Source organism: Barbus barbus, assembly GCF_936440315.1.
Source record: "Barbus barbus genome assembly, chromosome: 3".
Lineage (NCBI taxonomy): Eukaryota > Metazoa > Chordata > Actinopteri > Cypriniformes > Cyprinidae > Barbus > Barbus barbus.
The window spans coordinates 40945941-41075650 of NC_136731.1; the positions used below are offsets into that span (position 1 = coordinate 40945941).

General features: G+C 35.9%; 2 protein-coding genes across 2 annotated transcripts; both read left to right on the plus strand.

Moving 5' to 3' along the window:
- Positions 1-8847: 8847 nt before the first annotated feature.
- On the plus strand, positions 8848-92251 carry LOC306853512 (shisa family member 6; the record flags this gene model as incomplete). Its single annotated transcript, XM_079390990.1, has 8 exons — positions 8848-9392; positions 20501-20655; positions 31277-31369; positions 36622-36690; positions 83518-83580; positions 85437-85457; positions 86650-86775; positions 91623-92251. 8 exons carry the CDS (start codon positions 8848-8850, stop codon positions 92249-92251), a joined length of 1701 nt encoding a protein of 566 aa, XP_079247116.1.
- Positions 92252-117120: 24869 nt separating this feature from the next.
- On the plus strand, positions 117121-117522 carry LOC306858916 (phosphoinositide-interacting protein-like; the record flags this gene model as incomplete). The annotated part of the gene is made up of 1 exon (XM_079399718.1): positions 117121-117522. The coding sequence occupies one exon, from the start codon at positions 117121-117123 to the stop codon at positions 117520-117522; it is 402 nt and encodes a 133-aa protein (XP_079255844.1).
- Positions 117523-129710: the final 12188 nt, after the last annotated feature.

Here is a 129710-nt window from a genome sequence, read left to right on the forward strand (position 1 = left end):
GCATGTTGAAATGTTGTGAAACAGCCAATCAGAGCAGAGCTCAACTTTACTATTCATTTCAAATAAGGTAATAACAGACCATTTAATTCTAGGGAGAAATCCTAGGGTTGTAAATGGACATGTAAAACCGTTTCTGGAAATTCTATGTAGATATCAGAGAACAATTTAAAATATTGTATCAATGCATTCTATGGCACCTTTAATACAGACTCTGCATCTATAGCATCCACTATGTTTTCTTACTGACACGCCCCCAATTCGAAAACTTGTGACATAAGGAAGATCCTGTGTTTCCCACTAGTTATTGCGACTTTGCTTTTACATTCATGTGCATTCAAATTGTAAATACAATCTTTCAAAACACATTAATAGTGTGTATAATGTGCACATTTAAAAATGTTCTGTGTGCATGAAATACCCAGATAATATACTTAGGGCCAGATTTAGGCCAGTGCAAACCCTCATTTGGCGATAAAAACTACTGTCAGGATTTATTGAAGACACACAGTGGGAAATTAGCACTGAAAAGGCTTGGACACAGTTATTTTTGTGACTCATATTGAATATGCATTTGTAGGAGTTTCCCTTTCGATTTGTAAATTTATAGCAGGAGAGTATTTAAATGAATCACACAACGCAATTTACAAAGATTTGTGCTCGTAAATTCACTGGTATTTGTGGCATTATTTAACACCCAAAAAAGCATGCCTTAAAACAGGCGATAATTTGCCCACAGAATTTTCCCTTCCCATCGGCGCTTTTATGGAATTGCTCTCTAAAGCTAATTTGCCCTGTTTAATAAATCTGGCCATTAATGTTAAAAAGTACAGTATGCAACACAGCACACCGCATTAAATACTGTATCCCAGAATGCAATGCACCTGACTTTGCATTTACATTGACAAATAAACCTGAACTAATTTTATACAATCTCTATCTTTATGCATTTGACTGGACTTGCAAAATTTAATAGATTTTACACAACATTAGATTTAAAATACACAATTGCACAGTATTTCTGATAATAATTGGAGACCATTTGCTGAAGTAAACATGATTTTATTTGATATGATATATAGTGCAACGTTTGGGTTCTTAAAAGTTCATTTTGTCCAAAGGGGATCTTTAATTATAACTTAAACATTCTAAAAAAGCTTAACCTGAAAATTACTTTTAAAAGCTACAAGGTTGTTAATCGATGGTATATGCTTTTGTTGAAGCTGTCGGTCTGCATTATTTTAACTCATTTTTATTTCATAATCTTGTTTAACAGCACACTTCCTGGTGAAAATTTCACGTAACCCATGTTTCTTCACAAATCAGAGAACTGAAATGACCAAATCACACCAAAAGCACTGACAACAACGTAATAAAAGTGATTGTCCTTATATGTTCTTTAAATATTTGTATATACGCATTGTTTAAAAATAAACTCATAATATTTTATTCCAATAAGTATAATAACCTTCTTTAAATCAATAGCTTTATTCATTTTTAATTCACTATATAGCATTTCCCATACTATTGTTTAAGTAGCTAGTACTAGATTTGAAGTTGCTCTAGTGTCAGTTTGCACTGCTCGTTTTCTGTCTAAATGCTCTTGTATCGGTGTCTCAGGGGATGCTGGGTCAGAGATCCCAGATCTGTAGAGCTGCGTTAAACTGAATCCACCGCTGTGATCTTCCTTTAGACCACACGCGTGCACGCTGTGTTTCTGAGCGCTGATGAGCGGGAACGTGATGATATGGCCATGCTAATTTTCCCTCGTCTTATCTCATAAGGAGTCTACGGTGGATCCGGCTCATTGCTGTTACAAGATACTGAGCAACATGTGTCCACATTTGATCTCTCGACAGATGTGAGTAAGCGTGTGCATCTTTGATAAAACTGCAGGGCCAAAAACCTACCGTACACAAGTTCACTAATGCAAAAACCGAAGCATCGATTTGCATTCAGCTTACAGAAAAGGCTCTGATAGAGTCTTAGTTTGATGCTTAATTAGTTGCTTGTCATGTCAACTGATGCTTTTTATCCACAGCGACTCAAAATTTCACTCACTGCTGCACCGGTTCCTCTGAGGACATCTGCGGTCTGACGCTAGCATGCAGGAAAGACAAAATAAATGAGATCTCTTTAATATTTCAATCATTTCTTCTAGACGGCGATACAATTACATTACGTGGATCTGCTTCTCAGATGTTTCTCCTGAGAAAATGAGACTCGTTTGAGATCACAGGGATCATCTAAACTTCAAAAGATGTTTAATAATGTCTCAGACTGTGCTCAGATACCAAAGTTTGCCATCAAAAGACAGAGCTCTCAAAACGAACTCATCAAATATGAACATTTCTCATCAAATTCTCCTGTGCTGCTCCACATTCATTTTATAGCTTTGTATCCTTAATGTATGATAATTGTTCACTCATTTACAGTGAGGGGAAAAAAAATTGATCCCCTGCTTGATGTTTTTGTATGTTTGCCAACTGAAAAAGAAATGATCAGTCTATAATTTTAATGGTAGGTTTATTTGAACAGTGAGAGACAGAATAACAACAACAACAAAAAATCCAGAAAAACGCTTTTCAAAAAAGTGATAAATTGATTTGCATTTTAATGAGTGAAATAAGTATTCGATCCCGTATCAGTCAGCAAGACTGATCAAATCAGTGGGGGATCAAATTATTTTTCCCCCACTGTGTTTGTTTTATTTTTTTTTTATATAAACATGCAATTTTTGTATTAGCAGTGATTAAAGCAGTGATTAAATAATCAGATTCCAAACTTTAGTACTTGTAATTAGATTATATTACGTTTTAAAATGCTTAAATCAGTTTGCTTTTACTTAGTTTATTAGTACTTATAAAGCACATATAACCATATTCTACATCGGTACCTAAACTTAACAACTAATTTACTAACTATTAATGAGCAGCAAATTAGGAGTTTATGGAGGCAAAATACATAGTTAATGGTTTGTTAATAGCGAGAATTGGACCTTAAAATAAAGTGTAAACATTAATTTTTTTATGGATTACATGATTACTAATTATTCATACAATGGCAATAAATTATTCATCATTTACTGATGTTCCCTAATTTTTAATTAATTAATTTATTTTTTAAGTTTAAATGTGATGCAGGGATTCCTGGACTTTTTCGTCGGTCAAACCACTTTGACTTAAAATATTTACTTGAAGTTCCCCTGAGATTAAAAGTTTCATAGGTTTTCATTATTTAATTTAATAACACATTTGCATGTTCCCCGGTGTCATACTTTTTTAATAACAATAATCCCATTTAAATCGATTAACAAGTTATGTCAAAAGTCATCTTTGACCTCTCTTACGTGAAGCTATAGGAAGCAAATCCACCATATTATAATGTAATGGAAAACATTTTCCTATATTTTGGTTCCTAGACATGGTCGTAGATTTGTATCAGTCAATGGAATATTTCAGCCATGCTAAAATACACGTAAAACACAATATAGTGTTTTACCCTCTTAAAAATAAAGGTTATTTTTGGCTTCTGTGATTCCACAAAGAACCTTCAACGTCCATGGTAACCTTCCATTTCATAAAAGGTTCTTTATGCTTGAAAAAGGTTCTTTAAATTATTAAAATGCTTTTTATGGGAAAAAACGTTCCTTGAAAAACTGTTCAGTGAAGGGTTGAGCTCTAGTGGCTCGGTGCTTTAATTAGTAGTCATGTAATCAACAAGACTGAAGTCTGACACTAGCAAAGTTTGAACTTTTGAATTAGTCAGCAAGTGTTCTCAGTTCATCAATCAAGCGATAAGCAGTTATCAATGCTGAAATGTTTACAGTCCAGCAGTGTATGCATACTGTAGCTATAGGAGGTCCCGTGGAGGAACAGCTTGTGTGGGCGCACCATCTTCACAGCTGAATATTCCTCTGTGATTAATTACGTCTTTTCAGGGAGCTGAAATTTCTGCCTCATAATTCCTTAGCCAATGTCAGCGCTGACGTTACCTGTCAGGGATCCTTTTTTTTTGCTGAGGTCGCAGTTCTGAGGTGGGAGCAGTTAAAATCTAATGGACAATCCGTCCTCCCACTGTGCGTCTGTCTCTCTCATACATGCTGATTGACAGAAAGACAGCGCTCGTTTGCAAACCTCCGGACCAAAGAGCTCATAAAATGAGACAGGTTCCTCAAACACTTCCTGGTTTAACAGTGTCTGCAAATTACACGTGCACTTTACTTTTGAGAGACATCCTGAAACTGGCGCAGTTTCGATTTACACTAAAACGGCAACTCTTTGAGGTAAATACGTTTTTTTTATTGTTTTTTTAATTAATATGTATAAGAAAAACTTTTTTTTTTCTTCAAATCTAGGGACGTACAAAAAAAATACATACTTTCTACAGCTGGCTATATGGACATGTAAAACTTGCATATGCTCCTTTATAGAAAATGAGACTATCACATGTATTAGAATTTTTGCATAGAATGAGTTTTATGTGCAATTAATATATTTAAGCTTGTTAAACACTCTAGAGTTTCATGGTTACTTGTTTGATGGAGATCAAAAAACAGAAAGAATCTTCATTTTACAATCTGTTCCTAACAGCACATGAACTATTTTATTCCTGACAAAACTGTTATTATTTGTTCTTTCTCATTAGCGTCTTTCCTTGTCTATTGCACTCCTTTAGACGTCTAGAATGCATAGCAATAACAGTCTGAATTTAATTTTAATGTTCTCTTCATAATGTTTTTCTCTTTGATATTTATATTATTTTGCTGTCCAAAACATCATCCAATAACGATGAGTCAGGTTTTCATAATCTTTTCCTGAACTTTCTGACTTCTTAAGAAGTCTTAAATCTAGGTCTTATATCTATGTGCCTGTCTTTAATTATTATGTTATTGTAGAGTATCAAATCTAAGCTGAACTCAATGCTCTGTACAGCGAACGAGTTGAAAGTCACATTTCATGATGCATCACATAGTGTACTGTTCCTGTGTATGTTCTTGTTGATCCAGGGATTGGGAAATTGCTGAGGGTCAGGGGCTTGCACAACAAACCAATCATTTTGATTTCATGGGTAGTTAATTGGCTGGATGAATCTCACGAAAACTACCAGAAAATGCCCCTTTCATTTTCTACCAGATAATACAAAAAAAGGAGAAAAAAAAAGAAAGAAAGAAATTATATTCTGAATAATGAAAACTAGGCCACTTCTGGCTCATTTCTGGCATAGAATGTTCACTTCACACAATCCAATCAATTCCTGTCTTAGATTCTCATATTGAACATCCAGTTTCATCCAGAAGCGGTTGTCAGTGGCACTACATATAGGCCTTTATATACAGTGCCCTCCAAAAGTATTGGTACAGTAAAGACAACATTTCTATGTTGGCTGTGGCGTCAAGACATTTACAAATATGATTAAAAGATGAATATGAGACAAAACTACAGAATGTCACATTTTATTATTGGGTGATTCAACACATAGATGTTTTACCAGCTAAGTTCAGCACTTTTATAGTTTCATCCCTCTATCTGATGTGAGCATAAGTATTGGAGCAGTTGCCTCACAGGTCTTTCTAAGTGATCAGCTGTGTCCTGTTGCATTAATTCTTCAGATATTAAATGCAGGGAATGTGTCATATCAGTTATATCCATTACTTCTGTATTCTGAATCTTGCATTCGATGATGACACACACAAACCAGGATGAAGATGAGGGAGCTGACTTTGAGAGAAAAGCAAGCAATTTGGATGCTAAAAGAAAAGAGGAAGTCAATTAGAGCTCTAGCAAAAACAAAGAGCATGGAGAAATCAAGAGTTTGGAAACCACCAGCAACCAACAACGACCTGATCGGCTGAGAAAACAACAGTAGTTGATGACAGACAAATCATAAAAGCTGTGAAAATGAATCCTAAAAGATGTGTCTGTAAAATCACCAACAAATTCCAGAAAGCTGGGGTGATAATAATAATAATAATAATAATAATAATTCATTACATTTATATAGCGCTTTTCTGCTTTTCTAAGCACTCAAAGCGCTCTACATTGTGAGGGGTGGTGTCTCCTCGTCCACCATGATCGTGATGCTCTGACAATCTACTGTCCTCAGGAGACTGACACAGAATTACAGATGCTACACAGCAAGATGCAAACCTCTGACCAGCACCAAAAATAGAAAGGCAAGATTAGAGTTTGCAAAAAAGCACAAAGGTGAGCCAGAAGAGTTTTGGAACTGTGTTTATGGACCGATGAGACAAATATGAACCTTTATCTAAGTGATGGGAAAGCAAAAATGTGGAGAAAAAAAGGAAACTGCAAATGATCTCAAGCATACAGCCTCATCTGTAAAGCGTGTTGGAGGTAGTGTCATGGAATGGGCATGCATGGCTGTCTCTGGAACAGGCCCTCTCAACTTTACTGATGACAATGTATAATGACAGCAGAATGAATTTGGAAGGGTACAAAACCATCTTGCCTACCAATATTCAAGAAAATGCCACCAGATTCAATGGGAAGTGCTTCATATTGCATCAGGACAATGACCCAAAGCACTTTGCCAGTAAAGTCTTAGATTGCCCAAGTCAATCTCCAGATTTAAATCCGATTGAACATGAATTTCACCAGCTGGAGATGAGAGTAAAGGCAGAAACGCCCCAAAACAAGCAACAATTGGGATTGGCTTCATTAAAGGCTGGAAAAAGTATTTCAAAGGATGAGTCCAAGAGTCTGGTGATGTCTATGGGTCACAGACTCACTGCTGTGATTGTACGCAAGGGATCTGCAACTAAATAATAGCTTTTAATCTTTTATATCTGCCTTATGTTCAACTGTCCCAATACTTATGCTCACATCAATGAGTGGGATGCACTCTAAAAGTGCTGTTCTTTTTATTTGGCAAAACATGTATGTGTTGAAACGGCTAACAATAAAATGTGACATCTTTTAATCATATTTGCAAATGTCTTGACTCCACAGCCAACAGAGCAATTTTGACTGTACTGTTCCAATACTTATGGAGGGCACTGTATATATATATATATATATATATATATATATATATATATATATATATATATATATATATATATATATATAATAACCTTTCCCCTTAAATGGCCCCTATTGAACCATACACTGAACTGTGATTGACCACTTTAGTCTACATGTCAGTCAGTGGGTGGTTCTTGACTGAAATAAGCTGTCACAACACTGATTTTATAGTTATATAGATTATTCTGTATCATGCTTTTGAATAGAGCACATTTTTATATTCTTTAAGTCCCTGCTCCGATATTTGCACGCGCCATTCAATCCTTCACAGGAATTCGCGCGCTTGCAAAATTCAAAAGTTAACGGTCACAGCGTCCATGTTTGTTTATCGATGGATGTGGATTGGTTATCTAAAAATAGAGAAGTCGAGAAATCACCGTAAAACAGTACATTCTTACTACCTGATGATAATTTGCTGCTTTTAAAAACTAGATTGCACTGAATCCTGTAAATCATAACATAATCAAAGTGCAGTTGTGTGTTTTCCTGACAGGACTGTTGATCAAGGAACTCGTCTCGTGTGTTCAAAGGATGTCCATGACTTTAATGCAGTTGTAGGAGAGGTCGTGTAGGTTGTTAAGGGAAGCCTCCAGCTCCAGGTATGAGCAGGTGTGCGCTTACCCGAGACGGGTTTGTAATTACCTGACTTGTAGAAGAACAAAGTTCGAGAGAGAGAGAGAGAGAGAGAGAGAGAGCGAGAGCGGTGGAGGCGGGTCACAGCGGAGCGGAGGAGCATCTCTCTTTCAGCTCTGTTCGTTTCGGAGGCGCATTGACGGACATCCCGGAGTCGAGCGCACTGGACTCGTAAGTTCTGTCCGTTTTTGCATTGGCCATCCACTTTTTAGCTTCTTCATGAATGAATGTCGGATGTCAAAGGTAACATGAGTGGATTGTAATGTAATATGTGAGTATTTATTTGCTTTACTACACTGTAAAAGTGAAAATGTGCAGGCGTTACCTTAAGGGGATACGTGTAACCGGCATGGCTTAAAAAAAAAATATAGTCCTTGATTAACTTATGTTTAATAATATTTTTAAAACCTGTTCATTTGAACGTTACCACATGAAACGCGTTTAGGTTTACTTGACGGAAATCTCCGCTTTTTTATAGCAATTTATTTGTTTTATTAAAATGTCAGTACTGCTATATGTTTAATTGTTTTTATTAATTTAATTTCAATTTATTTGTTCATTCTTGAATGTGAATGTGTAAACTCTGATGACTTGTAAAGAGATTTTGATTTATTTTAATATCTCTATATTTTATGCACTATACGATGCTGTTATGCAACAGATTCACACCAATAGATTCAGTATATATAGCTTTTTGTAAGTAGTGTTGACAGTCTTTGTGTTAATTAACGTAGTATGAATTTTTGTTTCTTTCAAGAACACAATGAATTTTGATGGAAGAAACTGAACTGGGAGATGTGTGCTGTCCATGGTGCTGAAATCATGTAGACTGTAGCTTTTCCGGACATTAACTGAGAAGAGTTTCATTGCTTTCCCTCTCATATTTTGTTTTTCAGATAAACATAATGTAGTCAGTCTTGAACAAGTAGATTTCAAGTTTGAAAACCTTTTCATTCCATCCACTCAACGTGAAATGGGCATTGCGTAATTGTTGGTTTGACTCTGTAAGCACGTATGCCTTAAAGAATGAGAGTCTTAGGGAGGAGGACCATTGAAATGATGCTACACGGAGATGGAGAATGGAGGACCTGCAAGAGTGCATGACAAGCGGGTCAGTGCTGGTTTGAAGAAATCATAAAAAGAGGAGAAACACATATCACCACCTGAAGCCATGGGGATACGACATCTCCTGCTTCTTTTGGTCTATTTAGACCCACTGTGCGTCCTGAGCGCATCCACAGCCAAGCGGAGCAAACCCCCTCCGAAGAGACCCCCCAAAGTGAAGGAGGTCAACAGCACCGTTGCTCCGACAGTGGTATCCCGACGGATCACACAAGTCCAGGCGCCCATCATCGGTGATCATGACACCTGTCTCGGCTACTACGACGTGAGCGGTCAGTTCGATAAAGAGTTCTCCTGCAACAACACTGACCACCGGTACTGCTGCGGGAGCTGCTTCCTGCGCTTCTGCTGTCCCGTGAAAGCCAAACGAGTGGATCAGAGAGTCTGTACCAACTACAACACGCCCGACTGGATCAAAACCCAACCGCCCTCACCCGCACCCACAGGGGACACGTACGACCCAGCACTGGACCAGACCAACACCACCGTCTACATCACCTGTGGGGTCATCACCGTCATTATAATCCTGGGGATTTCTGCCAAAGTGGCCTATGACAAAGCCACCAGACCGCCTCAAGAAATGAATGTCCACAGGTAAGCCCAAAAGATGTCTTTGGAAATACAAGCTTTGGGTTAATGCATAGTGTGTGACGTAGTAATTGTATAGGGGTGATGTAGCCTGGTTCAACCACCCTAGGGCTGCTAACCAAAGTTTGTACTATGCAAAAATATGCAGTTTTACATTAAAAGGATATTTCACCCAATATCTAAAAATCTGTCATCATTTACTTACCTACCCAAACATGTATACATTCTTTCTTCTGTGGTACTTTCAATGGGGTCCATTTTTGTTTGGACCCCAGTGTTCTTCAAAATATCTCTTTTTGCGTTGCTTAGAAGAAAGAAAGTCATACAGGTTTGGAACAACATGAGGGTGAGTAAAAAATGACAGAATTTTTAATTTTTGGGTGAACTGTCTCTTTAAGAAGTTACAGTTGGGCAAAAAAGTATTTAGTCAGCCACCAATTGTGCAAGTTCTCCCACTTAAAAAGATGAGAGAGGCCTGTAATTTTCATCATAGGTACACTTCAACTATGAGAGACAGAATGGGGGGAAAGAATCCAGGAAATCACATTGTAGGATTTTTAATAAATTAATTGGTAAATTCCTCGGTAAAATAAGCATTTGGTCACCTACAAACAAGCAAGATTTCTGGCTCTCACAGACCTGTAACTTCTACTTTAAGAGGCTCCTCTGTCCTCCACTCGTTACCTGTATTAATGGCACCTGTTTGTACAAGACCACTGATAATCTCCCTCGATCTGGGGCTCCACGCAAGATCTCTGCCCGTGGGGTCAAAATGATCACAAGAACGGTGAGCAAAAATCCCAGAACCACACGGGGGGACCTAGTGAATGACCTGCAGAGAGCTGGTACCAAAGTAACAAAGGCTACCACCATCAGTAACACACTACGCCGCCAGGGACTCAAATCCTGCAGTGCCAGACGTGTCTCCCTGCTTAAGCCAGTACATGTCCAGGCCCGTCTGAAGTTTGCTAGAGAGCATTTGGATGATCCAGAAGAGGATTGGGAGAATGTCATATGGTCAGATGAAACCAAAATATAACTTTTTTTTTGTTTGGAGGAGAAAGAATGCTGAGTTGCATCCAAAGAACACCATACCTACTGTGAAGCATGGGGGTGGAAACATCATGCTCTGGGGCTGTTTTTCTGCAAAGGGACCAGGACGACTGATCCGTGTAAAGGAAAGAATGAATGGGGCCATGTATTGTGAGATTTTGAGTGAAAACCTCCTTCCATCAGCAAGGGCATTGAAGATGAAACATGGCTGGGTCTTTCAGCATGACAATGATCCCAAACACACCGCCCGGGCAACGAAGGAGTGGCTTCACATTTCAAGGTCCTGGAGTGGCCTAGCCAGTCTCCAGATCTCAACCCCATAGAAAATCTTTGGAGATAGTTGAAAGTCCGTGTTGCTCAGCGACAGCCCCAAAACATCACTGCTCTAGAGGAGATCTGCATGGAGGAATGGGCCAAAATACCAGCAACAGTTTGTGAAAACCTTGTGAAGACTTACAGAAAACGTTGAACCTCTGTCATTGCCAACAAAGGGTATATAACAAAGTATTGAGATGAACTTTTGTTATTGACCAAATACTTATTTTCCACCATAATTGGCAAATAAATTCTTTCCCCCCATTCTGTCTCTCATAGTTGAAGTGTACCTATGATGAAAATTACCGGCCTCTCTCATCTTTTTAAGTGGGAGAACTTGCACAATTGGTGGCTGACTAAATACTTTTTTGCCCAACTGTATTTCTACCTTAACATGCTTAGTGCATGTGAGAGCGCATAAGATATTGGGGCAGATTTACAGTGCTAAATGTGGCATATGGATAACCATCAACAGAAAGGTTTTATTCATATCACAACTGTGCTACTCTTAGTCATTTTGAATGAAAGTGTTTGCCCAAAGTATTTTAGCCCATTAACTCCCAATTACGTTCTCAAAATGGGAAATTCTAAGGATATTGCCATCAAAAATATGAAAAGGGTGTATTTTTTATTCTGAATTAGCATTTCAGATCAAGTTATTCTGATAAAGTAGGGCAAGCACAATATGTTTTAGAGACACTTCTTATACAACAAAACAGTTTGAAGAGCACAGACTGTGTATAAAATATGAGTGATTTGTTATTTTTTGTGAATGAGACTGAATGAGAAAACCAGAACTGAATGAGACCTTGTAACACATTTCATTTAAAACGTACAGTACATTAACTAGACCGTAAGTGAAAGCTTACAAAAGAAGCGCTGGGTTCTGGGTTAAGATGGAATATTAATAGTTAATTGCATACTGTATTAAATCTAGGACTCATATGCGTCTAGGAGGGATTGATCCTGGATTTCATTAGTCTTGAGCTACAGGAAATCGTCGTAGTAGAAGGGAACTAGGTCTTCATGGCGCAGTTTGTCAATAAAACATATTTATATTGCCTTGGTTTGTCAGTGTCAAAAAGGAGAAAGCTTTCTTTGGTTTTGAAGGTGTTGTTTTATCTCTATTGCTTATTAATTTAATTTTGTTAAAGAAAATGTTGAATTTTCATAGTAAAAATGATGTAACACTGACTTCATAGCCATTTTATCCAGGCAAAACAAAGTCGTTCCTGTGCAGAGCTGTTGAGAGTATTAAAGATGGCACATTGCTTTTCTCTTATCGAACTGATCCATGTTGCAAATATGAGTCAAGCTCAGATAGTCTGATAAGAGTTTGACTGGCGCTCACAATGAGGCTTATTGGATTTGTGAAGACCAAATGACATTCAGTAAAGCCGGTTGACATTTGAGAGCTGCATACTTAAAATGAACAGTCTGTTTTTATTTACTCATGGCACTCCAATGGAACTTTCTTTCTTCACTGGAAACCAAAGCGAAGTGACCAAGGGCTGATGATGAGCCCGAAGAAAACACCATAAAAGAAGTCCATTGGACTTAAGGCTGGAATACACTACACGACTTTTAAAATTTGATTAACAGATTTTAAAACGCTATCATACACTTATTTAAACTGCTACAGAGAAAAACTGGCTATTGTACACTACACGACTGAGGATCACACATTACCAGATTTTAAAGTCGTTCTAAACAATGAACATGTGATAAATTAAAACAATTTGCATTCTAAAATCGGCTCAAGATATCGAACATGTTTGTCTGTGACCATCATACACTATGAGATTTTCTATGAAATCTGTCAACTCAATTCTGCACACTGGCTCGGACTTTCAGCAACTAGTGTAAATATTTCCAGACTGTAAATCAGGGCAAAAATTGTGTAGTGTATTCCAGCCTTTATCTTCTACTTTTCAAGTCTTCTGAAGTCAGTCAAGTGATTAAAAATTCAGTCTTTCCTCACACAAAACTATCATATGACTGCAGAAGTCTTGAAATGTAGACCACAAGCCACATGAACTACTTCTATGGTGCTTGTCAGTCTCTGATCACTATGAGTCGTTGATTGCATTTATTGTGTTCATTTTGACATTTCGAGGACCTGAGCATTTATATATTTCCCTGAACTGATATTGAACATTTCTCAGAGGGTTTTAAATGGGCTACACTCCCATCTTATATCTGTCTTGTTCTCCATCAATACTTGCCCCATTTTTGACAAACCGTCCCTGCTGCTCACTGTCTCACAGAGACACCAGTGAAGTTTCATACTATGAGCCGTGAGGGTACAGAATGTTCCAGAACATTTGTTTTAACATTTCCACCCTTTGAATCCGCTCGGCTTCATTTAGGCTGTGTGTAGAGGGTGGTAATTTGCACCAAAATACAGTTAAATATGTTATGAGTGTGTTTACCCAGGGGCTCAGATGTGTATTGAAACCGCTCCGATCTGGAAGGCTCTTGATGTGTTTTGTGTGTTTGAAGAACACAGGCGCATGAAGTGCGGTTTCTCTGAGGGGAACGTCTGTATGACTAGAGATGAGACCTCAGTTAATGAGGGACAAGATCTGTCTCACGCTTCCCTGGCTGATTCAATATGAATCGATTATGAGGACTATAGAGGTTTTGTAAGTAGTTCAGTATGGCTTGGTTGTGGTTTGACCTCATAATCTATAGTCATACTTGAGACTGATGACAAAGTGATGACTAAAGTATTTTAATTACCTCATACTGGGCGGATTAGCTCAAATGGATCATGGGTTGTAATTCATGCTTATGACTCATTTGTGCCAACAAATAGTCCAACTACTATTGTGTTACATAATTATATTTTTCAAAGTTTATTTGGGTGAAGGTCTTATTAAAAGCAATAATTATTTATTTATATGACGATATCTAAAAAAAAATAAAAATAATATGTGTTAATGCCTACATAAAAAAAAATATATAAAAAAATGCATCATTATTTTTATGGTAATTGAGCACATTTCCCATCCAGTTCTCTTTTTTTAACGTGAAAAATTCCCTATTATTTTAATTATAAAATAATGTCAATTGTAAATTGTTTGACATCATTGTAGAGTTTTTATATGGAATTGAACTAAATTTTATGTTAATTTTAATATTATATATACATACATATTATGTCTGAACAAGATTTTATTTGGGGAAAATGTGCTTAATTGTCTTAAAAATAATTAAAATCTTAACTCTAGAAACATTTTTTTATTTAGGCAATATATATATTATATTATAAATTGTCCAATATATATTGGACTAATTGCTCCAAGAGTTTTTTGTTCATCTTAAACACAAACATATTTGTCAGTTCATCAACAAGCCTGTATCTCTTTCAACTACTTTCTGTGAATCACAGTGACGTGACATATTGAAGAGTTTCTTTGATTATAATGCCGTCTACTTGTTTGGTGCTGATGACATAATCAGGAATGTGATTGGGCAAGCAGCTGCAGTCTTGTCCGATCGCATCTTCCCCGTGTGATGAGTCTCCAACTCTCAGCTACCCAGAAACCCCTGCTGTGTCTCAGCATGTTGTCTCTCTTTGTTTAAATATTGATGCCGCTGTGCTGTCTTAGGCACCTGCTGAAATGGCCAGGGAATGATCAGCCTGTGGGAGAAAACATCAGAATCAAGAAAAGTCCTTGAGAGAAATTCAGCAGTAAGGAAATAAGGCAAAAGAACATGACTTGGCTAAAAAATCATAAATGAAAGTTCAGACCTAATGAGTGCTAGTGCCATAAATATGTAATGATATATGTGTACAACTATATGTGATAACTAGGTGACAATATTGTGATGGAATGTGTGTGTGCGTATATATATATATATATATATATATATATATATATATATATATATATATGTGTGTGTGTGTTATTCTGCCTTTTCTCATCACATATCACATTGGAAAGACATTTATTTTCAATAAAAATGAAGGAAATATTAAAAAAGTGGAAAATAAAGTGCCTCATGGGTGTTTATCGGATAGGATTAGGGGTAACTGTAAGGAGAGCCTTATTGGTCCAATAAGGCAGCATCCAATTAATAATTTTAATAAAAATGATAATTTACACTCAATATTTTATTGTTGCATACTGTTTTATAATTTACTACAATACTTAAGTGACAATATCTGCCACTATTTGCAGAGATAATCTACTATTTACATTTATCGCAAAGAAAATACTTCTATTTTTATGAAGTATAAATAGAATCTGTTGCCAGAAAATATATATATTTCTAAAGCAAGAAAATATGCTATTTTCAGTTAGTGATATATATAAGTATTCGTGAGACATGAAATCATGAGCAGAACAAACAGTTCATGCAAAGTTTTACAAATGATTTGCACAGAAATGTGTTCTTCATGTTTCACGGATGAGGCTTGATGTGTGTGATTTGCGAGTTTGTGTTCTTCAGACATAATGGTCAAAGATCTTTTTGTCGAATTTGATCGTAGGCTTCACTGATCTGAGCTTTTGCACCTTGGTTTTGGAGTGAATAAAACATTTGTGGAAAATGTTCACTCCAAAACTGAGTTGCATAAGCTCAGATCGATGAGGCCTACAATCACTCAGTTCCAACAAGAAATACAAAACCTGTGCTAAGTGAAAGAAAACAAGTTGATAAAAACATTGAATCCAAGATTATGTAATAACAAAGTGTTTTTTTTTTCTTTTCATTTTCGACTGGAAGCACAAATGTTACAAGGTGGGAAAACAATCCTAGTACAAAGTACAAAAAATATCAAAGTTGTTTTATAATGTGTGCTGATATAACATGTGAGCAAAATGATTTATGACCCAAACACAAGTAAAAATAAATAAATTTTGTCATTTTTTAAGAGAGGTTAAATCTGAAAACGTTGTGCAACAGCGCTAGGAAGCCATACTGAATCCTCTCCATCCGCTTTAGCAGTTGTTGAAAAGATTTGAATTGGTTTTCACATCCTGCGTTTTTAGCACCAAGTGACTTCCTGAGCTCTATATGCATATAATGATTAATTTCTGACCCGAGAGCGTTTAAAACCCTCATCACTGTCACGGGGAAACTCAAACACATCCGCGAGAGAACGGAATGCCTATTGTGTCCAGTGAAATGCACTGGGAGTTTTCAATCCAGCCAATCAGAATGCCTGGAGCCGGTTTGCCGGTGATGCTAAAGCTTTACGCTTTATAACCTGACAGCCGTACATGAGCAGTTTGAGTGGAACACAAGATTAGCTCGGTGCCAAAAAGCCACGGTTTGAATAACAGTACATTTCACGGCTCCCCGGGCCACGCGAGGTCTGTGAGAGCGGCAGCTGAGAGGTAGAAGAGGTTAAAAGAGGTGCCGGCTGTGTTCAGCACATGCAGATTCACCGGTGACCTTCAGTGGGACAGAGAGGCCACGGTCTGAAAGCCTCTGCGGGTGATCCGAGCGCCTCGTATTGATCAGTCTCCTCGGGAGCACGAGCCGGTGCAATCTGAGCGCACGCTGACGTAAGACGAGCACTTTTTACCCAGACAGGCCAGTCTGTCACAGCCATTCTCCATTTCACTGCTTTGGAAATAAACTAGTCCTCTGATTGACCCATTTTGCACACATTTGACCTGATGCTAATAAACAATAGCAAGCATCAACGGTCCAAAGTGGTTCTAAAGCATGTTCTGCCAAACATTAATATTTAATTGGTTGTCGGTGCTTTTATCATCTTTCAAATGGAAAGAATCATTCTGAAACTTATTGTAACAATTTTGTTCTTCTGTGTTGTTATCGTTATACTTGTGGTGTAGAACGATTTTTAAGACTTTATAGTTATTGTTATTGTCCTTGCTGTGAATAGGCCTGAAGTCACTTTGAATGAAAGAGTCTGCAAAATGCATTTATGCAGGTAAATGTTATTTTGTGAGTACACTCGCCATTGGCATTTCTGGCTAAAGTATTTTTTTCTTTTGTTGAATGCATCATTACTTGAATGATTAGCCATTTTACTTGCATTTTAACCAAGAGTTTGAATGAGTGAGAGTTTTTGACAAATTTTTGACAAAGAACCAGACTACTTTTGTGTTACATAATTGTATTTTTAAAGCTTTATTCTGATACATTTGATTTATTTTACTCAAATAAAATAAAGCCATTTGTTTAAGACATTTTTGCACTGGTATTTTTAGGAGAATTAAGTAAATTTCCCATCCTATTCTCTTCTTTTCTCTTCGAAAAAAAATGAAATTAATTAATATAATTGAAATTATTTATAATGTAAATTGTTCTTTTCTTTTCTTTTCCAAACAGGTTGATTTTTATTTGAGGAAAATGTGCTTAATTGTCTTGAAAATAATCAAGAATCTTAATATATTTTATATAATATATACAGTATATAATATATTTTTGCCATAAGTTAAATATATTAAGGTTCTGCAATATATAAATATATTGTGGAAACTTAAATTCCTGTAGAATTTAATTCCTAATTCTGCTTTGCAACGATTTGTATCGTAAAAAGCGCTATACAAATAAACTTGAATTGAATTCAGCTCCTAGAAACAAACCTAATTTTTATTTATGCAAAATATAATTTCTTTGTAATTCTGGAGTGGAATATTAGCTGAGCAATGATATTCACCCACTTAAATTTCACTTAATTGAATTTTCGGACTACTTCCTCCAAGAGTTTTTCTCTTCATCTTAAACTCAGGTATATTTGCTGATTCATCAAACATCCTGTATCTCTTTCAACTATTTTCTGTCTTTTCAATTGATGTAAAATATTGAGAAGTTTCTTTTATTATAAATGTCATCTATTTGTTTCTTGGCAGGTCTGGTGGCAAAAGTATTTGTTTTTAATGTGAATGCATCATTACTTGAATCACTGTTCATTTTACATGCATTTTAAACATGTAACCAGAGTTAAAATGACTGAGACAGTGTGTCTAATTCAAGCTGTAGCAACATCAGGTCTCTAAAGCCGCCATACGTTTCACCATTCAACCCAATTCAGGTGCTGGAATGAGGGACATTGGCCTTGATTTGTTGGGAATCGGTGCTTGTCCGTCCCCAGAGGCTGCATCAGGGTGTTTGTGAGGATGTAATTAACTCACACTGATGTTTAGATGTGTCTTTAGAGCAAACAGGATAGCACTTAGGCCCAAATTACCATTAGCATCGTCTTGCATATATTAACACCAGACAACTGAATGACTTCTGATGAAGATCTGCAGAGACTGAGAAGGCTGTATGTGTGGCGTTTACCCATGCGCAATGCATTTATCCTATTCATCTATCTATCTATTTGAGTAGGGTGTGCGTGTGTGTGTGAATGAAATATGATTTATTGTTATTATTATTATTACCATCATTTGTTATTTGCAGCTATTATAAATAACCACAAAACATATTATTAAATTAATCAAATAAAATAACGTTTATTTAACTTAATTTAATATTCAATGAATTGTTGTTTGATTTTTATTTATAATTAAAATAATGCATTTAATATTTAAATTAATAAAAATGCATTTATTTATTTATTTGTTTGTCTATTTTTTTATATTTGCTTTTATATATATATATATATATAAACAGTTGCAGTAAGGCACTTAAAATGTAAACAATGCCATGCACAGAAATGTTAAGCTCATATTGTTTAAAAGCATTTAACATGATTATTTAGTGACAAAAATCTAAATGTCAATTTTACAATTTTACTACAACCCCCCCCCAATGTAAATTATAAGATGACTTTTCATTTTTCATTTACAAAATCTAAATTTAACAGTATTTTGAAATGTCCCATTAGATCTGTTACAGGTTGTTAAAGAAAGAAATATTTTACTTTTTTACTTGTTTTTACTGTAGCATTTTTACAGTATTTTACCATTAAAATCATGATCATTCATGAAGAAAAAAAATCATTCACATGTACCTATTCACGAGGGTTTAAAAAAAAAAGTAAAATTCATATTTTTTAAAGCATTTATCATGGTTATTTAGTGACAATTTGTTGTTATTGATCTGTAAAGTTTTTAAAATCATCTTTTTTAGTTTTTGCAGGTCATGAATGTTACTGCCGTTTACCAGATTTTCACGTCTCATTGTTTTATTCTTTAGTATGCTGCTTAGCTGGTAAAACTCTTACCTGTGATGGGATGTATGAAGTTAAACTGTTTGAAATCTCTAAAGGAGTGAACATGACGTGTAAAAACTACAGTAAAAGAGCCCACTCAAGTAGTTTAATGTAGCCAGGCCCAGGTCCTGCGGTGTTTGAGCTGAAGGAGGTGGATCGGTAGAGCTGCGCTCAGAGCCTTACAGCCAACTGGGGCAGTGAAACCAGGTCGCCCCACGTGAGGAGAACTTCTGTTAAAAAGGCCTTCTCCTGGAAGGGAAAGACTAATTATACTTCCTTCCAAAGTCACACTCTCTCTCCCTTTCTTTCTATCTGTCTCTGTGGCGCGCTCAGACATGTGGACTGTGAGGCAGAGCAAATACGCTGACATTGACACAGTTAAGACGCCATTTCAGGCTCCTCATGTGAGGAGAGATGGCCTCCGGGTCTGATGGATCCCGCCGCATTGACGACGTGCAGCGGTTTCAGAACTGATGGTCCGACCTGGTTCAACCTTTTTTCTGCTTCTGAATAAATGTTTATTCATCAAGGGAATCTTTAGGATGACCATGGCACTCGTTCAGATTAAAAAGCTACTGTACATTCAAAAAAATCCAAAATTGCTTTTAGATTGTTAGGATGTGGCCATTTTATAATAAAAGTTTTGGTGCTGACATTGTATATATCCCAAGTAATGGCGGACTGCAGCTTCTCACTCAGCGCTGTGTTTATGCTAATAGGGCAGATAGCGTCACAAATGGGCGGGACTTTTTCCCTCAGTGATGTGAACAGAGGGAGAATCTGAAACAGCTCTTTTGGAGAGACTTCATGATTTATTGGTTTTATAAAAAAAATAATTGGTGGATTTTTAACATCATAGGCTGGTTGTTATTACACACTGCGGCCACACAACTGTGTTCAAACACCTTATAAAAGTGATTTTTGAATAATAGGTCCCCTTTTTAAGCACTAAGCCAACACTATCCCAAAGTTCATCTGGAATGAAAAAAGTTTGCCCTCAAGATGAAGCCCCATATAACTGTACATGCTCCGAAAACCGCATTAGTGAGAAAACACCATTAACTCCAGCCAGCACAATCTCAGATTGCTGCTGCCCAGAAAATCCATGAGGCAGTTGGGTCTCGAGTCAGAAAGCGTGTCCTTCGGGCCAAAGAGCAAAAACATTAATAGAATTTGAATCCCATTAGGATGGTGTGGGTGGGGTGTGTTGCTCTAACGCCATATTGCAGAGAAACATTGATTAATGGCTTTCGTTTGCTGCTGTAGAGCTTGCAGGCCTGAGGTCCCGAAAACCTGAGAGACTAAACCTCCACTGTTCATTATACCACAAAGCGCAATTAAAGTTGTGTATGTGTGCGAAAGAGAGAAAATGATTGCTGGTTGCAAGAGGCAAGAACCTCCACAAATGGGAAAACAACAGAAACAATCGCCTAAACGGGGCAAATTGCCTAAACCTCTTGGGGGCTGGTGTGCTTGTATCTTTAAACTTGATGAAACACTAAGCAAGGATTTATTACAAAGCAGAGCTGAATTTGGATGGTGTTTTTTTTTTTTTGGAGAGCAGTAAAATAATCTTCAACCTTTTTTTTTTTTCTTTCTTCAGAGCGCTGGCAGACATTTTGAGACAGCAGGGGCCCGTTCCCATATCACAGTACGAGCATGAAAACATCGCGGCTATAGATGCCTCGCCTAAAGAAAACACACCTGTACGGACGTCCAAGAACCACTACACACCGGTGCACAACAAAACCAACCACGGTAGGTGGCACCACTTCTGTGTTATCGATGAAAATGCCATGTTTTACACACGAACTAAAATGTCCTATGGTATTAAACTTTTTCTTTTTTTTTGAGAGAGGTCTTTCGTGCATGGAACACGATTGTAGTTTCAAAAGGATTAGTTCTATGTTTCTCATGAATATGGAATTCGTTTTGGAATGTTGGAGTGCTCAGAAAATTTAAAATAAATTACCATGGCAACAGATTAAACATTGACATTTAATCCTAATAAGAGGGGGTTATCAATATGTCTATGGATATTGTAAATTAAAATTTGCATTCTGGTTGCAAAATAAGGAAATAGAGTTGTTGAGCTGATGAAAGGCTATTAATTAAAAAACAAAATGTTAAGTTTAAATAAATAGAGTTGTGGAAATTATAAAATTGGAATTGCGATATGCTTAATTTAGAAAGGCTGTGATTTAGTCTGGAGCGGTTTCAGAGTGAAATACAGCAGTGTTCATTTAAGTCTGAAATGCACACTGTCTAGAAGGTGCTTGATTTGGTGTGAATCTGACTTGGTTCTTGTTGAACCCAAGTGTGAACACCCTTAAAAGGCAACTATTTCATTTGGACTGTAGTCTGTTTGTTATTTTTGCCTGGATGTTTCGGCAGCAGACTAAATGTTTAGTTCAAATTGCAGTCACAGTTTATGACAAAATAATCACAAGTAAGTGTTTTTGATTCACATTGGCTGTGTCCAAAATTACACGCTGTCTTGTAAATATTACATTTGCTTTAAAACCTACTTCCTGGCCATGAAAAAAAGTAAGTTAATATAGTATGAATATGGGTATGAATGAAATCTAGATGTGCTATATCAGCCCTATTGTTACTGTCATGCAACCTACCAGCGTCAGTTGCATCTCTCCGCTGCCATTCATAAATCCTCTCCCAAGGCCTCATGGGATAGTAAAATGGCAATCAGATTCACACTTCAAAATCTTGCTAGAAGTAGTAGGTCATCCCGGGACATTTCACACTCTTTTTTTCGAATACTATGAATACTACTCTTTTGCCTTATTGTTTTTCGCCTAATGTATAGTATGATAGTAGGCATATTTGGATGCAGTGATTGTGTTTCTATGTTCTCCGTGTCTCAGAGTGGCTTGGTTTACAGTCAATGCTGCTCCACACGAACTCCATCTCTGTGTTGTTTACTTAATTGTACAATGTGCAATTGTGTAACAACGTGACTTTATTTTAACATTCACACAGTTCCCTACGTTTCTGTAGACATAAGTATTCAGCATTTTATCAGATTTGCAACAAGAAGTATTTAAATATCTGCCTGCAGTTTACTGCCAAAATAAAATTGTTTTACATTTTAAAGTGAAGAATTTAAGAAACATTATTTAGTAACTTTTAGTGTAAAATAAAGTAGACAAGCAATTCCCGCACACTATCGCAACTTGCAAAAAGGTAATATTTATTAACACAACGATGGAGTTTGATCATTAGTGTAAAATAAAGTAACTTGTAAAATACTAACTTGTAAAATAAATCTTTAAAAAATACTAAATTATAATTATCAAATATCATTTTTATTTTAAAGTGCAATTATATTATTACAAAAGTAATATATTTCTGTTAATTGTATAGTTAATAATAAAAAAAAAACATTTTGTCATTATTGTTATTATTATTATTATTAAGCAACTACTTAAGTTGGAAATTGCAATATATGACAAAATATGCACAACATATTTTTGACCAAATTGTGCAGCCCTGTACTATAATTTAAAATGAAACACTTACTAAAAAAGTGATGCAGTGAGTGAGTAAATTTTAAACTAGCAATCTCGCTCAGACAAACACTAACGTTCAGCGCAACAAAAGCCCTGCAGTACATCATCGCGCTTGCAACACCAGTGTCATGGGTTTGATTCCCATGAATTGATGAATTGATAAAATGCATAACTTCAATGTAGTATAAGTCACTTTGAATAAAAGCATCCGCATGTGTGTGTGGGTGTGCACATATGCTCAGGAGTTTATTTGCATCGATATGACTGAGGAAACATCTGCCGTGACCCAAAATTCTCCCTCCAACTCTCTCCCACAGCACTTCTTGATCGTGTTGTTTCATATTTAACAGCTCGCAGTACAAGCTAATATCAGAACTCAAATGCGAATGAATTCCCCATTCACACAGAGCGCCGCAGTCAAACAGCCATCAAAACAAGCTCTTCTGATGCGCTGTCAACATGCTTTCACTGACTCCAGTTCAGAGTTAGCTTTAATGCAGATGTACTGTCTCGATTGTGTTTGAGCTAATCAGTGCTTTGGCTTGTTGTACATCAATATTCAAAATGCTTGTGAATAAACCTAAGCACAGCTGTATTTGAATGAGGTCAGCTGTTAGGAACGTTAGTGTTTGTCTGAGCGAGACGCTAGTTTAAAGTTTACTCACTCGCTGCAGCATTCACAACTCAAACCTTTAGAGCACCATTTAGGAAGTTTGTCCTGTAATTTAATTAAAAGAACAGGAAAAAGGCAGCAATGAATGACTGATAAACAAATCCTTTGATGACTTTTATGTCAGATGCTGACTGAATCTGGGTCATTCCTACAAGGCTGTACATTTTCATGTCTCAGTCATATATGGCATCTTATACTGAATAATATATTATACTGAATAAAGAAATTGAATATAATAGATGGGAACCCTATTAATTCCTGCAATCACAATATCAGAGACAATTTTTATTCAAATAAAAATTTGCAAAGAAAGAATGTTTTGGAATATTGCTTAAAATAATAATAATAATAATAATAATAATAATAAAGTGTAGTTGTAAGATATTTAATTGTTTATTATAAAATTTTATATATATATATATATATATATATATATATATATATATATATATATATATATATTAGGGCTGTCAATCGATTAAAATATTTAAAATATTTAAAATATTTATTTCTGTCGATTAAAATATTTAATCGTGATTAATCGTATAATTGTCATGAGTTAACTCGTGATTAATCGCAACTTAATCACTTTCTAAATGTACTTTAATTTAATACTTTTCAAGTTTTTAATACTCTAATCGACATGGGCATGGACAAATATGGGTGCTTTATGCAAATATATGTCTATTATTAGTGAAACCATAGTCAACATGGAGCATGAAGACTAGACATGTTTCAAAGGTCATAGATGTTTTTCAAAGAACTTGTTCATGTCTATTAGACACATTAAAATAGAAATACCAGGTTCCCTTTACTTCTCTTTCTTTGCACTGAGCAATTTACTTACACAAAAGTGTTTACATTTTTGCACGACAGGGCAGCTGTCTGAAACACGACCCATTAAGACTACATAAAAAGCTCTACATAAAAATTGCTAAAGGGGTCTGCAATGTCGCTAAGTTGGCAACACTGTACATCTCCATTTCTCTAACTATGGGCTAGGCCACGGGTCAAACAGAAATTGCACACTGTGTTAATCGCACGTTAATAAAATTAGTGCCGTTACAATGAATTTGCGCAAACTCATTGTTAACGTGTTAACTTTGACAGCCTTAATATATATAAAAACACGATTTCAATATATTATTTTACCTAAATATTCATTTTCAGTAGTGGCTTTAGATGGCCTTATTGATGAGTTTTACAACTAAATGACTAAATGTTTCTATTTATTTCCCATAATAACACATTGTCTAATCATCTGTATATGCTAAAATTACAGTTAACTATATATTTTTATTATATTTTTTTATTTAAAATAAATGCACATTCTTCTTAAGGGGGGCTTATTTTCCATCTTAAGCCCCATTCATAGCAAGATCGATAACTATAAAGATAGCCATATTAGCGTCCACACCATTCTGAGCGCACACTTGTCTGCTGCTTTAAATTCTCCAGCTCGTTATAGCAGGATGGATTCTGATTGGCTGTCAATGTTTGTATCGTTCATCAGCTGGGAAAAAAAATTCCAAAGATATTGTTTCTCTGTGCCTTTATCGTTATAGCTGTGGTGTGGACTCTGCTGTTCTTCAATACTGAGCATTTTTTGTATAACTATATCTTTATCATTATCTTTCTAATAGTGCTGTCAAACGATTAATCGCAATTAATCGCATCCAAAATAAAAGTTTTTGTTTACATAATATATGTATGCGCATTTATTTATTATGTATATATAAATACACACACATACAGTATATATTTAGAAAATATTTACACGTATATACATTTATATATTTATATTTTTGTATTGTATATAAATATATTTAATACATAAACATAACATATTTTCTTATATATATATATATATATATACATGCATGTGTTTGTATTTATATATACATATTAAATATAAACAGTACATAATCATATATTATGTAAACAAAACCTTTTATTTTGGATGCGATTAATCACGATTAATCGTTTGACAGCACTACTTTATAGTTATCGTTCTTGGTGTGAACGGGGCTTTATGTGTGTGTGTGTGTGTGTGTGTGTGTGTGAGAGAGAGAGAGCGAGAGAGAGAGATTGCATCAGAGGAAAGCTGCTGCGTTTGATCTTCTCTCGTCTCCTGAGAGCTGATGACAAAGTGTTCCTGTGATCCATAAAAATGTCTGTTTTGATTGATTAAATGCCTTCAAATAGGGCACACGGTTTATAAAAAGCCTTCAAACTAAAAGAAATTAGAATTTTTGTTCATCTGATTAATTGGCTGAAAGAAATTCAATCTCTTTGGACTCTTTTATTGATTGCTCATGCAGAGATTTCCTGTCATTCCTCTGGTCGTCCTTCTTTCTGTTTGGTTGACCTCCGTGACCTCAGTTCCTCCAGTCACTCTCCTCTGTCTCTTATGGTTTGGGTTAGCGCTATTATAATGTATGTATATAAGTGATGCATTCATTTTAGTCAGACACTTTAGAAGAACTGGATTTATGAATGAATTACACTGACATTCATTCCAATATTAAAACCACATTCAAATACTTTCAAACAAACCAAAATCTTTTTTCAAGCCATTATGCAATTCTATGGTTTTTTTTTTTGCTCAACTAGCGGAAAATGTTGTTATTAATGCCAAGGTATATAAATTGAATTAGGCTTTTGCATTTGTAGTCCCTTTCTGACCCCTAGCTGAGTTTAAATTGCTTTTTAATGATGGAAAGCCATTATCTCCTTCTGAGCGTTGCATGATATGGTCTGAGGCCTTGTATTCACTGATTTATAGCGTATAATTATTCCTGTTGTGAGTGCATTACATGCTTATTTAAAATAGTGTTTTGAGACTGACTTGATTCCAGGAATCACTGAATGAAATGTAATTTATGGGTGCCTCATGGTGAATTAATATTTAGCAAATTTTCATTTTTGGGCGAACTATTGCTTTAAAGGTGCAGTAGCAAGAAAGAACAAGTCTGTTGGAAAATGGTCATGAAATACTAAATGATGATGTTTCTGGTGCTGACTTTATTAAAGGAAACCAGATTAGAAATTTAGATGGTAAAATTGTAGGATTTGGCCTCTTTAACCTTGCTTCAGGCTCTTTAAACCAGGACATGAAGATTTGATGCGCATCAGGAGCTAAAATGAAGCAGATCTCTCAGATTAAACATTAGCTTGCATGTCCGTTCAGTTTTACTCCGTTTGATTAGACAGTACGGTTCAACGAGGTCTTGTTTTAATAAAAGACCGTCATTAAATATTAACTTTCATCATTCAGCAATGTACTAAAATCTGATCTGATGGACAGATCAGCCACTGTGAGGAAAATATAAAGAGCGAGAAAGAGAAATGAAGATGGCAAACGGTCCCATCTGCTATTCTTATTACGGGTTTCCTAATGCAATGTGATCTCTGGTTGGACTGTTCCCGGGTCATCTTGACACCCGTATGTTTGATTTCATTTGAATTAATTGTCCTCACTGACCTCTGATTCCTTATATCTGAAGGAAATATCTAGCATGCTTGAACCAAAGTCTGCAGTCATGATCTTAGAACTATCAGTGTATTTGAATAATTATTTTTAGTTCTGCTAGTGATTTTTGTTTTAGATAAAATCATGGACGTTATTACAATACTGAAACAAAGATGCTGATGTTTCATGAAGCATATGGTGGCTACCATATAAAAAGCACTGCATATTTTTGTGTGACAAAAATAACAAAAATGGGAATATAGGGCTCAAATTGAGAGACTGCCTGAAAATAGGGCATTTTTGACACCTCTTGAGACTGAATCTCTCTCTCTGTCTGTATATTTCTCTCTCTCGTTTGCTGTTAGTATTGACCGTAATCTCTGTTCCATCTCAAGACTTCACCAAGAAATGTTTCAACACAATTACACAGCATGCAATTGATTTATGGAGCAATAACATGTCTGTGCATCTCTCTTTGTTTGTGTGTCTCTTTAGGTTTTCCTTTGAATTGAGAAAAAAGCACAAAGAGCGACTTTCCAGTTATGAGAAGCACTTTTCACTAGCTTTGAGAAGTCTGATGCATTTTAGTGAATTGGTTATTTCAAGTGGTTCTTTTGAATCAGTTATTCATCCATTCAAACTCACTTCAACTGGAAAATGGCAAAGTATCATAACATTGACCCTGTAAAGCTTGACATATAAAATAGAATGTATTTTGTGTTTTATCTTATCTTATATTTAATACATCAGCTATTGTTGAAATGCTGTTGTTATATGCATGTGTTAATTTTATTTAATTTCTTTATTTTCTTAAATATGTGGGTAGATAGTATTTATAGAGTTGTAACTTTTTAGTTTTAGTTACTTTTTCTTATTTGTAAGTCGCTTTGGACAAAAGCGTCTGCTAAATGACAAAAGTAAGTAAAGTAAGTAAAAGTACATCAGGGCCCGTATTCATGAAAAAAACTTAGAATTATGTTACTAGGAGCAACTCTTAGCACTAAGAAAATTCTTAGAAATGTGGGTGTTTCCTCTTAAAATGAAAGAAAAGATCCTAGTAAAGAAAAAAGTAATTCAGAAAGCATCTTAACCCTTAAAAGAGGTATTACGGTCCAAAATTGTTAGGAGTACAGACGAGGACTTTTAAGGGGCTTTCTTTAGCAGTGGAGAAAATGGACGAAACATGAAGAGGGAGAAGAAATGTGTTGCACACAATGCATGACAGTGAGTTAATAAGACGCTACACATTAGATCGTGCAGGGATCATGTTTGTTACCGATCTTATTTCAGACACGCTAACATCTCAGACACCGCGCAGAAATGCCATAGCGCCAGAAATGGAGGTCTAGATTAACATATTTACCAACTGGAAAAATGCAACTATGCAGCAGCGATGATTTGGGTCTGTACCTGACAGTACTTTCAGAACCTAATTGTGTCGCTGTTCATTTCCTATAAAATACGTTAAGTATGACAGCATGGTAAATCAAAAATAAAGAATATATATACATATAATGTGTGTGTGTGTGTGTGTGTGAGAGAGAGAGAGAGAGAGAGTGTGTACGGGAAAACAGGAAAAATTACGCCTGTAATTTCAAAGTGAAGGCTTAAAATAAACCCTACTCTTAAAAGCACTCTTTTATTTCCTTCATGGACAACCAACCAATCACAGTCTTCAAAAGACTGTGTCATAGCTAGCAACGGGGTCAGCCCCGCCTCCTCACTAAGGTAAAAGTTTTTGCCTTTTCCTCGCTCAGAGTTGCTCTCAGATTGGTCCTGAATCACTTTTAAGCTACGACTCCTAGTTAGAAATTTTTAAGCTAAATTAGGAGCTCTCTAAAAGCATTCTTAGAATATTAAGAATATTTATGGCTCATATAGGAGAATATGAAGGAATAAACACCTCAATTTTATTCAGAGGCTCAAACGGAGCAAAATATGCAATTTGATGCAGATAGTGATATTTATCTGGCCAAAAAGATAAGATGAAATCCTCATAGCTTGTAATGTAAATCAATGGGATCATCATAACAGAAATAGACTACTTACATAAAATGATATAAATATAACTCTGTATCTCCCAATAACAGGTCTTAGTAAGATGATAAACGCTTAGTTTTATGATCAAAGCTCTGTAGTTTCTAAACATAAAATGCTTATTATAAGACAAATCCACAGCCATATCCCCCTGCAGCCCAAGACCGGTTGCCCACTGAAGCTAAGCAGGGTTGAGCCTGGTCAGTACCTGGATGGGAGACCTCCTGGGAAAACTAGGTTGCTGTTGGAAGAGGTGTTAGTGAGGCCAGCAGGGGGTGCTCACCCTGTGGTCTGTGTGGGTCCTAACACCCCAGTATAGTGACGGGGACACTATACTGTAAAAAGCACCGTCTTTCGGATGAGACGTTAAACCGAGGTCTCTGTGGTCAATAAAAATCCCATTGCAATTCTCGTAAAGAGTAGGGGTGTAACCCCGGTGTCCTGGCCAAATTCCCTCCACTGGCCCTTATCAATCATGGCCTCCTAGTAATCCCCAACCATTTGATTATCTCTCTCTCCTCTCCACCTGTAGCTGGTGTGTGGTGAGTGCACTGGTGCCGTTGTGCTGTGGCTGCTGTCGCATCATCCAAGTGGATGCTGCACACTGGTGGTGGTTGAGGAGAGACCCCCACATGATTGTAAAGCGCTTTGGGTGTACGGCAATACACAATAAATGCGCTATATAAATGCATCATTCATTCATTCATTCATTCATACAAATGATTGAGAGATAAACAAACAAACCTTTCTCAAAAGCCTGATTTATCATATTTTATATTCATTTTATATTCATATTTCAACATGATCTAAAAAAAAAAAAAAAAAGATGAATGGATAGTAAAGTAAATGTTGCTTCAGTCACATTTAGTGTCCATCTTAAAATTTTACTAAGAATATAACAATTATTATATTATTTACTTGATAAAAAACAGTATATATTTCACAGCAAAAAGACACGGCCTGAAGTATAATTTTTAAAATTATACTTAAAGGCCTTTTACTTGCTAAAAAGTATGAACCATCAATGTACCAGGCATGTAGTAGATGATAATATTAGACTGCTGTACACACTTCTACTATGTGAGCGTTCATGTTTGCGGTTGCCAGATATCATAAGTTCAAATCCCCCAATCAGAGCCCATATTCTCTGTCCATATTCTCTATTCATATAGTCCATGAAATGTAAGAATACATTTCTAAAATGACAACAATCATTGTGATTGTAATTTTGAGAAAAATATGCATTTTTTGTTTTTAACCATTATACAGCTTGATGAAAATGTGACGAAGTTTTCATTAAATTAAAATTAGACTAAATATGATTAAAAAAAAAATAAAAAAGTGCATTTGACACAGGACTAAGACTTAAGTTAAAAATAGCAAAATGAACACTAGATGAAAGTGACACACACAAATCTCTCAACCCTCCCGTCTCATGACCTCGAGGTCAGCATCTCCGGTCAGGGACACCATTACTGTCCAATTAGATGGCCAGAGGAAGACGGGGAAGTTTCCCGGTGTCCTCTAACCCAGCAGGGCTCGAATGCGAGATGAGAGTGTGTGTGTGTGTGTTGAGAGTGTGTTGTAGTGACCTCTAAAACCTCTCGAGTCCATGAGCAGAACCTCTGCCCCATTAATACTTAATGCAGTACCTTGTCTTGACCTCCGTCTCCGAGCGCCTTTTGTCGCTCGCTGGCTGAGATGACTTCTCAGTAACCGTCTGAAATCAAGGCCCTGATGTGATGGATGTGGGGCATAAAGGGTAGTTAAGGCAAGACACAGCAGGCAAAACCATTGGTTATTTAAGCACTGGTCAGTTTGGAAATGGTGCTTCTGTAACTTGACCTGTTGTAGGCTAATGGAAAGAAAACATTCAAAATACGCATTTAAGTGTATTGCATATGTGTACTTCAATTCAAACGGCTGCTGAAAATTCAGCAGTGCATCAGGAATAAATTACATTTTTAAATATATTCAAATAGAAACAAATAACAATAATATTTCACTTTGCTGTTTTTACTGTATTTTTGATCAGATAAATGCAGCCTTGGTGAGCAGAAGATACTTTTTTAAAAACATTAAAAAATAGTATTTTGTGGATTTTTATTAATATTTAGGTTTAATGTTTTCAAGACTAGATGAAAGAAAATGTCCGAAATACATATTCAAGCATTTGTTTTATTATATTTGATCTATTTCTGTCCATCGATTTCAATTAAAATAAAGGATGATTTCTCAAAACGATTTTTTTTTTTAAAAATGTCCATTGTAGCAGCACTTACATGGACACCAATCTGTATTCTGAAGGTTTTTACAGTAGTGTTTCTTCATATATCGTTTGTTTATGCTTCACGTCTTTCTGTTGAGTTTGTTGCTGATATATTGCAACTGTTATATCCAATGAAACAGGGCGTCTGACAGTTAATGAAATGAAAAAGTTATACTCAAAATTCCAAGTTCAAAACATTCAAACCCTTCTCCGTCTGCCTGATTTATATTGCGTTTTATTCCTAAAAAAAAGTTCTGATTCATTGATAAAAAGTTGATGTTTTCTGATTTCCGGAGTGATAAAAAGAGATCCAAAATCAAACAAACTGTTAACTCTAATATGCCATCGAAATGATAAAGGAACGCTTTCATTAATAACACTTGCCGTGGCTGTCTTTGCAGGGCATTATGGGAAAGAAAACTTCCGCAGTGGTCAAGACATGCACAACTTCATCTCCTCTGGCTTTGTGACGCTCGGCAGGAGCCATCTGAAAGGTAATCACACAACAACAAAAACACTGATAATGATCTGAAATGTTTCTTGAGCAGCAAATCAGCATATAAGAAGGATTTCTGAAGGATCATGTGATGCTAAAATTACATTTGAACATATATTCACATAGAAAAACACTTTAAATTGAAATAACATTTCACAGTTTTACTGTTTATACTATATTTTTGATCAAATAAATGCAGCGTTAGTATGCAGACGGGACTTCAAAACGGAAAAACAAAAATCTTAATTGTTCTAAACTTTTGACTAGTAGTGTATACTTATGACAAATATCTAAACAAATGGTGTTTATTTTAAAGTAATATATAACACAAACGCACCTTTCAGCTTTTATAGGTTTCAAAGCATTTTCAAAATGTTTTTTATTGTTTAAAATGGAGACAAAAAGTTTTGGATGCTTTTTGGTTTTCGCACTTTATGAAACATGTTTATTTTTAATGTGAAGAACTACGTTTTAGTAACAAAAATAAGTTAAAGAGTGGCACTGAAAAGTGAAATTTGATCTGAGAAAAGCTTGAGCATCATTTCAGCTTAGATGCCACTTGGTTTGTATTGTGTATTGTGAAATTCAGATATATTTAAATGAGACTTAAATGTCCAAAAGTGCCCAAATATTTTCAGGGCCACTTTATCACTACATCCTGTTGATTACAGGGGTATTTTTAAATATTATTTATATACTATTTTTATTTATTTAAATATTATTTATATACTATCTTTTAGTTTTTATATTTTCAGTTTTTTTTTCTTTTAGCTTTATTTTAGGTTTTAAAAATGATATATTTTATTATTTTTATTATATTTATATTATATTATATTTAGCTTGAACTTTTTTTCAGTTTTAGTTTTAGTTATTTTTGTCAGTTAGTTTCCAAAGAACATGTCTAATTTTTGTTTAATTCCAAGTGTTTGTTTGTTTGTTTGTTTACAAAAGTTTACAAATGGTTACTTGAAATAAAGCTAAAATAAAATATAAATATTTTAAAAATTGTAGTTTTAGTAGTTTTATTGTACAAAATCTACACTGTTTCGTGATATTTAAGCACAATTTTCGATGCTCAGTACATGTTGAAAGTGTTATATTATTATTAAAGGTCCTTGAACGCTGAGTCCGTTTTTTCGTATGTGTCATCCAGACACAGTCAACTGCGTCAAAACACCTCTCAAAATGCTTAATACGGATGTGGAAAACGCAGAAAATCGAATCCGATCCAAATTTTTTTGTGACGCCGTAAAGTTTCGGAGACGGTGTGTAAACGTGATTGACATTACGTGAGGTTGTATTTATTTTTTAACATGAAATTTTGGACTCGGTATGCAAAGACCTTAAACTGCCCTTTTTATGGGTAATGAAAGGTTCGTATTTTGGTTTTGGGAATCAACAACAGGCTGACATGCATGCAAGGTCAAAAAACACTTTAATTGTCTTATAATATGCATTTATTTTTACCTTACTTGCTCAACAACTCCCAAACTATTAATTTAACGATCCATTTTTCCAAACCCCTCCTTTGTGTGATGCTAATCTGCGGTGATTGGTCCGATTGGTTTCATTTTCATGTCATCATGCCTGTAGTGCCTGATAAAGCAGCGTTTGTGAGCACAGTGCTGCTTTGTGTACAGCGTTACCGGGGAAACAGCTATTTTTAACGCTCCAAAAGTGGCACCTAGTGGCAAAGAATGAATTAGCATTTTCATTCAGACCAACACGAAAAGACCAACAAGTGGGCGGGCAATATGCTAATATTTCGAGTGTTGATGTCAACATGAAACGGCTTAGGATTCGTTTTAAAAACGACTCGTTTCAATGATTCAGACTCCACTCTTTCTTTTGAGAGACAATATCTTTATACACGGTGCACTTTCAGATTTAAAACTTAGCAGGATGTTTTCATTCAGAGCTGTGTTACACACTGCATGAAAGGTCAATAGGGGCACTTTAAAAATTACTAAAATTATTACTAAATTACTAAAACACTAAAAATAACTATTGTTTTTAAATGTTTAATAACTCTTGAACCGGTAATCCTATCTGAATGCTTTCATAAAGCAAGTGTCGTAAAGCGGAGATATTGCATTTGTCTCAGTTGGATATTCAGAGGCTCTTTATCGTACGTGATTATGTCATCACATTTTGACAACATTGATTGGTCAGAAGAAACCAATGCATTTCGTCCCTCTGAGCCAAACAGGAATGATCACTTAGTCCCACCCCCCCGTGCCCAGATTGGTTCAAACTGTCACATATTCAACCAATAAACATAGGTTTTGGGCTTTTGAACCATTTTTTAGCGTGTTTCTTTGGGAATTTGAGCAAACGCAAAGTGAAAGTAAAATGTGTCGTGCGTGCATGAAAACAAACACAAAATAACAAATTTGCATGAGAGTACTCTCTGAAAACGCCCAGAAAAACACTTTGCATAAAATAAACCAAGAGCAAGGATGAAAAAGCGGTACATATCGGATAAAGCACTGGAATTTAGGTATTCGCGTTGCGAGGCTGGTAAAATAATTTCTGACACAGAGTGCGGCCAGCGGATTGATCCATTTGGCTGTTTATGTTAATAATACTTAGATAGTTCATAAAGATCATTTGCACTATTTCTTTTCTATTGCACTCTATATATCTCTCACCCATTTTGTGTGTAGTCTTTGAATCATTTGCACTGCTTGTATTTTTGTTGCACAAGACAATTTTTTTCACAACTTGCTGCACTGTTTGTGTTTGTTGTTCATGCTCAGATTGAAACTGAACTGAGTTAATTATTTACTGTAGTTTGTTATTATATAACACAGTTTCCATTTTCTTTACTTCCTAAATGTTTTTTGGATACATCTGTATTGTTAGTAAAGTAAATAGACCTGTTTTTCATTGAAAAGTGCCTATAACAATATTGTAATAAATGGCTATAACTTGCTTGGGTAATGTTATATGTAGACACAATTTTATTTGGAAGTGTAAAACACACTTTTTAAAGAAAAAAAATCCAAACTTCAGGAACTCAAACTTTCTGTTTGTGTACACAGTAAAAAAAAAACACCCAATTATTGCTTGTGTTTTTCTTCAAATTCTGGAAATTTGTTAATTCTTAGAGAAAACAAAAGGAAAATTGGGACTTTAAATTAGCTAGGCTGAAACATCAAGTTCTGATATATGGCACTTGATGCTGACTGCTAGAATAGGTCTGAAAAAACAAAGAACAGTACAGGTGTCAGGTGCCCCAAAAATGTTCTAGGTCTTTAAGGGTTAAGGATCTTTCCTTTTCAATATCTCATCTCCAAAAAGAAGTACAAAATTAAAAGCCCCTGAATGTCTTTTAGCCGTGTTTTGTTTGCCGAGCGCGTGTCCTAGAGGGAGATTGAGCTGTTGACAGCACAATAATGACGTTTCCTAAAGCTAATTAACAGACAAAGGAAGCCTGATGGAAAGAAAGCTGCTGCCAAGTGTCTGCGGCCTCGTCTCTGCTGCTCATTGTCTCTCCTGAGTGAATCAGCGTGGCCCACATAATACTGCGTAATCAGCGCGCCACGGGCCGATTGTTAACACCACAACAACATAATCCACCCGCTTCCACATTCAACAGCAATAACATTTAGATTAATGACCGGCTGAGGAATATCGGTGACATCACGCGTTATTGTTTTGATGTGAAATAACCACTCTGGTTTCCTCGGCTAATAAAGGAAGTCAGTGTGTTGAATCATCTATTGATTGAGCTAATTGCTGCTGGCAGATTTGCGGCGCGTGATTCCGATGCGACTGTAAAAGAGGATGAAGTTAATACCCCCACGCGTCACGTTTCCTCAAGGTGAAAGAGTTTAATAAGTTGCTTAAGTATTTTTTTGCTTATTCAACTTGGCTCAGAAGCCCTGCGGTTCATGCAAATTGGCCTTAATCTTCACCCTGTTTAATTCCACCTGATTGAATTTCTTTACAGATTCTCTCCAGAGGCGACGGAGCTGCCCGCTCTATCGGCTCCTCAAACTCTCCGCTGATTTGAGATGAGAGCCTGTTCAAGTCGACATGAAATCAAAAACCGTGCCGCTTTACTTTATTAATGCATCATTCTGCTCTTGTTGTGAATGATTTTTAATGCTTGTCTTTGAAATCCTATATTAAAATATGACTAACTTGCTCTGCTTCTGAAACAACTCTACTTTTGAGCTAGTTATCGTTTAACTAATGTTAACCAGTCGCCAAATATCTATTTAGACATTTTTTTGTTTTTTGCATTATAGCAGTAAGTGGGCACATATACATGTTTTTTTTTTTTTTTAAGTATCATTGAAATACTATTATAGTTTGTATTAATATTTTACATTTTTTCCAGTTTAAGTGCAGAAGTTTTATTTATTTTGTTATGTGTTTTTGACATTTTTAATATGCCTATATAGTTTTTATTAATTTTTTTTTTAGTTGTTTATTTTAGTACATCAAATGCAACTAAATGAAAATAAGTTTTCAACTAGCTAAAATAAAATATGTTTGATTAATAATTAATTTTATTTCAGTTAACGTTCATTTTATTTCAAGTAACGGAAATGTTATTTTATAGTTTTGGTTAGTTAGTTTTAGATAACTATAATAACTCTCATATATCTTTATCACTACATCCTGTCAATGACAGTGTTATTTTAGTATTTGTATGCTATTATATTATTAACATTTTGAATTAGCTTTTAAAAATAAAGTTAAAGTTTTTGCACTATATGTATGTTTGCATTATTTATATTTTTTATTTTAGTTTTAGTAATTTTAGTACTTCATCTTATTTCAGTTAGTCGTCAGGAAACCTTTATAGTTTTATAACAATTGTATCATTAAAATACAAAAAAGTTTATATTTTATTTATTTCAACTTTGTTTCAAGTTAAAATTGTTTTACATTTGCTTTATGACTTATAAAAACTGTCCAAAATGTTGTGGTCGGTTTTTAAATGTGTGTGGTTTTTAAAGTTTTGCTTACCAAGACTGCATTTATTTGATCAAAAATACAATTAAAAAATTTTTTTTTTTTAGTGTTATAACAGCTCTGGTCAATGACATTTAAGCACAACTTTTGATGCTTAATACATGCTAAAATGGTTAATATTAATGTTCAGGACTGTTTGATGTTGGCTTTCTACTTACAGACGGTGAAGTTCTTCGTGTTTGTCAGCTGTGTGTGCATATGTTAGCGAGATCTGTGTTAATGTGTGTGTTTGTGTGTGTGTGTGTGTGTGTGTTTCTGCAGCGCAGCACTCTGTAGATGATCTCGGGCAGCTGTCCTGGCAGGGCGACCTGGGCGTTCCTCTGTCCTACAGTATGTATCTTGCTTCAACACCACACACACGCTCCTCCTGCTCACAGGGGACCCTTGCGTTCTACCAAACTGCTGTTTAGATGTTCTAGGATCTGTTGGAAGCCATGAGCCATATGAAACAACTTTTAAAAAAGTAAGTCGTGACGTATTGTCAAGTATGGTGACCCATACTCGAAATTGGTGCTCTGCGTTTAACCCATCCAAGTGCACACACACAGCAGTGAGTAGTGAACAAATCCACACACACACACACACACACACACCGTGAACACACACCCGGAGCAGTGGGCAGCCATGCTGCAGCGCCCGGGGAGCAATTGGGGGTTCGGTGCCTTGCTCAAGGGCACCTCAGTCGTGGTATTGAGGGTGGAGAGAGCGCTGGACATTCACTCCCCCCACCTACAATTCCTGCCGGCCGGGGGCTCGAACTCGCAACCTTTCGATTACGAGTCCGACTCTCTAACCATTAGGCCACGACTTCCCCGTGTGATACTGTGTGATAAGTGCTGCTTTTGGGAAGAGAAAAACTTGGCCAAAAATGTCCTAAAATCAAGCAAACTCATTTTATAAGAAGCACTGAATATTAAGGAAATTATAAAACCGAATGTAAACCGAAATGTAATTTAATTTAATTGACTATTTATTTAAAATAATAATGTTAAAATAAAAGTTAAAATTGCTTTATTTGTAATCATTTTTATAAAGTCCCTAAACTTTTGAATAATTAGTATAATATTTACATATTTCTTTCTTGTATTTAGACCCTATTATTTTCATATTTTTTGTGGTTTTAGTTACTTACCATATTACATTTAATTTGTTTGTGTGTTTATTTATTTATTACAATTTTTTTTTTAAATTGTATAATATTTTTGCTTGATTTTAGGTACATTAAATACATTTGTACTGTATTTAAGTATTTTGCTCATTTAAAAGTGTTCATTTTTGCAGTTTCCAGTCTAGAAGACATGCTGAGATGCTTTGCCATGTGTCGAAGTTGCTCAAATTGAGTGTTGGGTTGTGCATATTTGTGTGTGTGTTTGAGATATGCAGTACTTGACATATGCAGTGTTTTATATAGTTTGATTGTAATCGTGGTGCTTGCAGGGTAAATGGCGTTTTCGTGTTTGGAAAGCAGCGGTTCTGCTTTAATGTGCTCCCTTGTGCTTCACATAAATTAACGTTTTGATTCATTTCACCTCCTACAGCAGCAGAAGTAAGTTTGCCGTTGGTTCATTTCTCTGCGTTTTTCCCAGTACAGTATCTCTAGGTTATTAATGACTGTTGTTGCGGGTTTCTCCTCGCTGTTACCATGGTGATCCTTTTAAGCACTGTAGCATATAATTCAAGAACAGCGTTTGACTCTGAACCAGCAGAAATCCCTCTTTGTTCAAACCCTGGGATTATTCCTCTGACCTGCGCTAATTAGAGCTTTAATTATACAGCAAACCTTCAACAAACATTATTAGTGCTGTTTGCAGAAGCTATCGCTGTAACAAACCCCTAAGCTTTTAGAGTTTGTGCTACGAACTGTTGTTGAGGAAAGCTGTGCTGATGCTTTTCTAAGTGATCAGACTTTTTGCCTGATGGACAATAAACCAGTTGGAAAAAACTCATAGACTTTGCACTGGCAAACACCATTGTTTTAGTTATTATTAATAATTTAAATACATTTTTATTTCAGTTAGTTTTTAGCAATTTTCTATCAACTGACATATTTTTTTCTAAATGTGTATGTAGTTTTTTTTATTAATATTATGAGTTAAATTTGACTTTATTTTCTGTTTTCATTGTAATTTTATTTCAATATTTCAGTAAGTTTGTTTTTGTTTTCATTTCTATCAGTTTATATATGTCTATATAGTTTTTATTAATAATTCTTTTTGATATGTTCTGTTTTAATTTTAATTTTAAAATTAATAATTTTGTTGTATTTTGGTTATTTTATTATTTTTTTTTTGTTTTTTAATTGCATCTATAATTTTATTAACATTTTAATTAGTCTTTATTTTCATGTTCTATTTTTATTTTAGTTTGAGTTTGAATTTTGAATTTTGTTTTTTGTAATTTTTCTGTTAAATGTCGTTTTTAATTAAATCAGTATAATCAATATATAATCCGTTTTTATTTTTATTTATTCATTTTAGTTTGTTTTATTATTATTTTTGTTTTATTATTGTTATATATATATATATATATATATATATATATATATATATATATATATATATAATTTTTTTAAATATATTTTTAATTTTTTTCATTTATTTTCTGTTTTTATTTTTATTTTAGTTTGTCATTTTGTTGTTTTTATTTGTTTTGTTTTTTTAAATGTCTATATAGTTTTTTAATTAATATTTAGATTTTTTTCGTTATTTTATGTGTTTGTTTCAGTTTTAGTTATATTCAAATAATAACATTTAATTAAAAAAAATAAAATCATGAAAATAAAAATGACAAAAACACACAAACATGTTATTTTTATTTTTTATTATTTTTATTGATTTTTTTATATTTTATGTCTATATAGTTTATTGATATTCTGAATTATTCATATTTGTGTTTTCTTTTTTCTTTTTAATTTAAAAGTTGTAATTTTTGTCATTTTATTTAATCAGTTTGTTTAATATTAGATTTCATTCATAATTTTTTTTTTTACATTTTTTTTTGTTGTCTATTTTCATTCATTTGTATTTAATTTTATTTATATCAGAACATTATACAAAATTTAGTTTCAAGAGAGAACTGTTTATATGGTTCTAGTTTTCATTAACTATGATAACGCTGCAGGTTGGGCGAGTCCCACTGGTCCAATCCAGGGTTGGCGCCAAGGGGGGGGGCATTTGCGGACCGTGCCCCCCCAAACGAGTTACTGTGCCCCCCCCCCCCCCCCCCCACTTATCCTCCTTGCTGAACGTGATTGCACGCTTTAGCAAACGTCAGCAACTGCACGTGATCACAGATTGATCTGTGACCCCCCCCCCCCCCCCCCCCCCCCCCACACACACACACACAAATACACAACGTGATTTGTGCCCCCCCCCCTCTAGAAATTCAAGTGCCCCCCTGATGGAGGTGCCCTGGCGCCGGCTCTGGTCCAATCAGAGCTAATAGACTGTTTTACAGCCATTGTGTTGTATTTTAACGTCTCCGGTAGATGCGTTACGGCCATCCGTAAGGACTCTGAGCATAATCGACCCCGCAAGTAGGAAAGTAATATCTCTGTCACTTTTTCAGCTCAGATGTTATCAGCAGCTGAAGCCTCGCACCTGTTTTGACGTGCTAACAGACTGTGACGTTTCAGAGATCAGTGCCAAGCAGCAGTCAGATCCACTCAGACGTCAGTCATCAGGAGTGGCAGACTGACTGACAGGCTCTGCGTAGAGTCGTATAACCTTGCCTAGCCACATAACACCGCTCACATCAATCATCTGTAATGAAGGCGACACTCCATGTTTTAAACGCCGTAACAATTTACACATCATACACATAATGTGAAACTCCTCAAACGGCCTTAAACTCTTAACCTAGAAACAACGCATTTCCCAGAGCGCTCTTTCATTTCATTGCTGTCTATAAGAAACAACCTAAACACTAAAGTCTTCTAATGCGCTCAATTCTTAACCCTGAGCACTTAATTCACTCTAGTAGTTACCAAATGCTTAAGACATCTCGAGTGTTATTAACACACTTAAACACTTAGCACATCTAAACACTTGACAAAAAAGTTTAATGTTAGACTTCTATTATTTAGAGATAAGAATGAGTGGTTTCATATCACCTCACATGGCTAGAAGTTTGGAATAATTCAGATTTTTTAATGCTTTTCGAAAGATTCTCATCTGCTCACCAAGGCTCACCATTTATTTGATCAAAATACAGTAAAAAACATAAAATTGTGAAATATTATTACCATTTAAAGGGGTCACGGGATGCCCATTTTCCACAAATTGATATGATTCTTTAGGGTCTTAATAAAAAGTCTATAACATACTTTGGTTAAAATTTCTCAATGGTAGTGTAAAAAACACCTTTTTTACCCTGTCAAAATCAGCTCTGTTTTCATCAAGACGTTTTTGGTCCATGTTGCTTTAAATGCTAATGAGCTCTGCTGACCCACCCCTCTCTTCTGTGAGTACTGTTTACTTCAGAAGTGAGTATAAAAAACTGTTATACTCACTTCTACTGTAGATGAAGCTGGATCTCGAATAATTCGTGCAAACAGATGCATTTAGGCAGATCAGGATCGGGACATTCACTTCAAAGCAAAAGTAACGTTAATCCTCTGCATCTTCAGTGGCTCAGATGTAGGGAGTAAATGACGACTGCTATATTCATTATTACATCCAACAACAAAACACCTCAATCACTTAATCAGAGACATCTTGTCTACCCCTGCACCAGAGTCGACACAATGGCGGACAGCTCTCAGTTCACTCAGGGCGGGTCTAAGGTAAGATGGTCTTGTCAATCAACTATCGTGGGAGGGGCCTGTATAGAACTACGTCATTCTGACAGGAATCTCAGAACAGCCTGATTTGAGAAAGAGGATTTAAAAAAAAAAAACTGGGTGGATTTTTATCATTATAGGATGGATGTGTACACACCAACACACATTTATGTTCACACAACTTGTAAAGTGAATTTTGCATCCGATGACCCCTTTAAAATAACTATTTTCTGAGTGAATATGTTGTAAAATGTAATTTATTCCTGTGATTTGGAAATGGTTTGCCATTGTGTCCAGTGTAGTTTTGAACAGCTCCCATCCTAAAAACAATCTAAAGTTGGTGTTGTTGAGGTGTAGATGTGGTCACTCATGTGTAAATGTTTTGGATTTCCAGCATCAGAAAGAGATTGATTGCAGTTTAGTTTCAGTACAGTCTCTTGTTGAACTGAGCAGGGCTTTTTGATCTTTCAAGCTGAAGCTTTATGGTGTCAAGTTTGCATTTATGCCAAAATAATATCAGAACATGAGAGCTGCTACTGTTATTGACTGATATTGATTAAGGCTGGGTTTCAACACTAGTTTCTCAATTTGATTGAATTTTGATTTACAAGCTTGTGTTTCAGTTGGATATATATCAGCCATTGTACATTGTAAAGTCTTTTCATTAATATTTTGAATTCCTTTTTTTTTTAAGTTTGTCATTTTTAAATTTGAGAAATTCTATGTTTTTTGTCATTTTTTAAATTAGTTTTTCATTTTAATTTGTTTTGTTTTTATTAATATTTTGAATCAGTTTTGTTTTTTATTTTAATTATAGTTTTGGTCATTTTTACATCTTTTAATTAAATTTGTTATTAATATTTTGAATTTATTTTCAATTTTAGTAATTTAGTTTGTATCTGTTATTTTATCTGTTTTTTAAATGTATATATGTATATTTATTATTATTTTAATTAGTTTTTATTTTTAGATTTTCTGTTTTAATTAATTTTATTTTTTTGTATTTCAAGCTCTTTAAGGAGTCAAATTTGCCTTTATCCCAAAATAATGTCAGACCACGAAATTTTTTTTTTTTTTTTTTTTTTTTTTTTTAAACTGATATTTATAAAGGGCTGGGCATTTAAACAAATTTCAGTTTAAATGCCCGATTTGATTTGATTTTGATTTTATTCACAAGCTTGTGATTTGATTAGATTCAATATTGTTTCTTTTGCACACACACACACACACACACACACACACACATATAAATTTAAATGATGGTGGTCGTAACATTTTCACAACAGATTTTATCCAAACACATATGAAATATCGAAGAACACGTTAAGCAAAATGTAATAAATATGTAATATTGTGCATAATTTAGAGAGATTGCATTGGACATTGAATGACTTTCCTAAGGTAAATGCAATGTTACGTAACATTGCTTACAAGCCGTTTTATTGACATCTTTCTGCGCCAGAAACACTGATTGAATTTCATTCATAAAAGATCACAAGATCTTGGGATTTAAGAATCGATATCAGTTCATCAAAATGGTAATCTATTGAAAAAGAGAAATCCAAAAGCACTGGTATTGATACACCAGCAGTAGTTCAGCAGTAGATGCTGTAGGACTGTGAGACTCCAGGTGAACACTGGCTCTTGACCACAGAGACACCTCCACCTGTCTTTCTGCTCATGCTGATTTACGGTGTGGGCGGGGTAGACGGCGGGCCGCTGGAGATTTATGTGACAGTGTTGCCGGGGAGACGTCAGGCGGTAATGACCTGGGCCAATCCGAGTCATCCGTCTAAATGACATGGCGGAGAGATCAAGAGGCTCTCCGTCTGTTTATCACATCTGCGGCCGCTGAGCTTTTGTGTGGTCTTTCTGACGGCTGTGGTGTCGAACGCCACACTGGAGTCGGTTTAACAAGAAGTATGTCACCCGGGGCCGACTGCGCTCCGGCGTCCAGAGTCGTCTGAGCAATTGATTAGGTTTATTGATTAGCTTGGATGTTTTTAAACTACTCAAAATGAAGTCAGGCTTCTCCCTCTTTGAGATCACAGAAACACTACATATCAGCTCTGTTTCTACCTGAATCTCATTCGTGGTTGATTTGAATCCGCTCTCCATGGACATCAAATACGCAGATGATAAAAATGGCATTAGACTCTAGTCATGACTTTTTCCAATAGTGTTTGATGTTATCCTGCTAAGCAAACAATGCACTGCTCTAATAGGCATAAAAATAGCACTCAAAAATAACTAAAACTGGGTAAAGCAGTCTATTTTTGTAGAATTTTTTTTAAATATATTTTTTAAATATATTAATTAGTAGCTTACTAACTTTTTGGAACATAATTTAATTTCTATTTTCATAAATCATAAAATAATTTACGATGAGACAAAATCATATTTATTTATGTATTTACGTTTTTTTTTTTTTTTACTTTATATTTTTGATAATTACAGAGGCCTGTCTTGAATATGATGCTACATATTAATTCTCTTTTTATTTATTGTTATTTAATTTATATATTTTATAGATTTCTAAAAAAAAAAAAAAAAACTGTTTTCTAAAGAAGTTTCTTTTGCTCACCAAGGCTGCATTTGTTTGATTTAAAAAAAAAAAAAAAAAAAACACAGTAAAAACAGTATTATTGTGACATATTATTACAATTTAAAAGATCTGTTTTCTATCTGAATATATTTTAAAATGTAATTTATTGCTGTGATCAAAGCTGAATTTTCAGCATCATTGTCCCAGTCTTCAGTGTCACACGATCCAGAGATCATTCTGATGCTGATTTGCTGAAAAAAAAAACTTTTCTGATTATTATCAATGTTGAAAACAGTTGTGCTCTTCAATCCATTATTTTTCAGGATTGTTTGATGAATATAATGTTCAAAATAACAGCATTTATTTGAAATAGAAATCTTTTGTAACATTATAAATGGCTTTACTGTCACTTTTGATCAATTTAATCCATCCTCACTGAATAAAATAAATCAATCAACAACAAAAAAACCCTGCTGACCCCAACATTTCGAATGCTAGTGTGTATTTCCATATTGCATATGAATGGAAAGGAAAAATACTTGATAAATATCGTCCCAGAAAAGAGGCTGTGCTAAAACTAAAACAAATTGTAATCTTTATGTTGACATTCACACAAGAGTGATTTATAATATCCAGCTCATTTGTGAAGCAGTTACATGCTGAATAATAGACATCAGAGTTATTCACAGTGAAAGCATGTTTAAATTTGATCTCAGAATTAAAATGGACTTTTTCAACTCTGTGACAAACTGGGCCTTAAAGGGACAGTTCACCCAATAATGAACACTCAGTCATCATTTACTCACACTCATGTTGTTCCAAATCTAAACTTACAAAATACAATCATCTTCTTTTTTTGGTGGCACAGAAAGACAGTTTGATGAAACTCTAGAAATTAAAATTATCTAGAATTTTGATAGTTGGCATAATTGGCACATACCGGTCAACTGTCTGAAGAGTTTGCTTTGTTAGTATCAGGTCAGGAGGCCGTGATTGAAATGGTCATATTGGAAAATGTGCTCTGGACACTTGAGGAAGCTCCTGACAGAAGATGACCTGTTTAATGACCGCAGAGGGAGCGCAGTGTGAAATTACGTCCAAAGGACAGCAGATTCCTCTGCCCCGTGTCCTCATTACTGCACTGGACCGTTGGGAGCCATGCAGGATGCAGATAACGTGCCCCCTGCAGGACACAAATGAAATGTAGAGCGGTTCCTATGGCGTATAAAGTACTTTTAGCAGGATGTTCGGTACCTTTTCTCTCTCTTTCCATGTATACTTTCTAAGGTCATATATTACATTACATAATTTTACCATGTGAACTTATGAGCTTAAAAGTTGTTTTTGACGTCATAGTAAAGTAAATGTCTTTCTGTCTGAATTAGTTTTCCTTAAAGTAACTCAAAAATGAAAATTTGCTTAAAAATTGAATCACCCTCAGGCCATCCAAGATGTATATAAGTTTGTTTCTTCATCAGAACAGATTTGGAGAAATGCAGCATTGCATCAGTTGCTCACCAATGGCTGCCCTGCAGTGAATGGGTGCCGTCAGAATGAGAGTCCAAACAGCTGATAAAAACATCACAATAATCCACACCACTCCAGTCCATCAGTTAATGTCTTGTGAAGAGAAAAGATGTGTGTTTGTAAGAAACTACATTTCTCCAAATCTGTTCCCATCATGGATGGCCTTAGGGTGAGTATATTATATTGAGCATATTATATTAGGGTGAGCTAATTTTCATTTTTGGGTGAACTATAATGTTGTGAATTTATTTGGTTAAATTACTGCTTGCAATATCTGTGAACAAATCTAGAGCTCCTTTGGCTGAATTCATTTTAAATTTGCGCTGTGGATTTCTGTAGTTGTGGTTGTATTAGTGGAGTCTGACGGACCCGTCCTGCTCTTCAATGCATTATTCAGCAGCGAGACGGCCATTTACTCAGTGAAAGCGCAGTGTTATATCAGAACGCTGATCAGACTGTGTTTGTATGCATGCATGTGTATCAGCGCACACTCGGCCACTGATGCTGTCAGAATTCTGATAGCATGTTGCATTATGGGCTGAAATGAGAAGCATAAACTAATGCATGCATGCCATCAGAATTCAGAAACGTCATCCTGAGTGCAGCAGCCTTCATATACCGCTGAATACAGATGCTGTTTACTAAACTGGAAAAAAATGATTTGCATCATTTAGAAATTGATAACTTTCACAAATATCCATAAAGAAACACCAAGTAATATATAGAATTAAACATGTCATTTCAAAAAATAAAATAATGTTTTGTTGTAAAATGTATTCTAATAATCTTTGTTTTATTTGCAACTTCAAAACTAAAAATAACTAACTAAATAATTGTACAGGGTATCAAAAGATGTATATGTAGCTGTAACTGATCTACAGTCTTAGAGCTCATCAAATGTTATGTAGGTGGGATTTAGTGAATGATTGATATTTTCAGTTGGTTGCAGGTATAGAGGGTTATTTCTTGACTGTAGAGAGATTTTATTGGACTAAAAGCTTGTTTTCTTTACTTTTAGGAGTACATCAGCATATAGACAATTTAAAGCTATACAAACATGAACTAAAAATGGCAGAAATCCTGATATTATTTAAAGATTTGATGATGATGTTTATACTACAGTATTTCTGCTAGTGTAATTATTTTTTTTCAAGCAACATGATAATAATATGCAATCAGATTCAGAAATGATTAGCTTTTGTATTTAATTTGTTACGTTTTGCAAAGTAGCTTTTGATCTACCACCATTTTATTATTATTTCATTTTTGCTGAAAGAAAATAATACTTTAATTCAGCAAGGTTGCATTAAATTAATCAAAAATGGCAGTAAAGACATTAATAATGTTTTTATTTCAAATAAATGCTGCTCTTTTAAACATTCCATTCATCCAAAAATCCTGAAAAAAGTCATGGTTTCCACAAAAATATGAAACCGACTGTTTTCAACATTAATAACAATCAGAAATGATTCTTGAGCAGCCAATCAGCATATCAGAATTATTTCTGGAGGATCATGTGACACTGAAGACTGGAGTAATGATGCTGAAAATTCAGATTTGAGCACAGCAATAAATTACATTTTAAAGTAGAACATTTTAAGTAGTAAAAATATTTCACAGTAGTTCTGTTTTTACTGTATTTATGACCAAATAAATGCAGCTTTGGTGAGCAGAAGAGACTTCTTTAAACAACTTCTAAAAGGTAATGCACATTTATCTCTGAAGACTTTGGTCCACTCTCCTCTGCTATAGTCTGTAGGTGAAATGCACCGCTGAGAGGTGGCTTCACTGTTAGAAGAGTTCAGGTCAAGGACAGGTTGATGGACAGTGTGATGTCACCATATGTTCTATAAGGAAGCATTGTAACATTGAGGGAAGGACATTCCGAGACATTTACATTTATTCATTTGGAAGATGCTTTTATCCAAAGCAACGTACAGTTAAGGAATACAACAAGCGATTTACCGTAAGATGGTAATAAACATGAGAAGTGTCTGTTATACAAGTCACCATTCAAAGTCGTAAAAGCTAGGACAGGAAGGGAAATAGATAGTTTTTTATTATGACTTCACAGTTATAATGACGCGTGGTATTCTGTGGAGCTTTATGAGTGTCTTTATGATTGTTTAATGCTGTGATATTGCAGTTTCGAGTGTTCCAGTCATTTCTTTTTGGGATACCGTACCCTGAATAAATTTGTGTTTGTATATACAGGATGTTTAGTTTGAAAGTCATACAGGTCAGTGGTTTAATTATTAATTCAGAGCGCAGGCAAACGCACGCATTCATTTCGGGTTACTTATTTGGTGTGCTTTATAGAAGAGGAGAGCATCATTCAAGAGCTGCATTACTTTACTATGCTCCATAAGCTCATTAATAAAGCTATGCATTATTCATGAAGCCAGCTTTCTGATGAAGAGCACTAAACTGAACTTTTTAAAGAGAAAGTTGGCTTTTTGAGAGCCTATTTATTTTTCATTCTTTTAAAAATGATTTTATTTTTCACTTATTTCCAAAAAGCCAGAACCAGAGAAACACACATTAGGATACACTCAAACAGAGTCTGACAATAACAAATGTGCTTCCAAGCAACCTGGATGGTCAGGAATAACAAGCAGTTTCCCTTGTTCACCACCAACAGACTTATGCGCCTCAAAATAGGAAAACAAACCCAAAATGAACTGACAAAACAGCTCTCAATGGGTGTTGGAGGATGTAAATAAATTGGAGAAATTGGGTTGTGTTTGAAATGATGATTGATATCTTCTGTGCTTCAGTAGCTGTGTGTAGGACAGGAAATTAAACAGAGCTTTTATACGGTCACAGAATCACTCCTGTAGATCAAAGACAGCCGTCATTTACTCTGTATGTGAAACATAAAAAAACATTCACAAACAGTTTTTGAGCTGATCAAGGAGCACAGAGCTGTAGATGTAAAAATGTGTTGGGATATGTCCTGTTTCTTATGATGCTGATCTTCTGTCAGGAGCGTCCTCTCGGCCCCAGCACAAACAGTCTGTAATTGCACTGCGGTGAAGGTGACGTCAGTCATAATGATCTCCTGCACACAGTGTGTGGACAGAGGAATCTTCCTCCTGCTGCTCCATAATGCTGCTCTATAGATCTCATCAGCAGTATCCGTTCATTTAGTTTCTCTAGTGCACTCTAAAAAATAATAATATATATATATTTTGTTTTTATTGATGTCTATGGTTCCATGAAGAACCTTTAACATCCGTGGAGCCTTTTTGTTACACAAAATATTATTTACAGTGGAAAATAATTATTTCGATTTTTAAAAGGTTATTCAGGCTACACTGTTAAAAATAACTTTGACAAAGGGAGGTTTTCGCAGTGATTCCATAAAAAGAGCCTTTCAGTGAACCTTTCAGTTCTTTTTTTTTCTTAGTGTGAAGAACAGTGTAATGACCTTCTGCTATAAAGAACCTTTAGTGGAATGGAAAGATTCCATGGATGTTAAAGGTCCTTCATGGAACCATAAGCCAATAAAGAAACTTGACTTTTAAGAGATAGATTCCTTTAAGAATTGTTCCTTGATAGTTCTTTGGAGAACTGAAGCTGCCCATCCATCCATCGTTCCATCCATCTATACATATTCATTCATTCATTTTTTCATCCATCCATCATTTCATCCATCTATAAAATCAAAAACGGATCTCCTATGGCAACACTGAAAAAAAAAGTCCCTTTGGAACACTTAAAAGTAAAAAAAAATACAAATAAATAAATAAAGTCCCTTGGGAACACTTAAAAGTAAAGATTTTAAAAGGGCTTTTTGCAGCAAATGTCATAGAAGAATAATTTTTGGTTCCTCAAAGAACTTTTAAGTGAACAGTTCTTAAAAGAAAGTGTAAAGAACATTTTAATAACCTTTTGTGGGATAGTGAGGCTCCATAGATTCCAATAGAACCTTTATTTTTGAGAGTGATCCTGTATTTTTGCGAGTGATTTGCTGTGCTGTTCTGCATGTACGCTGTGCGCTTGACCGCAGAGGAGGTGCTCATCTGAACAGATCTGGCCCCGGGCAGAAACAGAGGCGGTAGGAAGCTGATTTCCGCCCACAGCCCTGAGCGCCGCCGCTCGCCTCCCACTGTGAAATTAATTGAGCTCCTGGTCTGAGGGGCAGGCGTCAGTGTCCAGTCAAAGATTCCCGCGTGCTGGCCATCCAAACCAGGTCATTCTGGCCGTGAAATGTTCCTGTCCTCAGTGTTCAAAAGCTCCTCAAGACATGCACAGCTTGCTTGGGTGAGGCTTTAGAAGCATATTATTCCTATCTCAGCAGTCAGCCGCCTGCGATTAGGGTGGCTGGTATCATTGGCAAGTAAGCGATAGCGAGTGATATGTATCATTGTGCCTTTTAGTTTATTATTTATCATTTATTTTACTTACTTATTTTATTTATTTATTTAAATTTTGGTTCTATTTAATTATTTTTTTTATACTTTATTTTATACTTTATTTTGGCGGTTTTGCTTTAATATTGTGATTGTATTTCTGTTTTGAATCATTTTTATTTAATTATTTTGGATTTATTTTTTTAAGAGGTCAGCAGAACTGGTCGTTAATGAGTGCACCGAAGGACAATGAGCACCCAATGTCAGATTCACACAGTGCGGTGTGTCCAACCCAAACGGTTACATCATTTCCTCTTGTCCATTTCATCACTCGTCGTCTCTTATGTTACAGATCAATCACAGAATTCCTGCTTCTTATTCCTTTGAAACCGAGAAAGAGCTGCAAATAACTGAATGCATTTCTGCTGATCTGAAAAGAGCGGGTCGAGTGCATGAAGAGAGTCAATGATGAGCAAGCTACTTCTAAACTGTAGCTACCAAAAAAATAGCAAGCTATTAAAGGAAACAAACCTTTATAAATATCAAATTAGAGCAGTATTTTCTGGTAATGCGTCATTGGCATTGTCTCGAAATATGATGTCAAGTGGTTTGCTTGTCAGTTAGTAGTATTGCTACTTTTAGTTAGTTACTCCCCAACACTGATTCCCACACACATGAATAACTCTAAAGCAAGTAAAACGAGTGGAAAGGTTAGGAAAGCGGATACATGTGTGGATAGTCATGCAGAGAGGAGGATGAGCTTCAGCGCTCACAGAACTTGAGCACAAATCGAAACCCCACAGACACAATCTGCGCCGACCCAAATACTGAACAGATACTGAGCCTTTAACACAGCGACACAGACACACTAGTGCGCACAAGTTCGTCAAGAGTCTGGAAGATTTGTTCATGTTTTGCAAGAAGTCTCTTCTGCTCACCAAGGCTGCATTTATTTGATCAAAAATACAGTAAACACAGTAACACTGTGAAATGGTATTGCAATAAAAACATATTTTTAATGTCTATAAAATGTCATTTATTCCTGTGATCAAAGCTGAATTTTCAGCATCATTACTCCAGTCTGCAGTGTCACATGATCCTTCAGAAATCATTCTGATATGCTGATTTGCTGATTTTTATATGCTCAAGAAACATTTCTGATTATTATCAATCTGAAAACAGTTGTGCTGCTTCGTATTTTGGTGAAAACTAAGATGCATTTTATTTTTCTGGATTCTTTGGTGAATGAAGTTCAAAAGAACAGCATGTCCCACTCTGTTTAGATAAGTTTTTATTATTATTATTATTTAGTATTTTATTTGTGGTTTAGTAATTAAATTTAGATTTGATATTGGATGGATTGCATGTATTATATTTTATTTGATTTATTTATATTTTATTTTGGCGTATCATTTAGGTTTTTTGGGGGGTTCTTTTTTAAATGTTATTTTATTTATTTTATGTTGAAGCCCCTTTTACCTTCATGCCAGTTTACCTCCTTCCTCATAGTTTTGCACTTTCTTGTTGTCTAATTGATATTCAAGAGACAACTGAAATGTCTAAAGTTTAAAGGGACAGAATTTATTTAAAATTGAGATCTTTTGTCAAATTATTAATGTCTTTACTATCAATTTTTAATAAATAATACATAAAAATCTTGACAATATTTTAGAAGAGTTGCAATCAAATTTAGAGATCTCAATATGAAAATGTATTCCATCAAATTTTTTCAAAGCCAAAATATTTGAGCTGCTATCAACATTGATATTATAACTATATACTATTGCTGTATGTGTAAACACTTTTTTTAATTCTTATGTCAGGAACTTTGAGAAACATCTAAAGTTGATACTTAAACATCAAATACATGAGAAGTTTCCTGAAAGAGAAACCTCTTAACGTTGTGTTCAAATCTGTGAGTGTTTTTTTGGATAATGAAATCCTTCAGAAGATCTTATAATGCACCATTTTCCCATTACTTCAAAGACATATTTTCACGTCTAGATTAAAAATGCCACCAACAAAGCAAACGGTGCTCATTTTTTGTGTTTCACAGAGAAAGTAACTTTCAAGTTTGGAACAAAATGGAACAAAATGACACAATTCTGTCAACCCCTATAATGCATGTAGATAATTCGGCATTCTCAATATGGAGCGTTAAAAGCGCAACACCTTATGAAATGACTGCGTCTCTCTTGAAGTCATATCCGCGGCGAGCAGACGCATGATGAAAGCACTGGCCGTGTAGAAAACACAAGCAAATTATGGCGTAAAAGGGCCAGCCGGGTTTGAATTGGTGTTCCTGAAGGCAGATTACAGTGCAAAGGAAAGCCCTAATGCTTGCTATGCACTCGCAAACCACAGAAAGCCTCATTAGCAGCGCTGTCATTAGTCTGTTTGAAGAATATCTCTATTCATAGAGCCAGTGCTGACGTCTGTAGTGTAAGAAATAAACAGCACTAGAGTAACTCACATTGTACGTATATGAGAAAAAGAACGGCTGCTTTGATGAACGCTGTTATGCAATGCTCTCTAAGACGGGACTGTCATTAGGAACAGATGATAGATTGATGCATACACTGTCAGATAAAAACAACTGTGGCACACTGCAAATCCAAATCAAGCAGCCTCAAAAGGATATACTGTAAAAGCTCTACTCACACACCTTTGAATAATAGTAGTGCGTAATTGAATCTTGTGAAAAGGAAAAAAAAATCTAGTCCTCTGATCTATATTAATGAGTGTTTCCTAACTGAATAACCAGAATATTGATATGCAAATAAATGTAAATCAATAAATCATGTTGGTCACATGGTTTCTTCCTTTCAAAACGAGAGGCTTAGGCAACAAATAAATGCATTCATTTTGGGTAAATAAATAAATAATAAGTAAATAAATAACTTTATTTTAGAGTTGCCTATGTAGCCATTTTTGAAGGTGATATTTTGTTGCAATTTTCTTGTTACCAAGCAAAAGTTGTGGCCTAATGGTTAGAGAGTTGGACTCGTAATCCAAAGGTTGTGGGTTCGAGTCTCGGGCCGGCAGGGATTGTAGGTGGGGGCGCTCTCTCCACCCTCAATACCACGACTGAGGTGCCCTTGAGCAAGGCACCGAACCCCCAACTGCTCCCTGGGCGCTGCAGCATAAATGGCTGCCCGCTGCTCCGGGTGTGTGTTCACGGTGTGTGTGTGTGTTCACTGCTGTGTGTGTGCACGTTGGATGGGTTAAATGCAGAGCACGAATTCCGAGTATGGGTCACCATACTTGGCTGAATGTCACTTCACTTTTTTTCTCAAAAAAACTGAATATATTTCAAAGATCTGATATCATGAACTGCTCCAAATTGAAGAATGTGTTCAATTAGATGCATTTAATGCATTGTGCACAAGTCCAACAACATAAGTAATTAAATCATTAATTTTGCATCAGCTAATGAAGTCTAAAAGAACAGAATGGCTATTTTTAACTCCGCTAATTAAAGTTCAGTCAAATCAAACAGAATTAAGTTTGTTCATACAGCACCACAAAAACTACCTTGTCCACTACCTTGTTTGTAACATTTGAATCTTTGGCATATATTAGTTGTGTCCCAAGTGACATATTGTACACTTAGCATTTTTGGGTGCATTTCTTCTTCTTGCCATTTTCTACTCACACTGTTTATATTATAAAATTGCATTAATAAGTGCACAAGTCTGTGAATTGGAATGAGAAATTAAGTTTTCTTCCATCATGACCCTTAAATTGGAATTTAAATATAATGAAATATATATAAATGAAATACAAATTTCTGTGGGTGGCAATAACTGGATATGGGATGTAGCGGGCTCCAGCTGGAATAATCAACGCTGTTTGTTCATCTGTTTGTTTGGGGTGATGATGCCGATTTCTATTGAAATGTTTTCCACGAAAGCGGCTGAGTGCAGAATCACGGTTTGAGTTATTTGAGCATATGTTGTTTGTAAATGCGAATCATTGTGCCGCCATCAGCGAAATGCATCGTGTGAGTTATTAACGCATTAGCGAAGATCTTCAGCAGACACTCATCGGTTTCTTTTCTTCAGCGTCATTTCTGTCACTACTTCATCACTTAGTTTTTGGATGTCATTGTGTAGTTTATTCTGCTCTGCGCCGGTATTAATCGATATATAGCACTGATGTTTGACTGAAGCTCGCTCACTCTTTCTCTCTGTAAGTCTGGCTTGTCTCCTGCGGTTGACATCTTGAGAGATTTTCCTGTGGTCTGGGAGCTCTTCAAATATTCTCTTAACTAGGACGATTTGAGGAGGTTTGGGTGGTTTAGCTTAAGGTCCTGTACTGAGATTTCATACACACTCATTTACTCAGCTGTCTAAACGAGGACAGAACATACCAGACTTTTATGGTCTTCTTATGAAGCTAATTATCAGCTATGAAAGGAATGGCCATATTTATCAATCTAGAAATATTCAAACATCTTTAAACGAGATCAATTTACTTTAAAAGTAAAATAGTGTGTATAATATTAAGACGTGTTACTAAATATATGCTTGTTAAAACTTACTAAAATATCATCTAGAATATATTTTTATATTTTACTTTTAAACAAGTCAAAAATTATTTATTATATTTTATTATTAAAACTACAATAATTTTGTATTTTTAATACATATTTGTTTTATTTAATTGATTTTTTGTCTTATCTAGTAGAAATATGTAAACATTGTTAAAACAAGATAAATAAATTAATATAATTAAGATATAAGAATTGTGCATTTTTATTATTTAATTTATAATAATGTTTTTTTAAATTGGTATGCTTAAAACAAGATTTTTTTTTGCTGAAACATGAAATGTTTGTTTTGTTACATGGTTTTATAGTTAAAATGAAATAATAATTGATTTTTTAATTAAATTTTTTAATTATATATTTTTAGTGCTGTCAAATGATTAATTGCGATTAATCACATTCAAAATAAAAGTTTTTGTTTACAGAATATGTGTGTGTACTCTGTATATTTATTAGACACACACCTGCATATATATATATATATATATATATATATATATATATATATATATATATTGAGATCGTAAATATGAGCCAGATGCTGAATTAGGGAAATGCACTCTGCTCAAATTGAACCCTTCTAAGTTTCAAAAGGTAAGGAAGTATGCTTATTTTATTCCTTTTTATTTTTTTATTTTATGTTCTTAAAATATCAGGAGAGTGTGTTATTGCAGCAATTAGAGATACGTCCATGCTGGATATAACTCTGGGCCGCTAAAGACCCGAATATGTAATGATTGGCGAAATATTCATGCAGTTTAAACTCTTAAAATGTCTTCAATTTTACAACATTAAGCCTTAAATATCAAATAGTCAACAATTTAAATGATGTGGTCTTAATTACAACAATAATCAGCATGTTATCTCAGCCATACTGATTTAAAGAGATTGATTTTATTTTTAATAGAGTGGATATTTATTGATTAGAATGTGACGGATCATCAAAATTCCACACATATAAAAAGTAAAAACATAATGTTGTCAATCAAAATTAAAAACCACATCACATTATTCTATAAATCACATTATTAATCAGATGGATCATCAAAATTCCACATATAAAAACGACAAATTGAATTTAATTATATTCAAAATAAACAATAAACATACAGTAATCAAAATTCCACACATTCAAAAGTGCAAATATAATGTAATTAATCAAAATTAATAATCACTTCATTAATTTTGGTTCATCAGAATTGATCATCAAATGGATCATCAGAATTCTACACACACAAAAACTAAAAATGAAATGTAATTATTCAAAATTAATAATCAGAGTATTAATTTTGGATCAGCCAAATAGATCATGTCATGAAATGGATCATCAAAATTCCACACACAAAAAAGTACAAATGGAGTGTTATTAATCAAAATTCAAATCACAATATTAAAATGGATCATTAAAATTCCACACATAAAAAAAAGAAAAATTTTATTATTATTCAATTTTCATAATCACATTACTAAATTTACAAAAAAAAAGTAAAAATGGAATGTAATTAAGAAAAAAATTAATAATCTCACAACAATTCTCTAAATAATGTATAATTTATAATAAGAGTATGTTATTAATTCAAATTAATAGTCTGAGTATTAATTTTGGATCAATAAAATAGAAATTTATCATCAAAATTCCATACATAAAAAAGTAAAAATGGAGAGTTATTCATCAAAATGAATAATTCCATAGCAGTTGTCTAAATAATATACAACTTGTATAAATAATAAATACAATAACTGTTTTAGTTACAGTCATGCAGACCTGTTTTCAAAGTTCTGTCTCTGTCGGCAGCTCACTGGGTTTTTGAACAGAGAGTTATTGACAGAAAGCAGCTCTGTGAACATGCAGAAGATTTGCGGTGTGTGTCTGCGCTGCGTAATATTTAAGATGAACGAGCAGGTGTGTGAGGGTGTGTTTAAGAAAGCAGAACTGCGTGGTCATGGCGCACAAGTCGAAGCACATTTGTCACTATTACCGAATATCTCAGAAGCATAACAAGATGAATGTGGCTCTTTGGCTGGAAGAGAGCGAGCGAGAGAGACGTTTATTCAAATCAAACGCTCAATTATGAAATTCTACCCAGCAGGCAGCAGGTAAAAGCCTTCATTTACCATGATGCACTGCACCTCCAGCGGCGGCTCCGCAGGGGCCGGCAGGAGCTTCTTGCAGATTAAACTGGTATTCATAACACAGGCGTCACCTTCACCTCGGACGCCTGCTTTAAATGAGATGAGATTTGACTGCATGTCTCTCAGGGGCCAGAGCTCTGGGAAATAATAGATCCGAGAGCATTTGGTTGATCGTGTGAAGGCAGGACTTTATGGGGCGGGTGGATAAACGGTTAGTCGCAGACTGAAGTGGAGAAACGAGCAGGTGGCAAAGGAGTGTAATCATAAATTGGCCGTAGGGAAACACCTCCCATCGCTCGTGAAGATGACTGAGGAGATTCATAAACTCGCGCTCAACGCCCGTCCACTGTAATCTGGAGTTATGACGGCCGCAATCACGTTCAGTTCGTTTTATGAAGTCATGAACATAAGTTTATTAATAGCAACTTATGTAAAACTGCTGTCTATGACTTAGATGCCAAATAAGGCCTGACAACCTGTTTTCTTATTGAACTAATGGCTGTTGATAGGAGGCGTTATCTTTATATAAACATAACTTATGATTCTTATAACATATATATATATAAACATAACTTATGATTTTAGTAAGTTGCAAATGTAACACTTCTCATTTTCATTTCCATTTAACTTACTAAAGTAAAACAGATAGATAAATGTAAAAATGACAAAAAAACAAAACAAAATTACTAAAGCTTTATCTAAAATGAAAATATAAAAATAAAAATAATAATTATTAAACTGAAATATTGTTATAAAATATACAACTAGTTAAAATATAATTAAATTAGTAATTAAAAAATTGTTAATAATGTATTTAATAATGTACAATCTTTTTAATTGTTTTGTTTAAGGTTTGTTTCTGTAGTTTTTAGTATAATATAATATAATATAAATTCAAATAAAATAAAACAAAAGAAAGTATAAATATTAGCATTGCATTTTTAGTGCACTATAAAATAATTTAATTTTATTTAAACTATTTTTTATTTTAAAATATACTAGTATTATCATGCTTTATTATATTGTAAAAAAAAGTACCACATAAACTACTGTTCAAAAGTAGCTAGAGTAAATGTCGCTCTTTGTTACATCAGTAAGTAAGAGTCCTGAACTGTTACACCCTGCAGGAGGTGCAAACGACTTTGTCACCTGGAGTAATCTGCGGGCAGGTACAGGACGTCCTGTACTTCTGTCATAGTGTGGTATCTGTGCGGGTTGAGCTGTGAGCGTTCAGACCAGCACCTGTTCCACTCTAATAAAGCTCTGTTTACTAAGACGGGTTTCTATGGAAACTTCCTAGCCAATGGTTCTGAGAGTTAGCGGGTGATATTGAGAACGGCCCCCACGACTCCAATACCTTCAGGAGGAAAACCTGCTCTCAGACCCCACATCCAGACACATCTATCCATTCATCCATCCAGTTTCAAATAGTTGTAATTCTACTTCCTTACATTTACATTCAAATTTCAATTCTGCATCTTGGGGCTGATTCACGAAAAGGATTCTAAATTGTTCTAAGTTGGTTAGAAGATCCTTGTAAATCTTAATATATTATTATAAAACAATCAGACAAATGCCGCTGAGAAGAATTTTATTGTCAAGCATCTTGTGAACCCAGCAGCTGTTTGCTACCTCAGTTCAAATTCAGTTCCTAAATTAGAATTGAAAATGAATTCTCAATTGATCGACAGCTTAATATTACTAGCTCTATACTCATACTGCAAGTCAACAGTGTGTTCTCACGTGTTTCTGTTTTTATTTCTCATAAAGAATTTTAGGAGAGACATCTCAGAGAATTTAATTATTTCAGGGCCATAGTCTTCTTCGTGACAATGTTTTCTCATTTAATTGAATTTATCTCTGACAGAAAGGTAATAGTAATGAAATATAGTATTAATGTTAACAGAATAGAAGAAATGAAACATAAAATGGATGTTGGAGTGGTGGAATAACCCAAATCCAGAAATACTTCATCCTGGCGGGATGTGGTAATGGCCCTACCGAGAGTCGTTTCATCAGAACTTCAGCGAGCGCTTGGGAGCTCCAAAATAAGTTTGACATTAATCTCACAAGGTCCAATATCTCCCTGATCTTTTATCACAGCTCATGCTTTATATCGCGTCATTCCTCAAACGGGAACAGATAACAGACCTACGACACAGAAGCAGATAGTAAATGAAAGAAAACAATCAATCAGAGTGTATTTAATACAGGTAAATATATGCAGAATAGCAGCACTGTAAAATATCTCATAAACGTCCATGTTGGTGTTACATAAAGAGAGCAATACAGCAGCGCTGAACTCACTTTTTCAGGCCAAATAAATGAGGTCAGGTGTTAAATAAGCAGCTCTCGCAGTATATTTTGTGTCTTTAATCTTGTTTTTTTCCTTCACGTGTGTGTGTGTATATATATATATATATATATGTGTGTGTGTGTGTGTGTGTGTGTATACATGTATATAGTTTTATTGGACACTTATTATGTGAAGTAAATATATTGTTTCAATAAATACAATGATAATGACAAAATAATATCATAAGTGTAAAATGAAGTCAGCAAAAACAGTTGGGGAAAAAAACTACACTAAACGCATTATATATTAATGTTGAATTGCATGCTGGGAATTTAAAAAAACCTTAACAGCAGTATTGCACAATTTGTAATTATTTGTTCAGATAACTGTGTTTGACTAGTTGGGAAGATTTTTTCAGGGGAATTATGTTGATTGAACATGGCTTTTATGTACTTTCAAGTTTTTGTGACATAAATCATGTAAAGTAGATCATTTTGTACAGTGTCAATCTGTAGAAGTGCAAAGGACCCAGATGTTGATATTAAGTAATATTATTAATTAATGTTATGATATTAGTAAATATCGCATCGATTACTCTTTTGCAAATGTCAAGGTTACGTTCTCGACGGGTCTGGGTCTTGGCAGGTGATACTGAGACTCAGATACCTTGAGGAATAAAACCTGTTCACAGCACGCTGATAAAGTTCTGCCGTCAGCTGTATGAACTGATTCGTTTATGAGATTTGAGCCAGTTTTTCTGGAGAAAATCTCGGAAGAGGACGATTAGAGTAGGTATAATATGTTCAAAGATACTTTCATATCATCCAAATGCAAAATTGGAAAAGTAGCCTCATTTGAAAGCACAAAGAAATCCATGCTGTGCAGAAATGTTCAGGGCTGCATGGTTTCCCTCGTGTTGTGCTGTAAATATGATGAGAGGCTAGGTTTCCTTATTTGTGATCCGCCGTGTTTATTGTTTGCCTTTCTAATGACAGTGGCATACTAACAGTAAAAGTAGACCACATAAAGTTAAGTATGCAGTGGTTTATGGTGCTGTGTCTCCACCAGGACCAGCTTGGGTTAATTGCGAACTCCTGGAAGACGATCATGAATCACTGTCTGCGGTTTGTGTGGATGGTGCAGCTTTGGAAATGGCTGCATTCTCACCCAAGCAACAATTATCTGTGTTTAAGATCCAATTTAGCGGGGCAAACTGTGCCGACTCAGGACCCTGGGGGGTCCTGCGCGCCCCTCTCAGCGGGGCTAAATGTGATGTGACGGTCAGGACTGGGAGGAGAAGTTTACTGCATTCTTTGAATGTAATTAGAGATGGGTGAGGAACTGAACTGAGCTGAACCAACACGAGTCCAGTCACCAAAACTCATGTGCGCATAAATTATGCATGCACACGTGACAAAAATATCAGTGTTTTTGCCCATGGATGATGCTAGGATGTTGGCAGGTCGCTTTGATATTCTGGTCTGTAGTTATGGCTAAATTCTGTCCTTCAAATATTATATAATTAATTGCTAAAATATTACTTCAATGTTGCCAGGATGTTGTCGGGTTACCAAGGTATTGCTATGCAGTTATGACTCATGTCTGTCCTTCAAATATTATTAACTGTATTGCTAAAATAAGTCATTTAATTTATTTTATGATGTTTCTAGGGTGTTGTCAGGTCACCCAGGTGTTGCTAATGTGATATTCTGGTCTGTAGGTATGACTCATGTCTTTCCTTCAAATATTATAAACTGTATTGCTAAAATAAGCAATTTAAAATATTTTAATGGTGTTTCTAGGGTGTTGTCAGGTTGCCCAGGTGTTGCTATGATATTCTGTTATCTAGTTATGGCTCAGGACTGTCCTACAAATATCAACATCATATTTTATATTCATGAAAATATAGTGCAAAAATAGGTTGCTTAAAATATTGATGTTTAATGCACATTGCATATTGATTTAGTGCTATTTCTAGGGTGTTGCTAGGTTTTCCAGGTGTTGCTATGAGGTTGCTAAGGTGTCTCCATGATATTCTGGTCTCTGATTTCCTGCTATTACTGCAAAATAAGGAGAATAAAATCAGTGTTCACCATATATATCAATACCATTTTTGTAATTGTCTGATATTTATGAAAACATCTTACTAAAATATTGACATGATGTTGCTAGGATGTTGTCAGGTTGTCCAGGAGTTGCTATGCAGTTGCTAAGATGTTGCTAAGGTGATATTCTGTTCTTTAGTTATGACTAAATTCTGTCCTTCAAGTATTAAAAAAATATAGGCCTATTGTTAGAATATGTTACTTAAAATACTTGAATGATGTTGCTGGGATGTTGTCATGTTGCCAAGGTGTTGCTATGAGGTTGCTAAGGTGTCTCTATGATTATCAGGTCTCAGATTTCCAGCTATTACTGCAAATTTGAAAAAAAAGATATATATATTTTTACTTTTTTTATATTTATGATAATGCATTACTAAAATATCTTTAATAATGTTGTTAGGTTCCCAAGGTGTTGCTATGCGGTTGCTAAGGTGTCTTTATGATATTCAGGTCTCAGATATCCAGCTTTTTTTTTCGTTTTGTTTAGTTTTTTTACTTTACTGATATTTATGATGATGCGTTACTAAAATATCTCTAATGATGTTGTCAGGTTGCCACAGTGTTGCCATGATATTCAGTACTCTAGTTATGGCTCAGGACTGTCCTACAAATATCATTGTCATATTTTATATATTATGAAAATATGTTGCAAAAATAAGTTGCTTGAAATATTTTAATGATGTTTCTAAGGTGTTGCTAGGTTGCCCAGGTGTTGCTATGCAGTTGCTAAGCTGTCTTTATGATATTCTGGTCTCAGATTTCCACCTATTACTGCAAATAAAAAATAAAAAGTTAATATTTTTGGTACTTTTCTGATATTTTTGAAAATGCATTACTAAAATAGGCTACCTTTAATGATGTTGTCAGGTTGCCAAGGTGTAGCTATGCAGTTGCTAAGGTGTTGCTATGCTGTTCTGATCTCTAATTATGGCTCAGGTCCGTCCCTCAAATATGGTTGTCATGTTTTAACCATCTTTTCAAGTACCCATGTAAACTCTGTTGAGAGCCGTGTTTGCATATCAAATGTAGTGTCCTTGAAAAAGACACTCACACTCCAGTCAGTGATGAAATATATAAAATCACATGCTTTCACTGCACAATCAAAGCTGATTTTACAGCCGTGCAGTTTATTAGACCACAAACGAGAGTTGATGTGCGTTTCTTTCTCTGTTCCAGCACAGTCTAAGAAGCCTGAAGCAGTGATATGCACTTCAATAGCCATCACATCTCAGTATATAGAAGTGTAAGAGCGTGTTACACGATATATAGAGCAGCTGTGGTTCAAGCAGCATCTCGCACTCACCCTCTTCATCCTTTAAAAAAGATTACAGGCGATAAATACTTGATTTGCATCCCGTCTTTTCCCTGCAAAAGCTCAAGGTCTCATGTAATGAGGTTATTATCATGTCGCCTGTGTTTCTGATATTAGCCAGGCTGCAGTCGAACAGCCCGAAGCATTTAAGTGAAGAAGAAAAGCCATCCAGAAGGTCGTGCCATCACACTTCTGCCTTCATTAGGACGTGTGCCAATGTGATTATAATCACACCGTATCGCCCATTCGCTAATGACAGGCTTTCGCCAGAGGAATTTGATTGGACGCAACATAACATAAACGCAGTCGAACATAAACGCGAAACGCTTCTCGTGAATTGAAGAGTCGGCGAGTTCAAGTGAGAATCATCATTAGTGTTGCTTTTGCGGCAGGTGTGTGAGTTTATTCAGCTGAATCATTAGTCGGTTGTGTTTAACTGGAACGCGTGGCATCCGACGCCACCTGCGTGCGCTAACCTGTGCAATTACACAGGTATATTTACCCTTCAGAAGCACGTGAAGTCGCCCCAGTATCAGCGTCTTAGGATTCTAGATAAGAGGCGCTGCATTGCAGATTATTGTGACCTGTATAGAGACACGTGTGTCATACATCAACTTTTATTGCTCAGAGGTTGCTCTTTCATATCTCTGGAGACTTATAGGAGTTATTGGTTGTATTATGTTTTAATAATATACTTGTCTAGATGTTTTTGCTTATTCTAGATACAGTATGGTATTCTGTACACTACAGTTCAAAAGTTCAGAATAAGTAAGGTTTTTTAACTTTTTGAAAGAAGTCTCTTCTGCTCACCAAGGCTGTGTTTATTTGATCAAAAACCAATAAAAACAGTAATATTGTGAAATATTTTTTATTTATTTAAAATAACTGTTTTCAATGTGAATATATTGTAAAAGGTCATTTATTCCTGTGATCATTACGCCAGTCTTCATTGTCACACGATCTTTCAGAAATCATTTTGATATGCTAATTTACTGCTCAGCTATCATTTATTATCGATGATCAATTATTTTTATTGTTATTAATGTTGAAAACAGTTTTTTGTGCTTAATATTTAGTGGAAACTGGTACTTTTTTGGAATTCTTTGATGAATAAATAGTTCAAAATAAAAGCGTTTATTAATTTTTGTAACATTATAAATATATAATATTGCAGTAACTTTTGAATAATTTTATGCTCCCTTGTTAAATAAAATAATTGAAAAAAATGTTAGATATTATATATCTTTATGTGTGTATAAATGCTTTTTTAATTAATTTAATTTAGCAAGGTGCATAAAATTTATATTTTATAATGTATTGTATACTGTATAATGTTTAATGTAATATTGTAATAATTAAAATTTTTTAAATTTAGTTTTAAACTGCTTGTAAAAAGCATTTAATTCTAATATTGGACTATAGACAAATTGTTTTTACCCCAATTTAAATAAAATTAAATAAATAGTTGGAGAAATAGATACCGATGAGATATTTTTGACAGTAATATGGAGAGCTGGTTCAGATCTCAATTTGAGTATTTGTTGAGAAATAATTGATACTGTTTACTGAATTTAGTATATTGACAAATATGAATATAATGTCAGATCACTTCTGAAACTCTGGAGGGGTGACGTGAGATTTGTTTTTTTATATACAGATATTTTTTATAGCAAACATCTCCATTTTCTCTCCATTTAATGGTATTGGTGTCCAGGAGAAGCAATTGAGATATTAAAGAGATCTCATTAGTGATTTTCCAGCTTCAGTAGAGTGTCTTGATTTGATAGCGCAGAAATCAGTCCTTGGCTGTCTTTCCACGTTTAAACGTGTGGTCGAGGTTGCAGAAGCCCAGTCTTGCGTCAGAGATGTTTGTTTCTGAAAAGCGCAGATAAAATATATTACCATGCAGCATATGCTGTCCCTCCTGAGGCCAGACTGAAATACCAGGCTTTATCAGACGAGCGTTTCAGAGCGCCGCTCTTCTGAGATCTGACTTTTCCTGCCGTGTGCTTCCTGATATCTGCGGCCCGTCGGATTGAGCCCGGAACAGCGATCGGCGCATTACCGCGTGTCGTGTGCAGCCGGCGCTTCATGCTGTGTCTGGTGAAGGTGTTTGACTCCTGGGGACGCGGTCAGATGAATCGCAGTAACACAGATGAAATCACACACAGAGCCATGCGTTTATCCATTCATCTCAGGTGTCAGATGTCTTTACAGCACTTGTGTCGTACAGATGGGATTTTCTTTGCTGGGTTTTGAAATAAAAGAGTCTGTTTGATGGTCTTCAAAGCGAAGGAGATTTTAGATCTTAGAAGCATTTTTCCAGCAATTAAGAGCATAAATTATTATAAAGATTTTTTTTTTACTTTTTTCATTAAGAAGTTTCATAAAAATATAAATGAATTTTTCTAAAACTTATATTTGACAATTAAATATATTGCTAACGAAAATGTGTACTAAAAATAAATTGTTTGTTTGTAAATATAGTGTTATTTTTATTTTATTTTATTATTTTAGTGAAAGAAATAATGAAAATATAAATGTAAGTTTCTGAGACTTATATTCTGTAATTAAATATATTGCTACAGAAATTATCTTTTGAAATGATCGGTTGTAAATATACAGATTTTTTTTCATAAAAATGTTTAATGCAAAATATAAATGAGTTTTATTTGATTGATAAAGAAGAATGTTACTAAAACATAAACATATTTTTTGTTATAAATATATTGCTTTGAATTATATATATATATTTATATATTTATTTATTTATTAAAAAGTATAATGAAAAATATAACTATTTTTCTGAAACTTATATTTGACTATTAAATATACTACTGGGGAAAAATGTTACTAAAACAAATTGGTTGTTGTAAATATATTGTATTTTTTTCATTAATATATTTATATTCATGTATTTTATTCATGTATAGACTTTTATTGGAAAAACAATTACCGTGTTTTTTTTTTTTTTTACAATTTTTGTGGTGAAAATTTTGAGCATAAAGGCTCGCTCACACCAAGAATGATACAACTAAAATATTATCCACAACAATGTACAATAACTTTTTGTTTATAATTACTGCACGCTGCAGTTTTGTCATCTGCTCAAGCTCTTTAAAGTTGGGTGGATTCTGATTGGCTCTCAATGTTGTTATCATTCAGGAGCTGGAAAAAAAAATGTTCTGATAGTCGTTCTGTTTAGAATGCTAAAGTTGCATGGTTACGCTGTTGCTAGGCAGTTGCTGGGGTGATCTGACTGGTCATTACTAATGGATTTATAGGCATCACTGGGTAGTTCGGGGTTTGACAGGCAGACAGATAGACTGAATGGTTTTGTTGAGTCACTTTAGCGAGGGTTTTATTTATTTCTTTTCTAACATGAGCATTGTCGATCATCTCTCTGCATATCCTGCAGTCAGCTGTGTGTATCTGTATCACGCTTCATCGCTCGCCTCCATTTTCTCATTTTCTGGCTCTTTGACTCTGTCGTGTCTCTGTATCAGTGGCTCTGGAGTGGCCCTTCGGTAAATGGAGACGGACTCACTTTCTGAATGAATACTTTAAACTCTCGCTTCAGTCACTTCCTCACTTTTAAAGACTCCTATCATGAGAAACCAAATTTTACTTGATCTTTTGAAGTAAAAGCGACCCTTGTTGTAAAAACATACTGCAACGGCTTTGGCCGATAATTATAACTCAGGGAAAGAAATAAAAGGCCCTTTAATCTTAATCAGGTTAGTTCCAGCTAGCAGGGAACCTTCTCAGAACGTTCCAGTAACATTCACAGAACGTTCATTCTGAGTTCTCTGGTTTTACATAATGTTCTCAAAACATTAGCAGAAAAAATATATCTATAATGTTCAAGAAACGTTTTTTAAATGTTACTGTGTTTCAGAACGTTCAGAGAACATTCAAGTAACGTTCCCATAATGTTTACAAAATGATAAAATGGAATGTTGTCTTAATGTCTGTATAACCAAGAAAAATAAATAAATAAACTGGACATTTGAACATTCTGAGAACTTTCATAAATAGTGTTTTTCAAAACGTAATTGGTAGTGTTAATAAAACAGTCTTAGAACCCATTTTTGTTATTGAAACAAACTTTTAAACCAAAGCACAGCTGCTTTTTATTCAAATGTATTGCGGTGATACAAACACAGTAGTTGATTAACAACTGTTTCACATCACAGCTGTTTTCTATCTTGTGTTTTCTCAGCTGAAACGCCGGCTTGACCAGTCAGCATGCGGAACTAAAATGACTCGTTTTAACATTATTGCTGATTATGCATAATTATTGGTGTGTCGGAATCACATGCAATCATGAATCAGTCCAGAGCTCCGTCTGGAGAGAGTAAGACTAGTCATGTTGAATCAGACACTCATGTTTGTTTGTTTATGTGAGCTGCCGCTGGTGGCTAATTAAGCGTTTAGCGCCTGATTACGGTTTTAGGCGAAGAAACGCTGCTCGTCTGAACGCAAACGAGTACGTTTCACACATCTGTTTCACCACAGACCACCCAGCAGCTGTCATTGTTAGCTTAAGGAGCTTCACGGTTTGATTTTATTTAGACAAACACCCAGCTGCAGCACTGCAGACGCTGGAAATAGGGCGCTATGAAATCTGTTTATTTTTTTAAACAATTTAACAATGAATCATTTTAACAAAATAAGCGAGATCATACAAAATGCTTGTTTTTTTTTTGTGCATTAAGAGCCGGGGGGTGAAAACTTTTTGAATTTGAAGATCAAGGTAAATTGTAATTCCGAAGGGCAGTACTAAATGGAAACAAAAAATGTTTCCAATGTTCAAGATGAATCGCTTTATGTATTCCCCAATTGTAAGTCGCTTTGGATAAAAGCGTCTGCCAAATGACTAAATGTAAATGTAAAAAATGATATTTCAACGAAATAAGAAAAAAATGGACATCTTCATCCTGTTCAAAAGTTTTCACCCCCCGGCTCTTAATGCATCGTGTTTCCTTCAGGGGCATCAGTGAATGTTTGAACCTTTTTTAATAGTTGTGTTTGAGTCCCTCGGTTGTCCTCAGTGTGAAAAGATGGATCTCAAAACCATACAGTCACTGCTGGAAAGGGTTCAAATATGCAAAGGATGCTGGAAAACTGAAGAATCTGCAGGACCTGGAGGATTTCTCTGAAGAAGAGTGCTCAGTTTAACTGTTCAGAACAAACAAGGGACTCATGAACAACCATCACAAAACAAAAAAACAGTCATAGATCATCCAGGTAACCACACACAGTAGTAAGAACCAGGGATTCCCAAGCTTTTGAAGGGGGTTATTTTAATAATTTCAACTATTTTATGTCTTGTGGACTATATGTAAACATCTTTATGTAAAATATATTACTCAGTATGATCTCTCTTATTTTGTTAAAATTATTCACATTTCCACAGATTCTGCAAGGGGTTCACAAACTTTTGCATGCCACTGTGTATATACATATATATACACAGTAGTGTGAAAAAAGTGTTGGCCCCCTTCCTATTTTTTTTATTTTTTTTGCATGTTTGTCACACTTTAATGTTTCAGATCATCAAACTAATTTAAATATTAATCAGAGATAACACAAGTAAACACAACATGCAGTTTTTGAATGAAGCAGTTTTTTATTATGAAGGGAAAACTAAATCCAAACCCACATGGCCCTGTGTGAAAAAGTGCTTGCCCCCTAAACCTAATAACTGGTTTGACCACCCTTAGAGGCCGTTCACATATCGCGTCTTTTGCGCGCTCAAGTTCGTTATTCCAAATGTAGACGCACGGTATGCAATGGTAGCGACATGGTCGCGGTGTGACGCACTCGTTTTTTCCAGGCACGCGCCTGGAAAAAATGATCTGTTGCGCCGCATCGAGATAAAAACATCTCAACTTTTCAGAACGCCGCAAGCGCACCGCAGGTCATGTGACAAGAACCAACAATCAGCTTCCTCACCTTTTCCATTACTTTGAAACCTCAGCAGCTTTTTTGAAGTATGGGGTGCACCCAGACACTGCGGCGTTTTTTACTTTTCTTAGTAAACAGAGTTACAGCAGTAACAGAGTTACAGCAAGGGTTTTTTGGTGGTGGAAATCCATTGCTGAAATTTCCTTGTTGTAACGGAGAGCGCAGCTGATGGTTGCTTAGCAACGACCGACACCTCTGGAGCGCAACCACCCTAGCGCTTTGGAAAAAAGGAGAAAGCGGTGCGCCTAGCGTTTTCCACGCGTTTTTAGGTGCGATATGTGAACTGCCCCTAAGCAGCAACAACTGCAATCAAGCGTTTGCGATAACTTGCCATGAGTCTGTTACAGCGCTGTGGAGGAATTTTGGCCCACTCATCTTGGCAGAATTGTAATTCAGCCTCATTGGAGGGTTTTCAAGCATGAACCGCCTTTTTAAGGTCATGCCACAGCATCTCAATAGGATTCAGGTCAGGACTTTGACTAGGCCACTCCAAAGTCTTCATTTTGTTTTTCTTCAGCCATTCAGAGGTGGATTTGCTGGTGTGTTTTGGATCATTGTCCTGCTGCAGAACCCAAGTTTGTTTCAGCTTGAGGTTATGAACAGGTGGCCAGACATTGTCCTTCAGGATTTTTTGGTAGACAGCTGAATTCATGGTTCCATTTATCACACCAAGTCTTCCAGGTTCTGAAGCAGCAAAACAGCCCCAGACCATCACACTACCACCACCATATTTTACTGTTGGTATGATGTTCTTTTTCTGAAATACTGTGTTACTTTTACACCAGATGTAATGGGACACACACCTTCCAAAAAGTTAAACTTTTGTCTCGTCAGTCCACAGAGTATTTTCCCAAAAGTCTTGGAGATCATCAAGATGTTTTCTGGCAAAACTGAGCCGAGCCTTTATGTTCTTTTTGCTCAGCAGCGGTTTTCGTCTTGGAACTCTGCCATGCAGGCCATTTTTGCCCCGTCTCTTTCTTATGGCGGAGTCATGAACACTGGCCTTAACTGAGGCAAGTGAGGCCTGCAGTTCTTTAGATATTGTTGTGGGGTCTTTTGTGACCTCTTGGATGAGTCGTCGCTGCACTCTTGGGGTAATTTTGGTCGGCCGGCCACCCCTAGGAAGGTTCACCACTGTTCCATGCTTTCGCCATTTGTGGCTAACGGCTCTCACTGTGGTTCGCTGGGGTCCCAAAGCTTTAGAAATGGCTTTATAACCTTTTCCAGACTGATAGATCTCAATTACTTTCTTTCTCATTTGTTCCTGAATTTCTTTGGATCTCAACATGATGTGTAGCTTTTGAGGATCTTTTGGTCTACTTCACTTTGTCAGGAAGGTCCTATTTTAGTGATTTCTTGATTGCGAACAGGTGTGGCAGTAATCAGGCCTGGGTGTGGCTAGAGAAACTGAACTCAGGTGTGATAAACCACAGTTATGTTTTAACGGGGGGGGGGGGGGGGGGGGGATGTTTTACAAAAAAACTTTCAATTTCTAGGTTCTAAATTGTTTGTAATTAAACCCTACTCCACTTTTTTCAGTGTATTATTATAAATCAAGTATTATTGTTATAAATAAATCCATCATGGTGCTTCTTAAACACATTGGGCCCTGGTGACCCTCGCCGCAGCGAGCCACTCCACAGCACCAGATGCCAATTATTTCCCTCAATATGCTAATAAAGGTGCTTCAATGGCACTTTCTCAGACAAAAGTCTTGGTCTGCTGCCAGCAGCCTTTAATTAATGGCTGATATTACCTGTGCTGGAGTGCTTGTGCTTGTTCGAGAAGTGCTAAGAGTCTCTCATCTCTATGAGCGGATGCGCTAATACAGGCAGATAATCAATAGCGTCATATAGCTCCTCGTCCAGCCGCTCCCCTCCATCACCGTGCGTCTGTCTAGGACGAGCATGCGTGCTCCGGGGAGCCTGATAGTGGCGCATAAATCAAACGACGCATAATAAATGCCAGGAGACGCTCGCTGGATGTTTCTGCCAGTCACGCATGCGGATTTCGCCACGTTCCCAAAGCCAGAGTTAATTGGCTCCATTCCTCTGTGTCGATGAGGCGGCGTGGAGACTCTCGATTAGACCTCACGAATCAATCGGCTCGTACCAGACGGCGTACGCGGGTGGCCGATAACCTGGCCTATTTAAAAAGAGACGTTTTTGGAGAGGCACGTAACGGGAAGGTCATGCTTGAATGTGAGGGGCTTTTAAAAAGCTTTTACGTCAGGCCGTTTGGCAAGCTTTTGGGAAGAGCTTTTAAAAGAATGTCCCAAGCAATCGATTGTCATTTATTACAGCAGATAGATTACGCCAGACGCTCGCAAACTAAATGATTCATTCAGTTCAAGGTCGGATATGACTCCTATGAACGACCATTCAGCTTTTCTACTAGTAGCTCTGCAAACTACCCTTGTGCTTATTGACTGATTGATTGATTGATTGATTGATTGATTGATTGATATTTTTGTTATTATTATAGTTAGTATTATTTATTTATGTTTGCTTATTTATTTGTTATTAATTGCATATTGTTTATTTCTAATTAATTAATTAATTAATTTATTTATTTATTTATTTATTTGCATGCTTTTCCTCTTTTCCAAATGTGCTGCATGTTATGTAAAGTTATTCTGGTGTAAATTCACACAATTCTATTTAATTATTATTATTATTATTATTAATTTATAATATTAATAAATATTATAATTATTATTAATAAAACTTGTATTTATTTTGGTTTATTTCTCATTTGTTTGCATTGTTGTTATTATAGGTTTTTTATTTATTATGTATCATTTATTTTAACATTTTCAAGATTTCTTCTTTTCCAAATGCATTGGAAAATCATCATTGACCCCCTTCTTCATTTATTTAATTGTTTGTTTATTATTATTATTATTATTATTATTTTATATGATTTATTTAAACACTTCATATTTATAATTATATTATGTTCATATTTTTGGTTATTTTAGATTGTTTATTTGTCTTCACAAATTTATCAAAATTGTATTTAATAATTGTACATTTATATTTTTATAAACATATTTTTGATTTTTAATAAGAAAGATTTATTTATTTGAGAAATTTTCATTCTTAAATGGGGTACTTATTGGACACAAAAATAGAAACTCTTATGTATAAGGATTTGTTTTTTTATTAATAGAGCTGATGAATAAGTTCTTGCCAATATGTTTTAGCACACAGACATTCATCAGGGCTAAATGAATGAAATATGTGCGTGCATCCAAATTAAATCCGAATATATGTAACATTCATCTAAAATAATGAAATGTCAATGTCTTCTATTAATTTTCGCTTGTAATTTGAGTCTACACTTTTGAGGAAACCCTTGATTACAGTAAATAATGAGGGAAACTATGCAGTCTGTGACAGCGGCCAATCAGGAAGTGGACTTGCGTTGGCATGAAACAAGAACAAATGGATCGGAGGTGGACTGAATCAGAAAACACTTTCCTTTGTCTTTCTCACACGTACAGATCCCTGCCTGCAGAAGCTACACGAGCTCGAGCCTCAGTTCTCATCAGAAGGACCTGATGACTAATTATTAGGTGTCTTGACAGTAATGACACATCTTGCTCTTTTGTCATAAAGCTCCAGGGTGGAAGGTTTTAATTTTACAAACTAGGATAAATCCTGCGAGGTCTTCCAGAACAGAGCTGGGTTCGTTTATTCCCCGAGTCGTCCAGGCCGTCAGACTCTCTCCACCAGTCTGCTTTGGCAGCGGCGTGACTCTGGACTAACTGGTGTTGATTGCAGTTTATTGATGTGAATGCTGTTGGTTTGCTTGCCAGTGTTATTTTTTTTAATGTTTCATTGATTGTTTGATCAATATTAGATAGCGATAGCAGATTCGCTCGTGTGTGTTCATCTCTAGACGACAAATGATGCCTGAGTGACGCCATCAAACATACTATGATTGATCTGGATTAGTATGAATCAATTGAGTGACCAATGTGACGTGAGATTTTTAGCTCTTCTGTAGCTGAAAGATTATTTTTTTAGAAACAGATGACAAAATTGATGTTGGCCTACAAAGTCTTGTCTGAAAGTTTCAAATAAACTTGAAAAGTCTGAGGTTTAAAGGTTTTTTAAAGAGAAAATTCATAAAATGTTGCTAGCATGATGTAGCACATTACTAGCATTATTAAACACATTGCATATAACACGTTTAACACATGTAGCTAACATGCTTTTGAGTTTTGCTAGCATTATTTAATGCATCTAACATGATTTGGCACAGTTTTTGTGTGCTGCTAGCATGATTTAACATATTGATAGCATGTTTCAGTATTTTGCTAGCAAGATTTAGCATGATGTTAGCATGACCACATTGCTAACATGGTGTAGCACGTTTCTAGGATGTTACTAGCATGATTTAGCACATTGCTAGTCTGTTTCGAACATGATTTGCTAGTCTGCCAGCAAGTTTTACTACGCTGATATAGTATTTTGCTATGATTGATTAAGTTGTTGAAAATTTTGCATGTTAACATGATTCAATACATTGCTAACATATTTCTAGCATGATTTAGCACTTTGTTAGCGTCTTTTAATGAGTTGCTAGCATGCTACTGGCATGATTTAACACTGCTAACATATTTTAACATGTTGCTAGCATGATTTATCAACATGGTGTAGCACGTTTCTAGGATGTTACCTGTCTGATTAAGCACATCGCTAGCACATTGTTAGCATGTTGCTAAAATGTGAGTTAACAAATTTCTTTTAGCTTGTTGCTAGCATGATTTGGCATGTTGTTATCGAATTTCTAGCACGATTTAGCACATTGCCAGTGTGTTTCAAACATGATTTGTCACTCTGCCAGCAAGCTTTACTATACTGATAGCATGATTTAGCATTTTGCTACCATAATTGATCAAGTTATTGACAAATTAGCATGTTGCTAACATGATGTAACACATTGCCAGCATATTTCTAGCATAATTTAGCAATTTGTTTGCATCTTTTAAATATGTTGTTAGCATGTTTTAGCATTTTACTAGCATGATTTAACATGTTGTTAACATAATGTACCACGTTGCTAGAATCTTTCAGCTTATTGCTAGCTTCTGAAGACTGGAGTAATGATGCTGTAAATTCAGCTTTGCATCACAGGAATAAATAGCATTTTTAAATATACTCAAACAGAAAACAGTTATTTTAAATTGTAATAATATTTCACAATTTTACTGTTTTTACTGTATTTTTAATCATTTAAATGCAGCCTTGATGAGCAGAAGAGGCTTAATTCAAAAATATGAAGAAAAAAAAACAAAATTTTTGAGCAGTACTGTATTCTAGCGTTGTTATGCACAAATATTATTGTACACAATCAGAGTGAAGTATTCCTGAGAGCCTGACGTTCCAGACAGGCTACGTGTGATTATCACAGAATAAACAACAGCCGCATGTAAGCATGCAAATTATGCATTCAAGTCTAGTCACTGAAATGTCAGTACGCAGTCAAAGGCAATCCATAATTGCCAAGTCATTTACAGATCTGTGGTGCAATTTTCCAGTTTGCGGCGTCTTCACAAAGCCTGACATTTCTCCCTCATTAGAGCGGTTTATATTTTGTGCCTGTTCTCTGTAGTCTCGTGCCGCAAACACCACCCTAATTGGGAGGAAACATGCAAAGCAATTAATCAAACAAAATTAGAGCCAATGAGAATTCAGGAAAATAATCCACTTTACGTTTTTTGTATCCTCATGCCGTTACGCGTCGCTAACCGAACGGGAAGCTTGTTGTTTCGATGTGGAAAGTTTTGATTAAGCCACACAGAATTAAAGTAGTTTATCATTCCCTGCTGCCGGAGAGTTTCATTCACTTGGTTTTCAATCTTTTGACCATGTTTTTTTTTTTTCCAGAAGCAGAAGGGTTGAGGGAACAAGATTGAGTTTGTGGCTCTGCGTGCCAAGCGTTTTAAGAAAGACACTCAGCTTGAATGAAAGAGTGAGATCTGATGTGCGCTGAAAAAGACATTGGTGTAGAAAGAGTTTTCACTCAGAAACTGCTAATACATTTAGCAAATAATTACAACACATCAAATAAGCAACACATCAAATTAAACATGAAACGTTGAAGTAAAAAATACTGAAATAGTATTTTCTTGTAAAACATACTCTAATCATCTTTGCTTTTTTTTTTTTTTTTTTACTGTGTACTGACAACCATAGAAATACTGTTGTCCTCTCACATTAAAATCCACCAAAATATTATTTTTTGTTTGTTTGTTTTAAATATAACTGTTTTCAAACAGTGTTTGATCTGTGCATATTTCTCTCCTGATTCAGACCAGATGACTTTTTCACTGGAAGAAGCGTTATTATGGATTCTTTACTCATATTTTGGAGAGAATCAATGGTTTAAAGTTAAATAATCCTAATGATGGATTGTTTCTTACAAACACGCAGCTTTTCACTTCACAAGACGTTAACTGATGGACTGGAGTGGTGTGGATTGCTTGTGGATTATTGTGATGTTTTTATCAGCTGTTTGGACTCTCATTCTGACGGCACCCATTCACTACAGAGCATCCATTGCTGAGCAAATTAAGAAATGCTGCATTTCTCCAAATCTGTTTTGATTAACAAACAAACACCTCTACATCTTGGATGACCTGAGGCTGAAGACATTTTCAAAAAAAATAATTTTTGGGTGAACCGTTTCTTTAAAATCCTTGTAATATTCACAATATGCGAAAGGCTGCAAATCTCGCGAAGCATACTTTACTGTTTTGCTTTGTTTTGTTCATCATGTGTTGTCTCTCCTGCACTGAGACTCAATCTCAGCTCCTCAAGCTCCTTCAGGACGTCACGTCGGCTCACGCTGCACCCCGGCGGTCGGACGAATCACTGCATAGAGATAAACACAGTTTTGAATGATGTTACTTCTTTCAAATTGAGGAAGACATCAATTAAATCTGTGCTTATCTCTACAAGCAAGGCAATGAGAGCCGGATCCCAGCTCCATCACGCCACAACCTGCCAATGACGGATAACATGGCTGAAACAGAGCTTAGTCTTGCTTCACAGCCTGTCTTGCTGTGGAATATGAATTATGCTGTACTATAGATGTTCATAAAGTGCATGTTTAGCACTGCATTTCTGTACTTAGCATTCAAAAGATTGGGGTCGGTAAGGGTTTTTGTTAAAGGAATTAATACTTTTATTCTGCAATGATGCATTAAATTGATTCAAAGTGACAGTAAATATATTTATGTTGTTATAAAAGATTTATATTTTATGTTTCAACACTGATAATAATCAGAATTATTAGTAACACTTTAAAATAAGGTTCCATTTATTAACATTAATGTATTAACTAACATGATAACATTACATTTGTTAATGTTAGTTAATGAAAATACAGTTGTTCATTGTTTACTCATGTTAGTTCACACTACATTAACTAATGTTCACAAACACAACTTGTGAATTTAATAATGCATCAGTAAATGCTGAAATTATCATTAACCAAGATTAATAAATGCTGTAGAAGTATTGTTCATTCTTAGTTCATGTTTACTAATGTTGTTAACTAATGTTAATAAATGGAACCTTATTCTAAAGTGTTACCGAAATATTTCTTAAGCAGCAAATCAGCGTATAAAACTGATTTCTGAAGGATCATGTGACACTGAAGACTGGAGTAATGATGCTGACAATTCAGCTTTGGTCACAGGAATAAATTCACATAGAGAACAGTTATTTTAAATTGTAAAATATTTCAAAATTTTACTGTGTTTTTCATCAAAAGAACCTTGCAGAAGCAAAAATGGCTTCCTTCAAAAACATTAAACATTTTACTGACCCCATTTTTTTTAATGGTAGCATATTATATATTGTATTGCTGTTCACAAATATTGATTAATAAAGTTTAAGTGGTTTTGTGTGATTTTCTTTTTCTTTTTTTTTTCTAAAGTATATTAGTATCAAAAGTATCTGCTTTATAGAAATAACAAGAAGTGTCCGCAAGCCATATTTCTTCTGTAATCTGACATTTTTCTGAGTGAAACAGGAAATTGAGCTAGAATGAATGTAGGACGAGACTTGATTTTATCCGTCAGGAATTGATTGTGTTGTCAGAAGTGGGCGTTACATGCAGGAATTGAGTTTGGTTGTTGGACTGGTTGGTTTGAAAAATATGATCTTGTAAATAAAACACACAGAACACAGTATTACATTATGATATAAGATTATCACGGTGAACGTTTTCCTCTCTAAAAATGCACGCTGGCGAATTGTGCACGGTGTGACCAGGAATGCACATTAAGTAAGTAAACGGGGTCAATTTTGATTTGCTGTTGACTTGAAAGTGTGTTGATTCCTCCATCTGTTACGGACAGAAATTAGAGCTCTTCTGAAAGGCCTGCAGAGCAGTTTGATCCCCGTTGCCAGCTGAGAGCTGTGAAATGGCCCGTTCCCCCTGCAGACCACTCAATGTAGGGCACTTACATTTAGAAAGCGGCCTGGATGTGAGCTCTGTGCTTTAACTCTTGCTCTTAAAGCCACAGACAGCTGCTGCTCTTGTGTCAGTGTGAAGTTAAACAAACTTTCTGACGTGTCATTCATTTTATGAACAATTTGATTCATATTGTCCCTGGTAGAAGAGCAAACTGGTGATTTGCATTGAAGCAGGGACCCGAGCCAAATCTAGAGACCAAAATATCACTGAGACTCAAGAGCGGAGGGCGCTTTTCACTCGAGACCACCTAGAAACCTCATAGCAACAGACTAAAACCCACTCAGAACCACCTGGCAAACACCCAGAACATCTTAGCATAAAGACAGACACATATGCTCAAACATATGGGTGAACCTGATGAAAAACATGTCCATGTTTCACTCTAAAATTAAATAGATAAATACATATATAAAAATACGGTTTTTGGTAAGAGCGTTCAGGTGTTTTTTTTTTTTTGTTTGTTTTCTGTTTTCATTTTAATTTGAGTTGTTTTAGTATTTATGAAGTTTTAGTTTATTTAGTTAATTTAGTATTTCAACTAGTTGAAGTGAGAAAAATATGTTTTTTATATAGTTTTATATCAGTTAGTTTATTTTATTTCAATTAATATTTTAGTTTTAGTAATGCTAATAACCCTGATAGTGTTATTGTAATTTTTATTTATCTTCTTAATTATTATTTTTTGATGTATTTGTTTATGTAAGTGGTTCTCTTGTTCAGCATTTTATTTATTTATTCATTTGTTGTATTATTTCATGTGATTATTTTATTCAGCAAGGATGCATTTAAGCTATTCATACTAATTTATTTATGTAATTTGCAGTATTATAAATGGTAAAACACTCGGTGGTCCTAAAAAACTTATAAAATATATCATTTCTGCTTTCTTTGTTTAGTTATTAAGGTGAAATGTGTTTAGCACAATCGTCCAGTCATTATAACAAAATAAGTATTTATTTATTTATTGATAGGTAGCTAATATAAAGTTACCATTGTTCTATCACAGTATACGTAACCGTACGGTGGAGAACTGATTTGTTGGAGAAGTCGTTTGAAAAGCTGAATTTTGTGTGAGGCGTTTTGTCAGACCGTCGATCATACTTTGAGCTGTGTGTTTTACTGAGATGAATAAATTCCCCAGAAGCACTGCTCTTGTTAATCAGGTCAGCAGGAGTGTGTTTCTGCAGTGGCCGCTCTGAGATCTGTCAGCTTTTGATTAACATCCACCAGCAGGTTTTTAAGTGTCTGCCACACACAGGACACTTCAGAAAGTGGTTTGTTCCAGCCTTTGGGAATATCGTCACTGTCTGTTGAATAACTCTGCCTTTTTCTAGGTCCAGATTCATTTATGCGCTTGACTGAATTCAGTGAGTTGTTCACACAAGTCATGCGATATATTCAATATACTGTGTTTTTATTAAAGGAATAGTTTCAACCTCGGGCTTTTCCAAACTTGTATTTTCACAAAAGGAGATGCCTTTCTTTTTCAGATGCTGTCAAACTCCAAAAAGGAAAATGTCATAAGAGAGAGAATAAAGTGAATAAAAAATTCAATTTGGGACTGTTTCTCACACAAAACTATTATGTAGTGAACAAGTACTGACTATTGTTATGATGCCTTTTGTTATTTTGTGGCTTGCTTTATCATTTTAGCCCTGACATACTTTTCTCTTTATTTTATAAGGTCTTAATGATGACAACTTTTGCATTCCATCACTCGCTCACCAATGGATGCTCTGCAGTGAATGGGTGCCGTCAGAATGAGAGTTCAAACAGCTGATAAAAACACCACAATAATCCACAAGTAATCCACAATACCCCAGTCCATCAGTTAATGTCTTGTGAAGAGAAAAGCTGTGTGTTTGTAAGAAATAAATCCATCAAGATGGCATTTTAACTGTAAACCATTGCTTCCAGCTAAAATATTGCTTTCTCCAGTGAAATAGTCATCTTGTCTGAATCATGAGAGAAATATGCACAGATCAAACACTGTTTAAAAGCCAAAACATATAGCAAATATGTCAGCGGATTTTGATGTGAGAGGACAAAAGGAGATGAACATTTTCACTGGAGGAAGTGTTATTATGGATTATGGACTACTATTATGACCAGAATTGACAGTTTTAAATTAAAAACACTTAATGATGGATTTGTTTCTTACAAACACACAGCTTTTCTCTTCACAAGATATTAACTGATGGACTGGAGTGGTGTGGATTAGTTGTGGAATATTGTGATGTTTTTATCAGCTGTTTGAACTCTCATTCTGACGGCACCCATTCACTACATGTTTGAACTCTCATTCTGACGGCACCCATTCACTACATGTTTGAACTCTCATTCTGACGGCACCCATTCACTACAGGTTTGAACTCTCATTCTGACGGCACCCATTCACTACATGTTTGAACTCTCATTCTGACGGCACCCATTCACTACATGTTTGAACTCTCATTCTGACGGCACCCATTCACTACATGTTTGAACTCTCATTCTGACGGCACCCATTCACTACAGATGGATTCATTGGTGAGCAAGTGACAAAATGCTACATTTCTCCAAATCCGATGAAAAAAACAAACTCTTCTGCATCTTGGATGGCCTGAGGGTGAATACATTTTCATTTTTGGGTGATCTGTTCCTGTAAGCAGTATTTATCAAAATGCATTTGCAACTAAAACATCGGTTAACCCTCGTCTGCAGTCGTGATTCTGCTGTAAAAGTTTTGAAATTAAAATGCTAATTCTCGTTTCTCAGCATGATGGTATTATGAATTCACACCCCTGTGAATCTGACCTAGTGGCGTATGTCTCGCATAACTGAATTAGAGGGCAAGGGTTGTGACCGCTGTCAGCAAACAGACTCTTTTTAGGAGACAAGAGGATGTAGAAATAACTTCCAACGCTTGAGGGGCTCATTGACATTTCGTTTTGACACCAGGCCTGGGAAACTTCATTAAAAAATGTAAATTCAAAGAATGCACCACTTAAAGGCATAGTGTATGCCACGTATAAGAGCACCATTTTTAATTGATGTCTGGTGGAGGGGAACTCTTCCTTTAAAGGTCCAAGAATATATATTTTTTATGGGTCTATGTTTTGCTGAGCACTATAATATTGGTCTAGGATGTGTCATCATGCAATGTTTATTTCTTTCTTTCTTTGGTAATGTCACTAAATGATCAAAAATCATAAGCAGCATAACCATGATTTGATTACTCAGCAACTAAAAACAGAACAACAACAACATTTTTACAGACAGGCCTACCATAAGTTGTAGGCCTTTTTAAATTTATTTTATTTTTTTATTAATTTATTTTTTAATAGGCAAATTCCCAGGGAAAAACTACACTGCCCATCAGGGTTGGGCAAAATTCAGATCTGGAAAATTCGTATTTGTTGTGAATTAGTGTGAATTTGAATTAAATTGGCCAAAATGCACAGGAAGTTACATGGTAATGACTAGAAAATGAGTTTATTAAATTGCATTTCACAGAAATTCAACACAGATTGAATATATGTGTCTCAATCTAGTCTTTACAAACTTTGCTTTTCTGGTTTAAAAGGACAGTTACATGAATTTAATTTCATGAATTTCAATTCTGCATACTGTTTGCTATCTCACTTTTAATTGAAATCAAATTCAGGAATTGATATATTGTTATGTTTTTGAAAAAAGTCCCTTCTGCTCACCAAGGCTGCATTTATTTGATCGTAATTACAGTAAATACAACAAAATCTTTAAATGTTATTACAATTTAAAATAGCTGTTTTCTATTTGAATAAATGTTAAACTGTAATTTATTCCTGTGTTCAAAGCTGAATTTTCAGCATCATTCCTCCAGTCTTCAGTGTCACATGATCCTTCAGAAATCATTCTAATATGCTGATTTGCTGCTCAAGATTATTATCAAAGTTGAAAACAATTGTTCTGCTTCATATTTTTTGAAAACTGTGATACATTTTATTTTTTTCTGGATTATTAATAAAGAGAAAGTTAAAAAAAACAGCATTTATTTGAAACATAGAAATATTTTATAACATTATAATCTTTTATAACATTATGGGCAGTTGTGGCCTAATGGATAGAGAGTTGGACTTGCAACCCGAAGGCCATGGGTTCAAGTCTCAGGTCCGGCAGGGATTATAGGTGGGGGAGTGAATAACCAACACTCTCTCCACCCTCAATACCTCGACTGAGGTGAGACCCTTGAGCAAGGCACCGAACCCCCAACTGCTCCCCGGGCACCGCAGCATTGGGTGCCCACTGCTCCGGGTGTATGTTCACTACTGTGTGTACACTTGGATGGGTTAAATGCAGAGCACAAATTCCGAGTATGGGTCACCATACTTGGCCACACACCACTTCCCTTTCCTAAATGTCTTTACTGGCACTTTTGACCAATTCAATGCATCCTTACTGAATAAAAAGTATTTAAAAATTGTTATTTCAAACCTTTGGTGTGACCTTTGACCAGTGTATGGCAGTGTTTTGCAATGAAAATAAGTTTCAAAAGTTTAGAATGGCTAAAAGTCAATGTTTTAATTAGTACCGTTTTTGATTGTCTGCCATTCCTCACAGGATTTTAGTTCAGAGTTTTACAATTTTCCTATTGAGTTTGCTTCAAAAAGTGATGTTGTGGTTTATCATAGAGCTGGTTAATGTGTCTCAACATTTACAACTCTTTATTGAAGAATGTTTTGAAATTGCTGAAAATCAGTGGGAAAAATGCTTGCAAAATCAAGTGGACAGTCCCTGTTGTTCAGTATTTGATGTGTGTTATCCAGAAACCCTGAAAGGCCTAAAACTACGAGGGACTGCTGGGGTTTGACTGTGTGTTGTTGTTCTGTCAACGTTGAGCTGAAGTTGTTTTGGATCGCCATTTGAAAATAATTGATCCTGTCTCTGCATGTACCTGCAATGAAACACGAAACACACTCAGCACAAACTCTGCATTCGGGAAACTGTTGTCAGGCAGGGTTTTTGTATCCGTGGCAGAGATATTTCTTCTTTCAAATTCTCTCCTCACTGTCAGTCCCGATGAAAAGCGGGTTTGGTTTGGCTTGGTTTATGTAGCGAGGCTGCAAAGCGCGTGTCCATGTGAAGCCGAGGAAAGCTGTTTCCTGTCTGAAAGCACCAAATAGGTTCATTTTCACGGTGAAGTGAAGATGGGATAATTGGTCCCTTGATCAAAGCGGGCCGGTTGAGCGGGACAGCAACTAGCTGTCCTGTGGTTTAGCATACAGCGCTGCTTTGTGTAATTAGACTGTGTTTTCTGCTCTCATCTGTGCTTGTCTGTTTCGCTTTGGCCCTCAAATCCACACAGCAGAAGACAGCGAACAACTCTGTGATGGCTTGAAAGACCAAACACGACATGTTTTTCTGCTTTGTGTCTAAGGACATCCAGAGAGAGAAGGAAACCTTTGTTTTAGAGTGAAATCACGCACACTTTGGCTTATTTCGCGCTAAGATCGTTGTAAACAGATAACGTGTCGGTGTTGATTTGCATCTGGGCTGTTGGGAAACTGAAGCCGGTTGAATGTGCTGATGTTAATCACATATAAACACTGGGTTTTCATGCTGTTGTTATCAGCGGTGTCATTTGCTAATGAGATATAATTGTGTAAATGACACTGAAGTGTCCCGGGGTCACATTTAACGCAGATTTGATTTGTCTGCTGAATGAAAAACGCTATATAAAACCCCTAGACACGTCTTTGGAAATTCATAAGCGTGATTCCAAACCTCTGAACATTAAGACAATGAGTAAATATGAATATCAATTGGTTTACAATTACAACACAGCTGTGGTTGATCATTAAGAGTGATTGCTATGTCAGTGACTGTTGCTGTGACTTGTACTTGGGGTTAACGAATTGAACAAAAACTAATATATTGAAATTTGAAACATATCATGCAGCACAGAAACTTTTGGAAGTCTTTTCTGCTCACCAAGGCTGCATTTATTTGATCAAAAATACAGTTAAATTACGTAATATTGTCAAATATTATTAGACTGACTTTAAAAGAACTGTTTTCGATGTGAATATATTGTAAAATGTCATTCGTTCCTGTGATGTAAAGCTGGATTTTCAGCATCGTTACTCCAGTCTTCAGTGTCACAAGTTATTATTGATGATTGATTATTTTGCTGCTTAATATTTTTTATAGAAACTGTGAAACTTTTTTCAGGATTTTTTGATGAATAGAAAGTTCAGAAGAACAGCAGTTATTTGAAAATAGAAATCTTTTGTAACATCATAAATGTCTTTACTGTCACTTTTGATCAATTTAATGCACATTTGCTGAATAAAAATAATATTATTACTATTAGTAGTAGTGTTTTAATCTAAACTGTATCACAATTTATGAAACAGCACAATTGATGATATTAAGAAATGCTGAGCAGCAAATCTGCATATTAGAATGATTTCTGAAGGATCATGTGACATCAGTAATGATGCTGAAAATTCAGTTTTGATCACAGCAATAAATTACATTTGACTATATATTCATATAGAAAAGAGCTGTTTTAAATTGTAATAATATTTCACAATTTTACTGTTTTTGCTTGATTTTTAATTAAACAAATGAAGCTTTGCTGAGCAGAAGAGACTTATTTTGAAAACGTTTTACGAGTTGTATGAGCAACACTCACTTCTTCCTCAGAAAATGTACAGATCTGTTGTTTTCAGGCAGTCCTTGCATGAACCCTGTATCCCTGAGTTCATGTAGTTTAATTTCAGTTTCAAGAGTAAACGCTGATGTCTAGCAGAAATGGAGCAATATCGCTTTTATTAGTTTTTCTTTATTTGTTTCAAAGCTTAAAGCTGCAGATAGTAGTGTACTTGTTGATTTTATCTCGTTTTGCTCTCTAAAACTTTTCTGTGCGTGTTCCTGATAAGTCTCAGGGGGGGTTCTGCTCGTCTTTCGGGTGCTGTACAGATGTTTTCCATTGTAAACACAGACACATTGTCTTTCAGAAGCATCTGCCGGTGCTGCGTTTTCATGTAAAAATGGCACAAACTCTGCCACGTTGATTAATTAGTATGGAATGCATTAAACCACACCAGTTTTTCCTTTTGACAGATAACCATCCACACGACTACACCAGCCATCTGGATCTCACTGGGTCACACACACCCAAAATCGGTGAGTTGTTCGATATCTTTGTTTCCAGTAAATCACCATCATTCATTTCGTCTGCAGTATGAAAATTACGCTCAATAGCGGCTCAGAGTTTAATTGATTTATGACGACATCTCGATACTATCAGCAACTTCCACATCCAGATGGTTTAAAGTGTGAAGAAGGCAATGTATATTATCAGATTGGAGTAATTAATGGAGCTAGATTTTATCTCCAGAAAAGATTTTGGTAATTAGCCTCATCAGATGAGAGCTGATAATCTCCATTACTCAAGATGCTTAACTCCCCGACAGCCCTCGAGATTAGAGATGCCTTTCACTCAAAATTTGATTGGGATGAAAAAAAAAGCAGGCTTTTGACAAAAAAACGGCCTCTTGACAGGAAATTAAAAGCTTAGCCTGTAAATGGCCCCACTAGCAAGGAGGATTGTGTAACAAAACAGTATGCAAATCGGATCTGCACAATTTGCCGACGTTATTGAAAAGCCTCAGTTGTAATTATTCTGACTATATCTCGTCTTCCCAAATTTGATTTTATGTGAAAAAGCTTTTCAGAGCGTAAGCACACATCGGTCACATCTCTCGCGGTGGAACGGCGATGCTATTAGCTTATGCACTGAATTAAATCAGACTTCTTGTGTGCTAGATATCACTGAAACCAGTCAATATCAGCTCGCTACATTTAATAATATTCTGTGTCAACTCTACCAGAGGTCCCTGGCTAAAACCTTTAATTTTCATTTTTTTCTGGTGAAAAAAAATACATATATGAAAAGAAAGGCAAAATATGAAATGCCATGGATGTATATTTACTGAGTGATCCACTATTTTATAGAGGGTAGTCAAAATGACGTTGTTCCTGAGATTTGGAGCCAAATTACATGGAGGAAAAATTACTTGAGAAAGATTGATGCATCATTATATTATTTTTGCACAGAGACTGGTAGTTCTTCTAGTCAAATCTGTCGACTTTAGTAATCTTTCTTGCATTATATACCAACGGTAAAAGTTCAAAAATGGGGAAAAAGCACTTTTCGTGTTTTTTTTCTAAAGTTTGCATGCCTGTAAGTCAAGAAGTATTAAAGATATCTCAAAATCCTTCTGGATTTTGGTTCTTAGCAACTACTTCTTATGGCATCTTCATTTTTAAGACCTAGCATTGTTCAATCCCAGAGATATGGGGATCACAATATGGCTCCAGCAGTAAATTGTACACGTTTTAAGTTGTCAAAAACCAAATGTGGTTACTTTCCATACAGCTGATGGTTTTGTTTTTCTTTTAAAGATGAATGTCTGAAGAATTAATAATATTAAAACTAGAAATATATCTAATTTCCTTCTGTCAAAACAACTGCATAAAATATAAATTGCTGAGAGACAAAAATATTATTTTTCCAAAACCTGATAGATATCTTAATAAATTTTTAGATTTTGGTTCTTAACAAACTTTTCTTTTGGTATCTTCATTTTTAAGGTCCTATATGGTTTGATCCCATAGAAATGGGGATCTCAATGTGTCTCCATGTGCAATTTGTTAAATTTCAACCATTTTCAGTGGTTGAAAAACCAAATGCGGGTCAGTTTTAATTCGGCTGATACTTGTAAACTGATTGTATTTGACAAAATTGTCATTTTGACCACCACCTACTAAATAGTGGATTACACAGTGAAAATGAATCTATGACATTTAATATTTTGGATTTCACTACTATTTATGTTTGTCTTTCTTCAGGAAAAAAAATAGCTAGGAATGTTTCTGAATTTGGTTGACACAGTATGATCCTGCAATATGTGACACCGTCAATCAAAAGCATGCAATAGAAAGTTACTGATTTTGTTTTTCTCACTTGGGTTTATTAGGACACCGAATAGAGCACTACGGTAAGCAGTACACATGTTGTACATGTGTATTATTTCTCATTTATTTGATGTCTGTTGGTCTCTATTGTGTGTAGTCTCTCTGTGCTTTTCTCTATATGTTTACACTCTCTCTGTGTTGGTCTCTACACTGCAAGAAATTATTTTCTTACTCAGTATTTTTGTTTTGTTGTCCAGTGCAAATATTTAAACATACATTTACTTAAAACGCTAAATTACTTAAGAAAGTATTGTTTTCTGAAAAATGTATCACAATTAAATAATTTTATATATAAAACAAAAAGTAAATACCTTCCAATTGGGTCAGAAAAATTTTCTTACCACATTGGCATAAATTTGTTATTGATTTAAGCATAAAGTTTATTTTTATTTTTTTATTTTGGTAGTTTGATACTTTGTATTTCGTCATTTTGCTTCTCAAGTAATTATATATTGATTTTAAAAAATAGTTTCCAAAGGGAAAATGTACTGTCCCTCAAGCCGTCCAAGAAGTAGATGAGTTTGTTTCTTCATCAGATTTGGAGAAATGTAGCATCCTCTGCAGTGAATGGGTGCCGTCAGAACAAACAGAAAAGTACAAAAACACAGCTTTTCTCTTCTCAAGGCATCAACTGATGGACTGGAGTGGTGTGGATTACTTGTGGATTATTGTGATGTTTTTATCAGCTGTTTGGACTCTCATTCTGACGGCACCCATTCACTGCAGAGGATGCTACATTTCTCCAAATCTGTTCCCATGAAGAAACAAACCTGATACTGAGTGCATTTTTGGCAAATTTTCATTTTGAGGTGAACTATTCCTAAAGGAAAGTTTAGAATTTTTACTGGAATCATCAGAAAATCATCTTTTGCAGTGTATATGTGGTCTGGTATATGTGCACCTATAAGTCTAGAAACACAAGCCTTTGAAAATAGCCTGCAAATCCCAGGCCTGGCAGTTCATAGTCCCATGAGCACACAGTTAAAATGAGGGAACGAAATTCCCAACAAGTGTTTTACTGGCTGAGCAGCTGCCTGGACCAACACTCACCCTCATTAAACAAGTTCCTCAAAAATTATTCCAGCACTCACTCTCAGATAGATGCCATGGAGGCCTGCATACACTAAGCTGGAACTGCTTTCTCTTGTATGGGATGTGTTTCATCTCTCTCTCTCTCTCTCTCTCTCTGCCTCTTTTTTCCTTTCTGCCCTGCAGAGAAGCCGCGAATGAACAACATCCTGACATCCCAGACAGAGCCGTACGACCTGTCGTTCTCCCGGTCCTTCCAGAACCTCACGCACCTCCCACCGTCCTACGAGATGGCCATGAAAGCAGACTTAAGTACATACTCCTCCCTTCATTATTGTCCATCCTATATGAGAGACAGAGAGATTGATTTTCATACATTTATGTGCAGAATTCACAAGATAAATTAAACAAGAATTGCATAAGATGGATTCGCAATAGTGAAAGATGTCTCTTCTGCTCATCAAGGCTGCAATTATTTGAACAAAAATACATTAAACTTGAACAAAAGTGATAGTAAAGACATTTACAATCATACAAAAATGTTCTGTTTCATATAAACGTTGTTCTTTTGACCCTTTTTTACAATTTTCAAAAATGATGTTTTTTATGTTATCATGTTTTCATTGTGTTTTATTGTGTTAGCTGTATTTGTTAGTTATTTTTACTTAATCAAAATAACACAAATGCAGTTTGATTGAGATTAACTGGAATGCACAATGAAAAAAAACACGGTTAAAAATGGTTAAAAACGGCGTTATCTGTTTTTGCAATTGATCTCTTCATGCTGACCCCAAACTTGTAGGTTTAAACCCCTAGTAGGTTGTGTCTTAAATTAGAAAGTTTGTGTGATCTGCTGTCACTTCAGTGTCCTTGCCCAGGACGCTCGTCTCCACAGGGACTGCAACTATAATACATGCGCTGCGGATAAAAGCACCTGCTAAATGAAAAATAACCAGCCGACCGGCTTTCATTAAATACAAAAGGGCAGGATAAATTAAACATGAAAGTATTGACATGCTGCGTTAACATAGTCCTGAGTCATTATGATCAGACGGGCGGCACTACAGCTTGCTAATCAATGACATTCAACACCGAATGAAGAAAATTACAAGATTGAAAACCAAGAGGAATGAATAATGAAGCTTCAAATGGACACTGATCTCAAAAACAAACTTACCATGAATTACAAACAATAAAAATCTCAAAAACACATTAGTCATTTCTGTAGACAGACATGAATAGACAAAGATGTTGGAGAGTTAATGTGGGTTTTCTTTCCTGTGGGATGTAAAATAATGGTGCTTCTGGTGTCTTAAATCACGAGGCCTGTTTGCAGTGCTGTTTGAGTAATTTAGGGCTTCACCTGCTGTGAGTCGACCAGAGGCAGACCTGAGAGTAATGAACGGTAATGGAGAACAATTACTCAGGGTTTTAATAGGGAGAAGGGTTGCAGAGCAGAGAGAGCGATAACATGCAATTTTACAGGATTAACCCTTTAAATACTACTGTATCATATTTGATACACACATTTCTAAATGATCAACATGATCAAAACATTGAAAAACCTGTTGCACACATGCCTTATACGTGCCTTCTGTCGTCTGATTGATAGTTTTAGCAAGTCAAAGGTTTTTAGTACAGTTGCACAAACATCCACCTTTAGGTCGTGCTTCATTTGTCTTTTTACAGTAATACTTATACTAATATTTCAAGATGAACACTTACTAGACTGAATCAGCTTAAAGGGATAGTTCACCCAAAAATGAAAATTTGATGTTTATCTGCTTAGCCTCCGATATGTAGGTGACTTTGTTTCTTCAGTAGAACACAAACACAGATTTTTTAACTCAAACTGTTGCAGTCGGTCAGTCAAATAATGGCAGTCAATGAGACCCATGGCTTTGAGAGTCAAAAAAACATACTCAGACAAGACCAAATTAAACCCTGCGGCTTGTGACGATACATTGAGGTCTTAAGACACGAAACAATCGGTCTGTGCAAGAAACTGAACAGTATTTATGTAATTTTGTATCTCTGATCCACCCCAATGGCTGTTGTGAACGTGCTCAGGACAGTTGGACATTGCGGTGGATCAGAGGTAAAAAAAATGATATAAATACTGTTCAGTTTCTTGCACAGACCGATCGTTTCATGTCTTAAGACCTCAATGTATCGTCACGAGCCGCAGTTTGGTTTTGTCTGTGTATGTTTTCTTGACTATCAAAGCCATGAGTCCCATTGACTGCCATTATATGACTGAGAGACTGCAACGATTTGAGTGTTGAGTGTTCTACTGAAGAAACAAAGTCACCTACATCTTGGATGCCCTGGGGGTAAGCAGATAAACATCAAATTTTCATTTTTGGGTGAACTATCCCTTTCTACTTTTTGTCCATATATCATTTTATAGGTTGTCTGGTCATGAACAAACATTAAATTCCATAAAAAATATATATTTAGCACAATAAATAAGCGGTAATAAAACGGTTGGTCTCTTTGGCTCATAGATTAGCATTCACGCTCCTCGTGTGATGGGACGTCCTGCACACTTCATCCTGGATGGCCAGTTGCTCATATTGTGTGTCTGTGGCATTAGATTGCATTACTGCACGCTGATCTGAAGCAGATAATTGAGCTCTGGGGTCCAGCGTGACCGTCCGCCTGACCTTTTCACATCTAATGTCATGCCCTCACATCAGCACATTCGGCCTTTGAGCGTGTTGGGCCGCCTGCGCTGTCAGTGATGGTAATTCTGAACTACAGCAGCCGGCCAGCTATCAGATCCTGTCTTCATTAACTCCTAGATAAACAGTTGAGCGGCGAATCGATAGCTGGTTTCATACTGAACGCTCACAAACACATTCATCTGCGGCTGCAGCCTCTGTCCACTGCTGCTCAGAAAGGAAATCATCTTGTCCATTTTTGGGGAAGCTACTTAAAAGCTGGGGCTTGTCATCAGTTCGAGTAGTTATAGATATGCAGTTCGAGTATTACACTACACGACAAGCTAGTGACAAAAAAGTTGTCAAATGTATTGATTTATTTATTTACATCATTTTTAGGCAAGTTTTGTTTTAGGGTTGTTTGGTAGAAGTTAATATACTTAATTTTTTGTGTGATAAATAAGCCTTGAGTCAAAATTTGATTGTACTGCCAAAATTTAAAACATTTTAAGATATTAATATAGATAAGCTTAATTATAGGCTGTTATAATTATAGCTATATTAATCTATATTGTATTGTAGTATAGTCAAATAATTATAATATAATATCAATAATAATTATTATTAATAATTTGGTCTCTTTGAGATCTTTGAGATCTCTTTGAGATCTCTTTTTGTCTCTTTGAGATCTCTTTGGTCTCTTTATTATTATTAATATTATTATTATTGATGAGATATTTTAAAGTTGTACAGTTGGCACTGCAAAATAAATTATTATTATTATAATTATTATTAAATACTTTTTTTTTCTTCCCACAGAATCTTTTGCCAAATTGTGTAGTCATAAAACAACCACAGCTTTAAGCACACTTTAAATTACACTTTGTATCTGAAAAATTACAATTACATTTTTTTTTTGTGAAGCCCTACAGGTTAAGATGTTTCATACTGTTTTTTATTTCCTTGTTTGTTTTAGTATAAATTTTATATATAACTAGTGCAGCATCTCAAGAGAAATGGCCTATTCTTGAGTTCATCTGCTCCTCATACTCAACACATCCCACGTAAACACACACACACACACACACATACACACACACTCATTTCCCTGATCCAGAGAGACTCATCATAGCTGCATCAACTCTGACTTTGTGATTCCTGTGCCATTGTTGAGAAAAACAAGGAAAAGATTAACAGAGCAATAAAACTGAGAAAGTGAGGAAACAGACATAAAAACACAATTTAGTGCCACATTTTACATCAGCAAAGTCATTTCACATCAGTTGTATTTTTTTATTTTTTTTCTCTCCAAGTAATAAAATTTAAACTAAGGACAGACTTTTTGTTCTTATCAGTCTGAGTGTGTCCTGTGTTTGCTTTTGTGACTCTGTTCCAGTTATTTTAGTATCCTTAATAAAATGCTATAAATATTCTTGTGATTTTTTTTTTTTTTAATTTTTGGTTTTAGTTGTAGTAATTTTAGTACATAAGCTTAAACTAAATTTCTAAATGTTTGAAAAGTAATTTTTTAATATTTTATTTCAGTTAACATCAGTGTTTTTCAATAGTTTTAGTGATCATGTTGTTTTTAATTTTGTTGCTGTTGTTTTATTAGATTTGAATATTTGCTTATTTTTTAGCTATTTTTAAATTCATTTTTTGTTTACTTATTTTCAGTTTTAATTTAAATCCTGCCTTTGCAACTAATTTATTTGTTTGTTTGTTTGTTTGTTAACATTAATCTTCTTATAGTTAACATTCATTTGAATTTTAATAATTTTATTGTCTTTGTTTTATTTTATTAGTTTGTCTATTTTTCTCTGTTTTATTTTCAGTATACTTATTTTCAGCCTCAGTTTAAATTAAATAAAAATTAAAAATGTTAACTGAAATAAAATATTTATTTTATCTTTTATTAATTAATAAATGTTTTACAATATTCTAAGTGTTGGTTAATGTGTTGTTTTATTTATTTATTTATTTATTTTATCTAACTATAACTTAGTTTTACTAAGTAATGTGTTACTCTTTCTTTAATTTCAGATTTGCTTTTGAGTTTTAATTTTACTTAAAGGGAAAGTTCACCCAAAAATGTGAGTAATTAATGAAAAATTGTTTTGTGAACTATCCCTTCAGGTAATTAACTAATAGTATAACTAATTGGTCAACTAATTCAAATAACATAGATGTTTCTCAATAGTTTACTTTTAAGTAGTTTGTCCTTGGCAACAAAATTAATTTTCCTTTTAGTTAAGTTTCAATTTATCTCGGTTCATTCATTTTATTTCAAGTAAGGAAGTAATGTGAATGTTTTTCAATATATATATATATAGTTTTTTTGTTGTTGTTTTATTATTTTGAATATTATGGTATTTTTTTTATTATTAGTTTAAACAAATTTCAGATTTAGCTTAAACTAAAAAAATAGATGCGTAATTGTTTTTCAATCGTTTTAGTTTACTGTTAACAGCACTGCTCTGCTCATCTCATCCTCAGGCGATAAGGATGATGAGTACTACATCCGCAAGCATCATTTGCCCGATCCGACACCTCGCAGCGGCAACCTGCAGACGCACATGATCAAGCTGAACGTGGATCCGCCGGCGCAGCGCCAGAAGCCCAAACGCGTGCAGCGCGCCATGTCCCAGGACCACGTGCTCTCGCCCGCCCGCTCCAAACCGCACCGGGACTACGGCCTGTCATCGTACAGTAGCGGTGCCGGTGGTCTGTCCCCGTACCACGGGCGCATCCTCTCCGAGGAGCAGCTGCTGTCGGCCGACCGACTGCACTCCCAGGACCCGCTGCTCTCGCCAGATAAGATGCTCTCCCTGCGGCGCTCCAATTTCCGCGAGAAGGCCATGTCGCGGGCGCTGTCGCACACGGACATGTTCGTGCCGACCACACCAGTCATGGACCGGCACTACAAAATGATGAAAATGCATTCACACCCCAGCAGCAGCAACAACGAGTCCTACAACACACTGACTGTTAACAGCGCGCAGGTGGGCAACAAAAGGCAGGCGTTCGCCAACCGCCGCATGCATACGGTGGACCACCTGCAGTATATCCCCGGACATCACCATCATCAATACAGAACCGCCAGTAAGACTGAAGTAACTGTCTGAGAGGGCGAGAGGCGGGAGAGCGAATGATGTCAACAAACAATCCAGCTGGAGGAATCCGCGACGGCAGTGGTGGCCCACTTCGACAGGTTTCTTTTTTAAGCGTCCCACCTTGACCCGTTCCCGCTTCCAGTGCAAGCTTTCCACTCCATCAGTTCCGGGTCGGCTTGGGAAGGATCTAGACTTTCTTCTCTCATGTAGAGCAAATGCTAGGGCTTCGCACGCAGACTCTGGACAAGAAACCTGAAACTATTTTTTTTCCAGAACTGCTGCGAAACCTGCACTAACTTTATATGTACAGTAAATCAGAACCTATATAGATTTATGATTTCTAACTCGAGTCCTAAACAATAGCGATAGCAGTTGAATATAAACTGGCGTAAAGCACTTTAGCGAGTGCCTCTTCTCAAAACATGTCCCGTTTCGATAACGAAGTGGGGAAAGGGTTTAAAAGCACAATAAATGACTGATGTTGTTTTACTTTCTTTTGTCACATTCCCAGCTAACAGGGATCGATTTTAGAAGTGTAGCGAACGTTCTGGAAAAGTTATGAACAAACATTCTATCAGAAATGTTCTCAAAACTTTAGCACAAAAACATTATTTTTACATGGTTTATGGAACATTTGTTCCTGAAACATTTTGGCTGGATAACCACATTTTTTTTTTTTTATGTTACTTTTGAATATTCAAAAAACATTATAACGTTTGCAAAAAGACAAAATGTAATGCTTCCCCAGTGTTTTTCAAATTAAGCTCTATTAACCTAATTTTGTTGTTCTTTTTCCAGTAACTTTTATAGAATGTTCATTCAAAGTTATCTGGATTTTAAGAACATTCTCAAAACATTAGCACAAAAACGTTATTTATACGCCATTCATTGAACTTTTGATCCTGAAACATTTTAGCTAACAGTTTTTTGTTTTTTTACTTTTACTAGTTGTTTTTAGAATATTCAGAAAACATTCAAAAGTAACATTCGCATAATGTTTGCAAAATGATCAAATGTAACGTTTCCCCATTTTTCAAGTTGCTCTGTCACAAAAACATTATTTAATGATTACCTGGATAATGTTTTTGTTGTTGTTTTTTGTTTTGTTTTTTAATGTTACTTTTGATTGTCAGTGAAAATTAAAACGTAACATTCCCAACATGTTTGCGAACTGATAAAATGGAACGTTCCCTAAATATTTTTCAAGTTAAGCTCTGTCAACAGCATTTGTTCCAGTAATGTAAATTGAACATTTGTACAACGTTCTGTGGTCTTTAATACTGTTGCCAAAGCGTTATAACAAAAACTTTACCCCCCCCCCCCCCCCAAACTTTTAGTTTGATGTCTGTCTGAACATCTTTTAAAGGGGTCATGGGATGCCCATTTTCCACAAATTGATATGATTCTTTAGGGTCTTAATGAAAAGTCTATAACATACTTTGGTTAAAATTTCTCAATGGTAGTGTAAAAAACACCTTTTTTACCCTGTCAAAATCAGCTCTGTGTTCAGCAAGCCATTTTTAGTCCATGTTGCTTTAAATGCTAATGACTCTACTGACCCCGCCCCTCTCTTCTGTGGGGTGACGAGCAGTACTGTTTACTTTAGCTGCGAAACTGGATAACTGGATAAAGGCTATTTGCAAAGATTCATAAAAAAATCTTATACTCACTTCTTCTGTAGATGAGGCTGGATCACGAATGATTCGCACGAACATAGACCCATTTAGGCAGATTGGGTTCGGTGTATTCACTTCAAAACTAAAGTAACGTTAATCCTCTGCGTCTTCAGTGGCTCAGATGTCGGGAGTAAATGACGACTGCTATATTCATTATTACATCAAGTAACAAAACGCCTCAATCACTTAATCAGAGACATCTCGTCCTCCCCTGCACCGGAGTGACACAATGGCGGTCGGACTGTTTACAGCTCTCAGATCACTCAGGGCGGGTTTAAGGTAAGATGGTCTTGTCAATCAACTATCGTGGGAGGGGCCTGTACAGAACTACTTCATTCTGACAGGAATCTCAGAACAGCCTGATTTGAGAAAGGGGATTTTAAAATAGGGATTTAAACAGATTTAAAAAAACACTGGGTGGATTTTTATCATTATAGGATGGATGTGTACACACGCTTCCAACGCACATTTATGTTCAAACAACTTGAAAAGTGAATTTTGCATCCGATGACCCCTTTAAATGTTACTTTAAAATGTCAGAGAATATTCAGAATATTCATGTCTGCAAAATGATCAAATGTGATATTTTGGTTGGATGTTCATCTAACATATTTTAAATGTTACTACTTATTCAAAACTAGTGTTCCCATAATATTTGCAAAATGATAAAATGGAATGTTCCTTAAACGTTTGCATAACCAAGAAACAATGATTTTAAATAAAAGTGAAATAAACTGGACATTTAGAGAACATTCAGAAATAACATTTTTATAACCTAATAGCAATGTTAGCAAAACATTCCTAAAACGTATCTTTGTTAGCTGGGTTATCTCTGTTGTGTTTCTGGGTTTCTTCTATGATACACCGGTCACTGAGTTTTTAGTGCACCTGTGACTGTTTCATTCTGCATAGGTGATTTGTAAATACGCTCGGTTAGCTGCAGTTAAACAGTGAGTTGGCTTTGTGGGTTATGGGTTGCTTTTTGCATTTTCATTGGTTCCGTTCGGACATTTTCTAGCATAATCAACCCACCCAAAAGTATATCTGATGACACAAATGTGTACAGTAATGTGTGTGTGTGTGTGTGTTTTCTAATCTGTACTTGTAGATTACTGGTGAATAAATTTGGTTGATTCAGCCATTCATACGCATTGTCTGCTAGTTTTGAATAGGAATCATATTTCCATTTGATATTATGATTGTCCGACACAACATCTCTGACATGTTGAACAAACACACAAAAGCAATCAAAAGTAATTACGGTAAGAAAATGAGTTGTGGATAATTAACAATAATGTAAAATATGCATTTAATAAGCTATTATACCATTTCAAATGGAGTTTACTCTTGAGAAGGATGTTAATTAACTGCATTCTCTCTATAATGTTCACTATCAGTTCATCAAGGATTTCCCATCATGCTTTTCCACGGTGCTAATGGTCTGCAATGCACAACAGGGACACTAATAATAATAATTTATTACATTTATATAGCGCTATTCTGGGTACTCAAAACGCTTTACATGGAAGGGGGAGTCTCCTCAACCACCACCAGTGTGCAGCATCCACCTGGATGATGCGACAGCAGCCATATTGCACCAGAACGCCCACCACACACCAGCTTATTGGTGGAGAGGAGACAGAGTGATGAAGCCAATCGGTGTATGGGGATGATTAGGAGGGTGTGATGGTCAGAGGCCAATGGGAAAATTTGGCCAGGATGCTGGGGTTACACCCCTACTCTTTTTCAAAGGACATCCTGGGATTTTTAATGACCACAGAGAGTCAGGACCTCGGTTTAACATCTCATCCAAAGGACTCACTAACACCTCTTCCAGCAGCAACCTGGTTTTCCCAGGAGGTCTCCCATCCAAGTACTGACCAGGCTCAAGCCTGCTTAGCTTCAGTGAGCAACCAGTCTTGAGCTGCAGGGTGATATGGCTGCCGACTACAGGGAATTTGTGATGTTTTCAGTGTGTTGGTTCTTGAGAAATAATAATAAGGTCACCCACAGATTCTTAATCTTAAGCTTTGATAACTTTTTATTTTTTTATTTTTTTCAGTTTAGGAAATGTTGGATTATGTTGTGTGACATGACAAAAAATTGGTAAAATAGCATTTACATGGGTATTAAAGGGAAGTTTGTGTTTCAATGCAAGTTAAACTTGCCATATATATGCCATATATATATGTTTTTTCTCTCCTTGTAGTTGAAGTTTTTCTGTGTTTGTGATTCATTTATGACCCGGCTGTGTTTCGGCGTAACTGTGCTGTTGGTATAAGAGATATTCTGACAGCTTCTTCACTTTTAATCTTCAACAGCAGGATTTGTATGAGACGTTTTTCAATGATTCCCAGCAGCTGGAAAGATACTCCTTTGATTGGCCGTGAACTTGAAGGACTGCGGCTGTCACTCCTTTACTATTGTGCCGTCCAGGTCTTTGTGGACAGATTCATCTACCAACAGGCACTGATTTTTTTCGATTTTGAGCCGTAGTTTTGACTGTCCACACTGTCATTAGGTGATGAAATCGGACCTTATTCAGTGTGGTCAATATCCGGATATCAACGCTAGTTGCTGTAATATTGACTCACCTGTCAGACCCATGATAGAGTAGCTGTGGAAAACTGGAAATCTTGCCTCTGGTCGCGTTGTGACATCCCACCACAGTCTGACAGAATAAACACAACTACTGGGTATTGAGTATTTGCAGACCTTCATTATTCCCTGCCAACCTGAGGTGTTATTTTTATACAAATTAATTTTTGTCCCTACAACATTTGCATTATTTAGTCTTTTCCTTGCCAATTAATAATGAGAAAGGAGTCAGTCTCTGAAAAGCTTCACCTATATTTGTAATAATTAAGATTTGTCTTCTGCTCACAAAGACCTCATTTATTTGATCAAAAATGCAGTAAAAACAGTAAAATTGTGAAACATTATTACTATTTTAAATAACTGTTTACTATTTGAATTTGGAAATTTGTATAGTTTGTATGTGTGGCTGTGGGTGTGTGGTCCTGAGAGTTTTTTCCACCCACCGTTTGTATCACTCTAATTGTTGCTGTAATTTTATAAATAATACTGTAGTTTTAAGCATAGTTTTAGGCAATAATGTACTTGTTTAGACTTCAAATAGCAAACTTACCTCAGCCAGATCTTGGGTAAATCTAACGGGCAGTCTTTGGTCTCATTAATCTATAGTATTTGTTACAGAGCATGTGTTCATGATGGTGATGGTGACATTAATCTGCAATGGCGACAAGAGACTGCTTTTATAAGTGAGTCCGCAGTAAAGACTTTTATATTGAAAAAGACTGAAACAACGCTGTAAACAAGAAAGTTATTTTTACTTTAAACAACACCTTGGCTGTGTTCCACTCCTCTTTCAATAATAATAATAATAATTCGTTACATTTATATAGCGATTTTCAAGGCACTCAAAGCGCTTTACATACAAGGGGGAATCTCCTCAACCACCACCTGTGTGCAGCATCCACCTGGATGATGCGACGGCAGCCATAGTGCACCAGAACGCCCACCACACACCAGCTTACTGGTGGAGAGGAGTGATGAAGCCAATCAGTTAGACACGCATTTCCCTTCGGGGAAATCCCCGCTGCCATTTTGAAGTGTGTTCCACTTCGTGAAGTGGATGAGGGAAGTTTATATGGACAGACCCTTGACTCCTTGATTTTGACCGTGGAGTGAGTTTGCTTCATATGCATACTTCAAGCCACTCCATAGACCACAATGCAACATTATGATGACAAAAACTCTCCCAAAAAGCTCTAATATATAAATGATTTTTGTAACATTTCTAACAGCCCAAGCATATATACATATAGAACTGTAACGTGGAGAGCGTGACAACGGAGTAGGGGATCCAAATGCAAGGGTTTATTATCACACGTGGTCAAAACAGGCAGGGTCGAGCACCAGCAAACAGTATAATCCAAAGCAGAGGCAAAAGAGTATTCCAATATACAGGCAATGATCAGGGCAGGCAGCAATCAATCAAAAAACAAGGAAACAGTCCAGGGTAAAAAAACACAGGAAAACTAGAAAACACGGAAAGGATAAACACGGACACTATAGGAACAAGGAAATAGCTATTCAATAATCAGCCATCTAAAGTGAGTGAGAGCATCTTTTATACTGGACAGGGAGAACACATGACAAAAGCAACCAATGAGAACAAGACACATGCAACCAAGGAACTAATTAGAACATAACAAACAGACAAGGGTAGCACATGACATGATCATATGAGGGGCACGGAACACAACGGAAATGGAGGGCAGGTGGAGTGCCCTCTAATGGAGTTCATGGGGACTCCAACTGATGATCGTAGCGAGAAACAAATTTCAAGTGCCAAACAAATTTGTAAGGGAAAAAGGATGCTTAGGGGGCTTAGGATATTCCAATTCAGCCCAATGCAAGGTTCCGCCAGTAGTGGGAACTCATGCAATAATGACATACATCTGAGTAAACGAAATGGAGGGAAGTTTGCCAGTTAAAGGCATAAAAAATGGACTGGAACACAGGCTTTGTAAGACACAGCCAACAAATGCACTGAGCAGCACTGCCATCGGAAATTAGTCTTAAAAGATGAAAGGATAGTATGCCAAAGATATCGCTTTCCTCATTGGACATTCAAACTAATGTTTTATTGTGAATATGAGATTGAGCTGAAGAATGAATGCTGTATCAAATGCAGGTAATCACACTCGCTCAGTCAATCTCTCTACTAATACTCTACTCCTTATAATATTGAGCTTAAATACAGTAATAAGCTTTCAATGATGCAACTTAACATTCCTTCATTACTAGTTCTAAATTAATATTTCAAATTAGTAATGGAGGCTTGGGCTCAGCTGTTAAACTGTCAAACTGAGATTTAGACTGAGAAAGTAGTTGCACATACAAAATGTTTTTTAAGCCACTCAGTGGTTGTTCCTTATTTATTTGCACACAGCTGTCGAACTGCTGTATGAATAATAGCCATTATGATATAGAGCTGTTTCACATGGGTATATTGTTCATAAACGTAGCCTTATGCGTGGAATGATTGAACTGTCATTTTGCAGTTTGGCTTAAACCAAGTAATGGTGTGCTCTATCTTCATTTAACAAAGCCTTTGTACTTGCGTGTGGTACTTGACAAGTATTAATTTTGTTTACACATTCATGCATGTTTTATCAAAAACCACTCACTTGTTCACTCATTCATCACTCAGTAGCGAAAGCCACATGTGAGTGTAATGAGTGAATGAAAAAAAAATACAATACCAAATCTGATCTGAAACACATTCACAAAAATCAATTTTTATTGCATTTAAACCACATAAATGCTGTTTGGATTGGGTTTATTTTTTTACTCTTTGGACTGCAAACAGATTTGAGAGTCGGTTGTTTCGACTAATGTTATTTCTGCCTTGTGTTTGAACAAAGCTATTGGACATCAGCTCTAATGACACATCAATATCATAAAGGACTCAGTCTGAGCTGTTAAATGATCAGCATGATGGCCAGATGGCCACTATTATCGCCTTTAATGTTGGGAAGACAAAAAAAAAAAACCTTTCAAAGAGTATCTCTCCATCCTTAATGAAATCTTGGATCTTGAAGGATATGATCAATCTCTAAAATGGTTTTCCCGCAAACACGTTCACACATTAGCAGATTATTCATCTGTGCGTCGTTAATGACTCTGGTTTCTGATGGAGGCTGGTTGTTGAATCATGTATTACAGATGTTTTGTGATTGGATGCTTTGTAGTCTCGGCTCCTCTCATGAATACAAGATCAGTGGTTGGATTCTCACTGGCCTGAAGTGCTACAATCAAATTAACTCCATAAAATGATTACAGTCTGTGTTTTGAGAAACCTGCTGTAGGAGATAGGCCATTCACGAAGAAGTTGTTAGCTTAAACATTAGCATTGTTAAAATACGGACATCAAAACAGACTTTGAAACACGTCCGGAGTTTTGTCGTTTCGCTGAAGGTGAAATCTGACAAAAGTGTTTGTTCAGTAACAGATGGTAAACACTGATTTCCCTTTGATGTGATAGTTTGATCTTGCTTTTAAGGCAGTTTTGTTTGTGTTTTCTCAGATCTGTGTTCAGAGGGAAGGCGGGTCTTGTATTGATAATTATTCATAATAACAGAAACATCATCAACTTTACTTAGGAATGCATCTGTCGGCTGATGAGGACCAGATGTTTGCTGCAAGTATTATAGTTTTTAATTATTTTTATAAGATGGATAGTTGTGATTTTTAATGAGGTTCCATATTTATGAGGCGCTTTTTTTCTGTAATGTTGGATTGCGGCAACAGAAATGTAATATATAAATTATGTATTAAAAAGGACAGAAATTGCCATGGAACATGGTACAAAACAACACATTTTTGCTACCACCAGTTATAAAGATGACAGACGAAAATTACCATGCTAAACATATTATTAGGTAAAAAATACCACATTTATTGATACTATACAAAAATTGCCATAAATGTTTTATAATGTTTATAAAAAAATGGAAATAATTATTCAATAAGGTTCTATATATTACAGTGCCTTTATTTGCAAGAATATTGAAATGCAACAACAGTGATGATATGTTTTATACATATATACATTTTTTCATGGATAAGTGGATATAAATGTATAAACTTTTTGTGCGGTCTTAAAATAATCAGTATTGGTTTCAGTACATGCTCTTAAAGTAAGACTAAAACTCATCTCAAAAGATTTTTATTTTTGTTTTCATGGTGTGACCCCTTTAAAAGCCCAAGTCTAAGATGAATGTGAAAGCAGCAGGACGGCTGGTCCCGTTCCATCACAACACAAACGCCTCCGTCCCTTTACACTCAGTGATGGTGGGGTGATACATCTTTCCGGACATGAGAACAATGCCTGCGAGCTCTAATTCTTCATGACAGCACTGTAAATGGGCCACAGATATGATGACTGCTGTTATCGAGTCAAACCATTTGCATTTAGATGGGAAAAAAGTATGAGGTTAGTTTGAACACAATAGATGCCAAATATATATATGTTGTTCAAAATTTTACATACACTTTGCAGAATCTGCAAAATGTTAATTATTTTACCAAAACAAAAGGGAGATACATGTTACTGTTGATTTAGTACTGACCTGAATAAAATATTTCACATAAAAGATGTTGTAGTCCACAAGAGCAAATAATAGTTGAATTTATCAAAAATGACCCCGTTCAAAAGTTTACATACCCTTAATTCTTAATACTGTGTTGTTACCTGAATGATCCCCAGCTGTGTTTTGTTTAGTGATAGTTGTTCATGAGTCCCTTGTTTGTCCTGAACAGTTAAACTGCCTGCTGTTCTTCAGAAAAATCCTACAAATTCTTTGGTTTTCCAGAACTTTTGTGTATTTGAACATCTTTTCACACTGAGGACAACTGAGGGAAACACGATGCATTACAAGCCAGGGGTGTAAACTTTTGAACAGAATAATGTCTACATTTTTCTTATTTTGCTTAAATATATATATTTTTTTCTTTTTAGTACTGCCCTTCAGAAGCTACAGAAGATAGTTACATTTTTACCAGAAGACAAAATAAGTTAAATTTACCCTGATCTTCAAATTCAAAAAGTTTTCACGCCCCGGCTCTTAATGCATGGTTTGTCCTTCTGGAGCATCAGTTAATATTTGAACCTTCTGTAATAGTTGCATATGAGTCCCTCAGTCGTCCTCAGTGTGGAAAGATGGATCTCAAAATCACACAGTCATTGTTGGAAAGGGTTCAAATACACAAAAATGACATCCAAATAATTTGTGGGACCTAAAGGATGTTTCTGAAGAACAGCAGGCAGTTTAACTGTTCAGGACAAACAAATGACTCATGAATAACTATCACAAAAAACATAAATAAAAAAAAAACACAGCTGTGGATCATCCAGGTAAAAACACAGTATAAAGAATCAATAGAATCGAAATTCAACTATTATTTTCTCTTATGGAGTAAATATCTTCTATGTGAAATATCTTATTCAGGTCAGTACTAATGCAGTCCTATGTCAACAGTACTAAGTACTAAATAAAAAAATGACATGCATTTTATTTGATCCGTCTTATTTTGGTCATTTATTTGCGTGATGGTAAAGATGAATTTTGCATCATTGCTACAGTCTTTAGTGTAACATGATCCTTAATCATTCTAATAGGCTGATTTACTGCTGAAGAAAAAACAACATTCTTATCAATACTGATCACATTTTTGCATAAACTGTTACATTTTATTTTCCAGGATTATTTGATGAATAGAAATGAGAAAAGATCAGCATTTATTTGAAATATAAATCTTTTGAAAGAAGCCCCAAAATCAGAAGGTTACCTTCATTTAGGCCACATTCATATATATATATATATTTTTTTTTTTTTTTTTTTTTTTTTTTTTTTGGTCCCTACAGAAATGTGATTACATTTTGTTACACTGACAGGCCGAGGGTAATTATTTTAACCCGGCTCAGACTGCTTGCGCTACACAAATCCTCTATAAGCGCCGTACGTGTTACAGACGAACCTACAACAACGAATCTAAATGCGACTTGTGAAAATGAATCAGAGCAGCTGTCTGGAATTTGCATGTAATGACTTCTTTGCTTGCTGTTATCGTAAATAAGAGAATAATACCTTTAATTTATGAATACTAATAAATACCTAGAGACATGGCATTCAAATGTCGGTATGTGTTGTTATTATTCAGACAGCTGCTGTAAACATGTCAACAGTTTAACTAACTGCTCAGCAAGACTTCAAACTGTTGAGCTGAAGAAGCAAAGACGGTGCATTCATATTACTTTGGAAGTGAAAAGGGAAAGGGAGAAAGTGCAACGGCGCAATAGGGTGGGAAAAGTCCCGCCTTTTAATTAAAAGAGCCAATCGCAGCATCACCGAAGCTCTGGTTGTAATAGAAACACTCAGCGTTCTGAGAAAGCGCATGCGCAGTGGCTGGTGTAGGATATCACAGCCAATCAGACAATTTAAGAATTGATCAGATTGGTGTTAGAACCACCAAAAGAGCAAATTCCACAAAGAGGCCCCAGGGAACAAGACAACATCATAAATCTGTCCAGGGTACCGTGCGTCTGAAGCAAGCCTAACCAACAAGCCTCTTTCACGGAACAGTTTGCAACATTAAAACAAAAGGAATACTTATTGATAACTCAATAAATAAGAAGGAGATTGTCAAATTTGGGGCAAGTAACTAAGATTAATTGTCAAAGAGAAGCACAGCATGACCGTCACATGTAAACCCAAGATAGAAATCATGCATTTCCTGGAATTGGTTTCCCCCACCTAGAAGACCCCTTTTGACCTTTTTGTTCTACATAGAACTACACAGAGACTGTCTTTTCCATATGCACCTAAAATCATCTAAAAAGGAATTATGAGCAACTAATCATTTCTATGCATAACTCCATATTATATATGCAACCCACACACTTGACTATCATGTTCTAATCACTCATTGTGTATGTCTTTTTAATAACTATTGAATAGCTTAAGGGTTTGTATTCGTGTTTGGTATGTACGTGTGTGACAATTTTAGCTTGAAACGCTTCTTCCAATCAATACGTTGTCAAAATGTATACTTATTCTGAAGATTCAGACCATGTAACAGAGCAGATACCATGTTGATTTATTTATTGGGAGGAGAAACAGAGCAACACCCCGAGCTAAGACAATATACAATTGGTCAAGACACCAGTTGGGATGTGTCCAAAAGCCGAGTTTAAAAACTCAGGACACCATCAAACCATCTTTTTTTTTTTTTTTTTGTCTTTTGCTTTTTCTTGCTTTTTTGCCACCGCTTTTTAGCGCTCTTTGAACGTGCTCTGGCTTACATGCTAGCTGCTAACACCACAATGAGAAGAAAAACCATCTAGTCTCATTACATCCTTTTATTCTTTAACCTTAGTTTCTTTTCTTTCCGTTGAGTTTCCTGTTCTGAGTTAAGTTTTTGCTCGAGTCTGTGACCGCCTCAAAACTTCAACCAGCAACCGACTCCAACACCATTCATCAGCCAACGCCCAAGACGTCACTTCAACGACTACTGCACTTCTAGCCAATCAGCAACCTCGAGAAAACGCCTTTTCTGCAAAGACGACAACGAAAGGGAATCCCTCAACACAAAAGCAACGCAAGTACAAACTCCAGATTCTAGCTGAGCTGGTGCATTTAATATACATTTGAGCCTCATTGAGAAACTCAATGCGAAAGGTTAAGTGATTGATGGTTGTTCAGGTCTATGCAGTTGCACATATAAGCTTGGGATTTCACATTTTCATTCTCTTAAACTCATTCTTTCCTCACTTTCTCTCTTTCTGCAACGTGTGAATGCATATGATTATGTGTTAGATTCGTTTACATGTCTGAGATATTTCCAATAACGTGTTATTTATATTGAAAAGAGAAGTATCTTGTGTTTTGTGCTTAGAAGTTGTGTCTTAAACTGCCGATCTTTTTACTGTGCTATTAAATAGTATTTTGGATTTTAATATCCAGTGCAGAGTTGATGTTATACGCCTCGTTCAGTGAATCGCTGGCCGACTCAGTTAGAAGATTTTAATAATGCATTAGTAAATGCTGAAATTATTAACTAAGATTAATAAAGCTGTAGAAGTATGGTTCATTCTTAGTTCATGTTAACTACTGTTGTTAACTTATTTTAACTACTGAACCTTAATGTAAAGGGTTACCAAAATCTTTTTAAATTACAATGAATATTATCTCACATGATGTTTTGTCTATTTATGTACCATTTCATTAGTTTGGTTAAAGACAGTTCTTTACACATCAGCTGATTAATGCTTGAGTAAAATATTTAAATTATTAAAATAGAGTTACCACTAGAATAGTTGCCTAGTCTTCTGCAAAAATAGAAACACTTTTGCTTTTTGAATGCATATGATGCCTGACATCTTAAAGAATTTGAACCATATACAAAAATATTGTAAGTAACGTACAAGTGATTACTTTGAGGTATATCTTTTTATTTGAGATACAGTGGTTTAATATGAATTGGGGTTTTTTTCAGTGTTACAATTGCCCCCAAAAATGTTACAGTTGCCCCCAGTCTCCAGCTTCTGAAGATATACAGACCTAGTGCCAGAATCACATGGATTACTTAATGTTATGGTGCTTTCATGGTGTGTTTGTCCTTTTTGAAGCACATTTTTGATACAAACGTCAAAGCTATTGTACAGAAGGCTTATACTGAATGAATCATGATGCTTTCATTGTGCTTTTTGTCCATTTTGAAGATAAACATGTTTTTATTAGACCTATAAAAAGAGCATCTTTCTTTAGTGGCATTGGAGCGACATTCAGGTGAGTAAACGATGACAAAATTGACATTTTCAGTTCATTTTCTATGGGTCACATACTTCTTGAATTTTTTATTTATTTATTTCTCTTGAGAACTTTCCAGATCATTAATACGGCTGTGTTTGCAAATTTTCTCTCGATTAAAGTGCTTTGCCAAAAGCAAAATGATTGTCTGTGGACGAGGTGGTGACACGTTTTTGCAGTTCCCAGGGCATCATGGGTCCTGTGGGTGTAGAAATAGAGATGAGAAACGAAATGTGAAGCTGGGAACTTGTGAGGGGCTTATGGAGGAATCGATTCTTCACCTCAGAAGAGAAAATGTGATCGACAATCCTGTGAGAGTCCGAGGGATTCACCTTTACCCTTCGCTGCTGGAAAAGTCTTTACGCACTGATCCCAGGTCAGACTCCAGGACAGAGTATTGAAACACTGATCTTTGCTTAACCTGCGCATGTAATTAAAGTACTTGAGCCAGTCAAACTGAGCATCCTAATGAGGAATAGAACTGTGATTTCCTAACTGTGGGAACAAAGATATGCTTGTTTCACTTTGCTGTTGGCCTAAGATTATCTGGGAACAAAATACCACATTTATTTTTAGGTTTATACATCATCTAAAAGCAGAATAAACAAGTTTTCCATTGATGTATGGTTTGTTAGGATAGGAAATACAACTATTTGAAAATCTGGAATCTGAGGGTGCAACAAAAATCTAAATGTTGAGAAAATCACCTTTAAAATTGTCCAAATTAAGTTCTTAGCAATGCGTATTATTAATTAAAAATGAAATTAATAAACTGATTATTTATTGAATATCAAAAAATATATAATATAATGAAAAATGGCAGACTATAGAAATACAGTTGATTTGATAAATGCCCCCCCCCAAAAAAACAAAAATGATATCATTAATAAACAAAAAATTACAATCAAAAAATGTTATTTTGTACAAAATGCCACATTTATTATAGAAAACTTCTGATTTGTTTAAATAATCAGCTTTAAGATAATGTCAATAATAAGACAATAATGAAGATCAGAATAATAACGTTTTCCATAGTAATTTATTATGATTTTTCTCTCGAAACAAATTTGTTGTTGCTTATTTTTTTTACTGTTGTGGTACATTTTTGTTAGGTTATTTCAGCCTGGTGTTCCCAAGTAATTTTTTATTTCTTCACAGATGCATTTATATCAGAGTGGCTTATAAAAATGCTTCTGAGACAATTACATTTCAAGAATGAGAAATTATAGGTCAAGTCGTAGGAGTAAAACTTGAGAGCTCTTAAGAACAAAGAAAGTGATGGCAGAAAAACACAATCTTTTGGTCTCAGAGTGACGGGCTTTGCATCACATTTTTATACTGTGACATTTGGACTACATATAAAATGTTTTTGTTGTTGTTACTGAATATATAAAAAAAAAACATGCAGGATTGACATGCAGCTCAGCAATGAAGCCCTGCTGGACGGTCAACAGTGAGTCGAGACTGAAGCCGTTCATATTAATTATGCTGAAGAAACAGACAGAGAAAGTGCTTTGGCTGAACATTCACCTCTGAACACTGTTTATATGTTTCCCTAAAATAAAAGTTTTGAATATAAGTGCATATTTCATGCATTTCCAAAAAAACTCTTCATGCTACTTCACCCTTTTGCAATAATAATGCATTTAAAATAATAATAATTTTAAAAAACAAGGCAAAGTGATGCAGTTTGAGTTCTCTCTGTTCTCTATATTGTTTATCCAATTTGTTAATTCACTAAATGCAAATATTTCCTTCAGCCATTAAATTGTCAAAGCAACTATAGATTTCTTACAAATTATAATTTAGCAACTTGCTTCAAAATATAATTTTCAACTCAAAAAACCTTAATTTAGCTTGCTGCGATGTTTGTCTTTTGGATACAAGCAACTGCTAAATAAGCAAACATTATTTATCATCATTTTTTCCTTACATATGGTTTAATATGTAATACGAACTCCATGCCTGAAGAAAACGGCTTGCAAAACAAAGATATTAGTGTAAAAAATGAACATTATAAAGTCAATAATCTTGAAAAAGTAAGCACATAATTTACTGATGCTGCAGTTATGGGAGTTTACAAAGTTTTATTTAATAAGCAGCATTAAAACTAAATTAAATTGTTTATTTAGACTCTGTTGGGCTACTTGAGATGATATTTGAGGCAATATAGTTGGTCTAATGTGTTTTTATGCAGATTCATGATCATTTACATTTGTTGTTATGTGCGATTTAAAAAGCCCTGGATGTTTAATTAGAAGTAATTGCTTTTTTGCACATTAGCAGTTTCCTTATACTTATGTTGCCAACACTTTAAGAAACCTGTGAATTTACCACAGTTAGGGAAAACTCCACTTGTGTCAGGCCCAAGAAAACCCATATCCATGGTAAATCAATGTAAAGCAGTGTAAAGTTGTTCATTTTCTTGTTGCCCCGATGCTCTGGAAGTCAACGGCGCTGTGAATCTCTCTGTAATACTCTCTCCATCTCTCTCCCACACAGTAAGTAAGTCTTGTTCGGGATCTTTGGCCACATAACTCTTCTTTATTGCTTTGGCTGACTTTACCGCGGTAAGCGCTGACAGAGGCCTTTGTGCTCTTAGATGAACGACATGTATTACAGGAGTCAATGGGTTCAGATCCAGTTTGAAATTCTGGACAACAAGTTCAGGATCCGGAGAGCAGATGCAGTGAGGATTCAATAGCTTCACAAGATGACTGGATTTGTTTCTTACAAACTGATGGACTGCACTGTGGATTATTGTGATGTTTTTATCAGCTGTTTGGACTCTCATTCTGACGGCACCCATTCACTGCATTACAATACATTCAGTTAATCAAAAGACCAACTTGCATTTACACAGATTTCAGAAAACAGCAGTAAAATGTGTTGCTTGCAGTGTTTACATGAAAGTCTTTAAGGCACAATGAATGAATGAATAAATTATTATTATTATTTTATATCATTTTACCTCAGAAAAATGGATAATATGGCTCCTATAGGTTTCATGAAATGTTTTACAACATGTCACTGTCAGACAGAGAGAGGGTGCTTTGATTCACAGTTTTATTCAACATTCTCATCTCTTAAAAACTTGCTTACGCTGGGAATATTATTCAGGAAAAAAAAAAAACATATTAGTTTTGGAATGCTTTTCCCCAGTGAATTCATTTGGAGCTGATTGTGTTGAACATGCAGCGTTTGCTTTCTGAAGGTTCATCACAGCTGCTCTCTGTAAAGTCTAATAGAGCCTGACTCATTGTGTTTCTGTAGTGTAGGTTTTCAGATATGAGTATTAGCTAATTACCCAAACAGACTCAAAAGTTTGCTGTTTGATCAGAGATGATGAGCTGTTTACTCACGACATTCTCAAAGCACACAATAATTACCAAATAAACATCCTGCAAGGTGCGTCATCAACCCTCGTCGGGTTTTGATGTTTGTTGTTTCTGAAACATGAGAAACTGTCAGCGCAAACACCTAAAACATCATTTAAATATGAATGAATCTGCAAAAATAGATTGTTTCTTTCATATTGCATAAAGCAATTAAATATAACCCATCTTCTCTTGCTTTTTGATTTGTGTGTTATTGCTCAGGTTTCTCGTGGGTGTCAGAATGAAATGTAAGTCAATGTTTGTGTACTGTAAAAAGAAGAGTAATTTCACATAAAAAATCAATTAATACAAGAAGTTACAGTAAATTTTAAAGTAAATTAATTAACTATAAATGTCCTTTCTAAAAACTCCACTAGATTATACTGGATTTACAATGCAGACAATTTTAATTTTATCTTAAAAATTAATACAAAACATTACAGTACAGTTTAAAGTAACTATGTTTACTTTCTAATTTGAAACATTTTACTAGATTTAATGCAAGCAATTTAGGGCCAGATTTACTAAATTGTGCGAATTAGCGCGAGAGCGCAATTCCAATTCCATCGCCAATGGGTGCAAGTAGGGCTCGCTGCAGCCCACAAGATCCAGGGGGCGTGGTTGGATCCACATCTAGGGGGTGGAGATGGGTAGGTTTAGGGATCAGGGGGTTGAGATTGGTAGGTTTAGGGGTGGAGATGGGTAGGTTTAGGGATCAGGGGGTTGAGATTGGTAGGTTTAGGGGTGGAGATGGGTAGGTTTAGGGATCAGGGGGTTGAGATTGGTAGGTTTAGGGGTGGAGATGGGTAGGTTTAGGGATCAGGGGGTTGAGATTGGTAGGTTTAGGGGTGGAGATGGGTGGGTTTAGGGATCAGGGGGTTGAGATTGGTAGGTTTAGGGGTGGAGATGGGTAGGTTTAGGGATCAGGGGGTTGAGATTGGTAGGTTTAGGGGTGGAGATGGGTAGGTTTAGGGATCAGGGGGTTGAGATTGGTAGGTTTAGGGGTGGAGATGGGTGGGTTTAGGGATCAGGGGGTTGAGATTGGTAGGTTTAGGGGTGGAGATGGGTGGGTTTAGGGATCAGGGGGTTGAGATTGGTAGGTTTAGGGGTGGAGATGGGTGGGTTTAGGGATCAGGGGGTTGAGATTGGTAGGTTTAGGGGTGGAGATGGGTAGGTTTAGGGGTGGAGATGGGTGGGTTTAGGGATCAGGGGGTGGAGATGGGTAGGTTTAGGGGTGGAGATGGGTGGGTTTAGGGATCAGGGGGTGGAGATGGGTAGGTTTAGGGGTGGAGATGGGTAGGTTTAGGGATCAGGGGGTGGAGATGGGTAGGTTTAGGTATCAGTGGGGTGGAGATTGGTAGGTTTAGGGATCAGGGGGTGGAGATGGGTAGGTTTAGGGGTGGAGATGGGTGGGTTTAGGGATCAGGGGGTGGAGATGGGTAGGTTTAGGGATGGAGATGGGTGGGTTTAGGGATCAGGGGGTGGAGATGGGTAGGTGTAGGTATATGTAAGGTGGGAGAAGTTGGATCTGGATCCAACCACGCCCCCTGGATCTTGTGTGCTGCAGCGAGATGCTCCTCAATAGGTGTGGAAATTTCTGTGGGTGATTTACTGACAATGTGCAAGTTTAGGAACACAGACGCAACATTTAATTTGCATATCGACTAACGCAGTATACCAAGCACAGCGCAAATTAGCATAGTCGCAAATAAGCAGAGCTGATCCTCATCAGATGAATGAATGAATGAATGATGCATTTATATAGCGCTTTTATTGTGTATTGCCGTACACCCAAAGCACTTTACAATCATGTGGGGGTCTCTCCTCAACCACCACCAGTGTGCAGCATCCACTTGGATGATGCGACGCAGCCACAGTACAACGGCGCCAGTGCGCTCACCACACACCAGCTACAGGTGGAGAGGAGAGAGTGATAGAGCCAATCAAGTGGATGGGGATTACTAGGAGGCCATGATAGAGGCCAGTGGAGGGAATTTGGCCAGGACACCGGGGTTATACCCCTACTCTTTACGAGAAGTGCCATGGGATTTTTATTGACCACAGAGACCTCGGTTTAACGTCTCATCCGAAAGACGGTGCTTTTTACAGTATAGTGTCCCCGTCACTATACTGGGGTGTTAGGACCCACACAGACCACAGGGTGAGCACCCCCTGCTGGCCTCACTAACACCTCTTCCAACAGCAACCTAGTTTTCCCAGGAGGTCTCCCATCCAGGTACTGACCAGGCTCAACCCTGCTTAGCTTCAGTGGGCAACCAGTCTTGGGCTGCAGGGTGATATGGCTGCGGGTGATCTACTTACGACACTGGCGCAAAATAATTTCAGACATGCTTTTTTAAGCTGTAAATAATGGTGCAAATACCAGTCATTTGAGGAGCACAAAAGTTGGTGAATCACGTTGTTTGATTTATTTTAATACTCTCCTCACGTAAAGTTTGCGTCTGAAAGGGAAACTCCTATAAATGCATATTTAATAAGGTGGTCAGGCGCACAAAATAGCTGTGTCCACGCCTTTTCAGTGTTAATTCTTCACTGCATGTCTTTAGTAAATCCTGAGAGTACTATTCTAATGCCAAAAGGCGGTTTGTGCTGGCGCAATTGTTAGTAAATCTGGCCCTTAGTCATTTACCTACACGAAAACTACAAAAAAAGTTACAGTGAGTTAACTTTCTAAATACTTTAATAGATTATATACAGAACAAACTTTTTAAATATTATATTTTTATTTTATTTATTTTACTGTATGAATCTCTTAAATGTATGAAAATTGAAGTGAACAACAACATTCAGGTCCCCTCGTGATCTATTAAGTTTGACTATATTTAATTTAGAAAAAAACTTTTTTAGAAAGATTTTTAAATAGATTTTATTTTGGTTATTAGTTTAATGCATTGGATTGTTAGTGTTCATCTTATTCTTATTTTGTTAATGTTTACTGTGATATTTTATGGTCACGTGTTCACTTTTCACATTTTTCAAACTAAAGACTTTTCAAACTGGTATGAGTCAATGCTGAAATTGATCGAGCCTCAAGAGCAAAATGTACAACAGTCTGCTTGTTAGTCAGTTTAACATAAGGCCTGTCATAAATGTTAGTGTGTGTTTAAAAGAGTGAAAGGGAGATGTTCAGTAAAACAAATCTATAAAAGAAAGAAAGATCTTCTGCGACCACCAAGGGCTTGGTAACAATCTTTACCACACACACACACACACACACACACGCACGCGCACGCACGCACGCACGCACGCACACACACACACACACACACACACACACACACACACACACACACACACACTGTGTTAAATAAATAAGTAGCTCCTGTCAAAGGAAGGGAACATGATAAATCCACACCAGTAAACAACGAGAGAGATGGGGTGGTCTCTTGGTGACTATTTGCATGCTACTAATGTGATCCCCCATGACATTCAGTGCCTGCAGCCAGTGTTTGTTTTCTGCTGAACATGTTTTTCACTGGCTGCATTAATGCTAAATAATACTATTCATGTGAGTTCCCACTGCTTTTGTGAAATCTACATCAGCTCCCTTTTAGTGCAACATCTAATTCAGAACAACACAAATATTGGGTAAAATAGTCAATTTCTTTTTTATTCTTTTTTTTTTTGCTATAAGTAGACTATTGTTTTTTTGTTTGTTTTTCAAAAATTTGGGATTTTTATCATTGTAATGCAGTCTGGCCATGTTCTTCTTCACAAGGGACATATGCCATGCTGCTTTAATTTGGAGAAATTAAAAAAGCAACATAATTCGGAATACATTCCCTTTGTGATATGATACGATATGCAGCTCACTAGCTTTCAGCCACTGTTTAGTAGGATTTGAGGTGATTTATAGACTGTTTATAACATGATAAAGTTCACCTACATCTTGGATGGCCTGAGGGTGAGTAAATTAACAGCAAATTTTCATTCTCGTTGCTTCATTAAATTCAGATTGAACCACTGATGGCAGATGGACTATTTTGACGATGCCTTTCATACTTTTCTGGGCCTTGACAGTCAATGGGACAGTCACAAACCTCCCAGTTGATTAATGACAAAATGTTCATTTTTTGGGTGGAGTAACCCTTTAAAGACCCGTTATATTCCACACCAACGGACAAGTTATGTTTAAATAAGCGTGCGCTGCAGTTGTTTTGCCAATAGGTTACTCGCGCTCTTTAAAGTGGATTCTGATCTCAGCAGGTCTGAATGCAAACATCACTTGTCAAGAAGCCAAACTAGCCAAACAAATGACAGCCAGCAGCTTTAAATCAGCCCGTTAATCATCATAGGCGATGGACATGTCAGATGTGATCAGTGTGACCGCAGCTTATTTTACAGAGCTCATAAAAACGAGCTGGCTTGAAACAAATAACGGTGAAATTCAGTCCTGAGAGAACCTGGAGGTTTCATAGCACTTTTATCATCACAGACCTGGGCTGACTCACAAGACTAACTACAATCTAAACCTAATTTATGTCGGTAATCTCTGCGGGACATGGCTTCACATTTACACGCTCTCAATCATTATATGATCATTATATCCACTCCGCATTAAAGTTCTGCGGTTCAGTTTATATGCTACTTGTTTTCATGGAGAGATGGACTTTTATTGCTTTAGTTCTGCTCTACAGGAGGGCAGATGCTATTTCTAAGGTTGTCGATAAACAGTTCACAACCTTGACTGTGTGAAAGTGTGTGTAGCTTGTCTTTCAGAGAAAACACAGGCAGAAGGCCTATAGATTGTATTTTACTAGTGGGCTATCACTTTCCTGCTGTTCAGATTCAAGCTGGTAGTTAATAATAAAGCTCTACTGCCCTCTAGTGTTGAGCACTGGTAAGTCTGATTCATTTGAATGAAATAAAGGGCTTGTTCAAATTGTTTGTTTTAATTAACCATTAGAACAATGATTGCTTTGTGTCATTTAAAAGTCATTCAACCGGTTCTTTTTGTAGGTAAATATTTAGTCTTAATTAGGTTTGTTTGAGTTTATTGCATGGCCTTTCATAACTTAATGCTTTTTAGATCAGTTTTATTTGCTGTCTATTTCCATTATTTAAAAGGGAAACAAGTGATAAATAATAATAATAATAATAATATTGAGTATTAGTAGCTGCAGCAGTAACAGCATATACTAGTATTTATTAATATTTTGAATGGGCTTTTATTTTTATATTTTCAATCTTTAATTTAGTTTTAGTGTCAGTTTACTTTTTTATTATTTTATTACTGTTAATATTAAGCTTAAATTTTTTCAGTTATAGTACAGTATTAGTAATTTTATTGCTTAAAATTAGACTTGGCTCTTGTGTATGCGTATAGGGAATTTCTTTCTTTCTTTCTTTCTTTCTTTCTTTCTTATTATTATTTTGGCTTTGTTGCAAACAGCATGAATTGTGCCAAAAAACATACGTGTGTCAAAACCTCAACCCCATTAAGTAAACAAACTGGCATTTAAAGGGTTACAATCCTGAAAATTAAGTTGTGATGATGGTTAATAAATCTGTCAGTGAAAGCAGAAAAAATATATATATAATATCTTTATGACAGGTTTCCTTTTTTTGACATTTTTGTCCTCTAAAAACCTCTCTGTAACCTTTAAAATTAAATGGGTAAACTTTTTTTAAGGTATTTGCGAAGGCAAGATTTTTTTTTTTTTTAAGTTTAAGTTTTTCATCCAATATTTTTATTTTATTTATTTTTAGCACTTGTTTTATATCTCCTTTATTCCCGCATGTATTTAATTTCCTTACGATCCGCTTCTGCTGTGACTGTAATGACTCTGTCTCTCTAGAGCAGGTGGACTCAATAACAACCGTCACGCAGAACATTCTGGCTGTTTGCTTTCTCCAAACACAGCAGAAGCGACCCGCTGGAACTGCTCCGACAGACTCAGTGTTCGATTCAGGATTGTGTCTGAATACAGGCTCACGTCTGTTTGAATGAGAATGCATTGCAGATTGAAAGTTACATCAAGTCTTATTAAAACAATGTTGCATCTATCTATGAATGCATTATAATATTAGGAAATCCGTATTTCAGAACACACAGTACCAGATCTAATCATTATATTTAGTGCCGACATGTGGCAGTACTTCTTAGGGTGTGAGATATCTGGAAAGCATGAGTTTGAATGATTTATTTCTTGTATCTGAACACAGCTCATGGAATGCATCATTCTTCTTCATACGAACAGCAGAAAACGATGGAAAGCGACTCTATGGAGAGAATCTGCCCTAATCAGTCTCTGATTAATGATTTCCTGACAGATAGAAGATGAGATCATGAGACCATCAAGTCCTCTTGCACTAGAGTCTGTGGATCACCGTGGGACACTTGAGCATCATGGGAAAACCACAACATCATGACTGATGAATTGAACGCAGCACCACCACTAATGCATTATGAGAGAACACAAGACATCTATCTATCTATCTATCTATCTATCTATCTATCTATCTATCTATCTATCTATCTATCTATTGACTGATCAATCGTTCTTATCTTTCTGTAGCTCTGTGTATCATTTGCCTGCATGTCTTCTCTTTTTATTTTGCTGGTAAAGAGAGAATGAATGGACAGAGAGAGGAGGAGAAAGAAAAGGACGAGAGAGTGTGGAAATGAGAGGAGAGGAGGGGGGAGAATTCCACTTAGTATCCATCTAATGCACTTTACCCCATTCTCTCTCTCTCTCACATGCCTCCGGGGTCTTGGATCATCTCACAGCAGAGGAGTTGACAGGACTGATGCTCATCTGACAGATCAGACGGATATCAGACTAAAGTGGATCCTCACGATTACACACACACACATCTGACAGGTAAGACCTTCCAATCTGTTATTTATCTTATTTATTCATAATGAAAGAGCGGCGATATACTGAAGTACAGAAATGATCTACATATCTTAGTTCTTTTTTAATCTTTGCTTTATGCAGAAATTACTCCTCTAACTGTCGGCTCATAATTGACTTTGACTGCGGTGTAATATTCACATGTGGGCAGTCTGTGATGTTTCTGAACTGTAGCTGATCAGGGTGTGGTCCTGTATGCGCTATAATCTCAACAGTTATTTTACTACAGTATTACTGAGGTTTCCAACAACAACAGTGCATGTAATGTAGAGTGACTGTTGGTAACTTTTATGTAGTTTATTACATTAGTTTCAACATTGTCTTCTGTTTGGACTTTACTAGTGATGTTTGGCAAGAAAAGCATAGCTGTTATTAAATATTAAACTTAACAAGATGCACTATTTCCACTTGCTGGTCCAGAAAACAGACAAACAATCATACAGATGAAGGAGAAACTAGATGATGACAGAGCAAGGGTGCAGGACTCTCTTCATGACAGACAGGATGAAAACACCCCAGAACACCCTAGCACCCACCCAGAATACCTCAGCAGCATGCCTAGAAATGCACATAAACCCATTCACTGCATAGCATCTTAACACCACGGCAGCAAGATTTTTTTGTGTGTGTGCACCATAGACATTTTCTTCATTAAATAATAACAACACAGCACAAAAAAAAAAAAAAAGAAAAAGAAAAGATGTTGGGGAAAAACCATTTGCATATTCATTGCTGTGTTGTTGGGAAATTGTCAGTTCACATAAAATAAACAAATAATATTTTATTAAAATGCAGTAAATCACCTTACCTCCAAACCGTAATTTAGTATTGTTATATAGTTTTCTTTAATAGTTTTAGTTTTATATTTTTAGTACTTGTGTGATTTGTCATTTTTATTAGGGTTTGTGTTTTTTTTAATAAGCATTATCATTTTGTTTGTTTGTTTTTTAGTTTGTTATTTTATTAGATTGAGTTTAACTAACTGAAAAATGAGAAATGTTTCATTTTTATTACAGTTAACATTTATTTTATTTCAAGTAACATTTTTTTGTTTGTTTTAGACTGTAATATCCTTGCTTTTTATTTTATTTTGAAGTCTAGTTTATTTTATTTTAAATAATAAAACAATGTTTTTGTGTGGTTTTACTTTGTTTTACTCTGTTCTGAAATAACATTTTCAGCTGACCTAAGCAAGCAACATTAATATAAATGCATTATTAAATGTTTAATTTGTGAATATAAGATTAAATGAGAAATGTATACCATTTTTTGCACTATAATTAAATTTTGTGCTCTAATATTTCAGATAAATATTATTAAACAAGTATTGTTTTTTTTTATTGTTTGTTTTTTTTTTGGTAGGTTTTGGTTGGATTTTTTTCTTTTTTCAGAGGCACTGCAGCATTAAAAATAATGCATTATTAAATTAGTTTATTTTGTGAATGTAAGACTGAATGCAGAGATTTCAGTTTCATTATTACCCGCAGGCTCGGCCGAACCAAGCGTCACAGTGCTGTTTACCAGAGACAGTGTGAGGCGCAGGGGTGCGGGATGTCTGAAGACATGCCGTCTGTCCCAAAGCACCTGCCCCTCAGTGACTGTACGCACTCATATTCCGGCGAGCAGCTCACGCCTCGCTCCGAGAACACAGTCTTAAGCCTGGTCCACAACGACACCTTCTGGACCCTGCAGCCCGCTCCGGGGAACTGCGAGTACTACTGGCAGGCCATCCTCCTCATGACCTCCGGGGGCAGCGTGCTGATCTGCGGGATGGTGCTGAGTGGACTTTACTTCGCTGGCTTCTCCTTGATGGCCACCAATATCCTGGGCCCCGCTCTGCTATCTTTGGGGCTGATGGTGCTGGTGGTGGGGTTGATTTTGATGCCCGTCACACAACAAATGAGGCATCAGAGCGCGACGAAACGCCTCTGCAGTTACTATAAGCCTCACTGAGGACATTGTGAAGGAATAGTTCACCCAAAAATTACATTTCTGTCATCATTTATTCACCCCCTACTTGTCCCAAACCTCTTTCATATAGGAAATGATGACAGAAATTTAATTATTAAGGTGAACTATCCATTAAAGGCAAGACACTACAAGCAAAACACTGTTGTTTGTTTTCGGGGGGTTTTTATGCAGTGGTGAATTTTATGATTTTTAGCTATTTTGCATCCATAACGTGTCTTTTTTTTTCCAGACCATGCTTATTATTGTCAACTAAAACTGTTAAAAACATTTTTGCACTTAAAGCTGAAATAAAACATAGATATTAGATGAAAACATGATCTAAACAAAAATGTAAAATGATTTATTTAATGATAAGAGAAATTTGAAATGCCCTCTGTAAAAATAATTAAATATGCCAACAAAAATCAAACAAGAATTTGAACTTGGCTTTATAGGAAATGCATTCAAATAAATGCATATTGAATTAGATAATGCCTCATTTGTGTATTTACACATAACATTTCAGGAAACTTGTAATTCTGTTGTCTTAAAGTCCTGTGATTAATCAACTGGGGAAACGTTGATATTTTTACTCCTGTAGTGTCTTGCCTTAATGGAGAAATCGCATCACTCATCATCCTGAGCATGTATTAAACATAACTTGTTTTTGGATGACTAAATGGGCATAAAAAACTCATAGACTCCACATCTGCCATAGGAAACAGGGGCTAAAGGATGGACTTTTTCCCCCCTTGAGTCTGAATCCATGCATTCTTCCCAAAATGTAAGAATGTAGTTTACAAAGTGTTTTCTGCTTTCCTCCATGAGTCTATTTAACCAGCGTGGCGACTAATCTGCCTGCTTTGTGTGTGGCTTTCAAACTGGGGTCAAAACTATGCATAATGTGAATATTAAAATTGAGCTTGAATCAAATTCCTATTCAGTGTGAGAAATGTTGTTTTTTTATTTGTTTGTTTTTTTAAAGCTGGAAATATGTTAAACTTTTTTGTTTAGTTTTTTTGTATTCTTTGTTATTTATAGGCTATTTACTAGTAGCCTATTTAGAATTTTCGTTTTCTCACCATGCCATCCAATCAGAACGTGTCAGAGATTAAAGTCCTCAAACATGAATAGAAGAGAAAGATGCGTGCAGCTTTAGTACACAGACCCAGATCTCTCGTTTGAATGACTTGAGTCCACATTTGACAGGCAAATTTTTAGGATGTGGCCTACAACCTGACACAGAATCCAACATCCTGAGTTGTTATTGGCATGCAAACCAACAGCATCTATATGTGATATACTGACACCGTCCGGCCGAAATTACCATTGCTCAGAGAAATTTCGCGGGCAAAAACATTCAAATAGGAATCCGCACAATCGGGCGGGAAACATACCCACGCAGTTTTCACTCTTGTTCAAGTTTCGAATTCAACGCCTTGACCAACAGAATTGACTAAGCTTTGTCAAATACATCTCTACGCTTATGACAATTGATTGGACATTTTTGCCCACTAAATTTCGCAAATGTAGGCTATGAATAGCTACATTTCTGCTGTTATAAGTGGTAAATTTACATCCTCATTTCATTATTCATTGTTATTTTTATTATTCATTTGGAATTCAATATAGCATTGGCAGCAGGCCTATATAATTGCCTACTCTTTCAGTCAAAAGAGCAAAAATTGAGATGCACATGCTATAATGCACAAATAGTGGTATGATCGCTGAATTAAGCATGCGATGTAGGCCATTTGTGACCCTGGAGCACAAAACCAGTCTTAAGTCGCTGGGGTATATTTGTAGAAATATACAAAAAAATACATTGTATGGGTCAAAATGATCCATTTTTCTTTTATGCCAAAAATCATTAGGATATTAAGTAAAAATCATGTTCCATGAAGATATTTTGTAAATGTCCTACCGTAAATATATCAAAACTTCATTTTTGGTTAATAATATGCATTGCTAAGGACTTCATTTGGACAACTTTAAAGGCGATTTTCTCAATATTTAGATTTGTTTGCACCAGATTCCAGATTTTCAAATAGCTGTAGCTTTCAGATGACGTATAAATCATAATAATCATCACACTTTAGACTGGTTTTGTGGTCCAGGGTCACATTTGATTTTGATCGCAGCCCCACCGTCAGCAACCGTGCAGTCATCGTGACGTCACGAGGGCGTTCCCTCTCTGTGCGCCAGGTGCGTCTCACCTGAGCTCGGCAGTTCTTCCGCTAGCGACAGGAGCTGCAGCATCCTCATCCTCCTCCTGAAGATGATGGCGCTGAGGTGCATCGGCAGCTGCCTGCCGTTATTTGTCATGGCGATCGTCTTCGACATCCTCGGTGTGGTCCTGCTGTTCGTCGGGATATTCGGTAACGTGCGGGTGCGCGGCGTGTTTTACGGGGATTTCCTCATCCACACCGGCGCGCTGGTCTTGTTCGCCAGCCTGGCCTTGTGGATCATGTGGTACGTGGGGAACATCAGGGTGAAGGATGAAGGTTTGGCGCGCAGATCGAGCGGCGCGTTGAGCGTCAAAGCGCTCGCGAGGAAGCTCACGGAGAGACTGTCCAAAACACACCTGAAGGACAACACTGGTGAGAAGCGTTTTATTTTTTGAACTCAGAAACTAAAACATCGACGTGAAGATCCTATGATTAAACATTAAGAACCTTTTTAAAATTCACCTTTCATTTTTTAAATGTATTATCTTAATGTTCATGAGTCCCTCATTATTATTATTATTAAATTCTTTACAATAAATACTGATTAAACAACCATTACCAGTGTTTATTCTTGTATTTGTGTATATTTATCTATATAAAAGTTGATCTATTATTTTTGCACAGGTGAGAAAACAGGAAGCAAAGCTTCCACCATTCGAAACATAACCTGGGGGAAATCCACCTATTTCCCAGGACACAAGGATCCTGAATCGGATATGATCAAATGTGATGAACTATCCAAAGAAAAGCCAGATGATGATCAGTTCGTGTGCTACCAGAATCAAGGGTACGAGGACGAGGAGTCATGCAAACCAATTCAGGAGAAGACAGATGACCAGACCCGGTCAGAGGACGGTTCTGAATCAGATGTGAGCAAATGCAACGAAGAGCCTCAGGAGAAAAAGCCTGGAGATGATCAGTTCACTTGTTACCAGAATGAAGGGTATGCAGAATCAGAATCAGACATGACCAAAGACAGTGATAAACCTCAGGAGGGGAAGCCAGATGATCAGCCAGAGAGCATTGATGTTCTGCTGTGAAAAGAGGTGAGTTAAATTAACTAAATTACCAGCACAATAAAGTTCAATTCAACATAATAACTCTCAGTATGTGACTCGATCTTTACAGTTTCATGATATGCACATGACATTTTCATAAATAAACATCCGTGTGTTTCTATTTTAACTGGTGTGTAATTGTTTACCAAGATAAGCTGCAAATCTAAATTTACAATTTAGATTATTTACACAAGATCATACGTCTTGCATAGTATTTCTGTGTCTTGCATGCATTCATTTTGTAGTATATTTATCATATAAACTACATCATCCATGACCTTTAATATCGATTATAGATGTGCATATAGATTGAAAAATTAAAGCACACTCTCTCATTCATGAATTGGAAATGTGTCCTTCTCATGAAAGATTAAGAAGCTTGTTTTCTATTTTCTAGGTCCTAAAACAATGACTGAATAGCCAAGAACCTTCAATAGTCTTCAAACATTTGCCATCAGCAGTACATTTAGAGATCCTGCGTACAGTTCACATGGTGCAATAGTACTATAGTAAAACTGCTTGAATATAGTGAAACACAGCCGTCTGTTGTGTTTATATGGGGGACGAAGTTTCTCAATGGCCTGAGATCTATAGAGCAGGGTGGCTGACATATAATACTGTAATACATTTAATGCACACCAAATTGTTGAAATAAAGTGAACTCCTACAAGCACAAAAATCATTAGAAGAATGAATAGTGCTTTGACAAAACTGTTGTTGCACCAGCCGAATGTTGATCATCTCAAAATGGCCATAATATTGTCTGATGTATAGATGTTCAATGTGTGTCTTTGTGTCCACTGGTGTTGTGTTTTGTTATCGTTGATATTCTGTGTTGTTGTAAAGAGTTACTCAGGTACAGCCCTTGTTTTTTGCACATCCTCATTTGTAAATTCATGCACCACCTCCTGCATTGTAGGAATCCATTTCCCTTTCAAAGTGGCAGCTGAGCGCTCATGCAAACTCCTCCACAGTCAAGTCATTTCATTTGATAGCTACACTCAATGTTGTCACCGGCGACCAAACCAGTCCGACAGCAAATACAATGGACTGATAGTTCATTCATCTTGGTACATAAGCGGACATTTAAAACCGCATGCATGTATGTGTATATATATATATATATATCAAAATATACAAAAAAGGCCAAAATATTTTCAAAAATATTTTTAAATTAATTTCATATAAATACATTTTCTACCAATATATTTTTTGGCCTTTATTTGTATATTTTGAAATTTGATTTCAAATGATGTTGTAATTAAAAAATTGCCCTTCGTATATTTCAATCCAAGAAAATACATTGTAACAATGTTATCATTTTTACAGTATTTTCTTGCCTCCGAAATACATTTTGAAATCTTAATGAAGGTTGAAACTAAATATATTTTCAGTTTTAAAATGTGCATATATTTTATTGAGCTTGACTGTTTACAACATGTTTAAAATATATTTTGGGCAGTCCCCCCCCCCCCTTTAATTTTTTTCTTTTTTCTTTTGTGCCATATGGTTCTATCCAACGTTGCTTTAATGGAAAGATATTACTGCTAATTATTGTGGCTGCACGTTGCCAGATCATGAAATTTCAACTATTTATATATGTATTCTATTTTCAGTAGTGAACGAGCTATGCATGTGTAAACATGCTGTATATGAAAAATTATATGATGTATGTAAATATAACACGTAAACTAATCCTGACTGTAAGCACTCCCTCTTTCACTCACAATACTGTAGTTGCTGTTGTTTTAACCAACGCAATATGAAATGCATGTAAAATTAAAGCCGTTTTCAGTTTGTATAAATGATACATACTATTAAACCACATTTCACCCATATGACTGTATTTTTCTTCGTTCATTAGTGATGTTTGCTTAGTCACTATTGCTGCACGCTTACAGTTCGTGATTTGAGCTAATGAGTGTTAGGGTTAATTGTCAAATTGAATAATGCCTCAATTCGCGTGACTTCATGAAATGTGTGTTTCTGTGACTCATACTGGTTGTTTGAGTATTACGTAACTGAGAAAACAATTCAGCAAAACTTGTAATTCTTCCTCTTCGCCGGTGCTTTGACAAAGGCTTTTCTCTGTCTGTGGAAATCTCTGAATCTGTTCTCAAGTGTTTATCTAGTTGATCCACTCTCACGGTGATGAGAACAGTCTGAGCAATAATATGCATAAAAATAAGTCTTGACATTTTCGGCAGGCAGTAGAACTTGTTTTTGTGGTTGCATACCTGCTGTCAAAGAATTGCACTGTGTAAGAATGTGGGTGAGCTTCTGTATGAAAGTCTCATGGAGAGAACGTTCCTGTCATTCGTTCTTCAGGCTCATCAACCTGCCATACGTCTCTTGGCTCTCCTTACTTGAGAATGGACTGCAAGGAAAGAGTGGGACGCTGCTTCCTCTTTCTCTTCTTGGCTGTTCTGTTCGATGTCGCTGGACTAGCTCTCTTCCTCATTGGCATTTTTGCACCCATCAGTTTTTGGGATTTGTTCGTCCTGTCCGGACCGATCATCATCTTCCTTAGCTTGGTGTTTTGGATCTTTTGGTACCTGGGGAACCTGACGGTGCCGTACCGCGAACTCCTGCCCAAGTGAGCATGGACTGGAGGAGGACTACGGACTGAAGAAGACGAATAAATGTACTTCAGGAAAACAAAAGGACTCTGGGAATCACTGAGTGACTAACAGAATGGATGAATGACGTGTCACTTGAAGGACTGCTGGAGTCAACCGTTGGATCACCACTGTCTTGGGAAATTGAACTCTAACAGTGATTACCGTCTCAAGATGCTTCCAGAATGAGAATGAAAGTGGGATGACAGAAAATAAATCGTGTCAATGAATTTTAACAGCAAAGAATTGGACAGTTCGACACCCAAAAATGCAGCCACTTCAATTTTTTGATCATGTCATGATCGTGAAAGACTGAGTATCATGTGTAGTTCCTGCCTCTTTTTGGAAGATCCTGCCATGCACTTTATGGAAAACGTTAGAAAACCTCAGGTGAACTTCTGAAATGCTGAACTTGACCATAAACACTATGAATATTACACTGTACTGAACATTAATTATTGATTTATGATTGATATCTTGCCTTTTCCACAGTCTTTTACCTTTATTTACAAAAAAAACAACTGTTGTTATAACCAATAAGAACAGAAAAATGTTGTGAACACCTGTATGAAATGATACTGTGGTTATTGTGAATGTAACATATAAGATTAATTTTTTTTAAAAGAAGTTTTTTTGGTCAGTGACAGTCGGGGCGTCGTCTTTTATAGTCTATTGTTTTGGTCAGAGATGCCTTTCTGGAAACCAGATGAACTGGAAACACCAGCACACATGTCAGCATTGAACGTGAGAGATCCACCCTGTGAGCATGACGCAGGATATGTTTTCTTTGTGATTTTGCAAGAGGTGCTTCCCTGTCATGGCGTCCAGCATGTTGAGATCATGCGACCAGCCCAATACTATACGTTTCTCAGTAAACACCCCCCAATCAGTCATTTTGACTGCAAAATAAATAGATAATGGGTGACAATTTCCATAATGCTTGCATCCACACCAACAGGTGTCAGTATACAGTCCACTGTCATATGATTAAACTTCTGAACTGTTTGACAGGTCTGCAACAGATTATGCAAATCATGGTGATATTAATATTGCATTTCAGTGACATTTCTGTTTGGTACAATGAATACTTGATGTTCAGTGCAAATTCTGGATACTGAAGCAAAACAAGTTGGGAACGACTGACACGCTGCACGTTGGTTGTCTGAGTGGACATAACATTCATATTTTTGCAGCTAGTAAAACACAAATAAACAAGCAATGTTATGTAAATGTTATATTAATAAAGGAAATGCGCTGGAAATGGCAGCAGTATTGTGATACAGAATGTAAAGAGATGTTCAGAGTTAGCCGGTCTTCAATAATGTTCTCAAAACGTTAGCACAAAAACATTACTTATACATCATTTATCAAATGTTTTTCTGAAATATTTTAGTTGTACGTTTGTCTAATGTTTTTTGAAATGTTACTATTTATTAGTTTCAAGTGGTTCAGAGAACATTCAAATGTAAGGTTCCTATAATGTTTGCAAAATTATAAAACAGAACATTTTCTTAATATTACAGTAAATTTAACATTACTGTAACAAAGTTCGTAGAACGGGAAGGAGGAGGCGGGAATCGGCAAACATTTAAAGACTTTAATAACAAAATAAACAAACACAAAAGTAAAGCGGCAGCCCCTCACGGATGACTGCCGCACACAAAACACAAAATAAAGTCCAGGCCTGGTCCTCTCTCGTCTTCCACTGTCGTCACTCCTCCTTTTATCCTTCCGGAGCTCCTCCGTGGGACTCAAGACTGGTGAGTGGTGCAGGTGTCGCTCATTATCATCAACTCCACGGCTCTCGGCCCCACCCCACTCACTACAATTACATTATAACGTTTTTAATAACATAATGATAATGTTAGTAAAATGTTCTTAGAATTTTTAATTTTTTTTTTTTATCTGGGTATTTGCTACCTTCTGAACTTCCACAGGGGGAAAAAAATCATTTCGCAAGGAAAGGCATAAGGCCACATAAGGATCTGATTTGCCCAAGATGGTGAACCCATCTGGCCTGTGAACTTTGGCCAGTGGGTGTACCAGTGGGAGCCCTCAACAAATGACGACACATGGCGCAGGTGAGGATGGGACTTAAAAATTGCAGCAACCAGGTCGGGAAGCTGCTACGGAAATGGCGGGCACCATGCCAAAGAACTAAAGTATAGAGAGGCCAAAGTTTGGGCAGATAAAGCTCACTCTAAAACAGGAGTGAATCTGGAGTTTGCTTTCAGCCGCTGGCGAGCACTGAAGAAGAGTTAGCTTATTAAGAGAGAAGTACAGCCCTACCTCATACTAAAAATACTGTCATCAGACACCATTTATCTGTCAGGCTTTCCATCAGGTGAGAGATTATCAGTTTTGCATTCATTACAGTGTTTAACTTTTTATAGGTTGTAATTTATTATGCTTGAAGAAAGACCATCAGCAGATAAACTGACAAATTTACAAGACAGGTATCTGATATTGAAGGTATGTCATTGAGATTATTTGACAATGGAGGGTGGAGGTGTTTATTTTATCTGATATGTAGTGTGTGACATCAAGTGGATGAACTTGCATGTCACCTTTTAAGGGATAGTTCATCCAAAAATCATCCGCTGGAATGCCACCGTCTCGTGAACGCCCATACATCAATTAACAGAAGCTAGAGATTATGGTTGATAAAGTTTTAAATATGGATATTATTCCTACACAAATGCATCAGTTCACTTCAGAAGGCCTTTATTAACCCCCAGAGCAGATGCACTTTTTTATGATGGATAGATGCACTTTTTTGGGCTTCAAAGTCTCGACCCTCATTCACTGCCATTATAAAGCCTGGAAGAGCCAGGATATTTAAAAACAACAACAACAACAACACACTCTGATTGTATTTTTCTGAAAGAAGAAAGCCATATACACCTAGGATGGCTTGAAGGGGAGTAAATCATGGGGTAATTTCATTTTTTGGTGAACTATCCCTTTAATAACTAGGAAAACTACGGAAGCTTGTTTCATCCATTCAATGAATAAGATAATAGCATTCGTTTATATCCCACAGTTCTGACTTTTCTGAATTGTTGTTTTCATTACGGTGTTGACCATTTACAGTAGGCTATATATATAATTATGCATCATTTGTTATAGGGTTAAATGAACTCGCAGACCATTTCAGTCGCATTTGCAATATTAAACAAGAAGTTAATATTAAGGGACTTATATTGTCTGACTTTAACAATATTGCCTGATTTTGCTCTATTTTGTCAACGTAAATAGTTTCAAACAAAGTCCCCAAAGATTTAGGGAGCACACTGCTAGAGCCGAGCCGCTGCCAAGCAAACACAGCGGTATTTTGTTTATGAATGAACGTGCGTTTTTAAACTAATCTAGTGAGCCATTCATGAAGACAATTACTTGCTGTGTTCCTGAATGAATCAGCCGTTCGAACGAATCAATTGAATGAATGATCCGGTGAGAAAACAGACGCACCGCCACATACTGGCCGTTTTATTTGTTCAAAGTATAATTTTAGTTATTTAAATCAATTCAATCAAACTATATTTATATGTTCAAATTTTTATATTTAAAACATTAATCTCACAACATTGTTATGAAGTTAAAACAGCCATGCCACCTCTGAGCCTCTTTAAATGTCTGTAAATATACCTATATGCCTCTTTTGTGTTCTTCTGTGCCACCTTTAGTGGAAATTAATTTTGTTATTGATTTATTTTGATTGGTAACTTATTCTTCTTATTCTACTTGTTCTTATTCGATTGTTTTAATTAGAAATTTTGGAAAAGATTATAAATATACATTTTTGAATTTGACATAAAATTATATACTTTTAATGAAGTTAGAAAAAAATGCCCCACTAAATCACTTTAAGGAGACAAATATTACCTTGGAATGGGATTTTTGTTATTGATCAGAAGGTGCTTCTGAAATTTTTGACTGTGCTCCTAAAAATTTTAAAATAAAAATATTAAATAGCCTTTTTGTGTGTGGTTTTTATTTGTAATTTTACACAGCCCCAGCATTGGATGATGAATCACGCACCTCTGACATATTAAATGACTGCATTGAGGAAGGTTTGGAGAGTAACGCAGCAAGTGAACAAGTTCACCCTCAAATCAACCGAATTACACAAACACAGATCCAGGTTGCTGGGGCTGCATTAAAGAAGAAGCAAGGGAATACTGGATTGAGAAAGGACCTTTAATATGCCAGAACAGAAATGCAGATTTTTTCTGTGTCAGAAAAACAAACACCAGAAACTGAGTTTTTCCGAAAGCCTCTTCTCACGCAAGCTTGCAAATGGTGAATCTGTGTCACGTGAATGGATGCTTTATTCTCCATCAAAGGGATGTGCATTTTGTTTTGTGTGCCTCTTGTCTTCTGAGAAGAAAGATTACCCATTTTCCTCCTGCGGCTTTAATGACTGGAAGCATGCGCAACAGCGTGTGGCTGAGCATGAGAGTTCTGAGTCACATCACAGGTGTATGTATGTTTGGGCATGTCGAACTGCACAGAAAGGACAGATTGACAAGGAACTACGAGAACAGTTTCAGACAGAATGCCACTATACTGGGTTAGTGTACTCCAAAGGGTTGTGGCTTTTGTGAAGTTCCTAGCTGAGCGTGGACTCGCATTTCGAGTGGAGACGCATGTTTTTGGTCAGCAAAACAATGGCAATTACTTAGGATTGCTCGAATTGATTAGTCAATTTGATCCATTTCTCAGTGATCACATTGCTTGCTTTGGAAATGCCGGTAGAGGCACACCGTCATATTTGTCAACCACTACTTGTTTGTGAAATTAATGGGAGAAAATGTTTACTACATAACGTATTTTGCTGTAAGTGTTGACTCAACTCCAGATATTGCACATACTGATCAACTGATTGTCATTATGCGCTACATATCACCTGAGGGTGTGGTTCAAGAGCGGTTTGTAACCTTTTTGCCAATAACAAACACTGGCGAATCCATTTTTAATTCAGTCATTGAAGTTTTGAATGAAATGAGCATTGAGGTCAGTGCTACGATAATGGCAGCAACATGGCTGGCTTGTATAAAGGAGTCCAGGCTCGCATGCGGGAGATCAACCCATCGGCAGAATGGGTTCCGTGTGCTGCTCATTCTCTAAACTTGATCGGAGTAAATACAGTAGACTGTTGCCTAGAGACAAATGGTTTTTTTTTTTGCTTTTTTTGGTTTTCAACTTTTTCTCAAAGTCTACATGGCGTTGGCAAATTCTAACTGCTGGACTACAGTGTAGAGACACTTAAATCTTTATCAGAGACAAGATGGTCAGCACATTCCCAGGCAGTACACGCATATAAACTATGAACTCTTAAAACAATTGCAGAAGATGAAAACCAAAATATGACTACACACAACAAGGCAGAAACTCTCCATAACCAAATGGACAATCTTGAGGTGGCTTTCCTTACTACTATGTGGGACGCTATTCTAAGGCGGTTTCAACATGTCAGTAAGTACCTGCAAAATGTGGAAATGGACCTCTCACAAGCACATAAGCTCATTTCATCACTGGCTTTCCTGATCAGTTTGACATGTTTGAGGAGAGAGCAAAGAAAATGTCACAAAGTGTCGCACAAAACTACAAGGCAGACACACAGAGAACCAGGCGGCGCAAGAAACAAGCAGACGAGTCGTCAGGACCAGATTGTGACATTGCAGTGTCAGGTAGACATAAATTTGCTGTCAATGTTTTTAATGTCATCATTGATAAACTTGTTGCAGAGGTAAGCAAGAGATGTGATGCCTACAAAGAACTGGACAACACATTTGGATTTTTGTACAATGTCACTGCGCCACAACAAATTTGTTCATCTGCCACATTGCTTCAAAAGAAACAGAGTTGTGACTTACAAGAAGATTTCGAACATTTTAGGGAATACATCAGGAATACAGACGTTAAATCAGCAAGTCAGTGTTTACAGCTAATCCGAAAAAGGGACATTCACACCGTATTCCCAAGTGTGGACATTGCCCTGAGCCTTTTTTAACTATACCAGTAACAAATGCAACTGGAGAACGTTCTTTTTTAAAGTTTTATGTAACCCTTCAGACCTTGATTAGATTGTTCAGGTGTGTTTGATTTGGGTTGAAGGAAAACTCTGCAGGGCTGAGGCTCTCCAGGAGAGCCCTTATTTATAGGAACATGTTCAGACAGTAGGATTTTTTGCATATTGTTTATATGAAAATATAAATGAAAGAGCGAAATTTTATATATATGAAAGTTTAGATCATTTATTGCATTTATTTCTGAAAAACAAA